Below are 144,179 nucleotides of genomic sequence, written 5' to 3'. Positions count from 1 at the left end.
ATATCTTCTCCACATCCACTCGCTACAAGCCTTTCACTATTCTGTATGTTTCGATGAGGTTCCCCCTCATTCTTCTAAATTATCGTGAATACAGGCCCAGTGCCATCAAATGCTCATCATATGTTAATCTACTCATTCCTGGGATCATTCTTACAAACCTCCTCTGGACCCTTTCCAAAGCCAGCGCATCATTCCTCAGATATGGTGCCCAAAATTGCTCACAATATTCCAAATGTGGCCTGAACAGCGCCTTATACAGCCTCAGCATTCCATCTCTATTTTTGTACACAAGCCCTCTCGAAATAAATACTACCATTGCGTATTTTCTTTACTACTGATTCGACTTGCAGATTAACTTTTTGAGAATCCAGCACCAGCACTACCAAGTCCCATTGCACCTCCAATTTTTGTATATCTCCCCAATTAGAAAATAGTCTATGCCTTTATTCCTACTACCAAAGTGCTTGACTCCACACTTTGCTACACTATTATTCCATCTGCCACTTCTCTGCCAACTCTCAAAACCTGTCCTTCTGCATTCTCTACTCTACCTGTTCCTCCACCTATTTTCATATCATCCACAAACTTGGCCACAAAGCCTTCAATCACCTCATCCAAATTATTAATACACAATGTGAAGAGTAACGCTGTAACGTTAATCAACCATTCTTATTTTGTACTGCAACAGAAATAATTAGGCCTATTGGATCATAGCCTTTTAGGTTTTACTATTAATTGCATATCTAAAAGCAAAGGTAGATAAGCAAGTTTTTTTTGTTAGTTCGTGATTGTTAATGTGGAATTTTTGAAGATAAGAATAAATAATATTCCAACAGATTGGCATTATTTTCTCAGATGCAATAATTAGCAAGAATCTACTTCTTGGTCTTATACTTCTGTAAAAAATCATACCAACACTTGTGTTAAAAGGCATGACAATTACATGTAGATACTTGATAATTTGGAAACATTAAACCACAAATTCCTCTGGAACTCCTTTTGTGAAATCTAGTAAAACATGACTCTTTGCAAAACATCACGTCCATAATATATACCGTATTTCCCGGCAATGAAGACGTTATTTTTTAACCATATATAAGGCGCGAAAATGTACCTGCATCTTGGAGACCGAAGGTTAGGTTGTTAGCCAAGAAAGATAGACTTGGCTATCCCTCAGTACAGCAAGATCAAGAACAATGTTGCTGTTCTGAGGGATAGCCAAGTCTATCCCTCATTGCTGGCAGCTGATGGGAAGTGGCTGTAAAAGGACAGTGCTGCCTGGGAGGGGGGAGAGTTCCTGTGGGGAGTCTGGCCCGGGTCAGCACGGGCAGGAAGGTTGAGAAGGAAGGGGTCGGGGATCATGCCAGCAACTCACTCACTCACCGTAGTCAGGGAGGGAAGTAGCTCGGGTGGTTGCGAGCACCCGCTGGGACCGGACACGTCAGCGCCTTCTACCGGCCCGCTCACCTCTGGCAGTGCTCTCTGTCTAAACACCTCTCTCCTACTGCTCGCCGGCCTCGCTCATGTCAGCCGCTTCCCGTAAATCCTTAAATTCCAACTGCCGGCGGGGAGGGAAGTAGCTCTGGTGGCTGCGATCAGCCACCGGGACCACACAGCGGAACCGGCCGCCACCTCAACTCCTTCTTCCGGCCCGGGGTTGGTGTCCGGTCCTGGTCCCGTTTTGGCACTACTGATCCTTAAGGGCCTGCCCCACTATGGCGACCTTATTTGCGAGTTTAGGAGAGTGTCATGGTCCTGTTGTATTGCCAAAAATTTGGCATCCTTCAACTAAGTAGAACACCTCCTACGACCTCCTTCGACTATGTAGAGAACCTCCTACGAATATGTAGAAGCCCTCCTTCGACTACGTTGAAGACTAGCTTTGACTAGCTTCGATCTAATCGCCAATGCTCTTGGGAAAATTGGACATCCAATAGTGGAGAGTGAAGACGATCACCTTCAACTTCAGACGACTACTCTGAGGACAAACTACAACAAACTACGAGTGGCTACAGCTCAAATGATCACCTAAAAAAATGACGTCATGTTTACAATGTTATTTAACTATAAAATGGCTTGCAGGGTGTTGTTTAAAATCATCCGGAGCCATGTGTGAAAGGAAGGAGCTCATGAGGAAAATGTTTGCAGTAAAAATGCAATCTCTGCTTCGTGCAGCAGTCATTTTGCTTGTACAGTGGAAAGGCAGAAGTACAAGGACAAGGGTGGAGGAAGCCCAAGAGGAGGTCTCAGTGGGTGAAGCCTCTCTTCCAAAGGAGATTCAGGTTGAGACAATATGAAATGCTGATAAATGTGCAGCATGAATAAGACTTGGCTGCTTTCAAAAACTTTACCGGAATATCCCCTGAGCTGTTTCAGGAGCCGAAGACAAAGGTGGGCCCTCTACTGGAAAAGAAGGAGACCAATATGAGGAAGCCACTGGAGCCAGGCCTGCGCCTAGCCATCACCCTCCGCTACTTGGCATTAGGAGACTCGTACAAGAGCCTCTCCCACAACTTTCTTGTGGCCCAGAACACCATCAGCAAGATTGTCCCAGAGACCTGTGAGGCCATTATTAAGGTTTATGGACATAATGTAATGCACTGCCCTAGTACACCAGATGACTAGAAGAGCGTGGCGCATTGCTTTGAGAAAAGATGGAACTTCAAGCACACATGTGGGGCAGTTGATGGCAAGCATGTCGCCACCCAAGGGAGGGTCAAAATACTTCAATTACAAGAAGTTCCATTCCATCATACTCTTAGCTGTGGTGGATTCAAACTACAACTTCCTGTATGTGGATGTTGGCACACCTGGCAGTGTCGCGGATGGTAGGATATGGAGAGACACCTCACTTGGGCAGGCATTGGAAGAAGGAACAGTAGGCATGCCTGATCCAGAATCTCTGCCAGGAGAAGACAACCCTGACATACACTACACACTAGTTGGTGATGGTGCCTTTCCACTCAGGTCATGGATGATGAAGCCATACCCATACAGGCGGATGCCAAGGGAGCAGAGGATCTTTAATTACAGGCTGTCCAGGGCTTGGAGGGTTGTTGAAAACGCATTTGGCATCCTCACCAGCAGATTTAGATCCTTGCTAACTACGATGGAGCAGGAGCCCAAGAATGTGGAGACTATTGTGTACACAGCATGTGTCCTCCACAACCTGATCCGTATCAGAGGTGCAGCAGCAGCATCAGCAACAGCCATGGAGGAGGGTGACCTAGTGGACTACCATACAGGAAACACACCACCAGGTGCATGGAGAACTGGAGTACAGGCTGCACCTATGGTGTCACTGCAGCGATTGCCAGGAAACACTGGGAGAAAGAGTGCCAAGGAGCGAAGAGACCACTTACTTAAAGAGCAGAGATGGTCTCTCACTGGGCAGTGTGCCATAGCAGAACAAAATGATTTGAAGAACAGCAGCAAACATCACACACACCACAAACTGCGGTCTAGGAGAAGAGCCCACTGCAGACAAGAAAATTCACTTCTCAGGTACATTCAAATCCTATAAAAAATTGTTTAATTCTAAGTGAAGTGGGCTCATTGAGTTTCTCTTTCTCTTTAAGTTAAAATGACATTTTTGCAAATGTCTGTTCTAAATTCAGTGCTTATCTTGCCTCTGTTTGTTTGATTAATGTAAATATATTTAAAACAAATATCCTTTTAAAAGCATTGCATTGCTTGTTTTATTGTTATCATGTTTGCTATCGTTTTATTGTTTAGATTAATCGGAAAATGAAAAAATAGTGTTATTTTACAAACCGTTGCTTGTGTCTTCATTGTATTTTTAGATTCATCAAAATGTATGAGAAATTCTATTTGAATTCAGTGTATTGCTTGCTTTTGTGTTACATTTATTGAGATGTATAAAAATGTTCTTTTAATTCAGTGTATTGCTTGTTTTAATGTCAGATTTATCGAGACGTATAATAAATAATTCTTTTAAATGCAATGCATTTGAAGTGCTAGTGTCTATTTTCATTAAAAAAATTGTGAGAAGTAAAACTGAAAATACAGTGCATTCCTTCCTTGCTTTTGTGTGTGTTTAAATTATCTAAATATATGAGAAATGAAATATGAGATATAAGTGATGATATGAGGGATACTATGAAAAAAAGGTAATCATACATCAATTCGAGTTAAAAAAAACATGAATTTCCTTTATTGTGAATGAAAGGCACAAAATTATTATAAGCAAACAAATGTTGATAACAGCATTATTAACAAGAGATTTTAATAAACCTTTAAAAAATTTAGAACTTCAGAATCAATCTATACAACTTCAAACAATTAACTTTTACAAACACTCAACCTGAACAGAACCATCAACATCAAAGAAAAAATCAATGATGCCCCTGGTCCCTGCTGTAATGCCCTTGTGCTGCTGGTGTCAGTCTATGTCTATCTTGAATATTGTAGTCTACATAATCAGCTGCTATTGAACATAACACAGATCCTGCAGGCTGCAGATTTATGTGTGTCTGTTGTGGAGTCATTGCAGACTGTCTCTGAAAAAATCAAGATCAATTGAAAGGCAAAATCAATAAAGACTCTCAAAAGCTGAAATTGATATAGATTCTGAATTAAAACTAAACTTGCAAAATGTTTTATGTCTTTGCGGTCCCATCATGGACTATTTTTGAAACATTAACATTACAAATAGAAGGAGGCTGTGATTGCAAATAATTAAAGGCCAAACTAATCTCACAATCTTTTCTTAATCGTATACCTGGTCAGCCTGCAGATGTGGTTGTGTCCCCATTCGCAGGTGTGGTGGTTGTCCCATCACTGGCTCTTTTGAAACACAGAATCATATATAAGTGGAAGTCAAATAAAATTAAAATTTCTCACAGAGGAGCTCTGTGATAAAGAATTGCAACTATCAAAGCGTTTATTATATATTTTAAACCTGTTCAACATTATGACATGGTTGCTCCATGGGAAACATCTGACGTGGTGCCACCTGCTAATGTTCCACTTGTGGCATCAGCGGCTCAGACTACAACACACATGCAATCATTGTGATTATTTCATCTAAGAATACATTTTAAGGACAAATATTGCAGCCAAACATTGACAGAATGACAGACAAATGAAATTACATATTGACCTGTTTGCAGATCCATCACATAGTATAAAAGCCCTCTGGTGAATGTGAGCATGCGCTTAGTTGGTGCACATGTTAACAGAGAGCCAATTAACCTGGTCAAGCTCTGGGCATATTGCTCATGCGGTGTCTTGGTCTTGGGGTCTTCATTTAATGCTTTGCTGGCATCCTTTGCCTGTTCAATGAGCTGAAACATAAAGGACCATGACAAAGTACAATGATGGATGGATGGATGGATGGATGGATGGATGGATGGATGGATGGATGGATGGATGGATGGATGGATGGATGGATGGATGGATGGATGGATGCATTGATTAATGAGAAGATAAATATGCAGAATTTTTACACAAGGGACTTACCATCCTGATCAGAACATTCTCATCTCCCTCCTATGGGTCGCAGGTTGTCGGTAGCTTGCCGTAGCTTGACATCGACTAGGTGGTAGGCTGTTATAGACATTGTCGTAGACATTGTCGTAAGGGGGTCCATTCGCATGTTTTTCGGCAACCTGCTACGACTATGACAGTCGCCGGCAATCGCCGGCAGTCGTCGAAAAAATTGCATAAGTGGGACAGGCCCATTAGACTGTGGCTCCTGGTTCTGGACTCCCCCAACATTGGGAACATTTTTCCTGCATCTAGCTTGTCCAGTCCTTTTATAATTGTATACGTTTTTATAAGATTCCCTCTCATCCTTTTAAATTCAAGTGAATACGAGCCCAGTCTTTCCAATCTTTCCTCATATGACAGTCCCGCCATCCCGGAGATTAACCTTGTGAACCTACGCTGCACTGCCTCAATAACAAGGATGTCCTTCCTCAAATTAGGAGACCAAAACTGCACACAATACTCCAGATGTGCTCTCACCAGGGCCCTGTACAACTGCAGAAGGACCTCTTTATTCCTATGCTCAAATCCTCTTGTTATGAAGGCCAACATGCCATTAGATTTCTTCACTGCCTGCTGTACCTGCATGTTTACTTTCAGTGACTGGTGTACAAGGACACCCAGGTCTGGTTGCACTTGACTTTTTCCTAATCTGACACCATTGAGATAATAATCTGCCTCCTTGTTCTTGTCGCCAAAGTGGATAACCTCACATTTATTTACATTATACTGCATCTGCCATGCATCTACTCAACCTGTCCAAGTCACCCTGCAACCTCCTGGCATCCTCTTCGCAATTTGCACTGCCACCCAGCTTTGTGTCTTCTGAAAATTTGCTAGCGTTACTTTTAATTTCATCATCGAAATCATTAATATATATTGTAAATAGTTGCGGGCCCCGCACTGAGCCTTACGGCACTCCACTCGCCACTGCCTTCTATTCTGACAGGGACCCGTTTATTCCTACTCTTTTTTTTCTGTCTGCCAACCAATTCTCTATCCATGTCAATACCCTACCCCCAATAAAAATATGAAAAATCTACGTGAAACAACAGTGAAGGAAAAAAGACCAAGAATAAATATGACTCCTGTATTACTGACTCTTAAATTCATGCACCATATACCAACCAACCTACACGTCTAAGCCAACGGATATTAACTTCTAAAGAGCAGTTTAATGCTTACCTCCTGCTATTTTGCTTGTGCTACTGATTAATTTCTTGGCATATAACAGAATAATCATCATTCTTAAAGAAATGCTGAATCAATGGATCCCCTTTAAGTTAGCAATAGATAAGTAGATATGATTCCATTGTTATTACTTTGCCGATAATCACAATATAATAATTGCTGTGAGGGTGTGAAGAATACATCTATCTATTTTACAAGAATCTTTTTCTGATCCAGAGAGGATAAATGTATTTATTAGATACTTTTTTCAGATTGTTTTTCAAAATGTCACTGTGAAAGTTTAAAACATTTAAAGTTCCACATCCCTATCCAGTACTTTGTTTTTTTTTTAGGGATAAAAAAAAAGCAAGACTGTTTTCCTTCCAACCAAAATAATCTTTGTAATAAATGTGTTTTGTGCATTTTTCAGATTAGTTCTTATTAAATTGTTATCAATTTGGCATGATATGTGGACTGAGTTGAGTAATAATTGATTTCCTGCATTTGCTCAGGTCTCCACTTAACCTTAGTTACAGGTAACAAGGTTTGCACATGTAGTAGAGACCATGACATCTTCAGTTAGGAGTGGGATTACTCAAGCATTTTTGGACAATAGGAATTGTTACGGGCACATTGGGGGTCAATGTAACAGCTGCTTAAATCTGGGTCGATATTATTAATCATTTACGTAAGTCTTACTTACAGTATTTACGCTGGCAATGCCCATAGCAGAAAGCATTTATTTCATACATTGTGGAATTAGGTATCTCCTGCATATCGTGAAAAGCAAATGACATACAAGACTTTATTTACATTTAATTCTGTACTCACCCTATACTCACTACCATGTAATGACATAGTGTGAACTTCATCTTCAAATTCATCAACTACCCCATTTTTGTTCAACAAATTACAGATTAAGATGAGTCAGAGTATAGAAGTGAGATTGATCGGCTGATCAAATGGTGCCAGCACTACCACTTGGCTCTCAATGTCAGTAAGACCAGGAAACTGATTGTGGACTTTGGAAGAGGAAGGATGAGGACCCACAAACTTATCTATATCAACAGGATAATGGTGGAGAGAGTCAAAAGCTTCAAATTCCTGGGCATGCATTTTCTGAAGATCTTTCCTGGATCCAGCACACTGATGCAATTATAAAGAAAGCTCATTAATGCCTCTACTTTCTGTGAAGATTGCAGATATATGGTATGTCAGAGAGAATTCTCTTAAACAGGTGTACAGCAGAGACAGTATTGACTGGTTGCATCATGGCCTGGTTCAGCAACTTGAATGCCCACGAGCAAAGAAGATCACAAAAGGTTGTGAACGTTGCCCAGTCCATCACATGTTCTGACCTCCCCACCATCAAAGAGATTTACTAGAGTCGCTGCCCCAAATAGGCAGCCAGCATGATCAGAGACCCACACCACTCTGCCACGTCCATTTCACCCCTGCCTTCAGAAAGAAAGTACAGGAGCCTGAAAACAGTATTGTCCAGGTTCAGGAACAGCTTCTTCCTTACAGCCATCAAGCTATTAAACACTACAACCTCCAATAAGCTCTGAACTACATAGACTATTATTGTTATTATTACACTATTATTTTTTGTTTGTTTTTTATGTGCACATGTGTATGTGTGAGTATATGTGTATATACACGCACTGAATTTTTTTTTCATTTATTATATTGCTTACAGTGTATTATGTTTACATATTCTTTTGTGCTGCTGCATAAGGATTTCAAGTCAAGTCAAGTCAAGTCTATTCGTCACATACACATACGAGATGTGCAATGAAATGAAAAGTGGCAATGCTCACGGACTTTGTGCAAACAAACAAACTACAAATAGAATGGAACAGAATCACACATTCTTTTACATATTAAATATTGTGTGCAGAAGGAAAAAGGGGAAAAAACAGCAATTTAAAAAAAGCAGTAGGGTGGTACAGTAAAAGTTCGTCCCTGGTGAGATAGGAGTTTACAGTCCTAATGGCCTCTGGGAAGAAACTCCTTCTCAACCTCTCCGTTCTCACAGCATGGCAACAGAGGCGTTTGCCTGACCGTCGCAGCTGGAACAGTCCGTTGCAGGGGTGGAAGGGGTCTCCCATGATTTTATTGGCTCTGGAGTTCCTGCAGGGGGGTGAGTGAAGTTCCCATAGTTCCCATAGGCTCTCTGCAGAGCCTTCTTGTCCTGGGCAGAGCAATTCCCAAACCAGATTGACACTGTGCTATCTGGGGCATATGGCATTAAAACACTCTTGTCTCTTGACTATTGACTCTTGATTGTATTGCTTTGGAGTGGCTGCAATTCATTATGAGGTTTATCAATACAAATTATCAAAGCTTAACTAAGTAGCGATGCTATGACTGGAAGCTTGGCTGCATGCTGAGATCAAAATATTTTGCATTTATACTGTGGCAGAGGTTACAGAGTCCTACAGCATGGGAAAATGCTATTTGGCCCACTGCATTCATGCTGATCAATGGGCACCCATTTGTATTAATTCCAACTGAGAGATGAATGAGAAAATGTTTTAAAAAAAGCCATAAGATGTTCTTGGACATAATCAATCAGAAATTAAAAATGATTCTTCATTATTTAATGTATCACCTCAATCATGCTGGAAGGATTTGGTGCTTTCATCTCACTGCAGACAGGGGTTGCAAAACATATGTTATTTTGGCATATACAATTGTTATGCTGTGTTAAATATTTGAAATGCTCTACCTCTGGAAGTAACAAATATCTCATCATGACATGAGTGCTTTTTCATGATGCTAACAGCTTGATTGTTAAGGGTAGAGATGAGGGTCAGAGCTCCATTATTCTGATTTGCAATGGTATTTATTCAAACACCTTGCTGTATATTATGTTTGAAGGTAAATCTTCGTTAAAAGGTGTTATTCAAATATCATGATCACAATCAGCATAGCAACAATTCAAGGATATTTGAGTAGATTGATTCATTTGTTCATCATGAAAGTTTATGGATATACATTTCAATTAGCACAAGAAAATTAAGACAAACTGTTTGGATATGAATTGAACAACATATTTTCAAATAACATATTATTTGCTTTCCTGAGCAGCATTCTGAAGATGATGGGCAATAGTTGCTCCAACATTCATTTTGCTTCTTATCATTTTAACACTCAGTAATGGAGGAAAAATAAATCATGTTTTGTGTGACTTTGCAAACATCTATATGATCTGCAAAGTTATACTAATCTGCCAAGCTTCAAAGACTAAATAAAAATGGTTATATAGATTTCTTAAAATATTATAAATTGTAGGAATTGTGCCGTTATGGCCAGTAATGGAGACAATGGAAGCCCAAACTACTGAATGGATTGGGAAGAGTTTTTCACAAGCTGCATTGGTGTCAAAATTACACCCTCCCCTTTCCAATGTATTACCATTCTAGTAACATAATTATGATACTAAAGAAGATAAATATATTTTAATATCAGACAAAATTACTATATTAAATTTTGCGGTAATACACCTTTGAACTTTACTGAAAAGTTTATCTTGAAATTTAATGTCAATATTTTAACCAAATTAGAGTCAAATGTATGATGACATTATGAACAATCTTCAATAATGCCAGTTACCAAGTATCCTATTTTATGCATTTGGTTTTATGGAATTTAAAAGTTCTCCATTGAATTAATTGTGTTAGAAAAATTGTTGTAATGTGATCATCCCTTATGTTCATGACATTGGCTTACATTACCATTCAATAAAATTAATATCTAAACTTTGGCAACATTTCTGGATTAAACAAACACTTTGAATAGTCATGCAATAAAGTAATGTGTTTATCTTTAAAATATGAGGTATGGTAGCATTGTAATTAAATTATTAGACTAGCATCACAAATTCTAAACCAGTTATTCAGATACATGAGTTCAACCCCCATTGTAACAGTCGGGGAACTTAAATTCAAATAAGGTAGACACAAAATGCTGGAGTAACTCAGCAGGACAGGAAACAAATCTGGAGAGAAGGAATGGGTGATGTTTCGGGTCGAGACCCTTTTTCAGACTCTAAGTCAGAAGAAGGGTCTCGACCACAAACATCACCCATTCCTTCTCTCCAGAGTTTTTCAAGATTCTCTTTTCCTCTTTGCTTTCTCTATTAAGGTTTCCTTGCTCCCTCTATTCCAACTTCCTCTAGGGGCGCTGCACTGGCAGCAGCTTCTACCCGCAGCCTGTCTGTTATTTCAATCTTTTTTATTGTTTGTAGTTAGTCTAAAGTTTTGTGTTGGGGGAAACTTTAACTTTTCTATGTGGGGGAGGGGGGCATGGTAAGGGGGAAACCGTTTTCCCAGTCTCTTCCTGGCGGGGACGTGACTATTTCTCCGAGTCGCGTCCTCGTCCCCCACCTCGCGGCCTACCAGCTGGATTGGAGCGGCCTTTCGTGCCGGGGACCGGGAACCGGACCAGGGCTGCTACAGCGGCGGCGCAGCGCTGGAGTCACCGCGGAGCGGGCGATGTCTACCTGGGTCGCCGTTTGGAGCTCCGGCGCGTTGGGCCGTTGCTCCAACATCGTGGAGCTCTATTGCGGAGAGCTTCCAACATGGGCGGCGCTGAACAACATCGTGGAGTCCTGGGGCGCCTTGCAGAGGGTCTGCAGCAGCAGTCTCCGCCCGGCGCGGCCTGCGGACTTTGGAAGCCGCCGACTCCGGTAGGAGGGGTCCGTCTCTGTGTCCACACCGCTGAGGACGTCCCGCAGCCCCGACGTCGGACTTACAACACCCCGGCGAGCGGGCTTGAACATCGGGCCGCCCATAACGGCAACTGCGGAGGGCTTGGGGAGGCCCTGACCACGGGGAACAGTGAAGGAAGAGACTGACTTTGGTGCCTTCCCACACAGTGGGAAACTCTGATTCTGCTGTGTGGGGATGTTTTATGTCAAATTCTATAGTGTGTTGTGTTCTTTATTTTTATTGTATGGCTGTATGGGAATTTCATTTCACTGTGCCATCTGGCACATGTGATGAATAAATGTATCTTGTATCTTGTATCATATAAGCAAGCATTACTTTTTTTATGTGGGTGCAACAAACAAGATGGTCCCACGCTTATTGTTCCTATTTGTGTGTGCGTAAATGTTTGGGGTGTTTGGTGCATAACCTCTATTTTCTTTGTGCTAATTGTGAAGCTGAAGTTGTCACGGGCACTGGCAAATTGTCCAAGCTTCCTGCATATCTGCTTCTGAGCTTGCATTTAATGCACAGCCATCAGCAAAGAGCAAGTGGTTTCTCACGCTTTAGTTTCAGCTGAGGGGCTCCTTTGGTTGAAAAAGATTAATGTCAGTCCCGCATCTAAGGTTAACTCCATCTTCGTTATCAGGGTTGGCATCAGACAGCATTGCAAAGAACATCATACTAAACGGAGTGGTGGCAAGGACACAGGCTTGTTTCACAATTGGTGACCAGGAATGGACATGAAGATTCTGTGCCATTAATTACTCTGGCCTCCATACAGTCATGGAGCTATCAGATAAATCTGATGGACTTGTTTGGGCAAACATCCTTTGCCATGATCTGCCATAGGCCGTCACGACAAACAGTGTTGAATGCTTTAGTGATAGGTGTAAGTGAAACTATCTATGGTAAAATGTATATGGAATATTTGCAATGCTAATCTCAGTGGTGGTATCTGTAAAATAACTGAATTGTTGAGAATAATCATTAGTTTCACTGTAGAAATTAGCCCGCCTTACCCAGGCTACAGCTTGATTCGAGACTCCACGTGTGGCGATTCTTAAATGCCACTGAGGATTGTCATTCATCCAGATTCCAGTGATTAATATATAAGTAAACACATTTCAAGCTCTCAGATCAGAAACACCAAACTATGCAAACCCTGCTGTGGGAATAGTGAGTGAGATGCTAAAACAAAAACACAATATGTTGGAAATTGAAATAAAATAGAAAATACAGGATTTACCATCTCATGCTGCAAGAGATGGAAACTCTCTACTGATTATTTATTGTTGCCATTGTACAGAGTTTTGGTCAGAACAATGATTAAACCGAGCTGTTATTCAGTCACGGGTACATACACTGTTTACCCTCTCTACTTGGGCTCAACTTAATTGTGAGGTATCCATCTCAGATAGGTACAAAAAAATCACTGAGTATGCAGGACTGCATTTCCACATGAGTCAGTGTATTGTGAGGGTAAATGTGGAGATATGGGTAAAACAAAGTGTTGCAGTAAAGGGGCAAGTCTACTGGTTTTATTCCCCCATGACCTCTAGAATTTTGCGATTAATTGTGGAAGTCTCCACAAAGTCCATTGCAGCTGTCTGATATACTAGTGGCTGCATCGTCTGCATTGCTGCTGCTGGTTTCCCTGCTGGGAAATCTGCCCACACATTCGATACGATATGGTACGATACGATAGAACTTTATTCATCCCAGGAGGGAAATTGGTCTGCCAACAGTCATAACACACAACAATGTACATGAAACACAAAATCAAAGTGACGAGTGGAAAGTCCAGGATTGGGGGTGTGCAAAGGAAGAGGACTCCGTCTACCCCACGGCAAACGGGGCAAGAGTTGTACAGTTTGATAGCCGCAGGGAAAAAGGATCTCCTGTGGCGTTCTGTGCTGCATCTTGGTGAACCAGTCTGTTGCTGAAGGTGCTCCTCAGGCACCATTTTTCACCATTCACAGGCGCAAGAACAGCAGCCCCATTCCAATTAAAGGCAAGAAAAGGACCTGAGAGATAAGACAATAAAATAGAGGCTTTTATTTAATTCAGTTACTTTTAATGTATCCAAGATATTTTTAGTATTTTCATTTGTACATGCTTTTATTTAATTTTACTTTTTAATTTTTGAGTATCCTTGAATATTTGAATGCAGCAAACATTAAATTTAAATGACCACGTTGACAGCTGGTGTGCAGGGTTGCAATGCATGTCAAGGTCATTCTGTGAGTGCAGTCAGCCTCAAAGAGAGGCCCTGTGCTGCACAACACACTGCTGGATCATGCGAATGAACTGGGAGTCAGCTCCCTAGCAGAACTCAACCGCAACCAAACTGGGGTAAACCGTGGTCCAGGGACAGGCAGCCGGCAGTCTCAGGGTCTGCAGAAGATCTGTCACACTGGCCCAGGTTGCCCAAAACGACACACTGCTGACCTCTAAAGAACAACGATTAAGCAACCCAGCCTCTTTGTGGAGAGAATTTCTGCTTTGCCCACATCAGTTATCATCAGCCAGCAGCTGGTCAGTGTTGAGTGATAACCACATGGCAGCCATATTCTCACAGCCTGCAAAGCAACCTATTAAAAAAACAAAACACTTTTAACTAATGGTTTAAACATTTTACAGAGGGCACATTAATGATGCAGCATTTATATAGGAGATTAAAATAAAGTTGAACTTTATATACTATCAAAATTTAAAAGATAAACAAAACAAATGCACACTAATATTGGCCTTCATTCACAGAGGGGTGGTCAGTAGGAAATGCTTTCAAGGACCTTAGCCGAAATCATGTATGAAAGGAATCAGGAATGAGAGGGAATCAGATAACAACTGCAGTTGAAAAGATGCTTTTATTCATTGTCAGGTTGTCTACATTAATAATAGTAATATTGTTAGAGCACTCAAACTACTTCCATGACTATCCCAATACTTTTCCTGGACATCAATGTTCTTTAACATTTTGATTTTTTTATTTGTGTTTTCCTTGTTTTTACATCTTGAAATTGAAAATAATAAGTTGATTAAAGACTTTATTTTCCTTTACTATATTATTAACTTATTTTCATTTTTACAGCACAGTAAAGGGCTGTAAAAATGCCGAATGGGATGCCCACCTGCACTCATCTCATCTGCCTGCCCGCCCATGGAACACACCTATTCTCTGCACTTCCATGTGCCTATTCAAAAGTCTTTTAAATGCCACTATCGTATCTGCCTCCAGCAGCACACTGGCAATGTTTTCCAGGTCCCTATGTGATGTAAAAGCACTCCCAATACCTTGTTCCTCAGACAGTTAGTGACATCTGTAAATTGACAGTCCTTGGTGCAGACTCCCCCAAACAGAGGAAATTATTTTTCGCATTCATACCTTTACCCCACCTCATGACTGCAAAATAAAAGCTTGCTCTACTTCCAGTGCAAAATCATCAAGATAAACCTCTTGTACTTTTCAAAGATTCAGTGAAAGGAAAAAGGCTTCAAAAGATTTCAACATGTGTGAATTGATAAATACTGTACAAGCATGAAGCAAGGCCTGTCTGATCAAGGCCTGTCTGATCCATTGGTTTAATGAATGAGCAAACAACATTCATGAATTGGGGTTACTGGTCCTTGGTGACGGCATCAAATCCTGGCTATTGACTGTCAGCAGCAATGCCCGATAACAGGAAGAATGAGTAAGCCACAACACCTTTAAATGACAAGTTAAAACATTATGTATTGTTTTTTCCCCTCAGAATAAATGTTTTCAGATCAAATATTTACATATTTATAATCTAGACAATAGGAGATATATAATAGGATATATATATTTATATATATATATATATATATATATATATATATATATATAAGTGCACACACCACGTATACACATATTACTAGACCATGTGCAGACCCGTTGGGTCTGTTCCCCCAACGTGCGGTTGTGGGGGGGGGCATGCAGCGACACACACTAACTATCCCGTTCAAGCCTCCAGATCATGACCTATTAAACAATTATGATGCCCTGTTCATCTTAACTGTTCCACAAGGGTGATATATCAATGGAGGGTCTGGGGTCTTCTGATATTGCTCAAAGGAAAGAGAGAAAGGCAATAGATTTATCTTGTTAAGCCTATGCTCAGTGATTTAACGTGTTGCTTTTTTTGCTTGAACAAGTCAAATGTTTTTACAGTTGACAAGCCACATTCTCTGATCACTGATATGACAATATGTAATGGGATTGTCAGTGGGATTAGTTTAGTACATCACAGTCCAAAAGATTGTGTCTAATTGCACATGCATTCTATTTTATTACAAAAGTAATATTTAGAATACATTTTATTTACTGAGCCATAAGAGATTTCTTCAGAGCTCATTACTGTCATGTCAGGATAGCAGATTGTGATGGTTGACACTTAAAGATTAGATAGGTAGTTATTAGCAACCGTAAAACAAGCAATATCAAATCTCCCAGCAAGTGTTCCAAGCAACATTTGGTAGTAAAGTGAACAGTTTAGCTCAATATTTCATCTTTCTTATAGGCATTCTGCAATTTTATTATCTGAAGATTTTAGTGGCCTTTTTAAAAATAATTTGAAAATGCCCAGTGGGATATCCGAGTACAATTGCAATCCACACAAAAAATTCAGGGCAGCCATTTGTTGTGCAAAACTGCTGGGCCTAACATAAATGTTTAGCAATAATTCCACAGAATTACAATGTACTAGAGAAAAGGCTCTCATCATGTTAATTAGCTCTGCACTGAGATGGGGAAAAAACTCACTCGCTTCTCCTTTGCACATTGCTGCTATCCCCAGTGCATAGTCTGAAAGTGAGAAGCAGCAGAACTCTGGAAAATACAAAGCCAGTTGCAAGAAGCAAACTTGCTCCTTTCCTCCACAAATTACATTGCCCTGAGCACTGTAACACAGTGGTTAAACTAGTAGACCAGTTGGGCGATGATCTGGAGAGGTGAATTCAATTCCCTAAATAACAACCAAGATATTTAAATTCAAGTAATTAAATCTGGAGTTTAAAATAAAAGTTGCACGTGATGGTAAACATGAAACTGGAGGGGTAATATAAAAAAACACCTAAAATTTATTAGTCTGAAGAAGGGTTTCGGCCCGAAACGTTGCCTATTTCCTACCCATAGATGCTGCTCACCCGCTGAGTTTCTCCAGCATTTTTGCCTACCTTCAAATTTAACAATGTCTTCCAAAGAAAAGCTGCCATCCTTATGTAACTTGTGTAACCTAGCTCCATCAATGCGGCTGATGTTTTAACTGCCCCCTCAGTTCATAGGAAGGGCAATAAATGTGGGCTTTACCATTGATGTCCGTGTTCCGTGACCTGGTAAATACAAGGTCATTTTTTTATCATAAACAAAATGCATTGTGGTGTAACTCATTCCGGAGCCCAGTGGTAGCTTCTCTGAAAGATGACATAACACAGGGAAGAGTGGGTTCCATGATTTACCAAAGCAAGCCTTAGTTGAAGATGTAGCAAAGAGAGAGGTCATCTGGACATCAGAAAAAGTGGCTGTGGCATTGAATACAAGCAAGTATTGCCTTATTGACCTGGATTCACTTCGTAAAACAAATAAAATGATCTCAGTCCGTTTAACCCGATGAATACATCAAAAATGGCATTTCCATTCAACTTTTTTCCCTTTTGTCCATTATGAAGATGCTAACATTCTCAAATTGCTTAATTCCCTCTGGTGAAGTTACAACCACAATCTTGTCGTATTGTGAGTTCCAGGATTTAAACACAATAATAAAAGAAAGAAGAGTGATGTTTCCAAATTCTGGAAATGCCTTTGGATGTCTCACCATAAAATACCTAACCTCTGACAATTTATAGCCACAATGTTTATACAGCTATCCAGTTGATGCTCTGGTCTAAGGTGAATACTAGGATATTAATGGTAGGGATCTTTGTAATGGTAATGCCAATCAACGCCGAACATCAATAGATAATCTTTTGTTGGAGATGATCGTTGTTTTGTTGTCTGGCATTTTTGTAGTGCAATGGTTATTTGCCACTTATCAGCCCATGCCTTAATGTTGCCTAGCTGAATGAATGAACGAATAAGTTTATTGGCCAAGTATTCACATACAAGTTATTTGCCTCGGTGCTCCGCCCACATGTGACAACATGACATACAGTGACTCTTAAGAATGATACATAAAACATTAAACATTCTGCTCGCAGAATGCAGACATGGGCTGCCTCATTTGCTGATAAGCCGAAAAAGGATTAGATATTGTATAAGCTTTGGTGAAAGCCTTCACTTTTGATGTTATGATAGGAGGAAATTAATGAAAACTACTAAACATGTTTAAACCTATGATAGTGATGTCCTGGCTTGTTATGATTGACGTCTAATGGCCACAACTACCTTTCCTTGTGGGACGTAAAACTCCAATCACTGGAGTGATTGATACTCGTTGATTACAGTTTTGTCAGGGTTCCTTTTAACCACAGTCAGTTAAATGCTGTTACTCTCACCAATCTCAGCTCTTTGGTTGAAAGAAGCATAGAAAGTAAAAAATAGGCAAATTAATAGTCCATCCACTTGATCCTTTATGTCTGCTCTAACATTCCACATGATCACAGCTGATTACCTGTCTCAATACTATTTTCTCACTTTCTCATTATACCCCTTGATGTCTTTTGTATCTAGAAATCTATCTAGTTCCTCTGTAACATATTCAGTGACTTGGTCTCTATAGTTCTTAGGGGTAGCAAGTCCCTTATCACCACCCCTGAGTGAAGAAGTTTCTCCTCATATCAGGCCTAGATGTCTTGCTCTGTATCCTGAGACAGTGATCCTAGTGGAAACATCCTCAGTCTATCCAGTCTGCATGTTGGAAACAAAGCTCTGGAATGGAATGGTCCTGAAGAATCACAAAGGGCATTGGTGAATTGAATATGGGTAAGTTCCACATAACATTGTTACCAACAACACCTAAACATAAAAATATATATTATTCAGAGTAGGCAGATAAATATTGGGAGGCTCTATTCAGTATACATTGGTGGTGACATAGCCACAATAACAAATTGGACATGAAGAATTGTTTGAAATTTACAAATGAGCGAGACATTTTTCCAAAGGCCCATCAATATTTCTGAAAGCATTACCAAGATGACGGGGATGGTTTTAATGAAAAGCAGAATCAATATGGTTTGGATACGAGGCAAAATGATCTTCTACTGTGCACTCTAGGATTCTACACACTGACGTTCGATCTAGGATCCTGATACGATCTAGCAGGTATCCATCTTGCTGAAAAGAAAATGCTAATGACAGAACTGAAGATAACTGGATTAAGAGAGGTAAGTTTCACAGGGCATTTCAACTGCTTCTATGACAGGCAGATGGTGGGTGACTGAAAGAGACAAATGCAGGAATTCTTTCCAGTGCCACATATCAAGTACTTGGGTTTGAATGACTTGAAAATGCCGAGATACAATACTATCTAGTCCAATGTTATTAAAGTAAAGAAGGATTTTAAAAACCTATTGAATTAAATGATTTGCTTTGAAAGTAACAAAAACGTGAAGAATATAAATATCAGAAAACGTAAGTATATAGTTTGTGATTGCTACATTGCTGCTGAAGTTTCTGCTGGCTCCAGTCCTTGAGAGATTGGGGTAATTAAGGGCATTTATCAATGAGAACTTCCGTGCCACAGTTCAATTGTGTTCTGCTTGTGCTAGTCCAGTCTGCCGAGAACCTGGGAGCATTTCACAACCAATATCCTATTTATCTGCATTTGTTCTTATTCCAGTCTTGAAAAATACTGAGATGAGAATAAGTGCTATTTGCAGATTAGCATAGTATAGACTGAGTTTTCCAGCTAACTCTCATAAGAGATAAAACAAACATTTTGTTTGTAGAATTCCTTGCAAATAGTTATTTACATTTACAATTAATTCCTAAATTTGCTTGCTTTAATATTTGCGAAGTAGGAATTAATTATGTGGAATATATTTATGTGTATGGTGAAATTGCCATACATTAGTAGTTCGCTTTAAAATTTAGCAAAATATTTACTGTCAAATCACCGATGCCATATATTCTGAAATGGTACATCTCAGTCATAATGGATTAGACCATTTGAATTAGGCAATTTGGCCCATTAAGTCTACTCCGCTATTGTTACATCATGGTACATGGCTGATCTGTAAACTCCCTCCTAACCCCATTCTCCTGCTTTCTCCCCATAACCGACACTTGTACCAATCAAGAATCTATCCAACTCTACCTTAAAAATATCCACTGACATGGTCTCCACAGCCTTCTGTTGCAAATAATTCTACAGATTCACCTCCCTCCGACAAAATAAATTTCTCATCTCTTTCCCCAAAAGAACATCATTTAATTCTATGACTAGTCCTAGACTCTCCCACTAATGCAGACATCCACTCTATCCAAGCCTTTCACTACTGTTGTAAGCAAACAAAAGTAAGCAAACAGTCGACAATTACAAATATTAGTGGGCACATGAAGAGCAGGAAATTGAGATCTTGCCTTAGTTCTTATGCTGGATTGAAATGTCGTAAAAATAAGAATGCTACACGCAATAGACCAGAAGCTGTCTATGATTATGACAAAAGCAATGATTGGAGAGGGGGGAAAATTTGCAGAATTTGAATCTTCCCTGAATTTATGGGCCCGATGAAGGGATTGAAGCATTGTTATATCACAGTGCACCTCTTTCCACAAGATCAATGTCAATTGATCCTGGTGAGCATCGTGGCAGCAGGATCTCAGTGAGCTGTGAGACAGTAGAATCCCGGTGAGCCGCAGCCATAGCCGACAGCAGGGCTTGCTCGCCTGCCGCAGAACCCAGTGGGCTGCATGGCTGGACATGGAAAAACACGGTTGGCTGCCCCTTGTAGGGGGGAAGCCTTCGAGCTCGGCCCCTGCTCGTCCCCCAAAAGACTGGAGAACCAAAGAGCAGGGAGCCGCCGCCAACAGTCACGAGGAGCAAGGCTGGTAGGAAGGTAATCTGGAGTCATACCTGCTGCGTCCTCAGGGTCTGCTGCCGGAGACATCCCCGGGCACAAAGGTAACCAGGTGAGGAGAGGGACAATTGTTTGTTGGATGATCCAGACGAAGCTGATGATTGGCAGCCCTGCAGAAGTCTAGGGATCCCCCGAATCAGGCGCCGTTCCTTAAGACCTAGCAATCGGATGGGACTTAGAACTTTGGAAATGGCACCAAATCTGGCAACTTGATAAAGGATTTCACTTTGTTTTGTACATGTGACAATAAAGCACCATTGAACCATTGAGGGTCTGTAGAAACAGACTGAAGAAGGGTTTCGACCCAAAACATTGCCCATTTCCTTCGCTCCATTGATGCTGCCTCACCCGCTGAGTTTCTCCAGCATTTTTGTCTACCTTCGATTTTCCAACATCTGCAGTTCATTCTTAAACATCGAACCATTGAGCTTGCCACTATTGCTGTCCTGCCATCTTTACACCAGGGTCTTTTTTTGGCTGTAGCCAAGAACATTCAAAAGCTCCTTGCTCTGAGTGTTGTGTGATGTAAAACAATGGTCAGTGGAGATCGCACAACAGCCAGCCATGGAAGCTCTTACCCCTCTTTTCCTGTGTGCTTAGCTTGTAAGTTAAACAACACAAAGAGCAATAAAGAATGTCATAAACACAAAATTAGCCCCCAGTTCACACCCAATTCACATCAACAATCAAGCATTCATTTACACTCTAGACACAGACTGCTGGAGTAACTGAACGGGACAGGCAGCATCTCCAAAGAGAAGGAATGGGTGAGGTTTTGGGTCGAGACACTTCTTCAGATTTCCTTTACACTAATCCCATTTTTTTCTCAACACATTCCCCCTAATACTCCCCATAATCCATCTATCACCCACATTAGGGATTACTTAGTGGCCAATTAAAATAGCAATCTCCAATTGTTTGGAATATGGGAGGAAAACTGGGAAGTTCATGCAATTGGAGAACATGCAAACTACATACTGACAGTTCCTTTTTTATGGTAAGCTGAATGGTGCAGTACGGTGTACTGGCGCCTCTAAAAAGTTAAATGTTATTATTTTGTTCCTATCCTCATGTCACATATGTTTATTACAGGTGCATATTAGCACCAAATCATCTACAAATAAAAGCAGCAAACCCAATTAACTTGTGTTGTGAGGCAGCAGCTTAACCAGCTGCACCAAACATCTTTCTAATATTTTGTAATTTTCAATCTTTGAATTAAAAACGACATAAAACAATCCATGTTACTGAATCATGTGATATTGTGAATTATAGCTCAACAGACAGACAATGATAACTTGCTGTCCACATATTGGAATATAAAAAGAGTCCTCTAATACCTGGAAGGGTTTGAAGATAGCTTTCTCATGTAGCCTGATGTTATGAATTGCCCATTGGAAAAAAAAGTGCATAAACAAGATTTCCATGAATAAGGAAATCTGACCAATTTGTTTGTTCAAGAGATTTCAGAAAATTCCCAGAAAATAAATGTTGCTTCAGTCCACTGCTAAATTGTTCGTACTTCAATATCAGCAACCTCTTGTTTATCAGTAGCATAAACTCTCCAACCTGTGAGGTCCAAACATAAAGCACATGTATAAATTAAAATTAAAATATCAGAGTCACTATAAATATGTTGATCCAGGTGCATTCTTCATATAACAGGAAATTCTAGAAAATTAACACCATCCCAGGGATAAAGTCTGTGTTTCAGTTGAGGATGGATCAGCTCAGTTAATTGGGCATACTTGCAGCTGTCACTACAATAATAGATTTAGTCTTTAGGTCAGAAGAAACATTGCACTCAATCAAGTTAACACATTGCAGAGTCACTGAAGGGCTGACCCGTTGGATAAACAGTAATGTTTGGCATTTGACTTAATTTGTTACATTAGTGATATGAACTTCTCTTAAGATTATTGTACAAAGATTTTTTTTTTTTTTAATTGTATAAAGTGCATTTAATCAACATCACTATATTTCACGATGAAGAAAGTGTAAAATATAAAAGAGACCTGTGTGCTGATATACATGAACTTAAAATGCAGGATCTGCTGTAGTCAATATTTGTTTTTGATTTAGGGAAGCCATCTTAATTACAAGTGATGTTAGATTCCATGATTTATATTGACAAAGGTAATGGAAAAACTTGTTCAATTAATCCAATCAACATTTTGTGGTGAAATCACTTAATTAAAATAATAACAAATATCCCTTGGTACTGATGTCAGGCACACAGGTCTGTAATTGACAGGCTTTACCTTGCTGTACTTCTTGAAAAAGTAGACAACATTTGCCGTCCTCTTGTCACTGGGTACGTCACTTGCTGCCAGTGGAAATGTAAGCATTTCAGTCATAGTCACAGCAATCTCTTCTCATGCCTCCCACTTCCCGACATTAAACCCCATCTCCCATTTCTCTCTCCACTTTTCCAACTGGAGAGCGAAATGGCAGCTTTGAATCAATTGACAATCTTCCTCACCTATTCACAATTCTATCAATTATTATGTAATCTGTATATATATACTACTCAGCCCACCTAGAGTTTCATCTGAATTGTTTTTATACAGAGGACCCAGCAGTAATCCCTGCAGAATACCACTGGTCACGGACTTCTATGAGAATAACACTCTCCACCACTACTTTTTGTTTGAAAGCTTCACTGAAGTCCATGTAGATAATTTCCATTGTACTACTCTCATCAATCATGTGTGTAACCTGCTCACAAAACTCAATCAAGCTTGTAACACATGACCTCCATCACAAAAAAGTCATGTGTTACAAGACCATCCCTCAACAGATGTAAGTAGATCATATCTCTATAACAAAGATAGACACACAATGCTGGAGTAACTCAGCGGGACAGGCAGCATCTCTGGAGAGAAGGAATGGGTGATGTTTCGGGTCGAGACCCTTCTTCAGACTATATCTTTATAGCATCTCAGTGGTGTAAGACTCGCTGGCCTATAATTTCCTGGTTTATCCCTACTTCCCTTCTTAAACAAAAGGAACAACATTGGCTATTCACGAATTCTCTGGAATCTTGCCTATGGCTACAGAGGATATAAAGGTCCCTGTCCAGGCCCCAGCAATCTCTTTCAATAACCTGCGAGAGATACCATCAAGCCCTGGGGATCTTTCCACCTTAATGTAGGATCAAGAGATGCAACACCTCTTCATTCTTGATATCAACATCTCATTGTCCTCCACACCATTCCCCTTGGCAAATACTGATTAAAAAGTACCCGTGCGCATTAATCAGTAAAGAATGAGGCATTTACAGCAAACTACTAGAAAGGAAGGTATATTGACATTAACAGCAAGAAGATTTGAGTACAAGAGTAGAGAGACATCTCACTCAAGTGGTATGGGGCCATGGTGTGAATCTGTGGAATTTATTGCCACAGAACGATGTGGATATTTTTAAGGTGGAAAGTGATAGATTCTTGATTAGTACGGGTGTCAGAGGTTTTGGAGAGGAGGCAGGAGAATGTTCGCTGCCATCTTATCTGTGGAATTAAATTACAGATGAATATCATCTTGAACACTTTTATTGATAAGCAGTTAATGTTACAATTTCCCCTATAAAACTGTTATACAATACTGTACTTGCAAGAAAAATTGTTTATTTTGAAACCCAGTTAAGTGGAATTTATTGCCACAGAACGATGTGGATATTTTTAAGGTGGAAAGTGATAGATTCTTGATTAGTACGGGTGTCAGAGGTTTTGGAGAGGAGGCAGGAGAATGTTCGCTGCCATCTTATCTGTGGAATTAAATTACAGATGAATATCATCTTGAACACTTTTATTGATAAGCAGTTAATGTTACAATTTCCCCTATAAAACTGTTATACAATACTGTACTTGCAAGAAAAATTGTTTATTTTGAAACCCAGTTAAGTACTGCTATACCCAACACTACAGAATTTATTTTTGCTTCCATAGTTATTTACATGTTGGAAAACTGAGATATTCCTGGCATTTGTTTTTTTTTCATAATATTGTACTTAAACACAAAAAGTATAAGATTTAATCCCAACGTACATCCAGAAAATAGTGAAAATTAATGTCCAGTTAACTAAAATAAAGGTGAGCACAGAACATGAAAGTAATACATCATCTCACAATTATTTTGATAAGAATCAAGGCCATTCTCTTAAACGTCAGTTTCTTATGGCAGGCAGTTGCATTGCTTAATGGTAGACAGCCCTTTTAGATAGAAATGTTCAAACATACAAGTCAAGAAATTGAAAACAGCTTATAAACAAAGTCAATCTTCCCCAGATTTCCTCCAAAGCTACACTTGATATTAATTTTGGTTTTGTGGAGGCAACTTCAAGCCTATTACTCACTGGTTTGAGTTTGCATCAAGCATATTTGGTGTCTTTGTAGAAAGCATCCTGATACAGTGGAGAATATGCAAGAGCATTATAATAAACATGTTTGAGCTGAATAATTCACTACAGGTTCAGAACTTAGTGGGGTAAAATTAAAAAAAGACCAAACAAGAAGAAATCTACGTACATAAATCAAAATGCATGTACATAAGCTGACATGTCAGTAACATCAAGTAACATTTCAAAAACAAATCTGATTGAGGTGAATTGTTGCAACACCCTGTTTTAGAAACTAAATCCCATCCATATATGGAATGCTGGACTTTAATAAAAGTTGTTGTATGAATCATGTTTGGAAATGGATGAGAAAATATAATCTACTATGTTTTGAAATTGCTGATCAATTATCAGACCACCACATAAGAATTAAAACTCAACCTATTATATTTATCATACAAGTATTTGTATTATGTGGAAACTCTGCTTCCATCAACCCCTCCATCCACACCACACACAGGATATTAGCAGATTTGTAACTTTCAAGTGGTTTAAATAAATAAATCACTCCTCTTCATCTCTTGGAAATGCAGCAGCCCTTAATATGTCCATACAGTTCACCAAAATAAGCACCCCGGTTAGATGTCTCCAATGCCTTGTAATTGGACTTTTCATTTTATCCAGTGCATTTTGCAGTTCTTGTAGTACATCCCGGTATCCATCTCCAAATTTGATGCTCCACGTGTAAAGAAAGTCATGTGCAGGTTTCCACATAGTCTGCAGAAAGAACAATTACATTGTGAATTTAAAAATTTTAACAAAAGAATCCCAAACAATCGACTAATCTACTCAGTAGATTTGTAAAACTAGCATCCTACCTCGTGACCAATTTCTCCACTTCTGGTTCTATGAGGCGCTTCGTATGCATCTATTTGCTGCTTTGATACTTTGGCGAGTTTTTCTGCCAGCTCCCTCCAACGAACACTTAGCTCCACGGCAGTTGAGAGCATAACAACATCCTGAACAATTCTAACCACTAATCCTTGGCAATCTAGCTTTAGCAGTCCCTATAAAACAAAGTATCAGCAAAATATGTTAGCAGAATTTAGCACATCTAATACATCTCTAATAATTTAAGATTAAAAAAATATTGCTTATAAGGATGATTGCATTCTGCTGATAACATCTCAGCAACATCAAGAACTATCTTCACATCCTAGTCAAAAATATTCCAGTTTATTGAGCTCCATACAGATGCTTAAAGGATTTAAAAGATCAAAGGTTTGCAATATTTATTTGCATGTGAATAATGTGTATTTTGTATTTTTGCAACATGCGCCTTCACTCAATGTTTTACTATTTCTTTAAAGCATTTGAAAAAGGTCAACAACATAGCTTTTAGGAGTAATTTTAACACAAAAGTGTATATTCTGGCCTGATAGTAACGTTCACAATCAATACTCAAATGTTTCCAGTTTAATGGTGGAGGCACTGGTCACATTTAAATATTCATCAGAATTTCTCTTCCTTCTGGCTATATGGTAAGGAGGGCAACATTTATCTTCCAGCTAGCTATAAATATGTAAAAGAGGCAAAATAATCTATTGGGAAGAAAAATGACTTCAGACCACTAATTTTGGGAGAGAAAAATCAGGAGCATTTCTTAATAGTCTGCCAAATACAACTGCCTGCTCATACTCTTAATCTGAAGTCTTAATCTTAGTCTGAAGAAGGGTTTCGGCCCAAAACGTCGCCCATTTCCTTCGCTCCATAGGTGCTGCTGCACCCGCTGAGTTTCTCCAGCAATTTTGTGTACCTTCGATTTTCCAGCATCTGCAGTTCCTTCTTGAACAACATACTCTTAATCTGATCCCCGCCATCCATCCAAATCATCCTAATCATCATTAAGACCCTGCAATTAATCTGGTCCCCAAAATAATTCCATCCCTCATGTTTCTTCCCAAACATCCAAATATTCCCCCTCTCCTGGGGCAGCAGCACCTCTGGACTGATATCTACCCGAGAAGAGGTCGTCCATTTCCCCTGACTCTCAGTTTGAAGAAGGGTCTCGTCCCAAAACATCACCTAGTCCTTTTCTCCAGAGAAGCTGTCTGACCAGCTGAGTTCCTCCAGCTTTGTGTGTTTATCCAGTTTAAACCAGCATCTGCAGTTCCTTCCTACACAAGATGTTAAGTTTATTGATTTTGTGGGCTTCAAGACAAGAAACCTACCTACTGCCCCATTAACCCCCTCCCCTCCACACCCACAAATAATGCCACTGAACTGAAACACCCAACCACAGTTATCTCCACTCCACATAAATCACACTCCAATAGATTCTATGGTCATTAATTATAATTCTCTTTCCATAAATGATGACTGGCTGGAATATTTCCAATATATAAATAGTTTAGGGCATCTTTATACATTTTATATAATATTTTCATTGGGCTGTATTAGATAACGCATTGAAGTGAATCATTAATTGCTTGACAAGATTGCTGTGGAATTCTAACATCATAAATGAGAGTGATTGCAAATCAGAGTTAGTGAGCACAGAAACACGCCCATCAGCTTACAATGACCATAGTACACAAGTATATTTATGTATAATTCGATCTATATTTAGTCCACAGCTTTATCTCCACCTCGGGCAATGCTCCAAATTCTAACCACTACAAATATCCCTTTCTGATTCAAAATCTCTACCTCTCACTTTTTACTTATGCCATTTGTTTCATACGAAGGAAAATATTTTTTGCCATTTGTCCTACATATCACCCTCATAATTTTGCAAACCTCTCTGCTCCAGGGAAACAATCCCATCCAATCCAATCTCTCCCCATTATTGAGCTATTCCAGTCCAGGCCACAACTTTATGAGTCCCTTCCATACCTTCTCAAGGGCCATCACTCCCTTCCTACAACCTGGCAACCAAAATAATACACAATAGTCCAGCAAATAAATGTTTTACAAAGTTGGAGCATGATGTCCCTACTATTAAATTCTATGCCACGCCGATGAAGGCAGGCATTATATATGTTCCTTTAAAATGCTACTTGCCCATGTGGCCACGTTCAGTTATCACAAGATTTGTACCCCACAGTGCTTCTGTTCATCGTGTTCAAGTAGGAACAGATTCATCAACCATCCTTGTCGACTTACAATTTACTGGTATGTCCTACCCTTATTTAACTATCCAAAATGTATCACTTGCAATTTGTCTGGAGTAAATTCCATCTGTCAATGTTCTACCTAACTTTCCGACTAATCAATATCACGCTGTAGCCCAAAACAGTTTTCTTCCCTGCTGACACTATAAATTTTCATGTTATTTGCAATTTTACTATTCGTGCTTCATACTTCCCAGCCAATAATATTTATCACAGACATTAGGACTCCCAGGACTGGTCCATCAGTCACAAATTTCTTCATAAATGCAATCTTCCACCATCATCCTAAACCTCATATTAAAGCAATTTTGGATCAATTTGTCAGTTAGCATTGGGCTCCAAGTATTAGGCTCAGCTTTCCATACAAAACTATGCTGACCATTCCAAATCAAACCTTGCCTTTTCATGTATAAAATAAATCCTGTTTCTGAATGTTTTCCCCAATAATCCAGTATCTTCTATTTTCTCAAAATATCTGCTTTAACCAACCAAGCCACAGGACCATGTGCCATGCAACGTGCATTTATGTTAATACATTAAAGCATCCCAAGGCTCTTCATGGAAGGATGATGAAAATATTTGGTGCAACCACGCTCTAATTCAAGGAGTACTTAGAACAAACAAAACGTAAAATATTATTTTAAGAATTCTGTATTAATGAAAGTTTTCATATCAAGCTATTCTTAAGTTCCACTAATATCGATTGCAGATTATTTAGCAGCAGCAATTTTTTGGAGCCAAATGTTTGTGGATTGAAATCCGCTCTCACTCAATCTTTGGTCAGATAAAAATTCTACACACACTTCATTGCAAGAGTTCTGTGTGCTGTCTTCGAGGAGATCTTATAGAGCGGTGTAATATCATGAGAGGAATAGATTGGGTAGATGCACAGAGTCTCTTGCCCAGAGTAGGTGAATCGAAAATCAGAGGACATAGGTTTACAGTGAAGGGGAAAACATTTAATAGGAATCGGAGGGGTGATTTTTTCACACAAAAGGTGGCGGGTGTATGGAATAAGCTGCCAGAGGAGGTAGTTGAGGCAGGGACGTTTCCAACTTTTAAGAAACAGGTAGTCAGGTACATGGATAGGACATGGGCCAAACCCAGGCTGGTGAGACTAGTGTAGCTGGGACATATTGGCCGTTGTGAGCAAGTTGGGCCGAAGGGCCTGTTTCCACACTGTATCATTCTAGATTCTGTGACTTTAGATCATAAAATGCACATATGCTCGTTTATAAACATTTTCTTGGTGGTTCAAAAGTTGACGTTACTTTCTTCAGATGAATATTTGCATGTTGATTTATTTTGAATGTCGTTGTTTAGGTGTATTGATGGTCTGCACAACAATATCAGTATTGGCACCACCACCAGCATCAAGATCAATCAGACTATTCCCATGAGCAAAGTCATGGTTTAGCAGAAAATTATAATAAGCATCGACGTGCAGATTGTGCCACACCAATGTTCATCATACAAGGCAAATATTGTTTGTCACAAGAGTAATTGATGAATTATAGAAGATGCAGCAAGGGGACAATGAAATACTAGTGAATTGGTGGGTGGAGAGAAAACACTCCAAATATTAACCTTTTTTGTGTTTGTTCATCACAGAAATTTCACAGCACAATTTTGTTGCAAAGATGGTTAGCAGCAAACAAGAGGGAAAGTTACAGAAACAAGGGTCCTGGACTTCAGAAACAAGGGTCCAGAACTTAAAGAAAGGTGGCTTTGAGGGTATGAGAATTGAACTGGCCAAGATAGACTGGCAAATGATTCTTAAAGGGTTGACAGTGGATATGCAATGGAAGGCATTTAAAAACTGCATGGATGAACTACAACAAGTGTTCATCCCAGTTTGTCAAAAGAATAAATCAGGGAAGGTAGTGCATCCGTGGATAACAAGGGAAATCAGGGATAGTATCAAAACAAAAGATGAAGCGTACAAATTACCCAGAACAAGCAGCCTACCAGAGGACTGGGAGAAATTCAGAGTCCAGCAGAGGAGGACAAAAGGCTTAATTAGGAAAGGGAAAATAGATTATGAAAGAAAACTGGCAGGGTACATAAAAACTGACTGCAAAAGTTTTTATAGATATGTGAAGAGGAAAAGATTAGTTAAAACAATGTAGGTCCCTTGCAGTCAGAAACAGGTGAATTGATCATGGGGAACAAGGACATGGCAGACCAATTGAATAACTACTTTGGTTCTGTCTTCACTAAGGAAGACATAAACAATCTGCCGGAAATAGCAAGGGACCGGGGGTTAAATGAGATGGAGGAACTGAGTGAAATCCAGGTTAGCTGGGAAGTGATGTTAGGTAAATTGAATGGATTAAAGGCCGATAAATCCCCAGGGCCAGATAAGTTGCATCCCAGAGTACTTAAGGAAGTAGCTGCAGAAATAGTGGATGCATTAGTGATAATTTTTCAAAACTCTTTAGATTCTGGAGTTGTTCCTGAGGACTGAAGGGTAGCTAATGTAACCCCACTTTTTTAAAAAGGGAGGGAGAGAGAAAACGGGGAATTACAGACCAGTTAGTCCAACATCGGTGGTGGGGAAAATTCTAGAGTCAGTTATTAAAGATGGGATAGCAGCATATTTGGAAAGTGGTGAAATCATTGGACAAAGTCAGCATGGATTTATGAAAGGTAAATCATGTCTGACGAATCTCATAGAATTTTTCGAGGATGTAACTAGTAGAGTGGATAAAGGAGAACCAGTGGATGTGTTATATCTGGACCGTCAGAAGGCTTTCGACAAGGTCCCACATAAGAGATTAGTATACAAACTTAAAGCACAAGGCATTGGGGGTTCAGTATTGATGTGGATAGAGAACTGGCTGGCAGACAGGAAGCAAAGAGTGGGAGTAAACGGGGTCCTTTTCAGAATGGCAGGCAGTGACTAGTGGGGTACCGCAAGGCTCAGTGCTGGGACCCCAGCTATTTACAATATATATTAATGATCTGGATGAGGGAATTGAATGCAACATCTCCAAGTTTGCGGATGACACGAAGCTGGGGGGCAGTGTTAGCTGTGAGGAGGATGCTAGGAGGCTGCAAGGTGACTTGGATAGGTTGGGTGTGTGGGCAAATGCATGGCAGATGCAATATAATGTGGATAAATGGGAGGTTATCCACTTTGGTGGCAAAAACAGGAAAGTAGACTATTATCTGAATGGTGGCCGATTAGGAAAAGGGGAGATGCAACAAGACCTGGGTGTCATGGTACACCAGTCATTGAAAGTAGGAATGCAGGTGCAGCAGGCAGTGAAGAAAGCAAATGGTATGTAGGCATTCATAGCAAAAGGATTTGAGTATAAGAGCAGGGAGGTTCTACTGCAGTTGTACAGGGTCTTGGTGGGGCCACACCTGGAGTATTGCGTACAGTTTTGGTCTCCTAATCTGAGGAAAGACATTCTTGCCATAGAGGGAGTACAGAGAAGGTTCACCAGACTGATTCCTGGGATGGCAGGACTTTCATATGAAGACAGACTGGATAGACTTGGTTTGTACTCGCTAGAATTTAGAAGATTGAGGGGGGATCTTATAGAAACTTACAAAATTCTTAAGGGGTTGGACAGGCTAGATGCAGGAAGATTAATCCTGATGTTGGGGAAGTCCAGAACTAGGGGTCACAGTTTAAGGATAAGAGGAAAGTCTTTTAGGACCGAGATGAGAAAATCATTTTTTACACAGAGAGTGGTGAATCTGTGGAATTCTCTGCCACAGAAGGTAGTTGAGGTCAGTTCATTGGCTATATTTAAGAGGGAGTTAGATGTGGCCTTTGTGGCTAAAGGGATCAGGGGGTATGGAGAGAAGGCAGAGATGAGATACCGAGTTGGATGATCAGCCATGATCATATCGAATGGCGGTGCAGGCTCGAAGGGCCGAATGGCCTACTCCTCCACCTATTTTCTATGTTTCTATGTTTCTATGTTACACTGAAAAATACTACTGAAGCAAAGCTCAATGTTTCAATGAAAATAAAAAAACATGAATAGGTCAATATAATGAAAGTTTATGGAGAAATTATATAAAATTATTTTCCAGAGAAATCAAATTTGCCTAATTCTATAATTTGTTTTGGTTTATACATATAGAGGCACCTAAACAAATACAACGGATTGGTCGCCAACTTGTAACTTTGGAAGTGGAGGATGGAAATGCAGATTACTAACCAAAATTAGCTCAAGTATCTATGACTAATCCATAAATGTTCTTCAACACTTCACCTCAACTTAAAAAAAAAAAAAAAATCTACCATGGCCCTTGTGACACAAAGCTTAAGGAGGTAAGTGTTTTATGTTTCATGTTTGAAAAGCTGCAAATAAAAATATTATTCTTGGAATGTTATTCTTAACAGTCATAGAATGGTACAGTGTGGAAAGGTGCCCTTCAACCCACCACATCCATGCCAAACTTTTTGACCAGACTAAGTCTGCTCCTAAATGTGGTGATAGTATATGAACCCACCACGTCCTCTGGAAACAAGCCCCAGATATCGACCACTCTGTAAAAACTGCCCTCCCCAAAATCCCCCTAAATCTCTCTCACCTCACCTTAAAACTATGACCACTTGTTTTTGATATCTCATTCATGCCTCATAATTTATACCACTAGATCAGGTCTCACATCATCCAGGAACAACAAACGCAGCCTATTCAATCTCTCCTCAAAGTTATCAAAACTAGGCAACATGTCAGTAAATCTCCTCAGTACTCTCCTCAGCACAACCATATCCTTCCTATACATAGACACAAAATGCTGGAGTAACTTAGCAGGTCAGGCAGCATATCTGGAGAAAAGGAATAGGTGACGTTTTGGGTCGAAATCCAACTTCAGTCTGAAGCAAGGCCTAGAGCCAAAACGTCACATATTCCTTTTCTCCAGATGCTGTCTGACCCGCTGAGCTACTCCAGAATTTTGTGTCTATCTTCGGTGTAAACCAGCATCTGCAGTTCATTCCTGCACATATCCTTTCTATAATGTGGTGACCAGAACTGTTTACAATATTGAAAGTGCGATATAACCAGCCTTTATAAAGTTGCATTTATTTTGTTTTTTTGGAATACTTTAAATATTGAAGGGCATTCAAGAATTTCCAAATTGTTTTTGATAAGTACAGGTCAACTCGTCTTTGGAAACTGCAGCATGGATTTCATTGGGATGCATCCACTCACCCATTATCTTATTGCTGCTTGTCAAATACCTTCAAGAAATTTGCTCTTTATACAAACATGTTGAAACCTGAACGAACACGTATTGGTACAACATTATGGTACACGTATTATGCTCAGATGCTGTTTGAATTCCAAACACATGGAAATTCACTGTGACAAATATTCCATTAAAAGGTATGCAATTTGGAACTTAGCTTCCATTCTCAAGTTTCCAAAGTGATACGAAAATTTCTACTGCTTGATGAACACCTATAAAAGACAGACTATTGAAGACATGTGAATCATAATGCTTTGTGCAAAACATCAATAGGGGCATAGCAAATAAATCACATCATCCAGAACCAAGACAAATTCTTCACTCAATTTTAAGCCCACAGCATAATATTGTCCCTTATTTATCGTCAGATGGTATTTTCTGCAAGAATTTCATTGTCCTATCAGGGACACATGACAATAAACTCACTTGAACTTTTCACAACAGCTAAAAAGATGATTGTTTAAAATGCTAGAAATATTTAATCAGATTATGCAAAGGTCATGTACTAAACCAAATAGAGTTATGCCCTTTTCTGCTTCGAACACTGGGCAAAATTAGAAAGCACTACTTGTATACTCTTTGATAAAGTTTGCCGCATAGAAAGCTGCTGTGAAAGGTTAGATCGCATGGGATCCGGAGCTAGCTAACTGCATACAGAGTTGACTTTGTGGTAGGCAGCAGACAATGGTGGTTGAAGGTTGTTTTATGGTCTGGAGCAGGGGTCGGCAACCTTCTTCTGCATTGGGTTCAGAACCCATGTATGTGAGCAGATGACGGGCCACATCTATCGCCATAGTTAATAAATGGAGGTAATAATAATACATACTAACTAAATTAGTAATTAGTAATAATACATACTAGTAATACATAAATTAGTAATAACACATACTAATAATACATACTAACTAGTGTGACACGTGGTGTTCTTTTTCAGATTAGTTTTCACGTGTTTTTCCAATTAGTTTTCTGCAGTTCCCAGATCCCTCGCATGCCCCGGGACTGGCTGCAGTTCCCAGGTTGGCTAGAGTGCCTCAGGACTGGCTGCAGTTCCCAGGTTGGCTAGAGTGCCTCAGGACTGGCTGCAGTTCCCAAATCCCTCGCGTCCCCGGGACTGGCTGCAGTTCCCAGATTGGCTAGCATGCCCAGGGATTGGCTGCAGTTCCCAGGTCGGCTTGCGTCCCCAGGACTGGCTGCAGTTCCCAGGTCACCTGCGTGCCCCAGGACTGGCTGCAGTTCACAGGTTGCGGAAACTAATTGAAAAAAGGTGACATCGGTGGCCCAGATGATTTTGGGTTATTGGCCGGATACGGCCCGTGGGCCATAGGTTGCCAACTCCTGGTCTGGAGGCCTGTGATTTGTGGTGTACCTCAAGTGTTAGTGCTGGGGACAATGTTGCTAATCATCTACATCAACTATTCAAATGAAAATGCACAAGGCATAATTAGCAAGCCTGCAGATGGCACCAAAATAAATGGTATTGTAGACAGTGAAAATGAAAAATTATAGTTGTGCCTTCATCGGCTGAGCAAGTGGGCCAATAAATGGCAAATAAGTGAAAGATGTTGGAATTTTGGAAATCAAACTGGGGCAGGTACTTCACGGTGAAGAGCTTGGGGTGTGTTGTAAAGCAGAGGGACCGAGGAGCACATGCACATAGTTCCCTGAAAGTAGCGTCACGGGTAGTGAATATATGGAAGGAGCTGCCAGAGGAAGTAGTTGAAGCAGGTACAACAACAACAACAACAACATTTTAAATTAATTTTAACAGTGATATGGAAAGGAAAGGTTCAGGCTAATGTGCACCAAACACAGGCAAGTGGGTCTGGCTTAGATGGGACATCATGGTAGATATGGCCATGTTGGACTGAAAGCATGTTTCTATGGGTCTAGGAATGAACAATTTTCATTCTTAGCACTTTATGACTGTCATAAGCAAACCTTATGCATATGTGTGTTTTTACAATACTGGGTACAAAAAGTGTGACATCATACATAAAACTGAAGTTCACAAATAAATTATTTCAACTTGAATCAGGTTAATCAAAAACCCTCAGCAGCAGTACATGACAGGGAGATGACATGACAATTCATGGTTGAGAAAATGTAATTAATGAACAAAATTCCTTGTTTAACATGCGTTCCTATGCAGTTTTTTTTTACACTTTATGTTTGGTTTCCACCAGAACATCAGTTACACTAAATTTATAAAGTAATTTTTTTTCTGAAGCATGATAGCTTCACTTTCACCGTTTTTCAACATACAAATGTACTTTCTTGCTATAAACATGGAGTATGTGACCAAATGAGAAATACTCCTGTTATCTACTGAAACGTGTGTTATGCACGTTACACAGTGTCCAAGGGTGGACACCAAAATGAAAGTAGCTCCTGTTCCTTCCAATACTTCTTCTTTTGTAATTTATTTATCATGTTTTGAATAAACTTTATGGAAGTAATTGACCATACATAATAAGAGACTGCAGGTACATAATTTGATGGAAATATAGCTACTGCAAAATGCTGGTGTTACGAGTGTGATGGTGGACACCAAAAATATTCACTAATTTTGGCATGCAGCAGCTTTGACAGAATCTTGATATTAAGGTTACTTTCTTCTCATAATTTCATTATCTATTGAGTTCTTCAAACCGGAACATTTTCAATCTCCCTGGGAAGTTCTTTGGTCTTAATTTACCATTGCAGTGTAACAGAGGTTACTCTAAGATAGGGTGAACACCAAGAGTAATCACCGTTACACTGTTTGAAATATGGCCATTCAGAACACTTAATGCCAAATTCATCAAAAGTTTTGCTTATTATTGTGAAACATGCATCTCTGTAAAGCAACAAACTTGAAAATGTTTTGAATTATAGTGAAATGAATGCAGAAATTGCCTCTATTTCATTGTGTCAAAGCATGTCACATTTATGGTGTCCTAAAAATTGATATTGTTTTAGATAAACTGGTTGAATTAGGGAATTAATTTAATTCCTAACTTGATTTTATCTCTACTATCTCTTGCACATTTTAGTAACAATCCGTGGAAAAATTAACCCCATACTACTTGAAACAGATGAGTTATGACATGTTTAATGTTCTGTGCTGAAATCTCTCCAGTATTGTAAAAAAAAATACACCAATGTTTTGCAAACAGTTATTAATAGTGCAGGGCTGTAGAGCTAGAAGAATCTTGTTGATAAAACAGAGTCCAGTGAAAACCTGATGATATGATAAATAGCTGAACAAGGTTATTCATTTGCATCTGGAATCTCGTGTCCCAAGGTTATTCATTTCAAAGATTGCTGTCACTATGTACTTTTATGACATTATGAACAAACTGGAAGTTCAAAATAGCATAAAGGGCAGGTATGCAATGAAAACAAAGTGCAAAAATGCAAATAACAATAAAGATTAAAGTTCTCGCTGATCTAGTAACTATTCACAGAACCCCCAAAACCTTGCAGCATTGGAGGAGTTCATTTGATCGAATGTCCGTAAGACCAAATAGTTTAACTTGCTCATCCTCTCCCAAGGCACTCATAGAGCATGGAACAGTAAAACACAGAACTGGCCCCTGTGACTTGGGGCAACACGTCTGTGACGAAAATGGTGAACACTGCCCAGCCCATCATGTGTTCTGACCTCCCCACCATTGAAAGATTTACGGGAGTCGTTGCCACAAAAAGTCAGCCATCATCATCAGAGACCACATCACCCTGGCCACATATTCATTTCGTCCCTGCCATCGGGAAGAAGGTACAGGAGCCTGAAATCTAACTTCCGGGTTCAGGAACAGCTTCCCAACAGCCATCATGCCATTAAATACTATTACCTCTAAGCACTGAACTACATAGACTTGGGGAATTGGTTGTGTCTTTTTGCACTATTATTGTTTGTTTTTTATGTGTGTGTTATATCATGTATATGTATATTTTATATACACGTTGATCTAATTTTGTTGTTTATTATATTGTTTCCAATGCACTATGTTTACATATTTTGTGTGCTATTGCAAGTAAAGCAATCATTTTTCTATTTGAGACATGACAATAAAACACTCTCAACATGATGCAATGGTATATCTAAAAATGTGTAAAGATGGTGGCGCCTCCCGGCAGCGGCCTCTGCATCTGTCTTTTTTTTGTCCTGTTGAGTGTATAGTTTGGTTGTAGTTTATATATTGTTCTTAGCTGTGTATATGTGGGGTACGGGGGGGGGGGGGGGGGGGGGGGGAGATCTTTTAAATCTCCTCCCTGTACGGGGGACCCGACCTTTTCCCTGTCGGGTCTCCGTTGTCGAGGCCTAGCACCATGGAGCGGCCTCCAACCTGAACAACCTGTGGGCTCCAGACGCGGAGCCTGTGGACTCACATCGCGGAGCTGGCCGGCTTCGGAACATGGAGAGCTGTGGTGGTGCGCGGCTGTGACCCGACTTCGAAGCTTCGGAGGCTCACGCCGCAAGCCCTGTGGACGGTGACATCGGGAGCACGCGGGTCCCTGGTGGGAGACCGCTTTTTGGAGCTCCCGCAATGGCAAGTTCTCAGGCCTGAATTGCGAGGTTCAAAACGATCCGGAGTGGGGCCTTAAATCACCCGGCGCGGCTTTAAACTTGGCCCCTCTCACCTTAAACCTATGACCTCTAGTTCTGACTGCACATTCTATCCATGCCTCTCATAATTTGATATACTCTATCAGGTCTCCCTGCAATATCTAGCATTCAGTGAAATCAATTTGTCTGTACAACTCTCTGGTTGTAGCTAAGACTGCCTAATCCAACAACATTTTGGTATACCTCCTCTGTACCCTTTCAAAAGCCTCCACATTCTACTTTTAATGACGTGTCCAGAATGGCACACAATATTCCAAATGTGGCCAAACAGAAGTCCTATAAAGCTGCATCATGATATCCTGATCCTTGTATTTAATGCCCCAACCTATGAAGGCAAGCTTACCAGATGCCTTCTGGAGTGCTCTACTTGTATTGCCAATTTCAGGGAGCTGTGGATTTGGAGCCAAATCGACTTTACATCAACGCTGTTGAGGGTCATGCCATCAATTGTAGATTTCCCCCTTAGATTTGACCTCCTATTTTATTTCCACCCTACTTGGTTTTCAGCTAATAATAGCTGTGAGAAGAAATATCAATAACGCAATGCACATCTTTGACATGAGAATTTGGAATGGTAGACTATACTATACTACCTTTCATGCTGCGCTGCCATTGATGATTATGGTTGATTTACTTGTTGGTCTCAACTTCACTGACCTGACTGATTCCATAACTCCTGATATTTTTGCAATCCAAAAATCTAAACCATAATCACTCCTCACGATTTAACATATCTCTGGAATACAGGTTCAAATATGCACATGTACGACCTTTCTTTGTAGCTTTAAATGTTCATATTTATATTAATAACCATTTTCATCCGTTTGATTACACTTTCTCAAACCTCAGTGCATTACCATCACCTAAACCACTGAACAGACAAAAGGTTTCTTCTTAAAATCGCTTCAAACATACCATGCGCTGCAATGGCATGATAACCTTATTAAAACTACTTACCACAATAATTTCGTGGAGAAATTTTCTCTTTATCTTGTTACTGGTAGCATGGCAATCTTCTTTTAGTTTCTCTAGTATACATGCAACTCTTTCCGATTCACTCTCAGCTGGAGTTCTGGTTATTTTATCCAGTGGGAGATCACTGTATCCAAGCACTTCAGCAAATGGCTTCCAATTGGAAATATTATCTGTCACGTTTGCACGGACAGATGAGTACATGTACGTCAATTTCTTAATAGGAATGGTAACTTGATCAAGCAGCATCTTGGTTGTAACTTTCACATCTGAAAAGTCCATGACTTGCTCCTTAGAAATCACCTTCACATTTTTGCAATGCACCAAACCAACCTTTCCACGTAAAAAACCAACATACCATTCTTTAGTCCTTGTTTGACCTAGTACTTTGACTTTGTCCAACCCAAGAAGTGCAATAGTGTCCCCTTTAAAATATTCTAATAAGTATTCAATCTTTGGTTGTCTGAGCACAGGTTTCAGTGCCACTCCATACTTGATAATATTGACCTCTCTCTCCTTAAATATGCGATACTTGACAGGTGATGTTTCATGTGAAGAAATACGTGTTAGCGATTCCTTGCGTTTTTGATATCGTCTTTTCACATTTGACTTGGCTGTTGGCAAGGGTGTCTGGACACTGAATTGCGTTATTACATCCTGGTTGGCACCTTTAACATGAATCCCAAGTTGAAATGAATTAATTTCCCCAGATTTAGACATAGTCAATGAGAAATGTTGTTGAATTGTCCTACCCATTGCTAACAAGGTTTTGTTAATTTGCTTGTTCTGATCTCTTTCCTCTACTTCATACTTTGTGTCGGTGGGAACAATTAAAAATTGGAGATCCTGTGGCCTCTCTAAAAGAAATTGATGCTTTCCCCAAAGTTGAAGAACAACCGGTGGCAAATTTTTATTGTTTTTCTTCATATCTGTAAATCTCTGCGGGATTTCATTGTGACAAAAAATTGTACAAACAGCGGTAAAAACTGGATGGATGTGTTTGGGGCCATAAATTCCAATTGTAATCAACTTGTTCAGATAATCCCATACGGTCATTGCTGGTGGCTGAATAGTTTTTGCTTCAATTGCTGGAACAATATACATAAAATGACTCAGATTTTCCAGTTTTACTTGCATAACATCTTTGTATATATAGATATTACGCACCTTCTCAAAAGGGCCATCTTTAGCATCACTACAGAAGCATAGAGTTTCAGTCATAACTTGACTCATAGGATCAGTTTTCACCTCAGCTGTCACTTTCATATCCAAAGAGATAAAATCTTCGGAGTTGAAATTGCTCAGTTTTAGCTCCAGAAACGGGCCAATAGTAGTACAAAAATCATTATTAAGCACCTGAGGTGGTTCAATCAATGACTTAATAGCAACCTCCTGGATTTCACCAGGTGAAACATGACCTTCAGGTATATGGACACTTACGTCCGATTCAGGCAGATGAAGCGATCCCCCTTTATGGTCCATCTTACAGACGATATGTGTTTCAACAGCTTGAGTCTGCCCCCATCCAGGGTTTTGACTCACTATATCTAAATCGAGGCACGATCTAGTTAATTGTCTGTGGTTCAACCATGCCATTTTGTAAGCTTCTCTGTCATTTTGAAAAGATTCCAAGTTTGGAGCCATAAATTGGCTCACCGGACGATTATTTTGAGGAACAACTTCTTTGTTTGAAAAATCCAAAATATCCGATGCACTTTTCCACCTTCCATGCTGCTTTGCAAATGGTCTTCCAATATAGATTAGGTCGTCAATGTCCAATCCATCAGCTGAGGAGTCAATGGACTCTGCAGTCCTTGGATTTTCAAACAGTAATAGTGGATTCTCATTTAATGTAGGCGATGTCTTTACTATTTTACACTCACTTTCTCTGGTAATGTCATCCAAAAATGGGTTAGATCCTGACCGGCCATTCCAAAATGGGTTTGTGCTCTGAGAAACAGCATGGTTAGGAGGGTCAAATATTAGTTTATCCCATTCTTGCAGTAGATCAGGTTCTTGTCCATAGGAGATTCCTTGCAAACTGTTGTTATCTATAGATGATAAAGACAGAAATAAAATGCAGAAGAATGAAAAATATGAATGGGTACTTAAATGTCAAATGAAAAAGTGGAACACAAAGAAGACAATCAAGAGCAAAAATATTCTAATTATGACTGTTTATTATGATTTATATCCAGGATGTTGAAGCTTTCATAGTCCTGGCCTATCAGGATGAATAGATCACAAATTGTTTTGTGCCAATCGAAATAGAGCCCTAGTCTTCACATAGATTAACACAGAGTTGCAGATGCCTACTGCAGGTTTGCTGAGAACACCATTCAACTGACAGGGAAGACAATATAAGCATTTTGACAAATTCTTGGGTGTAGTGAAAAAGAGGCATAAAAACATCTAATTCACCCACGCCCCGATTGGTACATATTGTCCCTCGGAACAAAAAGCAGGAATTTAAATTTCTGCAGCTAAACATTCTAGCAACAGTAAATTAATCTCAATAAACCAGAACATGCTTTAGAATTTATTTTTACAGTGTATCATTTTCAGTACCATTTAAAAAACCGTGAGTATTTGATGGGTTTTCATCCAGGTCAATCAGTGTTCCTTCTGACTTGCTGCGTGTATGTCTGGGAGAATGTGTTCTGACATCCATTATGATTGATTCTGAAAACAAAGTTAAACAGGTAAACATGATATTTCATTGTAATGGGCAAAATGGATACGGTGCCAAATATTTCATATCCCTCACAAGCATGTCCTATTTATTAGAAGGAGCAATCTGATATACAAACATACAGCATACAAAGATAAATTCTGTTGCCACTTTCCAAGAAAACTGTTGGAAATTTAATGGTTCTTTATTGCCACGTATGCACAGTAGTGAAATTCCTTTGCGCAACCACAGATGATTGATGAGATATACAAAATCAATATTTTTTGCAAAGGGGATGAGAAGCACTCCACATTACAGAAAGGTGGGAATTGAGAAATTAAATGAAATACAGATTACTAATTTTAGATCTGAAAAGTAAGATTTATTTCTAAGCACCAAAGCCCACTTTGTGCTTCTCACTGAGACGTGCCAGCACCTTTTCATTTGAAATGTTACACTGATAACTTTTTTAACATCCTTTGCTTCACCATCTCTGAAGCCTCCATTCAGTATTTTCCATTCTGCCTCTGTATCTTCCTACCATCCTATTCACATTCACAGCCTTTGGATTTCCAACATTTCAAATTCAATCTCTAGCACTCCTACCCTTTGTAAATGTTCTGGTCTATCCACCATAACAATTGTTTCAAACACCACTTGCCTTACACATTGTACCTAGCATTACACATTGTTCCTCGATGCTCATAGTTTCCTCAGCAGTGTCCCCATCTTGTTCTCAGCTCACTATACATTTTTCTCTTTTCCAGGTCCTACAACACATTCTAAGCTCCAAGGTTGCTGTAAATAAATAGGCAATCCGAGATAAAATCCAAAGATAAAACTGATAGCATTTAACATGGTTTACCCCCTATTGTTACAGATTAATCCCTCACCCACGACTCCTCCATGTCCATAGTTCTACTCTCACTCTCTCTCCCCCTAATGGAACAAGAGTAGAGTTCCCTTCGTCCTCACCATTCACCCTTCCGGCCTCCGCATCCAACACATCATTCGCCAACATTTCCGCCACCTTAAACATGATCCCATCAGTTACCACTTCCAATGCACACCCTTTTCTGCATTACACAGAGTTCGCTCCCACTGCAACTCCTTGGTTCGCTTATCTCTTCCCACCCAAACACCGCCCTCTCCAGGTACTTTCCCCTGTAACCACTTGAAATGCAACAACTGTCCCTATACCTCCTCCCTCACATCCAACCAGGGACCCCAGCAGTCCCAGCTGGCCCTGCACATCGACATTAAACGTTTCCCTCTCTCACCTCCTGACGTTGGAAAAAACATTCCGACTGTCTACCTTATCTATGCTTCTCATAATTTTATATAAATCTGTGATTATTTTCACTGAATATCTAAATCTCCAGTGTAGAATACAGAGATGTAGTCAACGACTTTGTTGATTGGTGTGGGCTGAATCACCTGCGGCTCAACACCAAGTTAATGGTGGACTATAGGAGGAGAGTAACACCCTTGTCCCCTGTCTACATCAATGGTGTGGATGTACAATTTACCAGGGAGTCCAAATACCTTGGAGTGTACCTGGACAGTAAACTGGTCCAGGAACGCTGAGGCCCTATTGTACTTTTTGAGAAGGCTCTGCTCCCTTAATATCTGCAGCAAGATGCTGCAGATGTTCCACCAATCGAGGGTAGCCAGTGCCATCTCCTTCGTTGCCATGTGCTGGGGCAGCAGGTCAAAGGCCGCGGTCACCAATAGAATTAACAAACTCCTCAGGAAAGCTGGCTCCGCCCTGGGGATGGAGTTGGATTCATGGGAGATGATCTTGGAGGAGAGGATGATCCTCAAACTGCAGAGCATCCTGAACAACACAGCTCACTCCCTAGATGACACACTGGTCAACCTGAGGAGTACCTTCAGCAACAGACCGGTTCCACCAAGATGCAGGACAGAACACCACAAGAGATCCTTCCGTGTGGCTATCAAACTGTACAGCTCCTCCCCTTTCTGCCATGAGATTGACTCTCTCCCCCCTCCCCCCTCCCCCAATTTTGCACAATCTTTGCACATTCCCAATACTATCTACTCGTTACTTTAATGTTCCATGTATTTTGTGCTTTTTTGTTTTTATGACTGTTGGCAGAACAATTTCCCTCCTGGGATAAATAAAGTTTTATCGTATCGTATCGTATAAGTGCCAATATACCGAGAAATACATATATTGCAATAATTTCAAGAGACTAAATTACTAACAGTTTCACTTTGTAATGAATTTCAGAAGCTACAATAAAATTAGTGTAACGCATCGCTTACTAAAATATCATAATTTTTTATAAATTCATCCTTTGGGATGATAAATGGGAGATTTTTCGCATACACAAATCCCATCACTTTCAGGCTTTGAATAAACTCTTCTCATTATCATAACCTCCCATTTAACATCGGGGGTTTTGCACAAAGGAGAGATTGTTTACACGATGGAATATTAAATTGTACTTTAAAGTACAAGGTGGGTATATAATTGATAGAGAGCCGAGGTAAACAAATTATATTTTGACAGGGGAAAAGTGTGCAGTAAGATTGCCACTGCCGCTAAATGAAGATGGTTAACTCTTTCTTAATTATCACGTATGAGAACCCGAGATGAACATAAGAATTAATTCAGTTTGCAGACTATACAGGATTTTGCTGCATTATAAGCCACAGGTTTCTGTATTGACAAGCCACAGTAATTACTACTACTACTACTACTAATAATAATAATAATAACTAATAACAACAGAATAATTACTAATGTGGCTGATTTACTGACAGATGCCTTCCATATCCCCAGTGACAAAGTCCCGAGTGCTGGGAGGGCCTCGAATTTTCCATTGCCATCAAACACTCGTGTCATATATGTCTTCCCACAAAATCTCTGAAGTTTTTGACAGAATATCTGAACCATATCCCCATTCCCTGACATACAAAAATATGAAACCATAAATTTGAATATTAAGATTATGTACATTTCCAATACTGCTACTGCCAGATACAAATCAGCACATGTTCAGCAGCCATAAATATCAAGCTCTTGCAACAAGTGTGTATGTTGTGATTACACTTCATAATGAATCCAATGGAAGTTAGCAAACCTCAGCAAAAAGTCAACCGCATTTTTAGGATTTGCACATTTGCGTGAAAATAATTTCTTTGGGTGTAGCCGTGCAGAGAAATAATGAGAGTTTGACACAATTCCTGTATTTCACAGTAAATTTCGACCATGCAGAATTGTTGAATATTTCAGAGTTAAATTAGTGTTTAAACCAATCACTTTTTGATATATAATATAACATGGGACACACAATGTACTATAGATTAAAGTGCAAAAAATGCAATTTGGGAGGAATAACATCGAAAGTAAAATATAATTTATATGGCATGGGAAATAAAGTTAAATTAACTGCAAATGCTGGAAAGATTAAATAAATCGAATAAATAAAGATGGACTAAAGATGGAAATTAGCTACTGGCTATAATCTTGCATATTTACATGCAAATGTTTATTAATATGCACTGCCCATGTTTAAAAAAAATCAAAAAACAATAAACAAATAAACAAAATATGGAGACACTGAGCAGATGAGGCAATATCTGTGGAGAGTTAACTTTTCTGGTCGAAGTTTCTTTGTGAGATAGTAATTCTGACAAAGGTTCTTCAACTTGAACTTTCAACTTGAACCTAAACATTTCTCTTTCTGCAGATGCTGCCTGACCTCCTGAATTTTCAAAATTTTCCTGGCACTAATTTGAGCAAGATGAAGAACAGCAGTGCATTTTCAAATATCCTTGGAGTTGTTGGGGCAAGATGATAAAGCACTTAATTGTGTATTTTTCACTTGGATATGAGGAACTATATTAAATAAAGGGAAATGTTTAAATGCCTTGCTAAATGTTTAAATCAATAACGTTTTGCCCTCAGTGGGAGCATGCAGTACCATTCCTGACATCACATTTTGGGAAGGAGACAAAAGTGAACTTGGAAATAGTATTGTCTCGGTAAATTTCCTATTTACATTGGATTTGTGGGGTCTTCCATTCAGGTGAAAGATTAAAGAATTGAGGTTGCTCTTATTAAAATTCAAGGAGAGACATAACAGCAGTATCTATATTACTAAAATTCTCATCTTGGCCACTTCCTGTTGCTCTGTATATTGATTTTACAAAAAATTGTACCACTTACGGCTAAAGTGGTCATCTTACTCAGAGTCGCCTCCGCTGCGCAGGACGAGGATTTTTTCCCTCGATGAAAAATAATAGAGTTATTAGTGTTTAAAAATTGTTGAGATTCTCTCTCCTGAAGGCCATGCCCCTTCCGGAGGGACTATAAAAACCGGAAGTGTGGAGGTGCCTCAGTTCTCTGCAAGATGGAGGAGTGAGAGGTCACAATTCTCAGTCTGAGCTGTGAATAACACTGAACACATGTCTACTAAACTGTGAGTGGTTTTACTGACCTGTCAGTGCCCTTAATCTGGTTTGAAAATTTAGTTTGAGAGTGCTAAAGCTGTGTTGCCCTTGGTTTGAAAGTGCTAAAGCTGTGTTGCCTTGTTGCCTTTGGTTTGAAAGTGCTAAAGCTGTGTTGCTTTTGGTTTGAAAGAATTAAAGCTGCCCTGTATAATTAAAGCTGCCCTGTATAATTAAAGCTGCCCTGCCTAATTAAAGCTGCCCTGCCTAATTAACGCTGCCCTGCCTAATTAACGCTGCCCTGCCTTCTATATATGATTAAAAATTTAAATCTTGATCACTTCCTGTTTGTGCTTTATATTGATTTTAGAAAAAACGCTACCACGTACGGTTGTGAGTTTTGGCCATCTCACTCAGAGTCCCCCTCCGCTCAACAGGACACAAGGATTTTCCCCATCGATGAAAATTAAAATAGTTATTAGTGTTTAAAAAATATTGAGATTCTCTCTCCTGTCAATCATGCCATGAAGACCACACCCCTTCTGGTGGGAGGGGGAGGGACTATAAAACCCGGAAGTGTCAGCGTGGCTCAGTCTCTGCAAGATGGGGGAGGGAGAGATCATGACTCGCTGCCTTTAGTGGCCTTGCATCCTGCTTGAAGTGGTATGAAACTGCACTTGAATTTGGTGGCCTTGCATCCTGCTTGAAGTGGTATGAAACTGCACTTGAATTTGGTGGCCTTGCACCCTGCTTGAAATGGAATTTCAAGGAATAGCCGTGAGTCAACTGCTACCCCACCAGCCGTGAGTGAGTGAGCTGCCAGCACAACAGGCTTGAGTGACTGAGCCACCAGCCCAAGAATCCATTTGGCCCACAATCTCCATACTAGCCCACTTGAAACCAGTCCCTTCAGCGCAGAACACCCATATTAGCGCTCCAGAAAGCCCCCCCACCCCCCACCAATATTGGAATTGGTGGAGAGGTGGAATATTGCGTTGGGGACCAGCCCTCCCGTGTGATGCTGGGAACCAACAGGTCCCACTTAGTCCAGTTTATTAATATTATACTGACCAAGCATAGAGATAACTGCACTATGCTGATGTCATTTGGCACTTATTCTCAAGAAAAACCGTAACCTGGTTCTGAAGTCTTGCAATGAATATGGAGATGGCTGATAGATGCCTTTGTTCAAACAGCGGATCTGTTATAATGTTCAATGTTTTAACAATATTTGTTTCCAATACAACAAGAGCTTGTTTGTGTTAAGTTGTTGCTCTCCACACCAACATTTAATTGAAATATAAATTCTACCAAGGAACGAATGACACCGCAATTCAGCTTAAAATTATAGCTTATTCTATTTTTTGAGTGTGCAACCTAACTTGTGCACCATGATGGCCTTGGGGACAATGGTCCCATCAGTATCCGTTATTTGCCATGACTACCTTTGATGGTTAACACATGGAATGACTTTCAGTTTCCGGCATAGTTTTACATCTTCGCCATTGTTTGTTTAAGCAAATTGGTCTCCTCTTTGGCAGAGAAGTATTTCTGAAAACATATTTGGTTGATCCTATGCATTCCATTCGCATAACACAACAACTCAGGATTGAAATTAGTGGCTGTCTTTTGCAAATATAAGATAGCACCATTCAATATATGGATGTACAAACGTGAATTTGCAGGACATAATGAAAGGTTAATAGTTTGTTAGCAAGGACAAATCAAATGGTCAACCGGATTACATGTAAAGTATATTCTGCATGGTATACTGTGTCTTGTTACAGGAATAGATGTGCCATGAGTAATGTGGTTCCCAGTTCCTTTGTTCTGATGGAATTTATCACAATGACACATTAACTATGTCTGCTGCACACAATTACAGGAATTTGAAAAATGTTGCTTTCTGAATAAACAACAGCTAAATCAATAAAGACATGTTTTAAGCTGGTTGCTTAGCTTTCTCCTTTATTTCCCAGACTGGACAATGTGAAGAATGCAAAATATTCTATATTATTTAAACCACTTCTTTAAGTTAACAGAAGGCCAATTTCAATAAAATGTAGTAGGCACCCGTAAAGATTAATATATTGTTTTCCAATGTTTGAAGTAACATATCTACTGAGAATCTCTACAATTTGCAGATCACACAAAACATGGAATCATGGTGAGAAGTATAATAATGAACATAAGGGGCTATAGGTGAAGTGGCAGGCACATGACATATGATGTTTAATATAGGGCAATGCTACATTACAGGTTAGCAAGAATGAATTTTAGTTTAGTTTATTGGCATGTGTACTGAGTTACAGTGAAAAGCTTTTGTTGCAGCTAACCAGTCAGCAAAAAGACAATATGTGATTACAATCAATCAATTTACAGTGTATAGATGCATGATAAGGGAATGTATAATGCAAGGTAAAACCTGCAACGTCCAATCAAGAATAGTCTGGGGGTCACCTAAGAGGTAGATAGTTGTTCAGCACTGCAAGTGGTAGGATGATTCAGTTGCCTGATGACAGCTGGGAAGAAACTGTCCCTGAATCTGGTGGTGTCACTTTTCACACTTCTATACCTTTTGCTTGATGGGAGAGGGGAGAAGAGGGAGTGGCTAGGGTGCAACTCGTCCTTGATTATGCTGCTGGCTTTGTTGAGGCAGCACGAGGTATAAATGGAGTCAACAGAAGGGAGGTTGGTTTGTGTTATGGTCTGAGCTGCGTCCAGTTCTTGTGGTCATTGATGGATCTGTTCCCAATTCAAGCAGTGATGGATGCATCCTGATAAAATGTTTTCTATGGTGCATCTGTAGAGGTTGGTGAGAGTTGTTTGGGACATGCCAAACTTCGTAAGCCTTCTAAGGTAGTAGAGGTGTAGCTGTGCTTTCTTGGTCATTGCTTCCATATCGGTAGTCTGGGAAAGGTTGTTGGTGAAGTTAGACACAAAAAGCTGGAGTAACTCAGCGGGACAGGCAGCATCTCAGCCTACAGACCTCTGCAAAAACAAGTCAGAGCGGAGAGAAAACACACCAGGGTCTGGCCAGAGGGAGCAGCCTCAGCACTGCAGGATTGCTTCCTGCACACTGACTGGGATGTGTTCAGGACAGCAGCATCCTATGATGACCTCATCAACATCGAGGAGTACGCAGAGACTGTAACCAGCTACATTGCCAAGTGCACCGAGGATGTCACTATCATGAAAACCTTCACTGCACGTGGAAACGAAAAGCCATGGATGACAGCAGAGGTGCGCTCGCTGCTGAGGGCCCGTGATGCAGCCTACAGAGCCGGTAACACAGCCGCTCTTCGATCTACCAGGACTGCACTGGAAAAAGGAATCAGGGCAGCGAAACGTGCCTACGCTGGGAAAATCCAGGGACACCTCTGTGACACAGGAGACACCAGGAGGATGTGGAAGGGAATCCAAACACTGACGGGGTACAAGGCAAGGCAGCAGGTAACCGACACGGACACTTCTCTCCCAGATGAACTGAACAACTTCTTTGCACGTTTTGATGCAGCAAACACCACACCCAAGGGGAGAGCCAGCCCCTGCTTACAAACCGACCAGCCAGTCCTGACCATAGACTCAATGGACACACGGAGAATCCTAAGGTCAACCCGTGGAAAGCAGTCGGACCCAACAACATCCCAGGACATGTGTTCAAGGAATGTGCTGAGGAGTTAGCAGATGTGCTAACAGACATCTTTAACATCTCCCTTAGTCAAGCCATTGTCCCCACATGCCTCAAAACTTCCACGATAATCCCCATAGCAAAGAAACCAGTGGTTGCCTGCCTAAATGACTACCGCCCTGTCGCCCTGACCCCAATAATAATGAAGTGTTTTGAACGCCTGGTGAAACCCCACATTACTGCCAGCCTCCCCTCATCGTTAGACCCCCTCCAGTTTGCCTATCGCCCCAACCGTTCTACAGAGGATGCCATCTCTACCATGCTGCACACAGTACTCACGCATCTGGAAAACAAAAACGCATACGACTTTCCGACAGAGACCACAGTCAGTCCGTGTTGGCAAGAACACTTCAGGCTCGATCACGCTGAGCACCGGCTCCCCTCAAGGCTGTGTGCTCAGCCCGCTGTTGTTCACACTGCTCACACATGACTGTGCTGCCAGATTCAGGGACAATAAGATCATAAAATTTGCGGATGACACAACAGTGGTGGGACTCATCAGCGGAGATGACGAATCAATGTACAGGGAGGAAGTAAAACAACTAGTGGACTGGTGCGGCAAAAATAATCTAGAATTAAATGTCGACAAAACGAAGGAGATGGTTGTCGACTTCAGGAGGGCGCAGCCAAAGCATACACCCCTCAACATCAGTGGTACTACAGTGGAGAGAGTGGAGAGCATAAAGTTCCTCGGTGTGCAGATTACAGACAGCCTCACCTGGTCCAGGAACACCACTGGGACCGTCAAACGGGCACATCAGCGACTGCACTTCCTGAGGAAACCAAAACAGGCCTCACTCCTCACCAACAACCTCAGGACTTTCTACAGGGGTACGGTGGAGTCTGTACTCACGTACTGCATAAATACGTGGTACTGCACCTGCAACTGCTCGGACAGGAAGGCTCTGCAGATGGTAGTGAGGGGAGCAGAGAGGATCATTGGCGTCTCCCTACCCTCGGTACAAGAACTGTTCCAGAGCCGCTGTCTGAAAAAAGCTCAGAGAATTGCTAAGGACAAACTGCACCCCCTCCACAAACACCTGGATCTCCTGCCATCAGGCAAGAGATATCGAAGCATCAAAGCCCGGACTACAAGACTGCTAAACAGCTTCCTACCACAGGCTGTGAGGCTGCTAAACAGTCACTCTGTACTCACAGTCACTTGATTCTGCGGCTGGCACGGACACTTTAATAACTGGCACTGGCCACTCAAATCAGCTGCCCCGGACATTTTTATGATTGGTTTATTGTATTTTAACATTGTGTTTTACCTGCTTTTAACTATTTATACTGTTCCATCAGGGACTGGATTGTTTTAGTGTTATTATGTGTGAAATGTTTTAAATTTCATGTGCGATGCTCCGCTATTCCCTGGGAAACTTCTTTTCATTTTGCACTGTACAACTATTGCTTGCAAGATGACAATAAAGGTTGATTGATTGATCTCTGGAGAGAAGGAATGAGTGACATTTCCGGTAGAGACCCTTCTTCAGACGTTTTGTTGTTCTTTCAGTTGTTGGGGACATTGATTCCTAGGAATTTGAAGTTTTCAACCATCTCAACTTCAATACTGTCAATGCATACAGGGGTATGTGTACCACTTCACATCCTGAAGTTGATCACTATCTCCTTTGATTTGCTGACATCGAGAGAAAGGTTGTTGTCTCGACACCCAGGACATGAGGAGAAACAATAGTGGGCAGAGCTTTATAAGAGTGTAAGAATATTGTTTTGGACCAATAGATAATTTATTATAATTTAATTATACTAATAATTCAAAGTGGCAGGGGAAATTGAGAAAGTATCTCAGATCCTGTTTTTTTTAAATAAGAGAACCACAATAGAAGAGATGAAGTAACTCACTTGTGAGATTTGTGGACTGGCTGTCTAGTAATCATGGTAGTTTAATTTTATTTATTTATTATCACGTGTAAAGAGATAGTGAAATAATAGTGCATGCTATCTTGTCAAATCATATTATGCAAAAGTACAATAGATCCTCTTCTGAAAATCAAGCAGAGTCACCACTTTGAGCCACGTGAAAGTCAGATCATAGTCCAAGATATGCAATCTCTGATTATCTCACATTAAAGGCCAATGTCCTGGTGGCACTGAATCAATGAAGAGATCGGCATGGCCCATCTCGATGGTCCCTCCACCGACTGCTCCTACTCGCTCACCCAACTGCCATAGGGACTCCAGACTGTGTGCTGCCCATCACCTCCAGCTGAGAGTGGACAAGAGCTAGCAAGAGTGGATGTTGGACCGCTGAAAAAATATACTGGAGAAATGATAAAGGGGAGTAAAGAAATGGCTGGGGAATTGAATACATGGTTTTTTTTTTTGCATCAATCTTCACAGTGGAAAACACCAGCAACATGCCGGAAAGTCAAGAGTCAAGGGGTGGAAGTTAGTGGAGTGGCTACCACTCAACAGAAGGTGCTTGGGAAACTTAAAGGTCTGAAGTTGGATAAGTCATCTGGACCAGATGGACTGCCCCCAGGGTTCTGGAAGAGGTGGCTTTAGAGATTGTGGAGGCATTAGTTGTGATCTTTCAAAAATCACTGGAGTCAGGGGTGGTTCCAGATGAATGGAAAATTGCAAATATTACTCTGCCGTTGAAGAAAGGAGCAAGGCACAGGAGTGGAAACTATAGGCTGGTTAGCCAGACATCAGTGGTTAGGAAGATTTTAATTATAAAAGACAAAGTTTGAGTACTTTGAAGCACACGATAAAATAGGGCGAAGTCAACATGGTTTTGTGAAAGGGAGATCTTGCCTGACTTGTTGGAATTCTTTGAGGAAGTAAATAGCAGCATAGACAAAGTGGTTAACCTGGGTTTTCAGAAGGCCACTGATAAGGGCCGCAAAGTGTGGAGTCATGCATTTTGTTAGTTGAATTAAAGGAGTAGACTATTTTCTAAAGGGGGAGAGAATTCAGAAACCGGAGGTACAAAGGGACTTGGGATTGCTGATGCAGGATTCCCAAAAAGTTAATTCAGTAGTAAGGGTTGCATTTATTTCAAGAAGGCTACAATACAAAAGCAGGGATGTAATGCTGAGGCTTTATAATGCCACATATGTCAGACCAGAGCCTCAGAATAAAAGGATGCACCTTTAGAAAAGATACAAGAAGGAATTTCTTTGGTCAGATTTCTTTGGAATTCATTGCCACAGACGGCTGTGGAGGCCAAGTCAATGGATATTTTTATGGCGGACATTGACAGATTCTTGATTAGTAAGGGTGTCAGTGGTTGTGGGGTGAAAGCACGAGAATGGGGTTGTGAGGGAAAGATAGATCAACCATGATTGAATGAGGGAGTAGACTTGATGGACTGAATGGCCTTATTCTGCTGTTGGAACTGCTGTTGGAACTTCACTATGGGTACCAGGGTCACCATGTCCCACTTCCCAAGCCAATTATGGAATGTTGGGATGCTTCCGAGTGAGTAGAAAGATAATTCATAAGCTATTCACATACATCAACTTTCCCGTTCATCTTCCACCACCATCTTGAACGATGTTCTGTGGCTCATCCTTCATGGCGGATTCTAGCATGTTTTCACTGTTCTGAGACTCATGTGACTTTGCACCATCCATTCAAGATTTAACCTTGTGACTTTTACTTCTTCTTATGCAGCACAATGTGCTGGCTTTTTCACCAACTTGCCTGGGAGGAGAACTGCCTCATGCTGTTGACAAACTGTTCTCATTGTGAATTCTACCCTAGGCACAATTTTGGTCGCCTAATTATAGGAAGGATATCCACAAAATCGAGCGAGTACAGAGGAGATTTACTAGAATGGTGCCTGGGTTTCAGCAACTAAGTTACTGAGAAAGGTTGAACAAGTTAGGTCTTTATTCTTTGGAGCGCGGAAGGTTAAGGGGGGACTTGATTGAGGTTTTTAAAATGGTGAGAGGGATAGACGTTGACGTGGATAAGCTTTTCCCACTGAGAGTAGGGAAGATTCAAACAAGAGGACATGACTTGAGAATTAAGGGACAGAAGTTTAGGGGTAACATGAGGGGGAACTTCTTTACTCAGAGAGTGGTAGCGGTGTGGAATGAGCTTCCAGTGGATGTGGTGGAGGCAGGTTCGATTTTATCATTTAAAAATAAATTGGATAGGTATATGGACGGGAAAGGAATGGAGGGTTATGGTCTGAGTGCAGGTAGATGGGACTAGGGGAAAGTAAGTGTTCGGCACGGACTTGAAGGGCCAAGATGGCCTGTTTTCCATGCTGTAATTGTTATATGGTTATATAATGATCTGACTGAATTTTACATTAATGAAAGGAATGACTCTAAGCCTACTATTTTAAAAAAAAGGCAGCTATGATGACATAGAAGCAGAGATTGCTAACGTGATCTATCAAATTAGGTTAATCGAGACATGGAGGGAAAAAAATTAAATGAGATCTTCAGAATACACAAAAAAGATAAATTCCAACAAGAAAGAATATTCCAATCAATGAATTGGAGTTGACTCCAAGTCATTGATAAATATTTTCTGAACATTCTGAAGAACTGCAGATCACACACAACACGATGTGCAGTACAATTCATAACTGCAACAAGATAAGTGGCAAGTCAGAATATTAAAAAACACAGCACCAATAATTGAAATATTAATAAGGAAGAAAAAGATAAAATGTGATGAAACTCAACACAAAAAAAATGGGAGATCATTGATCTTTTTTTTATGTGTTCATCGTATAAAAAGTGAATCCAGGGGATTAATAATGGAAAAGATGGATATAGCAGATTAAGAGCTCAATAAATAAATAGGAATTTAAAAGGCATCTGGAAATAAATTACTAGTAAGATAGTTAATGTATTGGGTTCAATATTCAATAAATCCCTACATTTGGAGAAATAATCTTTGGTATAGGTTGTTATTGTCACATGTGCCAAGATACAGTGAAAAAACTTTGTTTGAGTGCTATCCAGGCAAATCACATCACATTACTACATTAGGTAGTTAAAGGGACTATAAACATAGTGCAAAATAAGGTTACAGCTACAACAAATAATAGTCTAAAATGTGTAGGGAGACAGAAAGCAGGAAAGTACAGGCCAGTTAGCTTAATATATGCCATAAGGAAAATGTTAGAAGCAATTATTGAAAACATTAACTCAATGGAAACATAAGATCATGAGGAGTTTTTAACAGTGTGGATGTAGAGAGGATTATTTCTCGTGGGAGAATCTAGAAATAAGGGTCATGCTTACGACGGGCCTTCTTTCTCAGTCATGGGTCCCTGGAACCTTCTTCAAAGTCCGGGGAAGTAGAATTGCTATATATTTCTAAGGCAGATGTTCAGATATTCTTGATAAGCAAGTGGGTGAAAGGTTATCATGGGTAGATAAGAAGGCAGAATTGGAATTCCAATCAAGTCATAATCCTATTGCATGGTGGGGCTAGATCAGTCAAGTAATCTATACCTGCCTATATTTTCCTGTTTGCTTGGAATTTTGTACACAGTCAGCACCAGGTGTGCCAATCATTGGCTAATCTGCTCAAGCATTGATCCCAATTTTGTGTATGCCTAACTGGGAAAGCAAACATAATATAATTATTTATTGTTTTGGGAATTGAATACAGAAGGCAAGAACTTCTACACCTGGAGTACTATGCCCAAATGGTCTCCTTATTTAAGGAAAGTAATACATTGGAAAAAGTTCAGTTAAGATTTATTACACTAATAATTGATTAGTCTTCTGAAGAGAAAAGGTTGGACAGGAGAGCTTGTACCTGCTGAAGTAAAAGAGATGCTGTAAAATTCAGCAATTAAGGCGCAATCTGCGGAAAGAGAAATAGTCAACATATGGGTCTGCAACCCTTCATCTGAATGGGAAGAGAGAGATACAATGAGTTTTCAGTAGGAGAGAAGGCAGAGGATGGATATGCAGAATGAAAGGAATGAGTGGAAGAAACAGCAAGTGGAAATGGCTTCATGGCAATTGTTACCAGTAAAGTAAGCTTCTTGGTCTGTATAATGAGTTGTTATAATAATAATAATAATTTTATTTATAGAGCACTTTAAAAACAAACATAGCTGCAACAAAGTGCTGTACATCACTAATCATTGACAAAAAAGTTAATACACACCAAAAATAACAATCAAAAGAAATAGTAGGAAAAGACATGTAAAATAAAGAAACATCAAAAACACAACAAACAGAAGCAAAGCCTCAGGCATGGTCAAAAGCCAGGGAGTACAAATGCGTTTTAACACTGGATTTGAAGATGGACAGTGAGGGGGCCTGTCTGATGTGCAGCGGCAGGGTGTTCCAGAGTGCCGGAGCAGCAACAGAGAAGGCTCTATCCCCTCTGAGCCTCCGACTAGACCTCGGTACCTCCAGGAGCAGCTGACCAGCTGACCTGAGGGACCGGGCAGGAGTGTATGGGTGGAGCAGCTCAGAGAGGTAAGGCGGGGCGAGCCCATTCAGAGATTTAAAAACAAATAACAGTAACTTAAAATGAACCCGAAAGTGCACCGGGAGCCAGTGTAGGGAGGCCAGAATTGGCGATATGTGCTCCCTCTTTCGAGTCCCTGTTAAAAGGCGAGCAGCAGCATTCTGAACCAACTGGAGACGAGCCAGTGAAGAACGAGCAACACCAAAATAGAGCGCGTTACAGTAATCCAGCCTAGATGTAATAAAGGCATGGATTACTGTCTCAAAATGCTGCCGCTCGAGAATGGGCTTCACCTTCGCCAGCTTCCTTAGGTGAAAGAAGCTGGACTTAACCACCGCGCATATTTGGCGATCTAATTTAAAGTCACTGTTAATGCTAAGGATGTGGGATCTGCATGGCAGGCCTGGTTTGCACAAGCACAGGATTTGAGAAACAGAGACACCATGAGTTCAAAACAGAAAATGGGAAGTGTAAGAAAAATTCAGCAATTTAGGCAGCATCTTGGAATCTGTTGGATTTTTTGAAATTTAAAAAATATATACATTTTCATTGAAATATAAAAGCTTACGAAGGAACCAGACAAGCTGACCATGGGGAGGATATTTACTCTTGTGGGAGAATCTAAAACTGGGGGTCACCAAGGGACCATCCACTTATGACACGCTAATTGAAGGAAGCAGAGTATTTGAATATTTTTAAGACCAACGTAGATGGATTACTTATTGGCAATGAGGAGCATGGCTACTGTGGATAAATAGATATATTGAGATGATGTTACAATCAGATTAGACTTATTTGTGTGTGCATGGCTATAAAATACTGGTGCAGCCACTACAGAAGTAGTGTATCCAATTCTGGTCTCCGCACTTTTGAGAGGAAATGAAGGTACAGATTAAATCTATTACATTATTCCATGGATTTTTTCTATGTATAGACTAGAGACACAGGCATTGTTTTTCTTGGAACAAGGGAGGATAAAACGGAAATTGCTGGGTGTAGTTATAACAATGAAAGTTACAGGAAGAATAGATGATGAGCATTTGTTTCTGCTGGCAGAAGGAACAGGAAGCAGCAAACACAGAACGATGACGACGGCCAAAAGACAAAAAAAAAATCAAAACCAACAGTGGGTACATAGAATCTGAAATACACCATCCGGATAAGTAATAGAGGCAGATTCATGTATGCTGTTTAGAGGGAACTGGGTAAATGTTTGAAAGATAAATATTTTAGGACAATGGAGGAGAGAACTTGATTGTTTAAGAAGGAACTGCAGTTGCTGGAAAATCAAAGGTACACAAAAATGCTGGAGAAACTCAGCGGGTGCTGCAGCATCTATGGAGCAAAGGAAATAGGCAATGTTTTGGGCCGAACCCCTTCATCGGACTGTTGATTGTTCTTCTCCAGAACCAGCAGGGCCTCTATGTGTTAAATAGCCTCCTGTCATGTTTTAACAAAGGATTCTGTGATATTTATTTTTTAATTATTTGCTTCAGTCTGAGGAAGTGTATTGACTGAAATGTCTTCTGATCATGTTCTCCAGAGATGCTGCCTGGCCCACTGACTTTCTCCAGCATTGTGTGTGTTGTTTTGTGAACCAACATCTGCAGATCAGTGTTTCGTCATATAATGAATCTTGCTTTGACAGAGTTAACCCTAATTTGGAAGTTACAGGCAAATTCCAAGGAAGAGGATATACAGATATTCAATGTTACCGACAATGCCAAAGATAGACACAAAATGTTGGATTAATTTAGGCAGCATCTCTGTAGAGAATGAATGTGTGGTGTTGAGACCCTTCTTTAGAATGTCATGGGAGAGGGAAACTAGAGATATGGAAGGGGACAAAGCGCTTGAAAAGTGTGAAAAGGACAGATTAAATCAGAGAATGTGCAAGGAAGTGTATAATGGTTCATTGTTGGCTGGAAACGCAGGTGGTTGTGGTATCGAGTCAGGGTTAACACGTGGTCGTAGAGTCGGAGTGCGAGAGGAATCATAGAGGGGGAACAGCCATGGATTTGACAGAAAGCAATATAAAATGAACTAATGATCCCAATTTGCATTCGGTAGCTGTGTACTTGTGAAGCTTGCCCCAGACCCCATCCAAAACATATTTGAACAGCTATATCTGCTATCATACACCTTTTGAAGAACCGGTCATTCTCTGCATAAACACAGTAAACAGACCACTTGTGTCAAGTGCTGTTCCCTGCTCCCTGCTGTTCCCAGTTCTGATAGAAAGTGGGGCCTTTGTTTACACAGCTGGACCTTACAATCAAAAAAACGGATGATTTTGAACTAAGTTTTAATGCAAGTAGTTTGCTAGCTACTATCATTTTCTTTCAACTACATCAATGATTTGGATGAAGGAATTCAAAGTAACATTAGCTAATTTGCAGATGACACAAAGCTGGGTGCAAGTGTGAACTGTGAGGAGGATGCTATGAGAATGCAGGGTGACTTGGACTAGTTGGGGGAGTGGGCAGATGCATGGCAGATGAAGTTTAATGCAGATAAATGTGAGGTTATCCACTTTGGTAACAAAAACAGCAAGGCAGATTACTATCTAAATGGCGTCAAGTTGGGAAAAGGGGAAGTACACAGGATCTGGGGGTCCTTGTACAACGGGATCTGGGGGAAAGTAAATGGCATGTGGTCTTTATAACAAGAGGAATCGAATATAGGAGCAAAGAGGTCCTTCTGCAGTTGTACAGAGCCCTAGTGAGACCACACCTAGAGTATTGTGTGCAGTTTTGGCCCCCTAATTTGAGGAAGGACATTCTTGCTACTGAGGGAGTGCAGCATAGGTTTACAAGGTTAATTCCCAGAATGGCGGGACTGTCATATGCTGAGAGAATGGAGCAGCTGGGCTTGTACATTCTGGAGTTTAGAAGGATGAGAGGGTATCTCATTGAAACATATGATTGTTAAGGGTTTGGGCACGCTAGAGGAAAGAAACATGTTCCCAATGATGGGGGAGTCGAGAACCAGGGCCACAGTATAAGAATAAGGAGTAAGCCATTTAGAACAGAGACAAGGAAACACTTTTTCTCACAGGCACTGGTGAGTCTGTGGATTTCTCTGCCTCAGAGGGTGGTGGAGGCAGGTTCTCTGGAATGCTTTCAAGAGCGCTAGATAGGGCTCTTAAAATAATGGAGTCAGGGGATATGGGGAGAAAGCAGGAACGGGGTAGTGATTGGGGATGATTAGCCATGATCACATTGAATGGCGGTGCTGGCTCGAAGGGACGAATGGCCTAATCCTGCACCTATTGTCTATTGTTTTTGCGGCATTTATTGGAAATCTTGGATGAAGAGAATGATTTACTCTCTGCTAAAGTCTAGATCTGAGGCTTTCAAGAAGAATGACCCATAATGTAGAAGAAGGCCAAGCATGAACTATCAAGGATAGGATATCAAGGATGCCAAGAGAGTTCAAAAGCAAGCTATAGGTTCAGTTCAATAAAGCGGATGCCTGGTGACTGTGGCATGGCCTAAATACTAACAACTTCATGGGTTACAAATCAGGGGTAATCACTGGAAATGAGGCAGCGGTCCAGCCTGAAGGGTTCTCCATCTACCGTATGGACCGTACACAGGCATCTGGGAAAGGGAGAGGAGGGGGCGTCTGCCTCATGTTCCAAGCTGGGGGATGAGACTGATGTTCGGCAGCTGTGGCGGAGCGAATGCAATCACCTCCTACAAGGGAGGGGGGAGAGGCTCTGTATTTTGGAAGCAGCAGAATGACATTGTGGTCGGAACGACCGAGTGGTGGGCGGGGCTTTGAGACATAGGCTCCCGGTATGTTACCGAAACACAGATCCAGCGTTCTGTCAAGTCTGGTAGGTGTGGTGACATACTGCTCCAAGTTTGGAAGCAGTGTGGTGACATCGCATCTGTTAAAATCCCCGAGCAGGAAGACAGGCTGATCGCTGCTCTGATTGACAGCTCTGTTGAAACAGTCAGCAATGCGCTCCGCTGCAAATGCGTTATCAGGTCCAGGGACATACGCTAGGATAACTGTGATCTGTGTGAATTCACGGGGAAGGTAGTGAGGCCTGAACGACACTGTCATGATTTCGTGGTGTTTGCTGCATTCAGTCTCTCTGACAGTGAAGTTGACAGCCCACTCTGTGTTGACAGCCATGCAGAGCCCGCCCCCAATCAACTTCCGCATCATCCTAGTGTCTCTGTCAAAACGGATGATCTTAAATCCATCAATATCGACATTGGTTATTTCTTCTGACAACCATGTCTCCGTGAAGCAAAAGAGACTTGTTTGACGGTAGTCTGAGTCAAGTTTGATGAGTGCGGAAAGTTCAGTTATTTTGTTGCGTAGTGACCGCACATTGGAGAGTTATTGCAGGTAGTGGCAGCCTCCTAACTCGTCTCCTCATTCTGTTCCGTATCCCTCCTCTGGATCCCCTTTTCCTACGAATGCGCTTGATGTAATGATTCCTCTGTAGCTGAGGAATCCCATTCAGGGAAGAAGGTGTCACTTGTAGAGCCAGGGAAGCAGGCCGCAGATCCAGCAAAGTGTCCCGTGAGTAGGTGAGCCTCCCTCCATGGCGTGTCATGGGATTTGCCGGTGTAGTACATATTGCAAATACTGGTTCCAGAAAGGCGGTCAGAACACACAAACTCGCTAAATACTTGACCGTGGTACTCATACTTGCTGTCGTTAAATACCGCACTTAATGACTCTCAGAAAAACACTAAACTCAGAAAACATGCAAACATACGGGAGCAGCGCGCTGCGAGTCGCTCACAGAGTAGCGCCCTGCCCATTGGTCACTATTTTAAAGAACTGAAGTTATCCACAGTGCATAATCTATATTTTTGCCACAACCAAATCACAAACAGGGATTACCGTTTCATGCTAACACTGATATTTTTGGTCACCCCCTACACACAGCAAGTGGCAGAACATCTATCTCACAGCAAAGATATATTTAACTATTCCTCCTATACATGTACTCTGGATTGACAAGAATGCAGTTGTGTAATGGATATAAACTGAATGTGCTGGAGCTAGTCATGCAGCATTTGTGGCAATATATGTTTCTCCCATTACTAACATTGACCAACATGTCAATTCTTCATATTTCAGATTTCATTTTTTTGTTTGCACTATTTGTTGAAATATACAATTCATTTATGAATTGAATGCAAGTAATGAATGCAAACACCTACACTAGGCTCCAAATTATTTCACTGCAACCATATTTTCAATGTAGTTAAACTGGTTATTGTGACAACCAATCCTTGCTGGGAGATCAAATTCAGTGGAAGAATACTCAAATGCCCCGAACACATTGATCATTTGTCACAGGTCCAATCTTATTAACGGAAAGGTTGTTATTGTGCTTCCTTGTCCTTGTTGATTGTGCTAGAATTGTGGTCATATTCTGATCAATCTAACTTAACTGATGAGGAGGACGTAATATTTTGTTGTGGATTTCAGGATGTGCTGTCAATGTGATCATGGTGACAGTGGGTCAAATATTACTGACCCAGACCTGCTGCCCCATCTGTACACAAGCTGCAATTCCAAATCACTTCTAAAGGTTTTGGGTTCAAAATCTATCCTTTGACATTTGGGGAAATTAAAATAATTACTCAATTTTTAAGATTCAGTTTGTTAAATGAATAAATAAATACATGACAACAAGACACCCTTCCTTTTTCTCTGCTAAAGAGAGCTCTGTTGTTGATCTTTGTAGCGATAGAATAAGTTGACAGAATCAGTGGCATTCGACATTCGTTAAATTTAGGATGTGGTTTCTGTCACTCCTGCTAACTGCCAGCAGTTCAGTTTGAAACCATTGACATTGGGAAGCAAGATGCAGTTCAACGTCTCAAATTACTCCTGATGGAAAATATCTCCCAATAGAAATGTTATTACCACAAGCATATTCAGACAACCCTTTATGCAGCAACTTTAATTATTAAAAAGTTCCCAAAGAAATTCAAAAACAAGGCAATAAAGCTTTTATTTCTTAAAAATAGCATTTTGTAAAGTCTCTTTAATGCCTCATCACTATCGGAAAAGTATTTATTTATATATATTTATATTTATATCTATTTATCTATATATTAAACCAAGTGGGACCCGTTGGGCCCCATCCCCAACACAATAATCCACCATTCACACGTTCCCCCAATCAAACCCATTTCCACAACTCACCCGTTCCCCCAACGCAATAATCCACCGCTCACCCACAGCCCCCACGGGAGGCCTGATCCCCCAACACACCATGTAAGATTCCATCACTCACCCATTGGGTCCTTGTCACATGGGATACCTGGTCCCATATGCAACCCATTTCCCAACATAAGATTCCACCACACACCCGTTCCCCCAATGCAACCCGTTCCCCCAAAGCAGGGCTTGAAATTAACGGTTGCCCAGGTGCCATTGACCACTCAAAGCGCCGCCGGGCAACCTAAACACCGAATCATTTTGCCCGGCTTGGCAACTAGGGTTTGTACCGTAGACACAAAAAACTGGAGTAACTCCGCGGGTCAGGCAGCATCTCTGGAGAAAAGGAACACAATGTTTTGTGTCGGCGGTGACGGCTGTATTGCGTGGGCAAGATACTAGGTGCAGGGTGACGAAGGGTCACAGCGAATGACGGCCCCGAACAGCGGCTCCATCTCCTCCTCCTCCCCCCGCCCTGATAAGGGCCGCTGCTTGCAAACCCGCTAACCAAAGATCTTATAGCAGGGCTCCGCTATAGGATCTTTGCCACTAACGGCGCTTTAAAAAACAAACCCTCCCGCACGCTGAGGCCAGGAGGAGGGAGGGAGGGGGAGGCCTCGGCGGGCGGAAGGGTTTTTTTGAAAGCAGGAGGAGGAGCAGGAGATGGAACCGCTGTCGCGGCCGCTGCTGCTGCTGTGTGGGACCCGTCATTCGCTGCGACACTTCTGAAGCAGCTGCACCATAGTTCCTATGGATATAGGATCTTTGGGCTGCACCGCTCGGCCCCGCACCTTGCTGTTGGTTGGCGGAGGAGGGAGGTGGTGGCGGCGAGGAGTTCCCAACGGCCAAGGCAGCGGGCGATGTTGTCCGAAGAGTGCTGACCTTCCTTCCTCCCCACCTTGCTCCCCTCCTCTCGCTCGTACGCCACCTCCACCCCCCCCCCCCCCCCTTTATCCTGGGACCCCTCCTCTACATCCGGCACTGAGCCCCATCCATCCTGTACTAATTCACACATTCATCCCATACTGACCCACCCTCCATTTACCCTGCACCTTCCCCCATTCATCCTGTAGTGATTTCCCATTCGTCCTGCACAGATCCTCCGATCCACCCTGTACTGACCCCACCCCCCTCCCCAATTCATCCTGTGCTGATCCCCCCCCCCCCCCATCCATCCTGTACTGATCCTCCCATTAAAGAAGAATGGGGGGGAACAGTCTGAAGAAGGGTCTCGACCCGAAACGTTGCCTATTTCCTTCGCTCCATAGATGCTGCCTCACCAGCCATCGCTCCATAGATGATCCCCACCCCCACCCACCGGCCATCTATCCACCCCACACTGATTCACACATACCCCTTCCCTGACCCTATTGTCCTGGAAATGTCTTCAGAGCGAATATTGACTATGCTTGATAATGGAATGCAATCAAATGTGTTTTAATTCCCGATTATATTATTTGTTTTAATCCATAAAGATGGATTAATTAAATTGTGTACATGTGAAACATTAAAACCGCAGTGTTTGATTGTCACTGCTACCGTTGACACGTTATTACAGAATTCATTTTAACGGCAAATCAATGGTCTTACTATGGAGTATAGGTACTGTAGTTATTTAATGAGCAACATTCACAACTATACGTACGCATATATGTTACCATGGTTCAGGATTTATTGACATAGGTTGATCATACGCTGAATAATCCAAACACATTTTTGTTTGGAATTGGAAAGAACTATTGGAAATTGCATTAACTGCAATGTGTAAAAAGAGTTGAGATACTGTCTTATAATTTTGCTGCAAGTCATTGTGGGATATATCTTGTCGTGATTGGTGAATGTTTAGTTTGTGACTTTATTTGAAGCAGAAATAATATGTGAATGCTTCATCGAGTATAATTCCGACTGGTAACTACGCACTTCGTCCGAGCACATTATCGCGCACGTCATGCAAGCCATCTTAAATGACCACCTATACTGTCATTTGGCAACCTAAAAAGCTGCCAAGGTTGCCCGGCTGGCAACAGGGAAAAAAAAGTTAAGAGAGAGCCCTGCAAAGCAATATTCCATCACTCACCCATAGCCCCCAACTGTGCAGTTAATTTTAAACTTTAAATAAAATGCAACTGCACTAAGATTTAATGTGATGTAGGTGCCACCTACAAGGCCATCTTTTCTTATCCAGATCTAATCATAAAACTATGCTGTGCTGGGTTAGGCTGGTAGATCCTTACCCTGAAGGACATTTGCTGAAGGACTCAGTGTTCTGGGGTAGAATCATTGTAGCCAGTCGGGCATTGTGACGTCATAACGGCCTAACTGCCAGCGCATATTTGAAGAAGTCAAACTTTGAAATGTCACTTTAAAACATCCCTCTCCTTACAACAATGTAAAAACACGCTCATAGCTTGTGTATTGGCAGCAGAGATCACATTGTGATGTCATTTTCGGTTTTTGGAATGTTCACTGCAGCGTGTGCCTGAGATCCCATTGTGATTAGACTGTGAGATGCCATTGTGACATCATCACTGGCAGTGTCTCGCCTCCCATGCAGACGAACATATAGATGTCCAAACAAGATAAGACTTTTAGCATAATATTACACTAAGTGGGACCCATTGGGTCCCAGCTTCACACGGGAGGGCTGGTCCCTCAACACAATATTCCACCACTCCAACAATTCCAATATTGGTGACCAGTGGGGGAGGGGGGGGGGACTTTCTAGAGCGCTAGTATGGGTGTTGTGGGCTGAAGGGTCTGTTTACCAGAGGGCTAATATGGACATTGTGGGCCGAATGGATTGGTTTCCAAGAGCTAGTATGGACATTGTGGGCCGAATGGATTCTTGGGCTGGTGGCTCAGTCACTCAAGCCTCATTTGCTGGCAGCTCAGTCATTCACAGCTGGTGGGCTGGCAGTTGACTCACAGTTATACCTTGAAATTCCATTTCAGGCAGGGTGCAAGGCCACCAAATTCAAGTGCAGTTTCCTGCCACTTTAGGCAGGGTGTAAGGCCACCAAATTCAAGTGCAGTTTCCTACCATTTCAAGCTGGGTGCAAGCCCACCAAATTCAAATGCAGTTTCATACCATTTCAAGCAGGGTGCAAGGCCACCAAAGTCAGAGTCATGACCTCTCCCTTCCCCATCTTGCAGAGACTGAGCCCCGCCCACACTTCCGGATTTTATAGTCCCCTCCTCCCCCCCCAGTAGGGGCATGGCCTTCATGGCGTGATTGACAGGAGAGAATCTCAACATTTTTTAAACGTTAATAAGTATTTTATTTTTCATCGATGGGAAAAATCCTCGTTATGCGCAGTGGAGGTGGACTCAGTAAGATGGCCAAAAATCACAGCTGTAAGTGGTAGCGTTTTTTTTTTTAATCAATATGCAGTGCAAACAGGTAGTTGTCACAATTTGAGTTTTAATTATATAGATAGACATCAATTAATTTTGATCTTTGCTTTAGAATCCATATTTTTGACAACATAACAAAGCCAATCTTTAAAAATCACAAAATTGTGGAGTAACTCAGCGGGATAGGCAACATCTCTGGAGAGAAGGAATGGGTGATGTTCCGGGTCGAGACCCTTCTTCAGATCACAACTTTTATTTATACAAATCGTTAATCATGCAGTATGTTCCAAAACATTTCATTTGAGAGGAAACTAAAAGATAGGACTTGAGGTGGCATAGAATAAAACGGCATAGAGTAGGCCCCGATCTTTGGCAAGAAGGCAAATAACTAATAGCAAAGAGACCAACGAAAACTCAGCAACTAATAATAAAACAAATGCAGAAAAAGTAAAGAGGACAAAAACATGTTGCAGTATTGAAAGATTGGGGACCAAGCAGCAATAAAGCAAACACATGGATGGAGATGAAGACAAATTCATGATTCAGAGACCATATGTTTGTTGAACAGAGTTAGTTCAGTTCAGGATACAGGCAAAAAACTTCAGACAAAAATAGCGTAGAAAATTTAAAACATAGGGTACCAAACGAATTAAGAAAATTGGATTGAAAGAACTTTGTAGTAGAAGAACATGGAACTGCATGGCAAAATGTATCTCAAGGACTGCAAGTTCAAGATAAGGCAATAAGTAGATAATTGGTGGGCTTTTTAAATATATATGCAAGTAAATATATTATACAATACCTGAAATAGAACCCTACGATTTGTGATGCAGGCTGCAATCAAGGTTAAAAAGTGTAAAACAGAAAGAATTGGTTCTAAGATAGAATCAAGCAATAAATTACTGCTTGATATCTGATATTGTCAACAAAGCAGAGCATTGATTCAAGGTTACAGATGGCATTGCACTGGAGCCTCTCACTTTGAAGCATAAACAGTCTGTATGTCACAATATCTCCTTGTGACTGCACTTCAGCTCATTAAGTTTATGCCAACACAGAATAATTCCACGCCCCACTAAATTTCCCTATTCCCATCAACCATTCAATTCCCCACTAATTTTACCACTTTCCTAAATAGCAGGCAAATTTCCAGTGGTCAATAATGGAAATAAAGCAATATTTAAGAATAATCCATTTCCATCCATCAGGTTCTTTGCTTCAAACTGTTTTAATGTTATTTCACTTTTTCTCCACATTACGCAATCTCAAATAATTTTCAATCAAACTCTAATACATACTTCAGTATTTGCCTCAACTATGCCCCATCACAAACATCATCAGTTTAATCATGAGCCTACAGGACTGTTGAGTAAATAGTTGCTGGTAATGAACAATTTAATGGTTTATATTTCAAGCAGAGGCCGCAATCGGATTTATGGGATTCACAGGATTGACCCAGACACTTGAAAATATTTATTTGCTCCAAACATCTGGCTGGCTTGAGATTTGGAATGGAACTGAACAAATACCACAGTACTTCCAACTATAAATGCAAATAAAATAAGAAAACTATGTATGTTAACATTCTGAAATAAAAAAAAAGAAAACACTGGAACCACTCAACTTGTCAGGCAGCATCTGTGAAAAAAATTACAATTAACATTTCATGTACAGGACCCTTCTTTGGAACTGAGAATAGAACCTGTTTTAATGGTTAGCCCAGGGTGGGTGGAACAAAGAGAATTTCCCCGATGGTGCAAGTCTCATTCTTTCTCTCTTTCCCAACTCCAATTAAGGGTTTAGGATCTTAAATGTGAACTTTCTATTTTCACAAATGCTATATGACCTTCAGTTTAGTTTAATGATACAGTGCGGAAACAGGCCCTTCAACCCACTGAGTCTGTGCCGACCAGTCGTCCCCATACACTAGCACTATCTTATGCACTAGAGACACTTTACCGGAGCCAACTGAGCAACAAACCTGTACATCTTTGGAGAGTGGGAGAAAACTAGAAAACCAAGAGAAAACCCCACAGGTCACGAGGAGAATATACAAACTCCGTCCAGACAGCACCCATAGTCAGAATCGAACCCAGGTCTCTGCCTCTGCACCACTGTGCCATCACGTTGACTGTTTCCAGCTATTTCTGTTTTTATCATAGTCGGACAACCATTATTTTATATATCCATGTTAAGATTTCAGTGATCATTTTTCATTTAATCCTTTTTTTAAAGGATGTGGCCATTACTGGCAAGGCTAGCATTTATTGCCCAATCCAACTGCTCTCGAAAATATAGCAGTAAAGATACTCCACAATTCTGCAGCCAAGAAATGATAGGATTTAAACTCATATTTATTTTTAAATAAGGATTGTTTGACTTGGAGTGCAAATTGAAGGCATACTCTATGCCTTCTGCTCTTATCCTTCCTGAGATAGAGCTTGCAACTTTCAAAATTGCCCGACCAGCTTGGGGAAATAACTTGGTGGTGGTACTTGCAGAAGTACAATGTATTGGTGGTAACACTAATTAATGTTTTGTATGGTAGATGGCGTGCCAATCAAGTGGGCTGCTTTGTTCTGGATGGTATTGAGCTTCTGGAAAATCGTTGATGCTGTACTCACAGTTATGGATAGTAATTCATTACACACCTTGTGCTTGTAAATGGTGGAAAGTCTTTGCAACCTAAAATGTTGAGTAATGCACCAAGGATTCCGTCCTCTACTCTACACATGTAGTTTCAGTACATATATGTTGGAGATTCTGTTGAATCTGAAGCTATTGACTGTCTCCACTGCTGTCCCATCGAAGACAGGTTTGTGGATCCTCGGCTTTCCCTTCCCAGTCAATCTGTTCCTTAGTCTTGCTGATATAGAGTTCTCTGCATTTCAATAGGATTATCATTTGTCCACCTGTCTTCTGATTTATCATTGCCAATTTTCTACAAATTTACAGATGGCATTGGACCTGTGGCTGGCTATACAGTCAGGGGTATAAAGAAAGTAGAGCAGGGGTCTGAGCACACAGCCTGGAAGTTCTCCAATGTTCATGTTTACGGAAGAGAAAGTGTTGGTACTGATTCATACTTCTTGAGGTCTGTCCATGGGGATTAAACACAGGCTTCCCTAACTTGTTGGCCAATTACTCTACTCTTGCAGCACATCCAATATGCAGATTGGGAGACACATTCTATTCTATTGAAACTAAAAATATGCACAAAATACTCCACAGGTCAAGCAGCATACATGCAATAAGAAACAACAGCAATAATTTCAGGTTGACGATCTCTCTCAAACTCCCTAAACCTTCCTCCAATGCAAACCTTTCAAATGCCTAGTCACCTAATCGTCAACTCTTGCTTAGATTGTATGATTAAAATTATTTTGTGTTGCCTTGCCCTCATATTTACTAACCCCTACAATTGGAACAAAAGAGTGGCCGACTATATTTTACTGCTATCAGAACGGGCCACGAATACAACGAGGAGATATTTTAATCGAACATAATAGGGTAGAATTTTTTAAACTTCAAAAGAAAAACAAACAACTCATTTAAAACAACCTTGGCAGAAAACATGAGAGAAATTTGGGAAAGCAGAGTCCAAAACCCCCCCAACAGGGACCGACGTTTCAATAATCGGATTCAAACCACATTCACAACTAAAAGCCTCTGCGTTATTAAAACAAAAAATAATTCTAACATGAATATGTATAAGATATTTGACTTCCAAGCACAAAGCACAAGTAAAACAAATAGAACTGCTCTTAATTTGGCGAGTAACATGTATCAAAACTTTGCAGCATTTATAAACTAGAAAAGCATTCATTTTGTTATAAAGTGTATGGATTGACAAGAACCTCAATGCTCCAATGCACGAAATGCTATTGTGCAGCCAACAGGGTGCGGAAGTTGGTTCGCCCCCACTCACCTCACATTAGAAATCCTAGAGCCGACCTCCACTCTATTCACGATGTTATTGCACTTCGCAGCAAAGATCTTATAGCTATAAGATATTTGCTTCGTAGAGGTACAGTCCCTGGAGGTGTCCACCAGCAGTGATTTTCTCGTCGGTTGCAGAGTTTCGCTTCGTCCGGCCGCTGACAGCAGCGAACACTTCCAGCTCCAGGTGAACGCTCCAGCCACACCTCACTCGCTTCGCCAACCCACCTGCAACACGCCCCAATGCACAGTGGAACTTGTAGTTCAGCTGGCTCTGCTCCGGCCAGCGGGACCGCGTCGCTATTTGCCAAATGCGAACTACAATCCCCAGTGTACTGGACGCGCAGCAGCAGCACACCTGGAAATACTATCGTCACCGGAGAAGTTTCGTTACGTGAACCTGAAGGGCACGAGTATCTCTTGTCATGTCATGTTCAGCTGCAAAAAAAAAAAATACGACGCATTGGGAGGAAGAATAATAATAGTAGGTTTGGAAAAACAAAGCAAAAAGTATTTGTGTATTCCAGTAATGCAAAAATGCTGGAGAAATTCAGCGGATGAGGCAGCATCTATGGAGCGAAATTAGGAATAGGTGACGTTTCGGGTTGAGACCCTTCTTCAGACTGATGTGGGGTGGGGCGGGATTCTAGTAGTGACATAATTCTCTTATCTCTGTTTTACTTTATGTACTTTACTGTGTATGTGATTTAATCCAAGTTTAGCTAAATTTAATCTACATTTTGTCCAGATTTGTTATCCACACATCTATTACTTCATGAATGCAATTCTCCTGCACCCCACCCTTCACAAACCTATCCATAATTCAGCACATGATTCCAGCCTCTGCAGTTTATGTTCGCCCTCACCTATATCCTGCTTTATCCTCCAGTTGGATATAGGCTTCTCCAACTTGAAGTATGAATATTGACTTGGACACAAAATGCTGGAGTAACTCAACGGGACAGGCAGAATCTCTGGAGAGCAGGAATGGGTGATGTTTCGGGCCGAGACCCTTCTTCAGACTGTAGATGGATCTCGACCGGAAACGTCACCCATTCCTTCTTTCCAGAGATGCTGCCTGTCCCGCTGTTACACCAGCATTTTGTCTCTCTCCTCGGTTTAAACTAGCACCTGTAGTTCCTTCCTACACATGAATATTGACCTCTAACTTCAATTAACCCTAATCCCCCTGTCTCACTTAGGAAACCTGAACGGAAACCTCTGGAGACTTTGCGCCCCATCCAAGGCTTCCATGCAGTTCCCGGAGGTTGCAGGTGGTTGCTGGAGGTTGCAGGTAGTGGAAGCAGGTAGGGAGACTGACAAATACCTCCGGGAACCATACGGAAACTTTGGGTGGGGCGCAAAGTCTCCAGAGGTATCCGTTCAAGTTTCCTAATGCCCCTGTCCCACGGGAAATGGGAACAGAAACCTCTGGAGACTTTGTGCCCCACCCAAGGTTTCTGTGTCCCGGAAGTTGCAGGTAGTGGAAGTAGGTAGGGAGACTGACAAAAACCTCCGGGAACCTCACGGAAACCTTGGGTGGGGTGCAAAGTCTCCAGAGGTTTCCGTTCAGGTTCCCTAAGTGGGACAGGGTCATTACTTTCCCTCTCTCTCCATCCCTCCCCTTTCCCAGTTCTCCTACCAGTCTGTCTGTCCCCAATTACATTTTATCACTGTTTGCTTTGTTGTCATCTTCTTGTACTGTAACGGGTATAGCTTGTATATATACCCCCGCCCCCCCCCCCCTCAAGGGACAGCTCCTGACGTCCCAAAACAAACAAAAAAGAAAGAAAGAAAATAAACCCAATCCCACGCAGAGTTGGGTGGGAGGAGGGGGACCGGAGGAGGGCTAATATTCGTCCGAGACATCCATGTCTGCATCCTCCTCCATGGCATCAGAGGAAAGCTCCGTCTCATCGTCACTGGGTGCCTCAGACGGAAGAGGGGACAGTCTCAGGAGTGGCGACCCCTCTAGGAATGGCGGACTTGGACGGCTGGTCGGGATGACGCCGGTGAAACTCCCTGATGAGGGAGGCATCCAGGATGTGTCGAGCAGGAACCCAGGACCTTTCCTCTGGACCGTTACCCTCCCAATCGACCAGGTATTGGAGACCCCTCCCGTGACAGCGGGAGCGCAGGAGGCGATGCACCGTAAATGCGGGGCCTCCGTCGATGAGACGAGAAGGTGGAGGAACTGCGGGGACCAGGGAGCTCTCCCGGACTGGCTTTACTCTGGACACGTGGAACGTAGGATGCACCCGCATGGAACGACGCAACTTGAGCCTCACAGCCGCTGGGTTGATGACCTTCTGGATCTCAAAGGGACCGATGAACTTGGGTGCCAACTTCTAGGCCCGCGACGTAGGTGGGGGCCTGGGTGCGGTGACGGCTGGCAGCCGTGGCGTAATGGTCCACGGAGCGGAGAAGAGCCGCCCTGGCTTGGGTCCACGCCCTGCGGCAGCGACGAATGAAGGCCTGGACGGACGGGCAGGAAACCTCTTTCTCCAGTGCCGGGAACAGTGGAGGCTGGAACCCGTAGGCACACTGTAAAAGGGAGAGTCCAGTGGCCGAGCTTGTCAGGGTGTTGTGGGTGTAATCCACCCACAACAACTGCTGGGACCAGGAGGAGGGATGCTTGGACACCATACACCGCAGGGCCGTCTCCTGATTCTTCCTTTCAGTTTGGCCGTTGGACTGGGGATGAAATCCGGACGTCAGACTCACGGTGGCACCCACAAGCGTGCAGAACTCCCTCCAGAACCCAGAGGCAAACTGGGGTCCCCGGTCGGAGACCACATCGACGGGGAGACCATGGAGCCTGAAGACGTGGAGTAATATGAGCTCGGCAGTTTCCTTGGCAGACGGAAGCTTGGGCAGGGGCACGAAGTGAGCTATCTTGCTAAATCTATCGACCACGGTCAGGATGGTGGTGTGACCACTGGATGGGGGCAGGCCGGTAACAAAGTCCAGGGAGATGTGGGACCATGGTCGATGGGGTACAGGCAGTGGAAGCAGATGACCCGCAGGAGCTTGGTGTGAGACCTTGTGCTGGTTGCAAATGGGACAGGCATTGACAAACTCCCGAGTGTCCTCCTCCAGCGATGCCCACCAGAACCTCCGTAGCACCATCTCCTTGGTCCACTGAATGCCGGGATGACAGGCGAGTCGAGAGCTGTGGGCCCACTGAAGGACGTCGGACCGCAGGGCAGAAACCACAAACAGGCGATCAGGAGGGCATGCGCTGGGTCCCGGCTGGTTCTCCAAGGCCGCCTTGACCTTCTCCTCCACTTCCCAGGTGAGGGAGGCAACCCTGTGCGAGGATGGGAGGATGGTCTTGGGGCCCGAGGCAGGCTCCTCCTTCGCCATGAACAGCTGAGAGAAGGCATCGGGCTTCACGTTGTGGGACCCAGGTCGGTATGATGGTCCTGGCGGACCGGGAGCTGGTGCTGTCGGAGCCGAAGCATAGGGTGTAGCCTGGGCGAGGGTGGTCATCAGTTGTTGGACCTGGGTGGCTAGTGCAACCAATGCTTGCTCTTGGTTTGACACAGCCTGTCGAACCTCGGAGTTGGAGGCATTGAGCATAGCTTTGTGCTGCAGGAGTGTGTGCTCAATCCTCTCAAAGCGGTTTGACGGAGACGTTGTGTGCGCTGAGTCCATTGTTGGCCAGATTGTACTGTAACGGGTATAGCTTGGACCCAATAGCAGCACAGGATCAGGCAGGTATAATTGGTAATGAACTTTATTACGATACTGTAACACAGAGTAGTAACACAGGAATGGGTACACCGTACTCACACAGAGGCTCAGGATTGAGCGAGGGTTCCAAAGAGGGGCAGGCAGGAGACGTAGTCGGGGTAGCGGAAGGTCCGGTAACCAGGAGATCCAACACACGATGCAAACAAACCAGCAAGGGACAGGCGAAAGGAGAGTCGAAGCCAGGCAGGAAGTAGAGGAGCCGTTGCAGGGATACACCAAACAGCCCAGGAGCGAGGCAGACAGAAACCAGGAGGTCGGGGACAGAAGGCCGAGGACAGAAGGCTGAGGTGATATCCGGGAAGACGACAGGACGGAATGGTCAGGGGCAGGCAGGTTCGAATCTGTGTAGGCAGTCAGGAAATCGCTGGAGAGTCTTGCATGAATGCTGAGAACAATCTGGCACTGTGTGAACGGTGAGGAGAATCTATATACCGGGTTAATAGGTGATCAGAGGCAACTGAGTGCAACAGGTGAGGAGAGTTGGGCTGATGAGAGGGGAGTGGCAGGCAGGCGAGGAGAAGGAGGGACCGGTGGAAAAGTACTGGGAGGTGAAGTGGATGAGAATGAGGAGAGGGCAGACTGTGACACCTACCTAACAATGATCTATTCTACATTTTCCTTGGGCTTCATCTCTTTTGATGTCTCGTTTCCACACACTTTACCCTTCCTTATCTCTGCCTCTATCCTGACTCTCAGGTTGAAGAAGTGTCTCCATCCGAAACATCACCCATTCCTTCTCTCCAGAGACGCTCCCTGTCCCACTGAATTACTCCAGCATTTTGTGTCTATCTTTGGATTAAACTAGCATATGCAGTTCCTTCCTACACTGTTCTAACACGTGTTTGTTATTGTTGTTCTTTCTGCTCTCCCTGACTGTGGAAGAATCCAACACAATCCTTATTGTTGGTGAAGAACCTGTAGATGGCCTAGTCATGCCCAGCTCTGTAACCTCCACTGTTAATTTCCCCTCAAGCTTTCATCCTGTAGTTGATGGCAGAACTTGTTAAAACTTTAACAAAAATCTTCCTTACTATTTTCCTTCCCCTATTTAAATGCATTTCAAAACATGTTATTTGGATCATGCTTCTAAATTCTAGTTGGATTTGAACTGATTTTTATGCACCCAGCCTATGTGTAGATTTGGGATGGTGGAGGCATGGAAAGGGGTCATGTAAGTATAAAAATATGTTAATGTGTGGATGTGGTTGCAATATTCAATAATGCTAAGGACTTGTATGTGTTCCCCTCCAAATGTCAACAAATTTAGATCCTGTGCAAACCCACTGAAGGGCAATAGATATGTACAAATTGTTGTAATAGTAAATCCATAGTAATCAGCTTCGGAAGTATTACCGCAAAATTCTTCATTATGCACAAATTTGTTAACGTGCCTTACGAGCAAATAATTTCAGATTCAGATTCAGATTCAGATTCAATTTTAATTGTCATTGTCAGTGTACAGTACAGAGACAACGAAATGCATTTAGCATCTCCCTTGAAGAGCGACATAGCAAACGATTTGAATAAAAAAATAATAAGTGTCCGGGGGGGGGGGTGTGGTGATTGGCAGTCGCCGAGGTACGTTGTTGAGTAGAGTGACAGCCGCCGGAAAGAAGCTGTTCCTCGACCTGCTGGTTCGGCAACGGAGAGACCTGTAGCGCCTCCCGGATGGTAGGAGGGTAAACAGTCCATGGTTGAGGTGAGAGCAGTCCTTGGCGATGCTGAGCGCCCTCCGCAGACAGCGCTTGCTTTGGACAGACTCAATGGAGGGGAGCGTGGAACCGGTGATGCGTTGGGCAATTTTCACCACCCTCTGCAATGCCTTCCGGTCGGAGACATAGCAGTTCCCATACCATACTGTGATGCAGTTGGTAAGGATGCTCTCGATGGTGCAGCGGTAGAAGTTCACCAGGATCTGAGGAGACAGATGGACCTTCTTCAGTCTCCTCAGGAAGAAGAGACGCTAATGAGCCTTCTTGATCAGAGTAGAGGTATTGTGGGTCCAAGAGAGGTCATCGGAGATGTTGACTCCCAGGAACCTGAAGCTAGAAACACGTTCCACCTCCGTCCCGTTAATGTGGATGGGGGTGTGCGTGCCACCTCTGGACTTCCTGAAGTCTACAATGAGCTCCTTGGTCTTCTTGGAGTTAAGGGCCAGGTTGTTGTCAGCGCACCATGCAGCTAAGTGCTGGACCTCCTCCCTGTAGGCCAGCTCATCGTTGTTGCTGATGAGGCCAATCACCGTTGTATCATCTGCATACTTGATGATGGTGTTAGTACCATGTACAGGTGTGCAGTCATAGGTGAAGAGGGAGTAGAGGAGGGGGCTCAGCACACAGCCCTGAGGAACGCCGGTGTTCAGGGTGAGGGTTGAAGAGGTGTGCTTGTCTAACCTCACAGACTGGGGTCTGTTGGTTAGAAAGTCCAGTATCCAGTTGCAGAGGGAGGGGTCGATGCCCAGGTTACCGAGTTTGGTGATCAGTTTTGATGGAATAATGGTGTTGAATGCTGAGCTGTAATCGATGAACAGCATTCTTACATAAGTGTCTCTGTTGTCGAGGTGGGAGAGGGCGGAGTGAAGTGCCGTTGAGATGGCATCCTCTGTACTCCTGTTCTTGCGGTAGGCAAACTGATAGGAATCCAGTGTGGGGGGTAGGCAGCTTTTGAGGTGTGCCAGGACCAGCCTCTCGAAGCACTTGGTGATGATGGGGGTAAGTGCAACTGGGCGGAAGTCGTTGAGGCTTGCCGCAGTGGAGTGTTTTGGCACTGGCACGATGGAGGTGGCTTTAAGGCAAGTGGGGACAACTGCTTGGGCAAGTGACAGGTTGAAGATGTCAGTCCAGACGTCTGTCAGCTGCGCAGCACAGGCCCTGAGCACGCGCCCGGGGATGCCGTCAGGGCCAGCAGCCTTACGTGCATTAGTCCTACTCAGTGCCACGTACACGTCGTAGGGGGTGAGTGTGAGGGGTTGGTGATCGGCAGGTAGCACAGCCTTGATGGCTGTCTCTAGATTGTCCCTGTCGAAGCGGCCATAGAAGTGATTAAGCTCCTCAAGGAAGGAGGCGTCGCTGGGTGTGGGGGTGATGTTGGAGGGTCTGTAGTCCGTGATGGCCTGGATGCCTTGCCACATGCGTCGGGGGTCGGAGTTGTTGTTGAAGTGCTCCTCAATCCTGAGCTTATGGCAGTGCTTGGCCTTCCTGATGCCCCTCTTCAGGTTAGCCCTGGATGAACTGTAGGCTCGAGCATCGCCTGACCTGAAAGCGGTGTCCCGTGCTTTCAGCAGTAGCCTGACCTCGCTGTTCATCCATGGCTTCTGATTCGGGTATATGGTCACCTGTTTGAGGGAGGTGACACTATTGATGGTGGAGTTTATAAAGTCCAGAACAGAGGATGTGTAGGAATCAATGTCCGTGTGAGAGTCAAGGGTGGCCTGGGCTGCAAACACCTTCCAGTCAGTGTTTCCAAAACACTGCTGAAGTGTGAAGTCCGCTTCCTCTGACCAGACTTTAACTGTCCTTGCAGTTGGTTTAACCCGTCTGATGAGTGGGGAGTACTTAGGGAGCAGGAACAATAATTTCTAAATACAGGTGATGATATCATGATAGGATAGTGAAAAAAGAGAACATAGAAAATAGGTGCAGTAGTAGGCCATTTGGCCTTTTGAGCCAGCACCGCCATTCAATGTGATCATGGTTGATCATCCACAATCAGTACCCTGTTCCTGCCTTTTTCCTATATACCTTGATTCCGCTAGCCCGAAGATTTCTATCTAACTCTCTTTTGAAAGCATCCAGTAAGTCGGCCTCCACTGCTTTCTGAGGAAGAGAATTCTACAAATTCACAACTCTTTGGGTGAAAAAGTTTTTCCTCATCTCAGTTCTAAATGGCTTACCCCTTATTCTTGAACAGTGGCCCCTGGTTCTGGACTCCACCAACATTTTGGAACATGTTTCCTGCATCTAGCGTGTCCAATCCCTTAATAATTTTATATGTTGCTAGAAGATCCCCCCTCATCCTTTTAAATTCCAGTGCATACAAGCCCAATCGTTTCATTCTTTCATCATATGACAGTCCCGCCATCCCGGGAATTAACTTTGTGAACCTATGCTGCACTCCCTCAATAGCACGAATGTCCTTCGTTAAATTAGGAGACAAAAACTACACACAATACTTCAGGTGTGGTCTCACCAGGTCTACAACTGCAGAAGGGCCATGTTCTTGCTATTGAGGGAGTGCAGCGTAGGTTTACAAGGTTAATTCCCGGGATTGCGAGACTGTCATATGCTGAGAGAATGAAGCGGCTGGACTTGTATACTCTGGAATTTAGAAGGATGAGAAGGATTTATTTTTGAAACGTATAAGAGTATTAAGGGTTTGGACACGCTAGAGGCAGGAAACATGTTCCCGATGTTGGGGGAGTCCAGAACCAGGGGCCACAGTTTAAGAATAAGGGGTAAGCCATTTAGAACGGAGATGAGGAAATACTTGTTCACACAGAGAGTTGTAAGTCTGAGGAATTCTCTGCCTCAGAGGGCGGTGGAGGCCGGTTCTCTGGATACTTTCAACAGAGAGCTAGATAGGGCTCTTAAAGAATCCAAAACTCTTTAGATTCTGGAGTAGTTCCTGAGGATTGGAGGGTAGCTAATGTAACCCCACTTTTTAAAAAGGGAGGGAGGGAGAGAGAAAACGGGGAATTACAGACCAGTTAGTCTAACATCGGTAGTTGGGAAAATGCTAGAGTCAGTTATTAAAGATGGGATAGCAGCACATTTGGAAAGTGGTGAATTCATTGGACAAAGTCAGCATGGATTTATGAAAGGTAAATCATGCCTGATGAATCTTATAGAATTTTTCGAGGATGTAACTAGTAAAATGGATAAGGGAAAACCAGTGGATGTGTTATATCTGGACTTTCAGAAGGCTTTCAACAAGGTCCCACATAAGAGATTAGTATACAAACTTAAAGCACATGGTATTGGGGGTTCATTATTGATGTGGATAGAGAACTGGCTGGCAGACCCAGGAAGCAAAGAGTAGGAGTAAACGGGTCCTTTTCAGAATGGCAGGTAGTGACTAGTGGGGTACCACAAGGCTCAGTGCTGGGACCCCAGCTATTTACAATATATATTAATGATCTGGACGAGGGAATTGAATGCAACATCTCCAAGTTTGCGGATGACACGAAGCTGGGGGACAGTGTTAGCTGTGAGGAGAATGCTAGGAGGCTGCAAGGTCACTTGGATAGGTTGGGTGAGTGGGCAAATGCATGGCAGATGCAGTATAATGTGGAAAAATGTGAGTTATCCACTTTGGTGGCAAAAACAGGAAATAGACTATTATCTGAAGGGTGGCAAATTAGGAAAAGGGGAGATGCAACGAGACCTGGGTGTCATGGTACACCAGTCATTGAAAGTGGGAATGCAGGTGCAGCAGGCAGTGAAGAAAGCAAATGGTATGTTGGCATTCATAGCAAGAGGATTTGAGTATAGGAGCAGGGATGTTCTACTGCAGTTGTACAGGGTCTTGGTGAGACCACACCTGGAGTATTGCATACAGTTTTGGTCTCCTAATCTGAGGAAATACATTCTTGCCATAGAGGGAGTGCAGAGAAGGTTCAGCAGACTGATTCCTGGGATGTCAGGACTTTCATATGAAGAAAGACTGGATAGACTCGGCTTGTACTCGCTATAATTTAGAAGATTAAGGGGGGATCTTATAGAAATGTACAAAATTCTTAAGGGGTTGGACAGGCTAGATACAGGAAGATTGTTCCCAATGTTGGGGATGTCCAGAACAAGGAGTCACGGTTTAAGGATAAGAGGGAAGTCTTTTAGGACTGCACAGAGAGTGGTGAATCTGTGGAATTCTCTGACACAGAAGGTAGTTGAGGCCAGTTCATTGGCTATATTTAAGAGGGAGTTAGATGTGGCCCTGGTGGCTAAAGGGATCAGGGGGTATGGAGAGAAGGCAGGTACAGGATACTGAGTTGGATGATCAGCCATGATCATATTGAATGGCGGTGCAGGCTCGAAGTGCCGAATGCATTTCGTTGTCTCTGTACTGTACACTGACAATGACAATTAAAATTGAATCTGAATCTGAATGGCCTACTCCTGCGCCTATTTTCTATGTTTCTATGTTTCTATAGCGGAGTCAGGGGATATGGGGAGCAGGCAAGAACGGGGTACTGATTGTGGATGATCAGCCATGATCACATAGAATGTCGGTGCTGGCTCGAAGGGCCGACTGGCGTTCTCCTGCACCTACTGTCTATTATCTTTGCTCCTATAGTCAAATCCTCTCATTATGAAGGCCAATATGCCATTAGCTTTCTTCACTGCCTGCTGTACCTGCATGCTTACTTTCAGTGACTGATGTACAAGGACACCCAGGTCTTGTTGCACTTCCCCTTTTTCCTCATCTGACACCATTCAGATAATAATCTGCCTTCTTGTTCTTGCCATCAAAGTGGATAACCTCACATTTATCCATATTATACTGCATCTGCCATGCATCTGCCCACTCACCCAACCTATCCAAGTCACCCTGCATCCTCATAGTTTCCTCTTCACAGATCACAGTAGCTAATGCCCTACTTTATTGAACCAGTGTTGCCACGACACTGAGCCTTAAAGAGCAAAAATAAGAAATTGCATTTCTCCTGAGGCCAAGATAGGATGTTTCAGAGAGGTTTGATTTAGAAGTTGCAAGATGACACCAGAGCATGGCGACTCTTTGTTTGCTTTCCCAGATAAGGATCTATTTACAATCATTGCATTGTTTTAGTTGTATGATTGTACTCATGTTTGGTATGATTTGACTGGATAACATGCAGAACTAGCTTTTCACTGTATCTTGGTACTTGACGAACACTAACTGAACTAAAGTAAATCTTCTGGGAGTAATTGCTGCCTGTCTAGCTCACCTCTGTGTTTGACAAATAACAGTATCATCAGCTTCTTACATTGTTTTTTTATAACACCAAAATAAGAAAAAACAAAAAAAGTCAAAATTAATAACTGCAAATTCTAATACATGCAATATAATCTTAATCCATGGATGTAATTAGCACAGTTCCCCGTTTCAGACTCTTTTCCAACAAGCCGGTTTTTATTTTAACGTCCTCTGTTTCTGTACCTTGCTTCCAAAGAGTCTTGGTGGCTATTCGTGAATTACCCTCTCACTCTCGTCTACCAGTGCCATCTGATCAGCATAGAGGTATGTTATTGATGGAAGCTTGGTTCCAATAAATCTCCTTGAAGTCTCATCCAAGTTATCTCGTAGCATACAGAGTTTACCTTTATAAAATGTTCATTGGGTTGTATTGCCAATTCTTTGTCTCCGGTGATGATCTGTCTCGTGAAACTATGTGACATTGTGACCGGGAAATATACAATTCCAGTCATTCGTATCATACCATTTAGCAACAGTTGCGACATGATATTTTCCCTGCGATGGAGCAACAGTCATGGTAGAGGTATTAGTCTACATCAATTGCAAGCTTACAGGTAATTTTAGTTTAGAGATGCAACATTGAAACTATGGCCATTGATCACCATATCCACACTGATCATTGATCACCCATTCACATTTGTTCCGTGTTATCCTAGTTTCACATCCACTCTCTACACATTAAAGGGCCTGTCCCACTTACGCGACTTTTCAGCAAACTATCAGCGACCTTCAAGCTCAGGGGCACTCGCCTGAAAAACTGCGAGCTGGAACGACCATCGGGAAGGAACACACACACACGCAACACACACACACACACACACACACACACACACACACACACACACACACACACACACACACACACACACACACACACACACACACACCGCAAAGGCGGGGGCCAGGGAAAGCGGGGAAGTGCTGTCTGAAATTCACACTGGGAACTGGGGTTAAAGTGCTAGTCTGAAATTCACACTGTGAACTGGAAGGGGGGGGGGGGAAGACGGCTAGCACAGTATATAGAAAGTCCTTCAAAAGAGTGGGTAAGGGGAGAAGGGGGGGGGGGGGAAAGAATGGGTGGAGACCCTTTTAAGAGGCCAGACAACTTTTAATAAGCCAGAGATATACAGCTGTGAAGTTAAGCGGGCATTTAACATTACCGGTCGGTTTTCCTTGGTTCTGAAAACTCGTGCTTACATTTTGTTTTCCCCAATGAGCCAATTAAAATGCCCGGTCAGCAAAGGAGATGTCCCACGGCTACCTCAACTACATACAACGACATGGCGACCCCACTACCACTGCACTACGACTTCAAAAGTATCGATTTTCTCCATTTTGGTCGCGGAAAAATGTTCAACTTGTTGAAAACTTTTGCGCGACCATACTGAGGCCTCGAACAGTTACCACCATGCGGGATCTCCTCTTGACTATGAAGGAGACACACCAGAGACCACCTACGAACATGTGGCGAGCGCAGAGTCTCTTGAACCCGCAAATATGGTCACCTAAGTGGGACAGGCACTTAAGGGCAATTTACAGAGGCCAAACCCACATGTCTTTTGGATATGGGAGGACACAGGGAGAATGTGCAAATTCCATGCAGACAGCATCTAAGGTCAGTATTAAACTCGGGTCTCCAACGCTGTGCGGCAGCAGCTCTACCAGCTGTGCTATTGTGCCAAGACCCAAAAAGGTCAGTGCTACCAGGCTATGCTCGATGATCCATGCCCTCACTGCCCCACTGACGTGGGCTCCTCACATAGCAGTCTCCCACATTATAATAATCAAGATCCGATTCTCAATTGGGGATTGTAACCAGGAGTTATTGATTTATATGGGACTAGCCTGACAGTAGTTCTCCCATCCTTCTTGCATCCTTCCTTTGTGATCCTGTTTTTCTGCTCTTATCATATCTTGATTATCCTATGAATGGTCTGACATTCTAACTCCTCCTAACTTAAGTTGCCTTTACTGAGTTAACCTAATTTTTCCTTTATTCTTTTCCAGTAAGACACTTGAGTTGACTGTATTACAAACTTGACCAATTTTCTTATTTCTAGATATTCTTAGATCGGGAGAATACGGAGATTAGAGACTATGCATACAAGAAAGAACTACACCTATATAAAGCTGCAGCAAAGAACTATGAATAATTATATAAATAAATTTACACTGAAAGTATTTGTGTTATTTGCATTTTGGTTGTTTTGAACCAGTTTTTAATTAATTTAGAACAATAACTTAAATTCAGTCCATATGTGCTTATATCTTCTATCTTCTATCTTCCTAAAAGTCTGTTCTTGACCGGTTTTGGCGATCAGTGCTGCGATTTCTGAGAGAACACCCCCCTCCACACACCCCTACCCACTAACCTCCACCTCTCCCCTCCCCTCAGCTCTCCCCCCTCCCCTCAGCTCTCCCCCTCCCCTCCTCCTGCCACCTTATCCCCCTCCCCTCCCACTCCCCTCCCCTCTCACCCACCCTCCCTCACCTCACCACTAATCTCCCTCTCTCGTTCTCTCTGGGGCCACCTCTCTCTTTCTCCCTCAGCCCCATCTTGCCCCTCTCTTGGTGTGCCCCGATTATCCTTGAATTGGTCGAGATCCCTCCCCCCTCTAATCACTGCAAGTGTTGGGGGCTATGTTAGGTGTGGTGGGACTGCCGGGTATCTGCCTAGATAGGAGATTATCGTTCCCCTCCCCCACCTCTTGCATAATTTTAATATCCCTAATTGGGGGTATATGCATAATATGGTTTTGCTCATGGGTGGGGGGTTTTAATTTTGGGGGCTATTATCTTACATTAGTGCAATATGTGCCCACATCTGGTTATTCCTAGTCCTCAAAGCTCCTCTCAGCCTGGGATTTCGCGAGAACGTGCACGGCTCTCCCGCTGGGGGGGGCCTCCCCTCTTCTCACTGTTGCTCCCCCCTCCCCTCCACCCCCACCTTTCCCCTTTCACCCCACCCGCCCTCATCTCCTCGCCACCCCCTCTCCCTCTTGCCCCTCTCTCTGTGTCTCTGCCCCTTCTCTCTCTGCCCTCACTCTCTCTTCCCCCCCCCCATCTTGCCCCCTCCCCAGATGTGACTGCAAGTTGGGGCTACGCGTCAGTAGATAGGGTGGTTATGGGGTAAAAGGAGCAAATTAATAATATTAATATAATATCAAGGGGGGTAATTAGCATGAGTGCGGGGGGGGGGGTGGGGGCGGGGATAGTTAGTGTGTGTGACGCTGCATGCCGCCTCCCCCCCACAACCGCACGTTGGGGGAACAGACCCAACGGGTCTGCACTTGGTCTAGTATATATTAAATTCCAAGGAAAATAAAGCAATAGCTTTCCATATTTCCACACACTTGGAATGACTTTCCAACTGACATACCATTTTAAAGGCTTTCGGCTCATTGGGGGGGAAAAAGTACATCAGTCAATAAATCTCTTACAAGTTGTAAACAATTTCTGCTTCATTTTCCAATCCTCTTTAATTCCCAGCCAAATTATTAATGAAGAGTTATTGTTAGAAGAAACAGCCATCACAAATGTTACAAGGATTGAAAGTTCATACTGTATATATTCAGTGGAACAAAGTCTAGATGAAGGGTTCTGACCCAAAACATTGACTGTCCATTCAAATTTTCAAGTTTACATTTATTGTGAGATTTGTTGCCAAATGAATAAAAATAACACAAGACACGATAGAATTGAACATAAACATCCCCTCACAGTAGAATCAATGTTTCCCACTGTGAGGGAAGGGAATAAAGTTCAGTCACCTTCCTCTTTGTTCACACGCGATCAGGACCTATCGAGACCTCCACAGTTGCCGCAATGCCTCTCGCCGGCTGATGGAACTCCGGCATCGGATGAACACTCTCAGCAGCTTGGAGTTCCGAATCTGCCACTTCCTACCGTAGACCGTGGCTCCCAAAGTCCACAGGTCGAGCTGGGCGGAGCTCCAATATGGCAAGCCTCGGCCAAAGATCCCAGTACCCCGTGTTGTTAAAGTCAGCGCCGCCCATGGCTGGAAGCACCACAGCTCCACAGTGTTAAAGTCGGCTGTCCCTGCACTCCAGAGCTCCAACATGGCGAGCCCGGTAAGGCATCGTCTGTCCGTGATGGTACCCCAGTGCTGCGCCGCTGCTGAAGCTGAAACTCTGGCCGGTCTCCGGCAGGAAAAGGCTACGCCAATCCAAATGGTAGGCCGCGAGGAGGGGGCGAAGATGCGACTCGGAGGACAGACGTATCATCAACCAGGTAGTGACTGAGCAAAACAGTTTTCCCCTTCCCCCCCTCACTCCCCACATAAAAAGACTAAAAGACCTCCAAAACAAAACTGTTGACAGACTAAAAATTAAAAAAAAAAAGAATGAAAGGACGAACAGCTGCAGGCGACACTGCCATACTCAACGGCGCACCTTCCACAGATATTGCCTAACCTGCTCAGATGTTCTAGCAAAGGTTTTGCTGCTTTATGTATATTCAAGGTGCCACTGTCGACCACGGGAGGGCAGAAACCAGGTGTGAGAGAAGTAGTTGCTTTTATTGATGAGGTGCCAAACTGTTGCACACTACACAGGATGCCACATTCTCATGAATGTACTCAGTCATGCCAGGCCAGAAAAACATGTTTTTTTTCTCGTTTTTTCCAGCTCCAGCACCAGCCATGGGCAGCTCTGGGATGGGGGGGGGGGCGGGTTAGGGTGAGAGTTAGGCATTTTCCTGTCAGTGGAAAATGTCTTAGCCTTCCCCCAGCCTGGCATTGCCCCAGTCCCACTATGGCCGTGACCCCCACTCTGCACACTGGCAGTCAGCGGGTTTCAGTAAACGGGGAACTGCCCTCACCCATTAATTAGGCTGGTTTAGGAGCCAGATCTCTGCGGCAGTCTCATTCAAAATACACACAATTATATTCATTATATTATTTTTATATAATATAAGTATATGTAATTATATATATAATTACATACATATATATATATATATACATATATACACACACGCACATATATATATATAGTATAATAATAATTGGTTTAAACAGATCGCAACAGATCTGTTAAGCAGATGGAATTAGGCTCCCATGGAGTAATATGAACATTGAACACTAGATAGCACTTACTTTTTCCATCTCATTGTCTAATTAGCTTAATTAATTAATGTTCAATTTCTGGCACTGACGAGTCATGAATTCCTTCTCAATTATATTTCATTTAAATCTGTGCAAAATTTCAAGTAGTTCCCAGACATGGGTCACGAAAATTAAATTCTGGACCCATTTTTGATGCTCGGCCCACAGCCTATAAAGAGATTTCATTAATGCTGCCTGCCTTCTGAAAGTATCATAGAAGCATAACATCACCAATTCTGTTGTATTGGATCCATGGTGTGTGCACGCGGCTTCGATAATGATGCATTTGATGGCTTAAGAATATTCTGTGGATGATGATGGAATGATTCCCAATGTACCAATTATGTACTCTGCAGGGCTCTCCTTGGGGAAAGACCTCTACTTAAAGGACACCCATGAGAGTTACCCCAAGGTGCTGGATATCAATGAGGACAAATGGAAAGCAGCTGCTCAGGATCAGTGTCAGTGGAATGACAAGTGTAAAGGCCTGCAGGGAAGAAAAGAGCCAAAGGAAGAACAACAGCACAGGTGTAGATAGACAGTTACTTCACTTCAAGTAGAGCAGAAACTCTGTAGCCATAGTCACCACTGCTGTTGAATAAATTTAGGCAATATCCAGAATATAAATCCGTAGTGTCTCGAGCCTGAAGTGTTAACCTATCTATTGATGTCATGATGTTTTTCTGGTATTCCACCATTGCGAGTGGATTTGTCCTCTGGCATGTATCTCATTCAGCAACACTTGAATTTTTCTTCAGGAAATCATTAACATACTCCTTTCCAATTTCCTCTCCACCGTGATATTCTCTGGTTGCTTCATATGTGTATCTTTTAAAACTGGATATTTTTCAAACTATAAAGTGTTTATATTGCACACTCGTTTGCTTGCAATTTTGGTATCTTTTGGGGGACATGATTTGGCATTATGTTTTAATGAATCAAAAAGATGAACGTTTTGGGATACATGTGAATTAAAAATAGTGATTTATTTTAATTTTTAGTGGACTCAATTGCTTCAGTATCAAAACAATAATGGTTCCTAGTATCAAATAACAGCATACATCCAAATTTGTCATTAAATGTTTTTGTAAAGGAAATTTCAGTTTGTTTATTTAACAAATTGTGGCTTGCTATTAGATTATTTTCAAAATAGTACATAAATCCTCTTTTATAGAAAATAAGCCTCTCAGTAATCAGGAAATTAATGTTTTCTGCGATGCTCATATCATGTTGTATTACTGGAAGACATTTTAAAATAACAACCCAAACTTGGATACTATTAGAAGATAACACATTTTGTGGAACAGAAATGTAGACAGATTATGGAAAGATGTAAACAGTGTTGTTTGAGTGGGTGACTTTAACTTCCCTAATATTGACCATGACTTCGTTAGTGCAGAGATTTAGGTGGGGAAGAATTTGTTAGGTGTAAGCAAAATGGTTACATGAGACAATACGAGGATAGTCCAAATTGCGGAGGGACCAGACAAGACTTCATATTGGGAAACAAGCCTGGACAGATGGCTGGTGTTTCAGTGGAAGACCATTTTGGGAACAGTGATTGCAATTTTTAAGATAGTTATGAATAAGGATGTCTAGACGTTGGAGCTAAATTGGAGTGAGGTGGATTACTGCATCATTGCGTAGGAACTCTGGGGAGTAAATTGGGAGCAGCTGCAATGGAGTAAGTCCACATGAGGCATGTGGAAGTCGTTTAACGACCGGCTGATCAGCGTTCAGGTCAGGCATGTTCTAATAAAAAGGAGGGATTAAGGGTGGCAAGGTAAGGGAACCTTGGATGTTGTTGTGAATGTGGTCAGAAACGATAAGGAATTGTATAAACATGTAGAAACAATGAACTGCAGGTGCTGGTTTAGAAATAAAGACGAGTGCAAGAGGAACAGTCTGAAGAAAGGTTCCGACCCGAAATGTCACTAATCCATGTTCTCCAGGAATGCTGTCTGACCCATTGCCAAGCATTGGACCTTTTAAAAGGAATTGTATGTCAGGTTTAGGAATGTTCAAATCAGGTTTGGTCTTTGAGTAATATGAAGCAAGCAGATAATAATTCAAAGCAGGCATGGGACCAAAAGGGGCCATGAAATGTCATTGGCAAATCGGATTGAAGATCATCCCAAAGCTTTTAATACGGTGGCGTCAGGGATGATTCTGGGTTCAACAGTACCCACACCAACACTCGTGGTAAATGAACTCACATGATATGTTTTATTGAAGTGGCGGCACTGCCAGTCTCTTGGTTTTACCGGTGGCTCAATCTTTGCCTCTGTGTGTGGGCGCAGTTCCTCATTGCTCAAGCGCAAGAAGAGGCACTGGCATCTCAGGCTTATGGGCCTGTCCCATTTAGGCAACTTTTTAGGTGAGTGCAGGAGACTCTGCGCTCTCCACATGTCCGCTGGTGGGCTCTGGTGAGCCTCCTTCATGGTCGCGAGGAGTTCCCGCATTCTGGGAACTAGTCGCGGCCTCAGCATGGTCGCCGCAAATTTTTCAACAAATTTTCTGCGACCATAAATTGGTCGCCATGGAGATATTCGTTAATCTTGTAGTCGTAGGTGCAGTTGTAGTGGGGTCACCATGTAGTTGTAGGTAGTCGAGGTAGTCATAGGTAGTTTTAGTTAATCGCCTTTGCTGACTCATTTTCATTGGCTGATTGGTGAAAAAAAAGTAAGCAGGAGTTTTCAGAACAAAGGATAACCGACTGGTAATGTTAAATGTCCGCCAAACTTCACAGCCGTGTATCTCTGGCTTATTAAAAAGTTGGCTGGGTTCTTTAAAGTTGTCTCCACTCCTTCTCCCCTCCCTTCTCCCCCCTTACTGTACACTGTGCTAGCTGTCAATTACAGTGCCAACCTTCCTGTTCATCGCGGTTTGTGTCTGTATCACCTTGGCTTTGCACCGTGCGAATTTCAGACTGCGCTCCCCCCGTTTGCCCTGGCCCTCACCTTTGCTGTGTGTGTGTGTGTGTGTGTGTGTGCGTCCGTGTTCCACTCTGACAGTCGCCGTTGCAGGTCCCGGTTTTTCAGGCGACTGCCGGCAGTCTGCTGAAAAATCGCCTAAGTAGGACAGGCCCATTAGCCTCAGAAGAGACGCTGGTTGACTCAGGCTTCTTCCCTGCAGACCAGCCTTGACCACACGGTGGCGCTGGTGGTCTTGGGTTTGTCCTAGTGCCTCAGTCTTCCTCGAAACTGTGATAGGGGAGCACAGCTAGCAGGATGCATCCCACTTTCTCTTCTCTCTTCTGGCTGGAATGCCTGGGTTATAAGGAGTAGGCTGATGAGGATCAGGTGGCCAGTCAGATATCAGCTCTCCCCTTTCTTGATCACTTGGTCTCCCAAACAGGGGACAGACTGACACTGCTACAGACCAGCTGACTCCCACAGTTACCTGGACATCTCCTCTCACCCTGCCCCCCCCCCCCCCCCCCCCCCCCCCCCCCCCCGCTACTAATTTCTCTATCTCCACTACATCTGCTCCAAATAAGAGGCTTTCCGTTTGAGGCCATCCGAGATGTCCTATTTCTCTAGTAAATCTGCTATCATAGATGGAGCTCACAAGCACATCGCCTCTATGATCCATAGTTCTGCTCTCACTCCCCCTTCCCTCAAGAAGGAACAAGGATAGTGTTCCCCTGGTCCTCTTCTTTCATTCCACCTGTCTCCACACCCAAACTAAAATTCTCCAACTTTTCCGCCACCTTCAATGTGATCCCACCACAAGTAACATCTTCCCATCCCCACTCTTTTCCACCTACAGCAGAGGCTGCTCCCTCCACAACTCTTTGGTTCACTCATCCCTTCCCACCCAACCATTTCCTCCCCAGGTGGATTCCACTGCAACCACAGGAAATGGAACACCTGTCCCTATACATTCTCCCTCGTGTCTATTCAGGGAGCCTATCAGTCACTCCACGTGAGACAGAGGTTTACGTGTACTCCTCTAACTTCATCTACTGCAAATGGTGTTCCCGATGTGGCCTCATTTATATCGGCGAGACCAAGCGTAGATTTGCTCACCATTTTTCAGAACATTTACCCTCGGTCCACCAAGGCCTTCTGGATCTCCTGGTTGCTAACCATTTTAATTCTTCCCACTCCCATACTGCCCTCACTGTCCTGGGCCTCCTCCATTGCCAGAGTGAGGTCACATGCAAACTTGAGAAACTGGAAACAATGTTCAGTTTAGATAGCCTACAACCCCAAGGTATTAACATTAAATTCTCCAATTTTAAGTAACTTACCAAAAGACCACTCCCACTCCCTGCCAGCCCCATCTGGCCTCACACCCATTTCCCCATTGCATCTCCTTTCACCTACATTCATCATTATTCTGTGTTAACTTTTTGCAACTCTTCTATCCTTATATCACATGTTTTGTATATTCATCCTTGGCTTTGGTCCAACCATCTTTCTATCCAAACACCCCCCCCCCCCCCCACCTGTATCTGTCTATCATTTACCGGACTTGTCCTGCCCCTTCTCTCTTCATTTTCTTCCTGAACTCACCCCCCCCACAAAGCAGTCTGAAGAAGGGTCCTGACCCAAAAAGTCGCTTACGTGTTTTCCAGAGATGCTGCCTGAATCGCTGTGTTAATCAGCACTTTGTGTCTTTCATTGATCAGTCCTTGGTCTTAACAACATTGAAAACAAGATGTTCTGGCCCCCATTCAGTCTGATTATCAACCTCCCTACTGTACTTGGACTCATCGCACCTGTTATTTGTCCAACAACAGTGGTATCGCCAACAAGTGTGGTCTTGAAGCTGTGTCTGGGTACACACTCATGAGTACAGAGAGAGCAGACCAAGAGAGTGAGCACACAGCGTTGAGGTACAATCAATGTCATGCATTGTTTCATTACTTAAATATTTCATTTGAGCTGCTCAAATCCAAATAAGGTTATTGTAAAAGAAGAATATGAGCCATAAACAGGATATCTATTTATTACCATATGAACTGAATTGTAAAATTTATGTTGTCAAAATGTTTTATGTCAAATCTTAATCTAATTTAACAAATATTTTGGATTCAAGGATCAGATAATATCAAACTATTTTCCTTGTGCAGCTTCGGTGACCTTTCTCCCTCAGTGCAGCTGGTGGGATTGCATTTCTTAGATCCATAATTATTTACAAAGCCACTGACAGAGAATAATCAGCACTCTTCTCTTCCCACACCCACACCTCTGGTGTTTCCCAAGAACAGAAACATTTTTCACACAGAGTGGTGAATCTCTGGAATTCTCTGCCGCAGAAGGTACTTGAGGCCAGTTCATTGGCTATATTTAAGAGGGAGTTAGATGTGGCCATTGTGGCCAAAGGGTCCAAGGGGTATGGAGAGAAGGCAGGAACAGGATACTGAGTTGGATGATCAGCCATGAACATATTGAATGGCGGTGCAGGCTCGAAGGGCCGAATGGCCTACTCCTGCACCTATTTTCTATGTTTCTATCCTTGCCTCTTTTCCTCTTCGCTTCTGTTTGCTATCCTTTGGCAATATCGTCTACGTTTTATAAATTGACGTGGTAATCATGCAACCTAAAATTACTTGATTTGCACTTACATGATTAGGGAAGAGCAGTTTTCAGTTCAGTTGCAAGATGAAACATGTTGGACATATCACAAGGCTACTGAGAATGAAGCTGTATGTATGTAATCTGAGAACATATTGCAGAGTATCTGTGCAAGATCTAAAGGTCAGGTTTACCCTTTACCCTAAGGTTGGTGCAGGTTGGTTTGAGGACACTAATTATACTTGACACATTTTCCATTCCTGAGAGAAGAAAGTGTATGCATTTATATACTTACAGATAAAATTATAAATTTACAATTCAGAATTGTCAGCGCAGCATGAGCTGACAATCTACTGAAATACTGTTGAATATATTCATCCTGGTGCAAGATTTTCAACGTTCAAAATGTCATGCAATTTTATTGTAGTTCAATGTGACTTGGAATTTATATAATCAACAAACTAATTGAGCAGTGGAAAAAGCTTGAATGGTTAAATCATGGTTATGTTTCAGTTAGAGCTTGTTTTGGCCATAATGTACACAATTTGAATAAAGTTGTACCATCGTGTTTATATAATGATAGAAAGCAATTGAATCGGACAGTTGTGCAATTGCATTATAGAATCATTTTTACATTTACAAAACTATTTAACAGTAACTATCGGATTTTTATACAAATTTCTGAAGATCATAAAAACATGGGTCAGAATATTTTTACTGAAGCTTTTGGGCTTTTTCAGCTGTTGAACTGGTAATTGAGATAATAATCACCCTTCTGACTATGTATAAGCCAAAATTAAAAATTAGGCCCAGAATTTTGTATGTTTAAAAAGTGGATGTTTTGGCATACGGCAGAATGGCTCTCAGAAGTCTAGTTGTTATGTTATGGATATCATCTTGAGATCATTGCCACCTTCATAGCTACAGGGAAGAAAATTGCCAATTAATGTTCTTCATGATTCCTATTGCATATTTCCTGCATTCAAAGTTCAGAGACAGCTTAATAATTATTTGATTTTTTTCAAATCTTTGCGCAGGGGTTTGTCTTGCACATGTAGTTGCAGAAAAACCTGGTTGCCCTGTCTTCGATATTGATCAAAGGAATTCCAAAGGAGGATTGATAATTGTCCATTAGGCAAGAGTTGCTGCCTTTGTCATGATGAGATCTAACAATTGATGCTTCTTTGCCTCAGGCATTTTATTGTTGGCCTCAGCACAGATTTAAAGTAAAACTGATCTTCACCTCTTGCTGCATTCTTTGCCCTTGTAGATTGACTGCCTCCTTATCTAGTGGTCCCATGAGAAATATTTCCTCTTTGGTAGCTGTGTGGTCATGCAGTCATAGCTGCCCTGCAATGGTTGCGGAGGAAGGAAAGAGAAATTATGCACAACCGGGCTGCAGGCATTTCTTAAGGGTGTGATGAGTAGAATAGATAAGGAGAAACTCGTGCTTGTGGTGTATTTGGATTTCCAGTGGGCTTCCGATAAGATCTCATGCAGGAGGTTGGACCTTTGGCCCAATTCTTCTATGTTGACCAAGCATAACTCGTCCAATTCCATTTGCTTGAGTTTGACCCATATCCCTTGAAAAGCTTTCGCCATATCCCTTGAAAAATTTTGGCCATACCCCTCTAAACCTCTGTCCAAAAGTTTTTCAAATACTGTGAATATACTTGCCTCTGGCAACACAATCCATACAGGCACTACTCTGTTAGGAAAAATATTCCCCTTTGATCCTATTTAAATCTTTCCACACTCACCTACTCTCAGAAAAAGACTATCTATCCTATCTATGCCCCTACGTCCACAGAGGAGAAGGGTAGGGGGGTGGAGAAGGAGGGATGGGGACGAGTGTGGGGAAGAGGGGGGTAGAGGGGAGTTCAGTCTACACTCACTAAATCCATCCCTGTGAAAAGTTAGAGACGCTGAATGGATCTGGAAGCGGACCAATACATCTGTAAATAAAACTGAACAATTCAGACATCTTTTCATTTGCACAATTGATTTTATTGTATTAATTTTAATATATTAATGTTTAAAATCCATGCATTGAAGGAAGAATATTTTACAGCCCATCTGTGGTCCACAACCCTAACCCTGACCCTAACCCTAACCGGGCGTCACCCGCAGGACAACATACGTCAGCGTGTATGTCGTACAACTTGACGGTTTTACGGGCGTCAGTCACTGACGCTCGCAGTCGCTGAAAAAATCGCAAAGTGGGACAGGCCCTTAAGGCATTGCTTTCATTAACTCTCAACCGGCTCCTGCTATTCACTGTGTATAGCCAGGCCTGATTTAACTTCCTAAAATACATCACTGTGCAATTTTAATTCCCTCCGCCACTCCCTTGCCCATTTCTAGATTTGGGGTAATATACTTATGTTGATTATATTTGTGTAGTGGACAGAAAGAAAAGAGTGGGGGAAAAATGGAATATCCTCCAGTTGGAAAGGTGTGAAAAGTGGGGCAACGCAGGGTTCATTACTGCGCCCCTGTTAGTGTGTTTATTTTCTGATCTAGGGCGCCACCTTACAGTCAATAACATATTTATAGTTTTATGATTTCATCTATCTCTTTTCGTTGGCACTGCTTTCTTTTTCTGAATTTGATTGACTTTTTATCATAACCTAATTAATATTCCTATAATCAGATTCAGATTCAATTTTAATTGTCATTGTCAGTGTACAGTACAGAGACAACGAAATGCATTTAGCATCTCCTTTGAAGAGCGACATAGCAAACGATTTTGAATTAAAAAAAAATAATAATAAGTGTCCGGGGGGGGGGGGTGATTGGCAGTCACCGAGGTACGTTGTTTAGTAGAGTGACAGCGGCCGGAAAGAAGCTGTTCCTCGACCTGCTGGTTCGGCAACGGAGAGACCTGTAGCGCCTCCCGGATGGTAGGAGGGTAAACAGTCCATGGTTGGGGTGAGAGCAGTCCTTGGCGATGCTGAGCGCCCTCCGCAGGCAGCGCTTGCTTTGGACAGACTCAATGGAGGGGAGCGTGGAACCGGTGATGCGTTGGGCAATTTTCACCACCCTCTGCAATGCCTTCCGGTCGGAGACAGAGCAGTTGCCATACCATACTGTGATGCAGTTGGTAAGGATGCTCTCGATGGTGCAGCGGTAGAAGTTCACCAGGATCTGAGGAGACAGATGGACCTTCTTCAGTCTTCTCAGGAAGAAGAGACGCTGATGAGCCTTCTTGATCAGAGTAGAGGTATTGTGGGTCCAAGAGAGGTCATCGGAGATGTTGACTCCCAGGAACCTGAAGCTAGAAACACGTTCCACCTCCGTCCCGTTAATGTGGATGGGGGTGTGCGTGCCGCCTCTGGACTTCCTGAAGTCTACAATGAGCTCCTTGGTCTTCTTGGAGTTAAGGGCCAGGTTGTTGTCAGCGCACCATGCTGCTAAGTGCTGGACCTCCTCCCTGTAGGCCAGCTCATCGTTGTTGCTGATGAGGCCAATCACCGTTGTATCATCTGCATACTTGATGATGGTGTTAGTACCATGTACAGGTGTGCAGTCATAGGTGAAGAGGGAGTAGAGGAGGGGGCTCAGCACACAGCCCTGAGGAACGCCGGTGTTCAGGGTGAGGGTTGAAGAGGTGTGCTTGTCTAACCTCACAGACTGGGGTCTGTTGGTTAGAAAGTCCAGTATCCAGTTGCAGAGGGAGGGGTCGATGCCCAGGTTACCGAGTTTGGTGATCAGTTTTGATGGAATAATGGTGTTGAATGCTGAGCTGTAATCGATGAACAGCATTCTTACACAAGTGTCTCTGTTGTCAAGGTGGGAGAGGGCGGAGTGAAGTGCCGTTGAGATGGCATCCTCCGTACTCCTGTTCTTGCGGTAAGCAAACTGATAGGGATCCAGTGTGGGGGGTAGGCAGCTTTTGAGGTGTGCCAGGACCAGCCTCTCGAAGCACTTGGTGATGATGGGGGTAAGTGCAACTCGCGACCTTGCGGATATGAGCCGAGCACTCTACCACTGAGCCAGCCATTAAAATCTACGCTAAAAAATTTCCATTCCGAAGACCGACAAATTCTGAATTACGAATAATAAATTGCTTTATTTAAAAGTTTTGACATGTCAATGTTTAACAGCCAATGTCTGGGGTTAAACTGCAGAAAGGACATTTCTGTTTAACTACAGTCTGTCTGTGTGTATGACCATCTCATGTATGTAAATATGTTTGCATAACATCCAAGCAAAAAGTCCACATTCAAATTAAAGTTAAATTTTCTAAATCTAATATTGGAATTCCAAGATAGTGCCAAAACATTGACACCTTTGCATATGGTTTCTACTACAGGTGCACAACCTTTTATCCGACAGCCTTGGGACCAGACACTTTTCGTAATTCAGAATTTGTTGGTCTTCGGAATGGAAATTTTTTAGCGTAGATTTTAATGGCTGGCTCAGTGGTAGAGTGCTCGGCTCATATCCGCAAGGTCGCGAGTTTGCGCCTTGATCCCGGCAGTTACTCGGTCGCGAGTTTGAGTCTTCAATGTAGTTTTTTCTTGCAGAATAAATGTTTGTATGAAATGCAGTGTAGGAGAGGTGTACTGACTGTGTGGGCAGAACTTTGGAAGTGATTGCCCACCAGTCTAAAAAGCCGCTGTGTCTCCCTGTCCCTGGGATAGCAGGGGGCGATCAAACAGCACAATACCCCCCTCCCCCTCCAACTCCAGAGGAATCCGCTCCCCGATGGGCCGCTACGGCGGCAAGTGGTAGTTTACCCACAGCCCGAGCTGCGCCTCCTCATCCGCCACCCCAAGACTTACCTTGCACACCATCAGGTTCTGCCCCTACGTGTTCCTCTGGAGTTGGAGCGGGGCTGGGCTGGAGTTGCTGCTGGCTGTGGGTCTCTGGGATCTCCGTCCTTGCAGTGGGCCTGGGGGTTCCTGTTGGTCCTGACGTCACCGGCCACCCCCATGGACAGGAGCTGAGGCTGGGAACTGTACCGCCCTAGCCCCCTCCCTCTGCAACTGCAAACAACCCCACTCTCCTGCAAGGGCGGTACAGTTCCCGGAGGATAGCAGGTGGCCGGAGACGTCAGGACCAACAGGAACCCGCTCCCCGATGGGCCCCCACGACGCCCCGAGCTGCGCCCCGTCATCCGCAACCCAGGTTCCTCTGTAGTTGGAGCGGGGCTGGGCTGCTGTTGGCTGTGGGTCTCTGGGTTCTCCGTGCTTGTGGTGGGCCTGGTGGTCGACGTCCAATTGGTCCTGACGTCTCCGGTGACTCGCACCGATCTGCTGCCATCGCCGACGTGAAGACAGTACAAAGCCCCCGCGCCGGTGCAATGAGCGGGGAGCTGGAGAGGGGAGGGAAGGGGTCACACACATGGCCGGGAAGCAGAGGGGTGTAGATGGGGGTGGTGACAGATGGGGCCAACAATGAGTGGAGAAAGACAGAAACACCGACGTGCAAAGGAGACCTACAACAGTGCATGATCTCTCTCCCGTGGCAGGTGACTGTCACTGGGAAACTGAAGGGAGCGACAATCTGCTGCTGCCTCCCTGAGTTAAAGAGTTCCCATGGTAGACTCACGATACATAGGCGGCCTAGCTCGGGGATTCTTGAATCCCCCGAATAAATAATAAAGACGAGATAAACATTAAGTAAAACTTTAAACATAAACTGGTGAGCTTTGGTGTGCAGACGACATCCTGGAAAAAATGTCCGGTTTCTTCCAGGTAGGCGATATACCCTCCCGGGCAATATACCCTCCACTTCTCTTTTATGAAGGGGATTTAGTTCCCCTTTTTTCGAGGACCGACCGGAGGTTCCGCTGTCACCTCTGCGGGCCGCCCTCGGTGAACGTCCTGTCTCCCTGTCCCTGGGATAGCAGGGGGCCATCAAACAGCACAATACCCCACTCCCCCTCCAACTCCAGAGGAATCCGCTCCCCGATGGGCCGCTACGGCGACAAGTGGCAGTTCGCCCACAGCCCGAGCTGCGCCCCCTCATCCGCAACCCGGGTTCCTCTGGAGTTGGAGCGGGGCTGGGCTAGAGTTGTTGCTGGCTGTGAGTCTCTGGGATCTCCGTGCTTGCAGTGGGCCTGGGGGTCGGTGTCCCGATGTGGGGGCGCAGCTCGGGCTGTGGGCGAACTGCCACTTGTCGCTGTAGCGGCGCATCGGGGAGCGGCTTCTGGTGGTCCTGACGTCTCTCAGCTCCTGTCCAGGGGGATGGCCGGAGACGTCAGGACCAACAGGAACCCGCTCCCCGATGCGCCGCTACAGCGACAAGTGGCAGTTCACCCACAGCCCGAGCTGCACCCCCTCATCCGCAACCCGGGTTCCTCTGGAGTTGGAGCGGGGCTGGGCTAGAGTTGCTGCTGGCTGTGAGTCTCCGGGATCTCCGTGCTTGCAGTCAGTGTCCCGTTGGTCCTGACGTCTCCGATGACCCCTCTGGACTGGAGCTGAGACTGGGAACTGTACCGCCCTTGCCCCCTCCCTCTGCAACTGCAAACAACCCCACAGTTCCCAGTCTCAGCTCCTGTACAGGGGGGTGGCCGGAGACGTCACAGCCCGAGCCATCACCTGCTGCCCCTACGGGGACAGCGGAGAGCGTGTTCCTCTGGAATTGGAACGGGGCTGGGCTGCTGCTGGCTGTGGGTCTCTGGGTTCTCTGTGCTTGCAGTGGGCCTGGGGGTCGGTGTCCCGTTGGTCCTGACGTCTCTGGTGACTGGCACTGGCTCCGACGTGAAGACAGTGCAAAACCCCCGCGCCGGTGCAATGCGCGGGGAGCTGGAGAGGGGAGGGAAGGGGTCACACACATGGCCGGGAAGCAGAGGGGTGGGTGTAGGTGGGGTGAAACTGAAGGGAGCGACAATCTACTGCTGCCTGCACGCTGAGTTAAAAAAGTTCCCACGCAAGACTCACGATACACTGTGTATCGTGAGTCTACCGTGGGAACTTTATAACTCAGCGGGCAGGCAGCAGCATATTGTCAATTATTAACCCTCCCGCGCAATATACCCTCACCTTCTCTTTTATGAATGGGGATTTAGTTCCCCTTTCTTCGAGGACTGACCGGAGGTTCCGCTGTCACCTCTGCGGGCCGCCCTCCGTGAACGTTTTCAAGGACCTTTATTCAAGGACTGAAAAAATGTCGCTATTCGGAGGTTTTCGTTATTTGGATCGTCGGATAAAAGGTTGTGCACCTGTATTTGGTTTGGGCAATGACAAAATCATTATGAATCTGAAAGAAATATTTTGTTGGCATAAAATCAGCTTAATTATTAACTTTAGTCCAAAGTATTAATGAACAAGGAATTGGGGGAAGGCATGACCAGCAAAGTACAATGTAGATGGAGAAGAATAACAATGTTGTAAGAGGCCTGATGAGCATAATAACAGCACAGGTGTAGTGTGGACTGAGTGCATCTAGAATGACCTGAAGTATATAATTACAAGACGGGTCCATTGAGAGCAGAGATGAGCAAATAAATTGCATTGAAAAGAATGAAAAATAAAATGAAGCAACATCCTAATTGCTACAGAGAATGAAGACTAGAATGTTCAGTTTACAATGTGATGAAGGGGAAATCCTTTATGTTTGATATGGGAGGAATGTCATGGCAACTGATATTGAAATGTATCACGCGTTACACTGAATCAGAAAGGTCAGGAGGACACATGTTGTTAGGAAATAACTGATGGAGGAATAAAATGGCACGTTTGTATTCAGTGTTGTTGAATGCGTATTTATCACAATCAGATCAAGGCGAGGACCTGACTGTAAGTAGGCTCATCTTGAAGTCCTGGTAAGTAATATGTAAAAAATCTGAGTGATCTGAAGATTCAAGCCATGATCATATGCTTTATTGCAAATTAATAATTCACATGTGTTCGTCACATTTATGATGATGTTATTATGTCACAATGGGTCCCACTTGGCCTGGTATATATGTTACTAAAACTCTCATCTTGTTTGTTTGTATGTGAGTGTGCGTCCATGATGAGTGTGATCCTGAAATTACACCAAAACGGTACACGATGGTGCTACCATTTTTGGCCCACCTTACTCACCATTGTCCTGTGGTGTGCTGTTTCAAGTTTCATTCAAATTATTGGCATATCTTATTCATTTGCTGAGGTGCTGCAAATAAAATTGAACATTGTGCAATTATCAGCAAAAATCCTCATTAATGATCATTGAAGTAGTAGCCTAAGACGGGCTGAGGACTCTGTCCTGAGGAACTCCTGTAGTGATGTCCTGGGGCCTGAGTGACTGAGCTGCCAGCCCAACATTCAGATTATTATTGGCATAGAGGCTGCAAATAAAATTGAACATTGGGCAATTATCAGCAAAATTCCTCATTAATGATCATTGAAGTAGTAGCCTAAGACGGGCTGAGGACTGCCCTGAGGAACTCATGTAGTGATGTCCTGGGGATGATATGAATGACCTCCAATAACCACAACCATCCTTTGTGTGCCTTCTGGCTGAATATGTCTCCAACCACTAGAGTGTTTTCCCTTTGATGCACTTTGACTTCAGATTTATCTGAGTCACTCTCGGGCAAATGCTCTGTTCAGGAAAAAGGCAGTTATTTCCTCCTCTCTCTAATGTCAGCCAATGTTTGGACTGAGGCTGTAATGAAGCCTATAAGAGGGTTGGCCCATTAAAACCAAATAGACATTTCATGTGTTGGCATTATTGATGATAGCTTCATTCACTGTTGATAAATGACAATAATTGAGTAGTTTATAGTTGGGTTGAATCTGTACTTTTTTTGTGAAATTTACCACATTGTTAGATGGATGCCAGTGTTGCAACTAAACTTGAACAGTTTAGTGGTGCTTGCATTTCCTGATCTCAAGTTTTCTGTACTACAGCTGGAATGTTGCAGGTCCCATTGCCTTTGCCGTATCCAATATTCTCAGCCATCTATTGATATAATGAGAAGTGAATCAAATTATCTGGGGAAAGCATCTGTGAAAGTGGCCATCTCAGGAGAGAGACAGGACAGATTATTATTTTGGCACTTCAGGCTAAATGTGACCACAAATTCTGAAATATTCTCACAAATCACCCGTGATCTTATTGAATGGTGAAAACCCCCCAAGGGGCTGAATGGCTTACTCCAATGCTCATTAACACTTCGAACAAACGCATAGAAATGAATTTGTATAGGTTCATCAAACAACCAGCATGGGTTTAACAAACCAAAAGGTTTCTTTCTATGGTCTACAGTTTTATTATGTGTAATTTAAAATTACAGCATTCTTGGAGCCAATTGTTTTACAGTATAACCAAATAATAAGCAAATGATCTATTTAAGTGATGCTTACTAAAGCAATAGATGACCAAAATAATGTCCAGCCTTCAAAACATACAAAATAAGGATATTTGGTATGTGAAATAATTTTGGAAATGTCTTTATTAATTTTAGAATATGTGAAATGTATTCCTATTGGTCCTGCATTGAAATGTTATGTGTGTGTTCACAAAAATCCACACACAGCTGTGAGTCCAAGTTATGGTCTTAACCTCAAAACATGTGTTGCAAATCCACAGATACTTGCGTGGCTTGCATGCCATCACCTCCTACATGGTGAAATCGGGTAGCATACATGGCAACAACACAGCGCTTTCAGGTGAGTTGAATGCCTTTTATGCACACTTTGAACAGGAGAACAAAGACACACCGACACAAGCCCCTACCACAGCTAAAGACTCTGTGATCTCAACCTCTGATGTCAGTGCAACTTTTAAGAGAGTGAATCCATGAAATATGTCTGGACTTGATGATGTACCTGGCCAGAAACTATGGAGCTTTGTGGATCAGTTGGCTGGTGTTGCCGTGACTCGCGTCACAACGGGGATCTCTGACGTCACAACGGGAACCCATCAGCCGCGCCTGTGCAGCTGGGGGCTATGGGCGAGTGGTGGAATACTGCATTCGGGGACCAGGCCTCCCGTGTGACAGGGATCAAACGGGTCCCACTTGGTCTAGTATATATTACTAAAACTCTCATCTTGTTTGTTTGTCTGTGAGTGTGACCCTAATATTATGCCAAAACGGTACACGATAGGGCTACTATTTTTGGCCTGCCTTACTCACCATTATCCTGTGATGTGCTGTATCAAGTTTCGTTCAGATTGATGGAATATTTTACAAGTTATTCACATTTTAAACTTTACAAAAACCACTTTGACAACAATCACTTCCATCTGCACTGCCCTTTAGCAGTGTATGATGTCACAGTGGGATCCCGAATCCCATTTAAATAAAAAATTGCTCTTTTCAAAATAATTCTGATTTATTCAAATTCTTCAATTTTCATTCACAATGACATCAAAATGGGATCGCAAATCTCATTTACATTAAATAAAATCTCGATTAAAAAAACCCCTCTGTTTGAATCAAATTCTTGGGGGGAGGTTTCATGAATAAACAAATCGCGATTTTCATTGTGTGGGTGGGTGGGATAGGAGAGAAGTTTCATTTACAAAAAAATCGCAGAAAAAAAACTTCCTTTAAAAAAAAACGCGATTTTCATTGCAGGGGTTGGGATAGGTGGAGGTGAGGAGTGGGGGAGCAGTGGGATAGTGGGAGAGGAGAGGGTAGGGAAGGAGAGGGAGAGGAAAGTGGGGTGGGAGAGTTGGGGAGGAGTGGGATAGAGGAAGAGGGGGGAGTGATGGAATATTGTGTTGGGGGAGTGGGCCCAATGGGTCTGTTCTTGGTCCAGTATGGTCCTAAAACTCTAACAAACTTTTATAGATGTACTGTAGCAAGTATCTTGACTGGTTCTATCCAATGCACAGGAATGCAAAGGGTTGCAGATTGGTGGACTCAGCCCATCCATCAAAGCACAGCCCTCTCATTCATCATAAGCATCTACATGAGGTGCTACCTTTAGCAAGTGGCAGCTATTAGCAATAATTCCCACCATTCAGGCCATGCCCCCCTCACTGTGACCATCGAGCTAGAGGTACAGAAGCCTGAAATCGCACACCACCACATTCAGGCTACTTTTTTTTAAACACCTATAAGATCTGGAACCAACCCTGATCCTATTTTGCACAATCTCCTTTCTTTTGGATATTTATGTATAATATGTTTGTGTGTGTTTGATTGTACATGCGATGCTGTTGCATGCAAGAATTTCTTCACGTATCTGTTTTTCACCAGGCTCATCACATAAGCCTCTCTGAATTTTCCACATTACAAAATACCATGAGAGCTGGAGGCCTTGCATTCTAATAATTGAACAAAGCAACAAAATAGGCCCTAATTGGGCTATAATTATAATATATGCAGCATTGTGGTGCAGCATTAGAGTTGCTGCCTTACACCCCAGAAACCTGGATACAATCCTGACTACGGGTGTTGTCTGTATGGAATTTGTATGTTCTCCCTGTGACCTGCGCGTGTTTTTTCCGGAAGCTCCAAATTCCTCCCACACTCCAAAGGCATACAGGTCTGTAGTTTAACTGGCTTGGTAAAATTGTAAGTTGTGCCTAGTGCGCCTAGGATAGTGTGAATGTGCGGGGATCGCTGTTCAGCAATGGGACTCGATGGGCTGAAGGGCCTGTTTCCGCGCTGTATCTCTAAACTAAACTAAACTAAATATACATAAAGGCACATTTACTTTGGTCCAGAATCTTTGTTTACCACCAGGGGGTAGATTTTCTCTGTGCACTTGACAGAGGAACCTTACAACCTTTGCTTCATAGACAGACAGCTGTGTGATTTCATTACAGCTAATACAAACAAACTTTTCTCCCAGGAATTGGGTTTCATAATCATAATTGTAATTTATTAGCCAAGTATGTCAACATACAAGGAATTTGGTTTGCCATACACTTTCAGAACTATCTTAGAATCAACTGGAAATGAATATGAAATAAAAATGAAAAATGCTGGTGATATTCAGCAAGCCAGGCAGCATCTACAGAGAAGTAGAACTTTGTTGCACAGTTTCATCGTTTTCTGCTTTTATTGCAGATTGCCAGCATTTGTACTTTTATGAATATACACCTGTACCTATATGAACATGAAATATGTTCTTGTCACAGTTACACACATTTCGATAATCAAAAAAAATGTATTAATGATTGGAGTTAGCCTGAAAATTTGCTATTTATACCTTTCTCACCCCCTTTGCATGCCTCAATGATCTTGTCCCTGTTGGGATTTTCGTCCTCATAACCCACTGAGAATTATGTGTTCCTCACTGTTGGCCCTGAGGAAACATTTATTTTCCCTTTCCACATCACTTACCCTTGCTATGTTGGCCTTAAACCATATTTCAGCCTTCCCAAATCTACATTTCATTTCCCTCCTTTTATGAAAGTTATCATGATTCTCCTCTGGATAAACATGTGGTCAGCTGCCCTTATCTAAGCTGCTATATTTATCATATAATAATGTGTTCAAATTCTGATGTGGACTTTGTAAGTTCTGCAAAGGAACACTTGGAAAAACTCAGCCTTTCACAGCTACAATATATTCACCATGTCTATACTATTTTCTGTTGTTATGTCTATTGTAACCTTTACATTCAGCATGCCATTATTTGCTGAAGCTTTTAATTGGCACAATATACATGTATGTTAGGCATGAGATGCATTGTTATTGCTAGGACAAGTCCCAGAACATACTCTGAGGTTTAAAGGCCTGCTGAAAATTGCACTTGCAATGATTTAACTTGGATTTTATATTTTACTAAGTACTTTTGGGCCTTTAGCTTCATAATTCTGAGCTGATAATAAACTTTTAGACTTTTACAGGTTCCACATTTAATATCTTTAATCAAGAAATAAATCTGGATAGAAATATAGAATGATTACAATTGGAAAAATACACTTATTTAAAAAAAGTTGTAATCTCTTTTAATTTTTTACAGAATGCATAACAAATAAGTCTGAATTATCCTCAGGGGAAAAAAAAAAGTACTTTTTCTCATGATTTGTTCATCGTTGATAAAGATGGCATGGCCTCTTGAATTGACTTTCATTATTGCTTGCTAGTCCTGGTTTTCACACACAGCTGTTTTCCATGATTAATGATGGGAGTAGGCGTTTGTGTGCGTGGGAGGGGGGGAGAGAGAACAAGAGAGGGGTTCAAGAAACGTAATCATGGCATGAAAGGTACAGAAAACAAAGCAAAGAACCCAAAGACAAGGTCAAGCAGCTGGTTTCTCTTCAGGTGTTTACTTCCCTGTGATTCATATGGAGATTTATTTATTTTTGTGACTGTAGTGCATGAAGAGAACCGATTTGTTTATTGCCTACTTGCTGTAGGTAAAAAACAATATTGATTTTTTTTTCTTCCAATTTTAAACTCTCCTGGACTTGTGTAAGCAAACCAAGTCAATGAATCACCTTACAAATACACAGGTTATATCCCAGTGGTTAGAGACTTTATCTGTCTTTATAAACTGAGGCCAAATTGAGGAAGTTTATCAACAGCAGATCCCATACTATGATCAGAAGCCAAAGCCAGAGCTTGCTATTTTACATTTAGTTTAATTTCCCATGGGCCTATGAAAGGAACCATATGCCTGTATTATCTACACTTTCTGAAATGTTGGGCCTTTCCTGTTCTGGATTTCCTTCTAATTCCCCTGCCAAGATTTCACTCGAGCATCAACAGTGCTTGAATTATCTTGCCCACATTTGCTTGTACGTCATGCCCAATCATGTTATTATCACTTCTTCGTTCATAGGGGAAATTTTCCAGAATCTGTTCTCAGATTTGCTGACTATTATGAGGACAGTGAATATTTGAAGTTTTGGAAAGAGTTGGCTCATATCTGTAAAGGGAACCCAACTAGCCCTCAATGATTTTTAATCTGTGCTGTTATATGAAAGCAATGTTTTACAAATCAATTATGTTAAGGTCTGATTTTTCAATTGAATTTAGTGGGAATGGGTCTGTATATATATTTTTTTTAAACCTTAACCTTAGCACTTCATCTGGTACTGTACTAAGTCTGCTCAGAATTTTCAGCGACATATCAGAAATGTTTTAAACTTTCGTTTCTGGAATGACTTGTTTTTAAATGCAAACAAGTAGGCAACACTATTCGACATTTGGTTTCTTAGAAACAAATAGGTTTTCCAGTACTTTATTTTGTAATGAAGTCTGAAAAAAGCTATATGACTGAGGAAGTGAAGTATCCATCAGCTACTAAACCATTTACCCAATGCAGCCATAGACATATAGAATTCACAGTTAATACATTAGTCAATGAACATCACTATAGAAGAAGGAAGACAGCTAGGTGCTCTCCATTATGTAAAGGAAATTTAAAGCTAATTTCATAATGACTATATTGCAGTTAACATATGTATGTTGAAACTCAGTAGTTTCTGTATGAATGCGTGACCTTATTGATGTCACTCTATTGATGTCACTCTAACATTCATGACGTTACAAATCTCTTTCAAGTGAACTCTGTCAAAACCTATTCCCACCAAACCCCCACACTACTCAACATCCCTTCTTTTCCCCCACATCTTCATCAGCCCCTTTTCTGCCCATACCTCAGTCCCCGTACCACCATCAACTACTTGGGAAAAGCAAGATATTTTCAGTCATGTATTTTGCTTGGAACATATCAACAGTTAAGTCAATTACACTTTAAAAAATAATCTATAGGTTCAGTTCTGAATTTTAGAGTGAATATTTTTGTCCAGGTAAATAATACTCAAAGGGAAAAATAACAAAAAAGGATGTCAGTGTAATTATGTTTGAGTTTGTGTGAGATATATTTGCTTTAACTCTTGTCAGTGTAATACAGCCTGAGAGCGTGAAGTAAGCTGCCACATGGACTATTTGTTTCTCAATAAGCGGGTGTTCTTTGCTCTACTTTCAGTTAACAACCTTGTAAAAAAAAAAGTTACCACTGGAATCTTGTCAGGGGAAAAGTGGCAGAAAATTATTCTCACGTCTGCATCTGTAAAGGGTGAACACTGTGCCAAAGTTACAGGTTTATCTACATAAATATATGACTTACTTTGAGAAGAGAACAATCTACGAACTTCAGAAAAGCAGTGCTAATTGACTTATTTTACTACACCATTTTGAACACGTTAATAAAAGTGTTTTTGATAAGCTGTGAGCACTTATAAAAGTGTTTTTTTAAGGCTATTCAAATGCTGTAAGTAGCAAAACATAGATTGCCATATCTGCCAGTAGATAAATAAATGCAGACAATGACACTATGATGCAGGATTGCAGCAGATGAACCCTTTGTGATTACAAAGGTACACGTGTTGCTGGGTCAAGTTGCTTTATTTAGCACTGCAATCTTTCTCTCTAATTGATATGCCAAAAATGTTAATCCAGTACGCTGTTCCCAGTAGATAATGTTGAAACTCTTCAGGGATTTTCTCAAGAGAGTAATGGATCCCTTTTCTCTGTTCACCATGTGATCCTTTGCTCTCAGTCAGCTCTCCATATAGTAGCTGCTTTGGTACTCTAGTTTAGTTTAGTTTAGTGAACGTCCAAACTCTACACAGACAGCACGTAATAAAATCATGTGAGGAATAGATTGGGTAGCTGCACAGTCTCTTGCCTAGAATAGAGGAATTGAGGACCAGAAGACATTGGTTTAAGGTGAAGGGGAAAAGATTTATTAGAAATCTGAGGTGTAACTTTTTCACACAAAGGGTGGTGGGTGTATGGAACAAGCTGCCAGAGGATGTAGTTGAGGCTGGGATTATCCCAATGTTAAGAAACAGTTAGACAAGTACATGGATAGGACAGGTTTAGAAGGATATAGACCAACGTGGGCAGGCAGGACTAGTGTAGCTGGGACATGTTGGCCAGTGTGGACAAGTTGGGCCAAAGGGTCGGTTTCCACACTGTATTAAAATGTGACTCTATGACTAGTCAGAATCGAACTTGGGCAAGCATACTGATGTATTTTGCACCATTGGTGACTGAAAATGGGTCTGAAAAGTATCCATTATCCATTATTCTGGCAACCATAACATCACAGAGTCATCAGATGCCCTCTATGGTGCAGCTGTACTATTCCATGACCTTCTATGGACCCTCGCGGCCACCAGTATCAATGGTGAGATCCACAATGGTAATGCACAACTGCAGTATTGTTTCTAGCACTTCTCTTTGAGTTGTCTTGCTGTGTTGATCATATCTACTTCCGCATCCTTCACAAAAACCACATTGGCTTTTAGGGACTAGGCCTCGCTCATCATGAGTGACCAATCAGTCTGTTTAACAAGCATTTAGCAAAGATTTTGTCAGCATTTTAGAGTAAAGAGATTCCTCTGTTATTGGAGACTTGGCAGCTCATACGTTGTAAGAGCAGAAGTGGGCCATGTGGCCCGGCAAGTCTAAATTATCTTTCCCTTTCAACCCCATTCTCCTGCCTTCTCCCTATAATCTGTGACACCCAAACGAATCAAGAAGCTATTAATCTCCACCTTAAAATTATCTATTGACATGGCCTCCACAGTCTTTTGCTTTAGGTGGGTAACAGAGGCATCACTGAAGTGATGGGGTGCTTTTTCCTTTTTTCTAAAATACCCGACATTGCTCTGTCAGGTCCTCAATTAACAGTGGGGCCCCTTCTTTAAAGACATCTGGTGGAATAATATCTAAGCCTGGAGCCTTTCAACGATAATTGTGACTATTATTGGATGGGGGGGATTCACCAAGTGTGAGGTTTGGTGGAAGTTGAAACATATGATTGATTACTTCATCATTAATTGTAGATGGTCTTTTAAGGACAGAGAAGAAGTGATAAAGTAACGTCTATTGATGACAGGTTGGCAATGCCACATTTGGGGTATTGTGTTCAGTTCTGGCCGCCATCTGAAAGGAAGACTGTGATTAAGCAACAGAGGCTGTAGAAATTATTCACAAGGATGTAGCCTGGATTGAAGAGTCTGAGTTATAAAGAAAACATTGTTAGGCTGGGACTGTTTGTGCTGGAGTGAAGAAAGCTGAGAGGTGACATGGTGGAAGTGTACAATATTATAAAACCATAAATAGGATGGATAAACAAGATTCAGTTTCCTACAGGTGTTGATTACTTCAACATCAATTACTTCAGTGACAACTAGGGAGCATTGGTTTAAAATGAGAGGGAGGAGGTTTAAAGGGGATCTTGAGAGATACATTTTCCACACAAATAATTATTAGTATCTGCAATGAGCTGCCAGAGAGTGAGATGGAGGCAGGAACAGTAACAATGTTTAAGAGGCAGCTAGTTTGGTCCTAGAAGGAGCAAAGAGTAGAAGAAGAAATATTTGCTGGTGTGGAATTAGTTGGAAAGGCATAATGGTCAACATAAATGCATTGGGGTAAAGGGCTTCTGTCCATGCTGTGCAATTCCTGGACTCTATGGCTCCTATGTATTTTGGAAAATATGTGATATCTAATCAAATAATGTAATTTTCCTAATTCAAACAGAGATCCATGCATCTGTGGACAGCATGTTGATTAAGAATGCAGATTATCTCTGTAATTACATGAAAAAAAATAACTAGTTCTACGTGCTGTGTTATGTGTTGGCCTGTAAGGATGTCAACTGGCAGGAAGTGCTCATTTATGATTTTAATTTTTGCGTAATATTCAAAATCTTTGGGGAAAATTTTGGAAGTAGAATTATGTATGCATTCTATAAATATGGATTGCTTTTCTGTAGTAAAAGAAAAGGCTGGGAGTGCATCAAATATAACATTGCATAATAGCACATCATGGAACAGGTAAGTTTTGTTTATTTCATAAATGTGACATGTGAAATTATTCAAATAAGTTCCAGAAAAAGTTACCACAGTAGACATCCACAGAAACAACAAATGATGATCAATTAGACATGCTCTTCTGAAAAAAGTCATGTGGAGAAGGAATATTTTAAACTTTAATGGTTCACATGAAGGAAATATAAACTACAATATTTTATGGACCAAACGCTAACCAGAGATGCATGTCTCTCTCCATCAGTATGTCTCTCTTCCCACCAGGAGCCTGAACATCCTTGAACATTGCTACACATCAATACAAAGTGCCCACCGCTCCGTGTTTCATGGATTCTGATCACCTAGCAGTGCTTCTGCTTCCTACAAACATGCCCACAAATAAAAACTGAAGCAGGAGGATCTGGTACAGATAGTTGTTCAATGCTGGTCAGCGGACACCGATGACATCCTGAGTGAATGCTTTGAGTCGGTGAACTAGGTATTCTGCAGCCAACCTGAATGAGTATGCCACAGCCATGACTGACTTCATCAGCAAGCACATAGAGGATTGCATGCCGAAGAAGACAATCCGAGGGTTCTCCATTGGAAACCATGGATGAACCTTGAGCTAAATTCACAGGTGAAGGCCAGGTCTGCTCCATACCAGCCAAACCATCCCATTGATGAAAGAAAGCTCGCCATGACCTTTGCAAAGCCATTAAGAATGCCAAGAGACAATACCGGGATAAACGCGAGTCTCAGTATAATTATTTGGACAGAACGTGGCAAGGCCTGAATACTATAAGTGGCGTCAAAGTAAAGTCAGGCAACATCGTTGGTGATAGAGAGGCCCTACCTGAAGAACTTAATGCATTCTATGCTCACTTTGAACAGAAGGCCAACCATCCCATCAGATGACTTCCATCCCATCAGACCTAAGTGGGCCTCTTCCCAGGGTCACAGTTGCAAAAGTTAGATCGGCCATCCTGAATGTGAATCCACGGAAAGCAACTGGCCCGGATGGAGTCCCTTGTCATGTCCTAAGGAACTGCACAGACCAACTAGTAGGAGTACCTTTAATCTTTACGTAAACCGTTCTGAGGTACTCAACTATTTCAAGAAGACCACTAGCATCCCAAAGCCAAAGAAAAGCAAGGTCTCATGCCTCAATGACTACTGTCCAATGGCCTTGACATCCAGCATCATAAAGTGCTTTGAGAGGCTGATGATGGGAGGCTGATTATGGAATGCATGAAATCCAGTCTACCAAGCAACCTTGACCCACTGTAGTTCACTTACCGCCACATCAGGTCCATGATTGATGCCATCCGCTTGGCCCTACACTCTTCCGTGGAACACCTGGATAAGAGAGACACCTATATCAGACTTCTATTTGTGGACTCTTCTTCATAGGCCCCCTTCGGTCATGGCTGACCATGGGTGTCTCCAGGGTGCTATTCCCTATATGGAGGATGCCTGTGCTTGATTTTGTTTAACGTGGGGAGACTGGTGCACATACAGGCACTCCACGGTCCTTGACAGATCTGGGTTAGGATCCAGTGGCATGTTGTCCAAGATGACCGGAGACCCTTTTCTGATGCAGCCTTCATCCGCCTTCCCGACCGTTGTGTCACTCCACTAAAGTCAGCCATTGTCCTCCGCCTGTTCCACCGTTGAGGTCTTGGTAGGATTGCTCTTTGTCAGAAACCTCCTCCTCGACCATACCACCATGGGTGGCACTACCAGGAGCATAGCTCCAGACGGCAACACTCTCAGGGTCTCAGGTCCACGCAAACTTCTCCAGCACGACAAGATGACAATCCACGGAGAAGGATTGTCATAGACTATAGCTCTACTTTCAACATCATTATTCCATCCAAGCTCATCTCCAAACTTGTGGAACTTAGAATCAGCACTCATCTGTGCAACTGGATCCTCAAATTACTGACCAACAGCCCACAATCAGCAAGGATAGGTGCCAAAACATCCTCTATGATAATCCTCAACACTGGTGATCTACAATGATGTATTCCCAGCCCCCTTCTTTACTACTCGTACACCCATGACTGTGCAACCAAGTACAAATTCACCAATGACACCACCGTAGTGGGATGGATATCAAGTAATGACGAGACGGAGTACAGGGAAGAGACTGAGAACCTTGTAATCTGGTGCCAAGATAACAACCTCTCCCTCAATGTCAGCAAGACAAAGAAGATAGCGATTGACTTCAGGAAGTGAAGCAGTAAATTGATGGCAACGAAGTAGAGATGGTTGAAACCTTCAAGTTCCTAGGAGTAAATATCACCAGAAACTTGTCCCGGACGAGCCATATCAAAGCAACGACCAAGAGTACACTCCACCAGCAATTTGCTCTCATTATACCAATGTAGCTTTCTTTCAATGTTGAACAGGTTGTTGGTTATGTAATTTGTCCCTAATGTGGGAGAGTAGAAGGAGAATCAGGACTGGGGTGGGAGAGCAAGGGTTGGGTGTCAATGGACATGTGTGAGAGAATTGGTTGCAGGGAAAAGAGTGGGACAATGGGGTTAGGGCATTATTCTGATTTTCATCATAAGGATAAAATGAAAAGTTAGCCACTTCTTATTTTCCTGGAGTGATGAATCACTGTCTGATACCGGGTGATCAATATGCAAGTTTCACCACATCCGTTTGCTCTAGGGTTAACCGATGAATGCATCACTCCATTATCTACTGGAAAACCATGAACAAAACAAATACTGATGGTTGACGAGGTAAAACACAATGAAATAAGTGAAGTCATGGCAGAGTGCCAAGGTAATTACAAGCATTGGAAGGAGGTGGGCAGATGGTTCCTAGAAAACATACTCTATCAAGCTTTTTCTGCCAGCGAACCTGTGTCATCTCACCATATCTTAAGAAATGAGAGTTCATAAAAATAAACCTGCACTGATTTATTTAATTTTTCCACACATTTTTGGGTAGTGATCTGTAAGGCTGAATCCCGGTAACTTGAACATGAGTTACCTGTACCTTTACTCTATGTCCTTTCAAGATGACATGAGTATTAGTTTAGTTTGGAGATACAGTACGGAAACAGGCCCTTCGACCCACCGGGAATGTGCCGACCAGCCATCCCCGCACATTAACACAATCCTATACACAGTAGGGGCAATTTACAATTATACCAAGCCAATTAGCCTACAAACCTGTACGTCTTTGGAATGTGGGAGGAAATCGGAGTTCCCGGAGATGACCCATGCAGGTCACGGGGAGAATGTACAAACTCCGTACAGACGAGCACCCATAGTCAGGATCGAACCAGGGTCTCTGGCGCTGTAAGGCAGCAACTATACCTCTGTGCCAACATGCCACCCCTTTCCTAACATTCCTTCCTGACATTAATTTCAGTGAATATTAAATAATAAATCTGATAATACTAATTAAGTGGCACAATGTCGCAAAGAACAAAAAGAGAGTTGCTGCCTTAAAGCAACCTAGTTTGATCCTGAGCTCTGTCTGTACAGATGTTGTACAATCTTGTCATGACTACGGAGGTTTTCCCGGGTGCTCCAGTATCCTCCCACATTCCAAAGACGTACATGGTTGTAGGTTAATTTGCTTTGGTAAAGATTGCAAATTGTCCCTTGTATGTAGGATAGTGCTGGTGTACAAGATAATTGCTGGTCGGTGTGGACACGGTAGGCCGAAGGTCCTGTTTCCGCATTGTACCTCTAAACTGAATAAAATGTAATTGGAGAGAATTATGACTGATCTGGTTGTGTCCTCTGTAATGGTTGTATAAAGGGGAAAACTATTGTCTCCGGCTGGTTTATTATTCATCTATTACTGGAATTCCTGACAACAGTTTGGTCTGAAGAAGGGTCCCAACCCGATATTGTCACCTCTTCATGTTATCCAGGGTTACTGCCTGACCGACTGAGTTACTCCAGCATTTTGTGTCTTTCTCCATTTCAACATTTAAGTGTAACTGCACATAGAAAACCCCAGGTTTTGTTAGTTTAGCTTCCTTTTCACACAATAATGCTATCAGAAAAATAGATACATTTAAAATAACCTATTCCAGACTCTAATTGCTGGAATCTAGAGAGGTACATTTTCATTACACTCCCCAAATATTTGGTAGGTCAACACTAAAACTTCACAAAGCGTACAGAGAGTGGAGATAGCCATCCATGCTCACTTCAAATGAAAAAAAAGTGTATTGTACTCCACATATGCTGTCCTATGAAAACTTATGAACCAGAGGCAGGAGTAGGTTATATGATGCCCCAAGGCAGCTCAAGTCTGCTACTCTTCAATTTTATAGTGTTGCTGTAGCTCTTGCAGTCTTTTAAAATATTTCTTGTAAATGGACTCAAACTCCACCCTCTCTCTTTCTATTACTTTATGGATTTTGCAATTGTTTCTCCTGAAAACTCTCCCAATTCTCAGGCCCCTTGTTGACAAAATGATAAGTCTAAGCTCTTTGTTTCACATGGATGGGTTGCTGTTGGTGTGAAGCTTTTATTTTTCCTTGCTGTATATGTACATTGATTGAGATTTTTCATATATGTATTTAAATGATTTTTTTTTTTTAAATCATGGGGTGGGCTGAAGGAGTTGAGTGGTAGTGGAGGATGTTGAGAGGTGGGAATGTATGGTTTATATCTTGGAACTACGCCACGATCTTTATCACCCATAATAGAGAACGCAATTCCACCCCCTCCACTTCCATTGCCATCTTTGCAACACGGGATTAGAAATTGCTTTTCATTCATTGAAGGTAAATACAGTCTAGACCTCTTTTTAATGGATTTCGGTTATAGCGGATGGAGTGTCCACACAGAAATAAAACACTGATATCTCTTTAAGAACATAGGCCGCCGGTTGCACAGTTGAAATTGACAGGCAATTGCTTCCATCGACACTTGTGCAATGATGAAGGACACAAAGAGATGGAATAACTGAGCATGTCAGGCAGCATCTCTGGAGAACATGGATGGGTGATATTTCGAATCGAGACCCATAGCTGGATCGCACCACACACCCGACCACCACAAGGTCGAGACCCACAATGGCACCAGTAGATGCAATGCCAACATTCACTAACCCCCCGATCTCTGAGGTCAGGACTACCTAAGCTACCACTGACATGCACCACCAACCCAGCCGCTTCCATTCTGGACCAACCGACATTCACCACCAGGCCAGGGTGCCGACGGCACCCCTTGGCCACTCTGCCTCCCCGGCCGCTTCCATGCCGGACCAACCAACCTTCACCGCCAGGCTGGGCTGCCGACACTGGCCAGCACCACTTCCTTGCCGGTCCTACTGTTGCCACTGTCGGCCCACACAGCTTCCTCAGCTGCTTCCTTGCCGTGCCTGCCGCCACCATCGACCCTTGCCTGCACTCCGGCCTCCTGCGGGCTATGACTCTGACGATCCCCACCTTGCCTTCAACCCACCCAGATTACAGGCCCAGTTCTACACTCAAGACCCAAAATGTGGGTGCCTGACCCACTGTGTTACTCCAACACATGTGACCAGCATCTGTAGTTCTTTGTCTATTATTTATACATAATACTCTATTAGTCGATGCTTTGATTACTCGATTACTCGACTGCCCTTACTTGATTATAGCAGATAATCGGCAATAACGGACACCCCCCCCCCCGCCCCCCCATGGTCTGTAATAACAGGGGTTTACTGTAATATAATACTGAAAAGAACAAGACTTTCTCTTCGAACAGAGAATAATAGTATATAGCAGTGCAAACAAAGAGCTATTGTCAAATAGCTTAGAGATTTATTTATTTGTACTCCTTAGCTTTTAACAATTTCATGTTAACCTGTGGTTGTCAGTGGAAAAAACAATAATGGTGAACTAGATTTTATTTTGCATGAGGAGCAATGGGCTCATTCACTGTATGCATTAGTTGATTCCTGTTCTAATAGAAGTAAACTTCACATCTGCATTACATGTACATCTGCCATTTTGTAGCCCATCAGACATGTTGCTCATGTGTTTTAATATAAATCTGCCCTACAATTCGTCTTGTGGAGAATATATGATGCAAGGCCTTCGGGGGCACAAGTAGACGCAGTTCAACTTGAGCAATATCACTATCAGGATAAGTCATCCGATAGCTTTAAATGGAAGAACTCTTCTGTAATACGTCCGATACATTGATTACGCATGAGTGTCAGTGAACCACAGCACCCACATGTCTAATGCAGCTGAGCCACAAAGTATGTGTCGTGTTTGCAGCAAAATGTTTAGCAGTCCATGTGGCTGAATCAGAGATGGAAAAAATATGAATGTATTCAATTGTGGTGGAGTGGAAAATAATGATGTAGTCTCAGATTCAGATTCAGATTCAATTTAATTGTCATTGTCAGTGTACAGTACAGAGACAACGAAATGCATTTAGCATCTCCCTTGAAGAGCGACATAGCAAACGATTTGAATAAAAAAATAATAAGTGTCCGGGGGGGGGGGGGGGGGGGGGTGGTGATTGGCAGTCACCGAGGTACGTTGTTGAGTAGAGTGACAGCCGCCGGAAAGAAGCTGTTCCTCGACCTGCTGGTTCGGCAACGGAGAGACCTGTAGCGCCTCCCGGATGGTAGGAGGGTAAACAGTCCATGGTTGGGGTGAGAGCAGTCCTTGGCGATGCTGAGCGCCCTCCGCAGACAGCGCTTGCTTTGGACAGACTCAATGGAGGGGAGCGTGGAACCGGTGATGCGTTGGGCAATTTTCACCACCCTCTGCAATGCCTTCCGGTCGGAGACAGAGCAGTTGCCATACCATACTGTGATGCAGTTGGTAAGGATGCTCTCGATGGTGCAGCGGTAGAAGTTCACCAGGATCTGAGGAGACAGATGGACCTTCTTCAGTCTCCTCAGGAAGAAGAGACGCTGATGAGCCTTCTTGATCAGAGTAGAGGTATTGTGGGTCCAAGAGAGGTCATCGGAGATGTTGACTCCCAGGAACCTGAAGCTAGAAACACGTTTCACCTCCGTCCCGTTAATGTGGATGGGGGTGTGCGTGCTGCCTCTGGACTTCCTGAAGTCTACAATGAGCTCCTTGGTCTTCTTGGAGTTAAGGGCCAGGTTGTTGTCAGCACACCATGCTGCTAAGTGCTGGACCTCCTCCCTGTAGGCCAGCTCATCGTTGTTGCTGATGAGGCCAATCACCGTTGTATCATCTGCATACTTGATGATGGTGTTAGTACCATGTACAGGTGTGCAGTCATAGGTGAAGAGGGAGTAGAGGAGGGGGCTCAGCACACAGCCCTGAGGAACGCCGATGTTCAGGGTGAGGGTTGAAGAGGTGTGCTTGTCTAACCTCACAGACTGGGGTCTGTTGGTTAGAAAGTCCAGTATCCAGTTGCAGAGGGAGGGGTCGATGCCCAGGTTACCGAGTTTGGTGATCAGTTTTGATGGAATAATGGTGTTGAATGCTGAGCTGTAATCGATGAACAGCATTCTTACATAAGTGTCTCTGTTGTCGAGGTGGGAGAGGGCGGAGTGAAGTGCCGTTGAGATGGCATCCTCCGTACTCCTGTTCTTGCGATAGGCAAACTGATAGGGATCCAGTGTGGGGGGTAGGCAGCTTTTGAGGTGTGCCAGGACCAGCCTCTCGAAGCACTTGGTGATGATGGGGGTAAGTGCAACTGGGCGGAAGTCGTTGAGGCTTGCCGCAGTGGAGTGTTTTGGCACTGGCACGATGGAGGTGGCTTTAAGGCAAGTGGGGACAACTGCTTGGGCAAGTGACAGGTTGAAGATGTCAGTCCAGACGTCTGTCAGCTGCGCAGCACAGGCTCTGAGCACGCGCCCGGGGATGCCGTCAGGGCCAGCAGCCTTACGTGCATTAGTCCTACTCAGTGCCACGTACACGTCGTAGGGGGTGAGTGTGAGGGGTTGGTGATCGGCAGGTAGCACAGCCTTGATGGCTGTCTCTAGATTGTCCCTGTCGAAGCGGCCATAGAAGTGATTAAGCTCCTCAAGGATGGAGGCGTCACTGGATGTGGGGGTGATGTTGGAGGGTCTGTAGTCCGTGATGGCCTGGATGCCTTGCCACATGCGTCGGGGGTCGGAGTTGTTGTTGAAGTGCTCCTCAATCCTGAGCTTATGGCAGTGCTTGGCCTTCCTGATGCCCCTCTTCAGGTTAGCCCTGGATGAACTGTAGGCTCGAGCATCGCCTGACCTGAAAGCGGTGTCCCGTGCTTTCAGCAGTAGCCTGACCTCGCTGTTCATCCATGGCTTCTGATTCGGGTATATGGTCACCTGTTTGAGGGAGGTGACACTATTGATGGTGGAGTTTATAAAGTCCAGAACAGAGGATGTGTAGGAATCAATGTCCGTGTGAGAGTCAAGGGTGGCCTGGGCTGCAAACACCTTCCAGTCAGTGTTTCCAAAACACTGCTGAAGTGTGAAGTCCGCTTCCTCTGACCAGACTTTAACTGTCCTTACAGTTGGTTTAACCCGTCTGATGAGTGGGGAGTACTTAGGGAGCAGGAACAATGAGACGTGATCAGACTGACCAAGGTGGGGGAGGGGGATGGCTTTGTAAGCTTCAGCCATTCAGTCTGGGAGTACAATTTTGATTAAAGGTTGGTTGCATTTTAAAAATGTAAAATTTGCATTGTTTTTTTAATTATATATTAAACTTGGATAGGCTGGAGTGAAATGCAAAGCTGTAGTTTTTGTTATGGGATTTTGCTGCAATTATGTAGTGATAGAGTACAGTTGAAACAGTTTGACTATTGGCAGAACTTTAATGCAATTACCTCCCTTACACCTTGGGCTGTAAACGATATCTGAAACTCTGACAACAAAGTACCCATCCCCATGACTATCACAGACTCAAAGCATGACTGATATAGGGTGATTTTCTGAAATAAGGGATATCTTGTTGCAGATCTATACATCCTTGGAAAACCTGTTTTCAAATTGGAGTTTGAAAAGTTCAGAGGTTAAAATCTAAAAGAAACTACAGGAAAAAAAAAAAAAAGAAAAAAAAAGGTCTCTAACAGAAATTTACAAACATAAGCCACGTTATCAGTGGTTCGTTGCACATTGCCAGGTTTGTGATTTTGGTTTTGCGTGATCCAATTTAATATTTGTGTTAAATATAACCATGAGAGCCAATTTGCAATGCAAAAGTGGTTTTCTTATGCATTAAATAGAAATATTGCTTTCCATTATTGTGCATTTCCATAATTATTGTTCCATTAATCATGCAATTAAATCCGCAATTAACGTACCCGTTTAATCAAGCATTTTATTTTTAATCATTGATTGTCTTGATATCACCATCTTTTTGGGGAGTTCCTCTGTATTGAGGACGCCTTGCTTCTATTCCAGATCTTTGGGTACTGATGAGGGTGAGATGGGATCATCAAACTCCAGCACAAGTGGAAGTGTTTGATGGGACAGTTTGTGAAGTAGTGTACTTCTTACAAAGTTCAACCTGGGTTTTTGTATGCTCCTAACAAATGACCTTGACAGCATTGTGAATACTCCTCCATTTTGAGCAATCATGGGCCAGTGATTCTTTGGAATCAATAGAGATGTCGCAGTTCTTCCAGAAGTCTTTGAGAGCATCGTTCAATCTTTTTCGTGTTTCCTGGTAATCTATTCCCATGACAGTACAAATTTGTGTAGGAGGGAACTACGGTGCTGGTTTACTGCTGGAGTAACTCAGCAGGACAGACAGCATCTCTGGATAGTAGGAATGGCAAGTCTGGTGTTGGAGATACAAACAATGTGACCTATGCAACAGAACTGTCTGAGTGTACTTAGGACGTCGATGCAGAGGATGTTGCCCTGGGCGAATTTATTGATATCAGTTCACATCTCCTGCCAGTGAAAATATTTTACAACTAATGTTATCGATTGATGTTATCTCTCATGATTTGAGGACCCTGATATTGGTGATCCGTGTGTCAGAGTGCATGGAAGGTCAGTCTACTTGGTAGACCCTGAGCTTTGTGCCAAATTATAAAGTTAAACTGCAATTTTGCCATAATGTCAAAAAACATACGTTACATTATGTTGTTGCATAATCATCAATGAACTGGATGAATGAAGAAGCCTATTTCGGCAGATTTCACTTAATAAAACTGATAATATATATATATATATATATTTTAAATTACTTGACTCTACAAAACAGCTGACACCAGCAACGCAACAGTTCAGATAATGGAAAAACGGCATCACAGAATTCAGTGATCCCTCTCATAAAATCCAACACATGGAATAAACACTCATTCTTAAAAACTTTGTGACAAAAGTAAATATTTTTTATTTTTCAATTGTCCACAGTTGCAGATGAAGGGCTTTGCATTGCAGAAAATTGTGATGCAGACAATGCAGACAATTTCCAGGAATGCAACCCTCACTATCCCAACTCTTCCACCCTCCCACCTTCACCTCCCCCTCCCTCCCCCACCGCGACACCTGGTAACACCGAGATTGCCCGTATTGGTGCATTTCAAAATGTATTTTTCAAAATTTATTTTTCAAGTCTGGCAGAATTGCTTAAGGATTGGAAATATCCCTCATTGATTTAAAGGTTATTTTATTCAAATCAGTCTCAAAAATGATTGAGCATGTTGTAGATCAGTGCATGTTCCTTTAACCATAGTGACCTCCCCATTACTAACCACAGTGAACTGAGTGCCCCTCTGCGGGAACTAATCAAAAAGGACTCCGCGTGGGTCTGGCTCCCGCATCACCAGTCGGCTTTCGTGACTCTGAAGTTAAAACTTGCAGCTACCCCGACTTTGAAATTTTTCGATCTGCACCGACCCATTATCCTCACTTGCGATGCCTCCAAGTTTGGTCTCGGTGCCGCTTGTCTGCAGCTCTATGACGGCCTTCAGCTGCCCATCTCCTACGCTTCTCGCACTATGACCCCTGCCGAGCAGCGCTATGCCCAGATTGAAAAAGAACTGCTTGCCGTGGTCTTCGCTTGCTCCAAGTTTAAAGACTACATCCTCGGCAACTCTTTCACCATCGAGACTGACCACCAGCCGTTGGTGACAATCCTGAACAAACCTATCCATGTTGCTTCTTCCCGGTTGCAGCGCATGATGCTGCAGCTCCAGCGTTTCACGTTCCAGATCGTCTACCGTAAGGGCAAAGACATGTTTGTAGCTGACACCCTGTCTCGTGCTCCGCTGCCTTCCGTTGTCCGCCACCCGTACGAATCCTCGGATCTTCTGGTACTAAACGTCAACATTGTTCCTTCACAGCAGATGCACTCTCTGGTGCACAACACACTCCAATGATCCTGCCCTGCAACAACTGTGCGGACGTTATCGCCGTGGTTGGCTTGACCGTCGCTCCGAACTGCCTGCTGGCGCTGTGCCTTATTTCCTCGTTCGCGATGAACTGGTGCTTCATGCCGGCGTGGTGGTAAAGGGTCACAAAGTCGTGGTGCCTGCCGCCCTGCGGGATCATTACTTCCAGTCTGCTCACAGCGGCCACCCCGGGGTGGAAGCTACTTTGTCCCAGGCCCAGAGCCAATTCTACTGGCCCGGTATGGCTCAGGACATCCGTGACAGGGTCTCCGCCTGCGCTGCTTGCAACACCCTGCACCCCCATCAGCAGCGCCAGCCTCTCCTGCAGCCGCCGGCTCCAGAGCTCCCATGGATGGCCGTTGCCACCGACCTCTTTGAGTAGCGCGGAAAGCACTTCCTGGTCCTGGTGGACCTATTCCAGCTGGTTCGAGGTCGATCAGCTGACCTTCATCACCTCTGCCGCTGTCCTGCTTCGCCGCCACTTCTCCACCTTCGGCTCCCCGGTGACCCTCCGGTCCGACAACGGCAGCCAATTCTCCAGCGACGAGTTAGAAACCTTTGCTGCCCGTTTGAACTTTCACCACATTACCAGCAGCCCCGAGTTTCCTCAGAGCAACGGACTTGCTGAACGGGCCGTACGCAGCGCCAAGGAGCTGCTGGAACACTGCCGCCTGTTCCGTGCTGATTTCCACCTTGCCCTGCTCAACCTCCGCAACATTTCCCGCGACCCCGCGCTCGGTTCCCCCTGCCCAGCGCCTTATGTCACGCACCACCAGACCTCCCCTGCCGGTCTCCCAGCAGTCCCTCAAGCCCTCTGTACAGAATCCTGCCACTGTCACTGAGCGCATTGTCAAGAAACAAGTGATCCAGAAGCGCTCCTTCGACAAGTCCGCCCGGCCCCTTCCACGTCTGTTCCCGGGGCAGGTTGTCCGAATGCGGTCCCCCTCTGGCCACTACCGCCTGGCCGTCGTAGTCGGCGACGCCGGTTCTCCGCGCTCCTACTTCGTCGACTACGAGGGGTCTATCTACCGTCGCTCCCGCCAGCACCTGCTGCTTGTGAATGAGCCCGCTCCGCCTCCCGCGGATCCTTCCCACCCCCCCATTTCTTCTCGAACTCCCGTTGCCCCTCACGCCCCGACAACTCCTCCCATGCCGCGCACCCTACCCTCACAACCGTCCGCCCGTTCCCCTGCGTCGCCTATCAAGCCGGCCTCGCCCGTCAAACCTGCCTCGCCTGCCAAGCCTGTTTCTCCGCCCGGAGCCCCGCGTTCTCCTCCGCCCGCCTCTCCTGCCGATCCCCCGGCTGCTGTCCCTTCTGTTCCCGACGATGAGGAGGAGGGCGGCTTACGCACCCGCTTTGGCCGGCTGGTCAAGCCGCCTGTCCGCTACGGGGAGCTCGCATAGTTTTATACTGTTGCCGGTGCGATTGGTGTTCGTAGCGTATGAGCCGTGGTCACTCTGTATAGTACCTGCCATGCTTTTGTTTCTAAGAGGAAGGATGTAGATCAGTACATGTTCCTTTAACCATACTGACCTCCCCATTACTAACCCCTCCCCATTGTCTCCAGTATAATTGTAATGTCCCCACCTCTAGCTCGCTCTCTAGCTCCAGTGATGACCACGGACAGCTACAGCATAGTGCAAAAGACTTAGTTTAATAAACAGTTACAGTAAAAGACTTGTGTGTGTAGTAAGTCATTTTACACAGAATCAGAATCAGAATCAATTTATTTGTCATTTGGACCCCTGGAGGTCCAAACGAAATGCCGTTTCTGCAGCCATACATAACACACAAATAGACCCCAGACACAACATAATTTACATTTAACATAAACATCCATCACATAACTGTGATGGAGGCCAAATAAACGTATCTCTCCACTGCACTCTCCCCCCCCCCCGATGTCAGAGTCAAAGTCATAGCCCCCGGCTGGCGATGGCGATTGTCCCGCGGCCATTAAAGCCACGCCGGGTGGTGCGAGGTCGCACACCGGGTCTTGGTGTTGGTGCCCCCGGTGTGCGCTCGCAGAGTCCGCGGCCATTCCAGCCGTGCGGGGCAGCAGTGTCAGGCCCCGCTCCAGGAGCTCTCCGACCCCGCAACTCGGGCGGGAGAAGTCGCCGCCGCAGAAGCCCCGAAAAGCGGTCTCCCCCCAGGGAGCCGTGGGCTCGGCGCCGTCGTCCACAGACCTGTAGAGAGCCTCCGACTCTCCGGCAGCAGCAGCAGCAGCAACAGCACCAACAGCAGCAGCAGCAGCGCTCCTACACCGCTCCGGACCCGGCCAGCTCCGCGACGGTGACGGTGAGTCGACACCTGAGTCCCCGGTCTCTTCCTGTTGGAGGCCGCTCCTCGTTGCGGCCTCAACGACGACTGAGACCCGACGAGAAAAGGTCGGGTCTCAGTGCAGGGAGAGATTCAAAAAGTTTCCCCACCCCACCCCCACCCCCCACACACACATCCCAACATAAAATAACAAACAAGGCCATAAAAACACAGACAAAAAAAATAAAAACGCGGACAGGCTGCAGAGGCCGCTGCTGGCCAGAGCCGCGCCGCATACCACATGTCTTATCCCAGTAGGCGGCGCGACTCTGGTCAGCAGCGGCCTCTGCAGCCTGCCCGCGTTTTTATTATTTTTTAATAATAAAAAATGTACATATATGTTTATATGTAGTTTTTGTTATTTTTTGTTGGGGTGTGTGTGTGTGGGTCCAATGGGGGGGGGGGGGGGTGGGGTGGGAGGGAGAGGGAAACTTTTAAATCTCTCCCTGCACTGGAGACCCAACCTTTTCTTGCCAGGTCTCAGTTGTCGTTGGGGCTGCAATGAGGAGCGGCCTCCAACAGAAGAAGCCGGGGACTCTGGTGCCGACTCACCTCACCGTCGCGGAGCTGGCCGAGTCCAGAGCGGGTGGAGCGGTGGTGGAGCGCTGCTGCTGCTGCTGCTGCTGCTGCTGCCGCTGCTGCTGCTGATGCGGAGGCTGCAACTGCGGGTCTGCGGACGGCGGCACCGGGAGCCCGCGGATCCCTGGGGGGAGACCGCTTTTCAGGGCTCCTGCAACGGCGACTTCTCCCGCCCGAGTTGCGGGGTCGAAGAGCTCCTGGAGCGGGGCCTGACATCACTGCCCCGCGCGACTTGGAATGGCCGCGGGACTCTTCGAGCGCACGCCGGGGGCTCCAACATCAAGACCCGGTGTGCGACCTCGCACCACCCGGCGTGGCTTTAATGGCCGTGGGACAATCGCCATCGCCAGCCGGGGGCTTTGACTTTGACTCTAACATCGGGGGGAGAGTGCAGTGGAGAGATAAGTTTTTTTTGGCCTTCCATCACAGCAATGTTTATGTAAAATGTAAATTATGTTGTGTCTGGGGTCTATTTGTTTGTAATGTATGGCTGCAGAAACGGCATTTCGTTTGGACCTCCAGGGGTCCAAATGACAATTAAATTGACTATTGACTATTGACTAATTATAGAGGTGTGATGCATCTCACCATTGTGTGTTTAGGTTTAAATCCGCTTGCCAACGTTGCTGTCCAATGTATACTGAAACAACAGTGAAAGCTATTGGCTTCACTCCTATCTTTGCAACTGAATCAGGACCAACATCTTCACCACCATTTCCTTCCTGTGGCATTCAACAATATGACTGAAGTAAATTGCACTTGAGTTGGTAATAACCTGTTTCAGTGTACAGAATTAGATTCTAAAAGTTTGAATTTAACCTACACACCAAATGAACCCTCAAACCTGTACGTTTTTGGAGTGTGGGAGGAAACCGGAACTTCCCAGAGAAAACCCATGGAGAATGTACAAACTCCGTGCAGACAAACATTCATAGTATATCCATCAACTATATTGGCCTTACAAGACTGCAAATGCTGGAATCTTGAGCAAAATGCAAAGTGCTGGAGGAGCTCAGGCAGTTCCTGTGGAAGAAAATGATCGGGACCTGAAATGTTGTCTGTCCTTTTCCCTCTGCAGATGCTGCCTGACACATGAGTTCCATCAACGCTTTGTTTTTGTGCACTATATTGACCTATTAGTGAACATTCACCAGTTCTTGCTTTAAATTACTGAAGTCTCTCAAAAAAAAATCTGTCCTGGGAAAGTCTTGCAATATTTCAAGAATATTGCAATTAAGATGACCTTCTTAAAGTAATTTTCAGGGTTATCCCAGAGCCAAAGAACACATTGTCCCAAATGTGTTCACATCTCCGCAAACCCCCAACCGCATCTATACTTGTCTTATGCTAACTGGCGCCTCTCCAGTGTAATTTCCCACTGATCCCTCCACATTGTAGCAAAAGAACAAGTCTTTAAATCAGCTGCATTTACAGTGGAGGTGGATTGACTGGTCATTCATTGTGCAATATTCATTGTCCAGAGCTGAAAGTACAGATAGAGAGCAGTGTGTAGTTTCCATTCACGTATTTGGTAGGTCTTCTATAAGTGATAGAGCAGCAGTGTTTCACTACTTCAAAACCCTTTTTTTTTGTGGTCGTGACTTCAGGAAGCTATATAAAAAGAAGCCTGCCTGCCTGCCAAAGCCGAGAGACCACACATCCTCCATAAAATTATGTAGAAATATAATTTGACTAATGCAATTCATGAAAAAATTATGAATATGATTAGTCAGCAATATTCCCCCACTCACCCTCCCCTTCATTCCTTCCATTCTATCTTCGTCATTCTGCCTCTTTGATTAGCACACTGTGACCCTTCAACCCTCTACCCATCCCCCTTCACTGCCTCTGTGAGTTTAAACTAGTGCTGCTGAATTGAAGAGCTGTGCACTAAGGGAGTTGCACCTCCCAGGGTTGGTTGTCATTCTTGCTGCTTTCATGACTGCCTGGTAAACTCTGCCCCAATCCTGAAGACCTGTCCACCCCAGTTTTGCATCTCTGCTACTTCCTAGTGGCCTGTAAATCACTCACCCTTGGCGTGACGTGCCTTCTTGTACCACCTGCCGTACAGGTTTCCTGACCCACCGAGTTCCTCCTGCTATTCTCTTTTTCTGTGTATTGTCTGTGTTGATTTTACTTTTTTTTTTGCTTTTTTGTTTTTGTTTATTTTATTAGAAGTTAATACAGTACAAAACAATACAGTGGAACCTAATTTTAGGTGCCAACTATGTCATACCGTAATCCATTCTATGGACAACCTCTAGTTTTATGTTTTGAGAAGGAAGTAAGCAAGACAAGAAAAAGAAAACAATGGAAAGGAGAAAAAGAGGAAAAATAGTTGGTAGAGAATAGAAAATCGTGAAGTGTGTATATAAAAAAAAGAAAACGTGGAAAGTAGAAATAGGAGAGAAGGCCCCTTAAAAGAGAAATTTTCAAATCTTTATTCGGAGATGTAGATCTATCCACGGCATGAACTGAAATCAGCAATCTTTACGGTACCGCTGCATCACATGATTCCAAAAAGTCGATGAAAGGAGACCAACTCATTAAGAATTGGTCATATTTATCTATTAATCGGAGTCTCATTTCTTCAAGGCGTGCTATGTCCATCATTTTCCTAATCCACATTTTAACAGTTGGTATAGCTATATTTTTCCAAAATTTGATGTATCAATTTCTTTCCAATTATTAACCCATAATTTAAAAAAAGTTTTGGTCTTTATTTAAATTGATATCTTCTACTATTATTCCAAATATAATCCATTCAGTTTTAGGTTCTATTCTTGACTTGAAAAGCTTTGTAAATATATCAAATATTTCGCTCCAAAATGTATTCAACTTTGTACATCCTAGATTTTACATTTTCTCCGGGTGACCATGTGGGTTTCCTCCGGCTGCTCTGCTTTCCTCCCACATCTCAAAGATGTATAGGATGAGGATAAGTGACAACTGTAAATCGCCTCTATAGTTTACGCGAGTGGTGGAATTTGGAGGAAGTGGGTGAGAATATGGAGAAAATACCCAATGGGATTTTTGATGGATGAGTGTAAATGTGTGGTTGATAGATTTGGTAGGTCAAAGGGTCTGTTTCCAAGCTACATCTCTCTTTGACCACGACTAAATGACTAAATGCTTATTGTACTCATTACAAAAATCTAGTCAGACATAACAAAGATGGCAACAAAGATAAAGATGGTTTATTATTGCAGCTTTGGCGAAACTGCACTTGCCCGCTGGTGATTTAAAGTCACTATACAAATAGTGGCGAGAAGCAAAGCTTTTTTCAAGTGATGAGCTTAGTGGCAATATCCTGTGTGATACACATTAGGTTGGGACTAAATTACTTTTCTAGAAAAAAGAGAGATCGCCACTCTATGACCCATTTGATGCACCCTTTATCACATTACAAGTTATTGCAATGATTGTAGAAGCATTCAGTTCCTCATCTTTACACTTTTCAAAGTCTATCAATGTTTTTTTATGGCTCCATTCCAACTGTGGCGCAGCTGGTAGAGATGCTGTCTCACAGGCCAGAGATCGAGATTTGATACTGACCTCAGGTGCTGTCTGTGTGAATTTTCACGTTCTCCCTGTGCTGTGTGGTTTTCCTCTGGGTGCTCTGGTTTCCACCCACATCCACAGACATTCCCTGTTTCCAGGTTAATTGTCCTCTATATTTTGCCCCTAGTATGTAGGGAGTGTGAAAGTGACATAACATAGAACAAATGAGAGAATGGGTGGTCAATGGTAGGCATGGACTTGGTGGGCCAAATGGCCTGTTTCCATGCTGGATCCCTAAACTAAACAGGTCTGCAGTTTTGGACACAGCTACTGAAGTGATTCTAAATGTCAGAAAAGCTAGATGCGGGAAATCTGAAATTAAAACATGACATGCTCGAAACACTCTGCAGGCCAGGAAGCGTCTGCGCAAAGGAACTGAATTAACCTTTCAGGTTTCAGGTCAGAACTGATGAAGATTCATTGACCTGAAATTTTAACTATGTTTCCACAAATGATGCTGAGTTGTCAACTATTACCAGGATGCTATGATTTTATTAATGGAGAGCTTTTATTGACTGCATTTCCGTCATTAATTACATTATTATTTCCAAAGTCTGAATTTTTGTGCTATGGCAATTGTGTTCTGTTTGGATCTTTGGTTCTGCCATTGTAGTTGTAGTGATTTTAGACCGAAGAACTTAATGATGGCAACAACCTGATAATAGGGTAAAGGATATGCCAAGTCCAAACTGGAATTTCTTGATTACTTGTCAATCTTTGTACATTCACACCATTGCTCAAGCATCACATGCCTACTTTACCTCACATAGAGTATCATAAATGAATATTGAAAGCTTCACTTGCCAGACTTTCCTAACAGCAATAACATGAAAATAATTGACAAACAAAAATATCATTTACATATGGTAAAAGTCTGAAATAAAATAAACATGCTGGAAACACTCATTCTTCCCATCGGAAATGTCCTCATTCTTCAGGGAATGGGGGTTCACCTCCCCTATTATAGATGAGGCACTCACCAGGGTTTCTTCAGTACCCCGTAACAATGCTCTCTCCCCCCATGGTAACAAGGGCAGAGTCCCTCTAGTCCTCACCTTCCACCCTACTAGCTGTCATATGCAACAAATAGTCCTCCATCATTTTCGCCGCCTCCAACATGACCCCACCACTTGCTAAATCTTCCCATCTCCCCCCCTGTCTGCTTTCCGCAAAGACCGCTCCCTCCGTAACTCCCTGGTCAATTCTTCCCTTCCCACCCATACCATCCCCTCTCTGGGCACTTTCCCTTGCAGCCGCAAGAAATGCTACACTTGTCGCTTTACCTCCCCCATTGACTCCATTCAAGGATCAAGCAGTCGTTCCAGGTGCGACAGAGGTTCACCTGCACCTCTTCTAACCTCATCTACTGCATCCTTTGCTCTAGATGTCAGCTGATCTACATCGGTGAGACCAAACGTAGGCTTGGCGATCGTTTCGCTGAATACCTTCGCTCGGTCCGCAATACCTGATCTCCCGGTGGCTCAACACTTCAACTCCCTCTCCCATTCCATATCCGAACTTTCTGTCCTGGGCCTCCTCCACGGACAAAGTGAGCACCACTGGAAATTGGGGGAGCAGCACCTCATATTTCGCTTGGGCAGTTTATACCCCAGTGGCATGAACATTGATGTCTCCAATTTCCGGTAGCCCTTATTGTCTCCCCTTCTCAGCTCTCCCTCAGTGCTCTGGCTCTTCCTCTTCCTGTTTTCTTCCCGCGCCCCCCCATCCTACATCAGTCTAAAGAAGGGTTTCGGCCTGAAACGTTGCCTATTTCCTTCGCTCCATAGATGATATCGCACCCGCTGAGTTTCTCCAGCACTTTTGTCCAACTGCTGGAAACACTCAGCAGGTGAGGTTCTTTTAGTAGAAAGAGAAATAGTTAATATTTCATGTCCAGGATCTTTTCCAGAACTAGAAAGGAGAGAAAAAATAGTTGGGGTTCAGAAAGAGAGAAGGCCAACACCTCTGCAATAACCAATCTGATCTCCCAGTGGATCTGCACTTCAACTCCAAATCTGACCTTTCTGTCCTGGGCCTCCTCCATGGCCAGAGTGAGTCCCACTGCAAATTGAAGGAGCAGCACCTCATATTTTGCTTGGGTAGCTTACTCCCCAGCGGTATGAACATTGACTTCTCCAATTTCAGGTAGTCCTTGTTTTCTCCCTCTTTCGCCTCCCCTTCCCAGCTCTCCCACAACCTACTGTCTCCGCCTCGTCCTTTCTTTTTGCCGCCTCCCCACCCCCTCACATCAGTCTGAAGAAGGGTCTTGACCCGAAACGTCACCTATTCCTTCCCTCCATAAATGCTGCCTCACCCGCTGAGTTTCTCCAGCATTATTGTCTACCTTCGATTTTTCCAGCATCTGTAGTTCCTTCTTAAACAACCAGTATATTAAGTTGTTTTACTTTTAAAATGCATTGCAAATCATAAGAATGCGTTGTGCTCAGCAGGCTAGAGGGTTGGAGTAGAATAATACATAATCAACAATAAATAGCTGAGAAGAATGCTCCCGACATGAAACGTTGTCTGTCACCTTCCACAGATGCAGCATGACCCGCTGAGTTCCTCAGGCATGTTTTGTTGCTCAAGAATCCAGCATCTGTGATGTCTTGCATCTTCATTGTACTCATAGTATGTTGTGTTATACCATACACTGCTTTTCCCTGATGTTTATAAAGCATCATGTGAATCGATTTACTTTTTAAAAATGTTATGGCACTTTCCATGAATCATTTTTAACTGAACTTATCTCCTGGCTCAAATTATGGCAGTATCAATTCATATTTCAAGGAAGTAGTTAATCAGCTCCTTATTCTGAAAGTCTACCTATTGCTGTTATCATTTGATAATGTTCAATCCAGGTTTCTGGTTGTCAGAATGATGTGCCAAACTATGATGTCATTTTTTTCCATGTAATTGTTTATGTTAACAATGGATCTGCAGTCTGTTGGAAATAAGTCATTGTGTTATAGAGTATGGAAACAGACCTTTCGGCCCAATTCATCCATACCAACCAAGATGCCAAAAAGTTACCTATTTGTTTGGCAACTAAGTAATAAAACTGAGGTAAATGATGGCTAACACACTAGTCATGACTCATAAACGGGTCTCATCAGTGCACTTTAGATTCAGTTTTGTAGGCTTTACAATCTCTCCATGACTCTGGAAATGTAGTTATACCAGTCGTGTGTGGCAGACAAAATTCTCCAGCACTCTTGGAAGCCACTCACATTAACAACAATTTTAAATATAAGTTTGATTCCAAATATTTGCTGCTGAACGATCTGGATTGAATTTGCGCAATCACAAATTCACCAAAAAGAACTCTGAGGTAAGGGATAATCTGGAAATGCATCAAAATCGCAATGTAAGATATGTTTCTCATTAAGACAATTTAATCACTTAATGCCTCAACCCCTTTCTGCTCCATATCCCACACTCAGATTTAAGTTATTTGTAATGAATTTGGATTAAACTATTGTTGCAATTTATTTGTAACTTCTTTAAACATAACATCTTTCAATTTGCATGACATGAGAAGATTTGTCAGTGTGCCGTTCAATACACCATTCAATCTGCTTCAGGATTAATTACTTTATAATGCTCACATATCACTTGTTTAGACATCATATGATGTCAAGAGCATGCCCATTCTATCAATATGAGTCATAAAGTTCTTGATTTTATTCATACGACTAATCTCCCATTATAGACGCTTTGTAGTCACCTTTGTATTCAACAAGGTCACGGCTAATCTGGTGCATTGCTGTCACCACCAGCATGGATTACTGTGGTATCCACTATGATCTGTATGTCATTTATCAAGAACACTGAAAAAATCAGTTTTGTTCCCTAGTTTTGGATTATTAGGCAGGGGACATTCTTTAGAAGCTATAGGATATAGGAGCAGCAGCCAATTGATACAAAAGAGAACCTGTCTTTAAAGGAAGCTGATGACCATGTTATGTTCATCGATAACTTAAATGACTTGAAACCAAACATTGGACAGGGGTCATTCTGATTCTGTACCATGTGTAGAAAAAGACAGCAATTCAATGTTTATATTAATCGTCCCTCATTGAAATTCCAAGGATAAAATCAGGGGAGGTATTGGGTGGCCATATCCTGCATTAAAGCATAGTTGAAAAACATTTTCCATGATGCATAGTTCAAGACAGAGGCGCAAGAGAGTTGCTTGAATCTTGAGCTGGTGAGATGGCACCTGCAAAGGGAAATGGACAGATGACATTTTGGGTTGGGATCCTTTAACAAATGCTGATTATCCACTTCCCTTCATATATGCTGTCTGACCCATTAAGTCCCTCCAGTAGTTTGCTCTTTGCACAAAGTTGTTTTTTGTACATTATCATTCAAGATGTCTGTGTACATGGAGAGCCATTCCTCAACATTGTAATAAAATAACTATATTTTGGGTGTCTTGGATTTTGTCTTCAGAAGCCTTCGGACCACCCACTGGTATTTGAATATTTTAAGATATCCTATCGGTCGAGATGTGCTCCCATTTGAATCTCTAAATCTACAAAATTACCAGTCTACACACAAAATGCTGATACTAAACAGATAATTCAAATAATTGCAGCTGTACAAATAGCCCATTGTTATATTTGTGGTGAAAAAGTATAAAACCTCATTGTACTGCAGATATTGGATTGAGTTTCTCCAGAGTGTCTCGAATGGAGAGAAACTGCATGCATTCTCCAGAATGCAAGCATGTCATACGAAAAAAATATTTTTAAATTGACAGCTCTAAATCCCAAGTTACTCATTTACAGTCACATCAGAACATCCCAAATGGCAGCAGAGACATAAATAATCTATTTAAGAACTCAGAAGGAAAATAAAAATGTTCAGGTGTAGTCCACATCAAGAATGCAATATACATTCCCTGCAGCTATGTGAATCTATGTGAAAGAAGTTGCTTGTATTGATGTGTGCTAGACATCTTGTTCAGACATTGGATTTTAATCCATGGAAATTAGTGCAATGGGGATGTTCTTACAAATGTTTAACAATAATGATAAAGATTAATTTTTAATAATCTGTGCATTTCCTTTAGCCACAATTGGCACAGTGGTTCAGTGGTAGATTTGCTGCTTTACAGCGCCAAAGACCCAAATTTGATCCTATGGGTGCTGTCTGTACAGAGTTTGTACATTCTCCCTGACTTTGTGGGTTTTCTCCAGGTACTCCCACATTTCCTCCCACATTTCCTCCCACATTTCAAAGCATGCAGGTATGTAGGTTAATTGGCTTTTGTAAATTTTCCTTAGTGTGTAGGATAGATCTACTGTATGGGCGATCAATGGTCAGTGCAAACTCGGTGGGCGGAAGGGCTTGTTTCCATGCTGTATCTTTAAAACTAAATGTTAAGGAAACATGAAAAACAGGAGCAAGCCCTTTAAGCTCTAAACAAGGATGATGTTTAAAGGATATTTGGACAGTTACATACCTAGAAAACGTTTAAAGAGATATGGGCCAAACCTGGCAAATGGGATTAGTACAGATAGGCATCTTGGTTGGCTTAAATGAGTTGGGTCATTGGGCCTGTTTCTGCTCTGTTTAACTCTATGAATGTGACTCAAGGTTTCTCTGAATATATCAAAATTTGGCTCATTTTTGAAGTGTGCATCTCTCAGATGAACAAAATATTTTTTTAAGATCCAATCCAGTAAATGATGTATTGACCTTGGCTAGAGATCAACCAGCTTTGCGGTTGGCTCTTTGCATTGATTGCAGTAAAAAGGAATTATTATCTTGCACAGCCTCAGAATTTTTTTTCTGAAATTCTTAAGTTGACTGATTTATGTTAGAACATTAAATTGATTTCACTTTTAACTTTTACACATTCTTTACTTTTGCTTTCTTCGAAAACTAGACGATTCTTTTTTCATTAATGGATTTTCCGATCAGTTTACTCCCAGAGATAACACAATTCCCCCTAAGAGCGCTTGGGTCTTGTATTAATGTTTGATTTGTCTTCCAATGTGCAAGAAAAAATCAGACATTAGTTAATGTGATATTGCTTCAGTTCAGATTTGGAACTAAAAATAATTACGCTCATCAGCATTTGTAGATAAGGCAAGGGGAAGAGCATTATAGTTCTCTGCCTGAAATTATATCTGTTTATCTGCTGGTAATGTGAATGGACACATATTTATGTCTGTATCTGTTTATGGGCAAAACGTACATTCCGTGTTACCCTGTGAAATTCATGGTATGCCAATACAATTCTCTCTGCGTACACATGTCTTGTGTGACTGTGCATACATATGTGTGAAGCTAGAACAGAAAGGTCGATCTTTGAATGAAATATTGTTAACCTGAACCATAGATCAACACTTGTAGGTTAATTGGCTTTTGCAAATTGTCCCTTGTGTGTAGGATAGAACTAGTGTAAGGGTGATCGTTGGTCAGTGTGGCCTCGCTCAACAATTCCTGAGAAGTTAATGAATGAAATTAGAAAACTGCCTGTTCAAAAGAATATTTTAAACCCTTTGCATTAAAAAATAATAATTTGGTTAATCTCCAACTTGTCAGAGGGAAAGCTATTCTTGAACAGCTAAAAATATAGAAAATACTAGATCAAGTGCAGACCCGTTGGGTCTGTTCCCCCAACGTGCGGTTGTGGGGGGGGGGGGGGGGGGAGGCAGCATGCAGCATCACACACTAACTATCTCCCCACCCCCCCCCCGCACTCACATTAATTACCCCCCTTGATATTATATTAATATTATTAATTTGCTCCTTTTACCCCATAACCACCCTATCTACTGACGCATAGCCCCCAACTTGCAGTCGCATGGGGGGGAGGAGGAGGGAGGGGGGGGGGGAGAGGAGAGGAGAGGAGGGAGGGGGGGGAGAGGAGAGGGGGGGGTGAGGAGAGGGGGGGGAGAGGAGAGGGGGGGGAGGGGGAGAGAGAGAGAGGGGGAGAGAGAGGGAAGAGGGAGGGAGAGGGGGGGGAGGGAGAGGGGGGGGGGGAGAGAGGAGAGGGGGGGAGAGATGGGGAGGGGAGAGGTGAGGAGAGGGCAGAGAGAGAGAGAGAGGGAGAGGAGAGGAGAGAGAGAGAGAGAGTGCCTTTTTAATTCAACCCAAACAAACATTTGCAGGCAGTGCTTTTTTACTTCAAACTAACTATATTTTCATTTTCAAACCAAATTAAGGGTACTCACAGTGCTGTAGACATTTATTCAGTGTCATTCAGAGCTCAAAGTGACAGAGACTAATTGACAGAGCTCCAGCTTGCAGAGCCTAATTGAGGCACGCCACTTCCTGGGTTTATAGTCCCTTCCCCTGCCTCCAACAGGGGCTGCAGAGAGAATGGGGAATTGTGTAAAAACATTAATATCTCTGACATTTTTCATCAACAGGAAAAATCCTCGGCACACATACAGCGGAGGGGGGCTCTGAGCAAGGTGGCCAAAAAATGACGGCCGTAGGTGGCAGGGTTCTCTCAGAAATCTCAGCACAGATGGCCAAGAACAGACTTTTAGTAATATAGATACAGATAATGTACCTTGGTAAATTGGATTAAGGAGAATCCCAAAGCATTGACTTTCATCTCAATTGTACTCGCTGTCTTTGGTGTTATCCCATACACTCCTATTTCCTAATGTTTATAAGATCTCATGAGAATTGATTAAAAAAAAATCTTAAATTTAAACTTTCCATTAATGGTTTGCAACTGAAGTTATCTCTTGCCTCATTATCAATGTGGTAGTATCAATTCACAGAAACATAGAAACATAGAAAATAGGTGCAGGAGGAGGCCATTCGGCCCTTCGAGCCAGCACCGCCATTCATTGTGATCATGGCTGATCGTCCCCAATCCATAACCCGTGCCTGACTTCTCCCCAAATCCCTTGATTCCACCAGCCCCTAGAGCTCTATCTAACTCTCTCTCAAATTCCTTCAGTGATTTGGCCTCCATTGCCCTCTGTGGCAGAAAATTCCACAAATTCTAAGACTTTATTCTAAGACTGTGGCCCCTGGTTCTGGACTCACCCAACATTGGGAACATTTTTCCTGCATCTAGCCTATCCAGTCCTTTTACAACTTTATATGTTTCTATAAGATCTCCCTCATCCTTCTAAACTCCAGTGAATCCAAGCCTAGTCTTTTCAATCTTTCCTCGTATGACAGTCCCGCCATTCCAGGGATCAATCTCGTGAACCTACGCTCACTGCCTCAATCACAAGGATGTCCTTCCTCAAATTAGGAGACCAAAACTGTACACAATACTCCAGATGTGTTCTTACCAGAGCTCTATACAACTGCAGAAGAACCTCTCTACTCCTATACTGAAATCCTCTTGTTATGAAGGTCAACTTTCCATTAGCTTTCTTCACTGCCTGCTGTACCTGCAAGCCAACTTTCAGTGACCAGTGTACAAGGACGCCCAGGTCTCGCTGTACCTCCCTCTTACCTGACCTAACTTCTTCCATGCATTTTAGATTCAGTTTTTTGAGCTTGAACTTGACAATTTCTGCCTGACTCTGGGATTGTAGTTATACCAGTCGTGTGTGGCAAACAAAATGTTCCAGCATTCTGAAATCCCAAACAGTCTGGATTGAAGTTGCTCAATGACAAATTCGCCCAAAAGAACTCTGATGTAAGAGATGTTTAAGAAAGAATGGCAGATGCTGGAAAAATCGAATGTAGACAAAAATGCTGAAGAAACTTAGCGGGTGAGGCAGCATCTATATTGCTGCCTCACCCGCTGAGTTTCACCAGCATTTTGGCCTACCTCTGATGCAAGGGATGATCTGGAAATGCATCAAAATCATAGCAAGATATGTTTCTCAATAGGACAGTTTAATCACTAAATGCCTCAACCTATTTCTGCTCCATGCCCTAAACTCAGATGTCAGCTTTTTGTCTTCTTCTTTCCTGTCCATCTTCCATGTTTCAGATGTTGATATCGCTGTCATCCTGAAAAGAATGCAAGCTTCCAGCGACAATCAGTGGGAGCCATCACTTGTTGCAATAGATTATGATGGAAGCAGAATTAGCTCGGGATTCTTCCAGTTTTCAGCTCCGGGACGTGGATGCTTCTGCTATGGGGCCCAGCTTTTTGAAATGGCTTGTGATTACTGTAATCTTGCAGTTTCTTCATAACATCTTTTAATATAACATCAATTTGCTTTAGCTGCAGTTTGTCAGTGGGAAAGCTATTCTTGAACAATTACAAATATAGAAAACATACTGACAATGCCAATGAATTCACAGGCCTAAATAAAGTTATGGAAGCAGACTAAATGTTTCTATGCTCCTGGGATGGATAGCATCTCTACCATTTACAGATTTAATGATGATATACTGTAATTTAAAAATAATAGCAATACTGTGGTACATTAAACAAGATTCTTTCAGTTGGTTGAGTGATGAACAGAAATAACCTTTAGTCTTATTGTAATACTATCCATGGGAGCAGGCTGTTTCACATGCTTTTAAAAGGTGCTATTATTGCAGAAAGAAAGACTCCCAACTTGAAACCTAGTATGAAACATAATATTGACTCCTGGCAATTGATGGCTGTTAGCATTATTAAAGACATAATTTGAAACTTGATTCCTTACAATGGAAGGGATGCACAGTTAAAAATATGTTTTTATCAAAACATGTACTACATCTAAAAGTCAAAATATAACCTTAGCTTTACAAAGACTAATTAAAAAATAATCTTATTTTGGCACTAGTCAACTGATACTAATTGTTTTATTTTACTTTTTTTTAAGTTTATACAATGAAAATGAAATGGGCATTGATCTATTCTTCAAGTAACTATTGCTTTTAATATTAAAATGATATAATCAGAATAAATCCTTGCGAAAAAAAGAAAACTAAACCATTTAACACTTTGCACCTATGAATCAATAATTTGTACGTTCTGTTTCCTCAAAGCCACATTCTCCAGTCTATGCACATTTGCATTGTTATCGAAAACACTGAATGCAAACGGATAGACTTCAGGGTGGCATAAAGGGCCGGAATCACCATTGGGAAAAATAATGCTTAGAGGTCCATTTTTCTCTTTCTCCAGTTTATGAGTTACTTCATGTTGTACAAAATGGAGAGACCACTTTCATGCTGGCATATTGTTGCTACCATTTTTAGATGTCTTAAGAAGCACTAGCTTTGAAATGTACATCTTCCAACACACTTTTGAAGGTCATCCTAGATCATAAGTTCATAAGTAGACACAAAACGCTGGAATAACTCAGCGGGACAGGCAGCATCTCTGGAGAGAAGGAATGGATGACGTTTAGGGTTGAAACCCTTCTTCAGACTGATGTCAGGGGAGTGTGCAGGATAGAATGGAGTCGGAGACAGTAAAACTGGTGGGAGAACTGGGAAGAGGGAGGGGATGGAGAGAGAGGGAAAGCAACGGCACCCATTCCTTCTCTTCAGAGATGCTGCCTGTCCCGCTGAGTTACTCCACCTACCTTCGATTTAAGTCAGCATCTGCTGTTCTTTTCTACACATAAGATCATAAGTGATAGGAGTAGAATTAGATCATTCGGCCCATCAAGTCTATGCCATTCAATCATGGCTGATCTATCTCCCCCTCCTAAACCCATTCTCCTGCTCTCTCCCCATAATCTCTGACACACGTACTAATCAAGAATCTATCTACAGTAATTGTGCCTTAAATATATCCACTGACTTTGCGTCCATGACCTTCTGTGGCAAAGAATTCCACAGATTCACCACCCGCTGACTAAAGAAATTCCTCCTCATCTTCCTAAATGAATGTCCTTTAATTCTGAGGCTATGACCTCTAGTCCTAGACTCTCCCACTAGTGGAAACATCCTCTCCACATCCACTCTATCCAAGCCATTCACTATTCTGTACATTTCAATGAGCCCCCCCCCCCATTCTTCTAAACTCCAGCGAATATAGGCCCAGTGCCGTCAAACGCTCACAATGAACCTATGAACCTTGTCAGGTACTAATGGTTTATGGTTCTTTATGTTATTAGATTTTCTAGTTAAATATGGAAAGGTTAATTGGGCCCTGTTGAGCTGCTGCTTAGGTGTTTATCTGTAGACTTTCAAAACCTATGAGGAACAGAAATTATATTCAATTTTGGTAAGTATGCACAAAGACAGGAATTAAATGATAAAATTAAACCTTTAAGACATTTTTTTAAATATAAAAATAGGAAGGCTGGGAAGATACCTCATTGGGGTATCTGTCTGCCCCTCTTACAGCAAAGTGATTAATGACAACAGCCCCTATTGTGTGACGCAGCAGAGCTTTGAGAGCATTAAGTCAAAAAATGGTGAGATGCATAATGCAAACAACAAGGCACAGGATGTTCCACTCTGAGGTTGATCATTTCTGTGTCATAATTTCCCCCAAAACGATAGGTGTACAAATAAGGTACGCTGTCAGAGGGGCATTAGAGAGGTACTATATTAACCCGCTGACTAAAGAACTTTAGGTCAGGAATCTTGGTGAAATGAAGTCCCACTTGTGAGGCTATGACCTCTAGTCCTAGACTCTCCCACTAGTGGACACAGCCTGCTCCTTAGCCTTATCCACGATTGCCCATGCCTTTCATTATTCTGTCTCATTTCAATGAGAGAGCCCCCCCCCCAAGCTGGCTTCCACACTGACCAGCGAACATAGGCCCAAAGTGCCTTGTCAGCCGCTCACAATTAACCTATGAACCTTGTCAGGTACTAATGGTTTATGGTTCTTTATGTTATTAGATTTTCTAGTTAAATATGGAAAGGTTAATTGGGCCCTGTTGAGCTGCTGCTTAGGTGTTTATCTCCAGCCTTATTACAAAGACTTGAGGAACAAGCATGGCAGGCAGATTTTTGTAAGTAGCACAAAGCCCTTTATTGAATGATAACTCCTAAACAGATAAAGACATTTTTTTAAATATAAAAGCTAGGAAGGCTGGGTTCCAGTTAGACATTGGGATCTGTCTGCCCCTCTTACAGCAAAGTGATTAATGACAACAGCCCCTATTGTGTGACACAGCAGAGCTCAGAGAGCATTAAGTCAAAAAATGGTGAGATGCATAATGCAAACAACAAGGCACAGGATGTTCCACTCTGAGGTTGATCATTTCTGTGTCATAATTTCCCCCAAAACGATAGGTGTACAAATAAGGTACACTGTCAGAGGGGCATGAGAGAGGTACTATATTATTGGCTGTCAAGAGCACTTTAGGTCAGGAAGTTGGTGAGTTATATAAGGCCCACTTGTTATATATGTGAGAGTATAATAGGGCCAGATTTTCTTGGACCTAGCCTGCTCCTTAGCCTTATTGCCGATTGCCGGCATGCCTACATTTATTTGTCTCCAGATGTAGAGAGCTGGGCAAGCTGGCCTTCCACACCTGACCAGTTTCCTGCCCCAAAGTGCTCTTGACAGCCATTAATATAGTAACTCACCCTTCTGCCCTTCTGATGGTGCACATTATTTGTACATCTATTTTTTTGGGGAGAAAAAAGGTACAGAAAGGATCAAAGTGGAACCTCCCGTGCCTTTTCTTTTGCATTATTATTCCAGCCATATTACAAAGACTTCTGAGCAAGCATGGCAGGCAGATGCATTGTCTGAGCACAGGCCCTTTATTGACATCTAACTCCTGTTTCAGATAAAGTAGTGTTCATACATCAGTGCAGCTGCTGACTGTGTTCCAGTTAGACATTGTGATCTAAAAGCAGCAACTACACCATCCTGGTGATTTTCAAAATGAGTTTTCCAGTGGATGCCATCCTTCCATAGCAGGGCTAGAGCTGAACATAACCCTGTACCTCACACATGTCTTTTAAATTACCCCATTACAATTAAACACAAAGTCTTTGTGCTATAACTCCAGGGTAAGCGCTCAACTAAGAAAACCAAGTCAAAAACCAAAGTATTATCTAACTAAATTCACCAACTTACAATAAATGACTCCATTAGCAAAAAAAAACCCAGCCAGCTACATATTAAAAAAAAAAAACGATTAATGTAGATGTAAGTAGAATATTGAGGTTATCAAGTGGGCACCTCCCTTCATTGGTGTTTCGTTGAGTTAGGCCCACGACACCTCAGGAAGGCTCAACAGCTGGTTCTGGCAAACTCTGTCTGCAAATTCCTAGCTCTCCAAATAGCGACATGGTTGATCTGGCTATGAAACCTCTACAACCTGCCTCTCCATGACATACTCCATCCTCACTGCTCAACTTCTGCTGCCAACTCTACATATCTAAGCCTTTTCCTTTCATAAGCCTCATCCACTACGTTCTCCCAAGGCACCATCAGTTCTATAAAATACACTATCTGCTGACTAACTGATCATAACACTATATCAGGCCTCAAACTAGTCGTAATTATTTCTTGCGGAACAACAAGCTTTCCTCCTAAATCTACCCGCATCTCCCAATCACTGGCTCCCCATAACTGGCCTGACTCATACCTATCTGCAAACTTCCCTCCTCTACTTTTCTCTCCCTCACGGACAAAATGAATCGCTACAGGGGGGGGGGGAGAAGAGGGGGGGGGGGGGGAGGGGGGGAGAGGGGGAGGGGGGGGGGGGGGGGGGGGGGGGGGAGGGGGGGGGGGGGGGGGGGGGGAGGGGGGGGGGGAGAAGGAGTGGAGACAACTTTTAAGAAGCCAGAGATTCATGGCTGTGAAAACTACTGCTTACCCTTTTTATTCCAATGAGCCAATAAAATTCACCGGTCAGCACTGGCTTCAACCTACGAGAACCTCTGAGAACCTTTGACCACCTGGCAACCCACTAGGACCTCCTGGCGACCCACCTACGGCTCGAGAATTCTCGCTAATCTCCATGGTGGCTTCATTCTACTCGCCGCGTATTTTTCAACATGTTGAAAAATTCACGGCGACCATAATGAGGCCGCAACTAGTTCCCAGAATGTGGGAACTCATCACGACCATGAAGGCGACTCCCCGGCAATCACTTGCGAACATGTGGTGACCATGTGGCGACTACATAGTCTCCTGCAGTTACCAAAAATGTTACCTAAGTGGGACAGCCCCTTAACCATTTCCTAATATATGAACTAACCAATTTCTCTCACCTTTCCACCTTAGAAATTGGCACCTCATATACTGTTAATGGCCACATCAAATTAGGGAATAGCCCAAACTACAAACAACACAACTTCAACTTGCTTGGAACCCCTGTCTTCTCTATCCTTCCTAACCTGTAGTAACATCCTATCTAAGTTGCTGGACCGGTTCAGTGTCATCCAACTTCCTGTTATACCATATCCAAACGTTTAATTGGTTTTTCCATTATTCACGGGATTTCTTCTCCATCTACACAGAACCTTTTCTCTACTACCTTTCCCCTTGCCCAATAAATACTCCGTGACTGACTAGGCTTCATCTTCAATCTCGCCCATTTAAGATTATCATTTAACTTCTCTTACAACCTTCTTGTACAAGCTACTGTTGTGGTCACCAAGGTCATATCATCCATATAGGGCCTGATTGGAGGAAGGCGCAATCTGTCCTGCCATTGACGACCCACTGGCGACCCACCGTGATGCTCTAACCACTAGCTCTATCACCATTATAAACACTAACGGGGAAATACTACACCCTGCCATAATGCCTAGCTCTACACTCTGTCATAACATCTGTCATAACGTCTGCTGTACTAAAACACATTCGAACATCTTGGAAATATGCTTTCACTAAATTTCACTATCCTGGAATTCTAAAGAAATCAAAAGAGGTCCAAAAACACAACATACAAATCTTTTCTCTCAAGCTTGGCTGTCTGAATCTGGTGCCATATTACACTAACGTGTTCTAAGCAACATGTGAAACCTAGGATTCCTGCTTTCTGCACTGTGGTATCTATTAACCAATTCCTTTCTAATTTACTTGCCTGCCTCTGTGCCACTATGCTAAAGAAAATCTTGCCTTCTATATTTAGGAGACATATAGGCCTAAACTGACTGAACTGAAGACTCTTTCTCCTTGGGAACTAAATATCCCCCTGTTCTATTCCAAACTCATTGTATAACCTGCTTCTCCCAAACTATACGCAAGAGCCTCCACAAGAATCTAAGCTCATCAGGTGCACTTTTATATACCCGGTAAGGGACTCCATTCAGCCCTGGGGCAGAATAAGCCTTTGCATGCCTTATTACGGCTTCCACTTCCTTCCACTGTGGTGGCAAAACATCTAACAAACTCTATCTCTCCAAAGGGTGGTATATCTGGAGGGAAACCCATTCCCCTTTTTTCTATTTTGCATCTGAGTTTGTCCTTTTTAAATATTCCACTAATTCTTTCTATGAAGCCTTGAGCTTTCCTGAGTTTTTCCTGATTAAACATTCTTTTAACAAATTTAAATGGACCCCTATGAAATTCTGACCTGACTCGCTCCTTCTTCTTTCTCTTCCTGCTAAGGTGTTCTGCCCTCCTTAATATTGCTAACTGATTTCTTAACTTGCAAAACATTAATTCCCTCTCTCTCATCAACTGTAGACTTTCTCCAATGCGTTCTCAAATGTCTCCTCTCCTTCAATAATCTCTTGATTTCCCTCTCTCGTCATTTGTTATGATCTGCTGCAGCCCAGAATAAGACCAGTAAATTTAACACAGAACTGGATTTACTTTAATATTCAGTGGTCATATCCCTACTAAGGTATTCGATGCTTTCTGCTTTTCATGAAAACCAAATACATTAGTCATAATGGAAGCTTGAGATGATGGCATTATTCGATTATTAAAGATGTAATAGCAGCGCATTTGGAAAGCAGTGCCAGAATCGGTCAAAGTCAGCATGGATTTATGAATGGGAAATCATGCTTGACTCATCTGGAATTTTTTGAGGATGTAACAAGGAGAATGGATAAGGGAGAGCCAGTGGATGTGGTATATCTGGACTTTCAAAAAGCCTTTGACAAAATCTCACAAAAGAGTTTAACGTGCAAAATTAGAACACATGGTATTGGGGTAGGGTATTGACATGGATAGAGAACAGGTTAGCAGACAGGAAGCAAAGAGCAGGAATGAACAGGTCTTTTCAGAATGGCATGCAGTGACTAGTAGGGTGCCCCAAGGCTTGGTGCTGGGACCCCAATTATTTACAATATATATTAGCAATTGAACAGCTCTCCATATTGAGAGAATATCTGCTGAGTGGGGCCCCCAGCGAGAACAACTGTTTGTGGAGTATCCATGCACCATCATTGTTGGTGACATCCTCATTTACGGGCGTGACATGGCAGAGCATGACGCCAATCTGAAGAAAGTGCTGGACCATGCCAAAGACATTCAGCTCAAACTCAATCCCCTGAAGTGCAAGTTTCGGGTCCTTGAAGTTGGGCATGTTTTCACAAGTGATGGTCTCAGACCAGAACCATCAAAAACAGTTGCTATCAATGAAATGCCAGTTCCTACTGACGTTACGAGTCTACAAAGGTTCCTTGGAATGGTCAACTACCTGGGGAAATTTATACCCAACCTCAGCGATATATCTGCGCCCCTGCAGAAACTGACACACAGACACTGCATGGTCCTGGTATCCACAGCACCAAAAAGCTTTTGATATCTTCAAGTTGCCGACTCATTACACCCCCCTCCTCTCCCTTCCCCTCCTCTACCCTCCCTTCCTCTACCCTCCCTTCCTCTCCCCTTTCTTCCTCTCCCCTCTCCTCTTCTCCCCTCCACTCCTCTCCCATCCCCTCCCCTCCTGTCGCCACCCTCCCCCCCCTCATCTCCTACCCACCCCCCCCCAGGTCACCGCGCCAGCAGCATTCCAGGGTGCACAAGTAACCATGCCAGCAACGCTCCGAGAGTCAGCAGCAGGTCACACCCGCTTCTCCCAAACCTGTTCGGGCTTGTACAGTTTCTTCGAGCACTGCGGACTCCAGCCGGAGGTGATCGATAACCTGGCTAGGGAGAAGTTTGCCGCCGACGCCGCCTTCGAAAGCCTTGCCTTCAAGTTTCGCAGCGTGAGCTGCCCAGACTCGGAGAGCAAGCCGTCCCGGCACAGCAGCAGCGATAGCGGCAACGAGCCACTCCGGGGGAAGAGCAAGCCTCTACCCTCTCAGGTCATCAAGCGCAACTCCAGGGTCATCCAGTGGCCGTACGGCTGCAAGAGGACCCCAAAGGCAAGACTCCCTCTGTACTTGTGCAGAATTTAAAAAATATTGCGCCCCAATTTTTTTTTTCACTCTGGATTTTTTTTTTACTCTTGAAAAAAAGGGAGGTGTTACCGCACCCGCCACAACCCCCCTTCCAATGGCCATGATATAAACTGGGAAGAAATAGATTAATGATTTCAAAACGAAATTACTACAGTATATATTAAATAGACTGAGGTCTGCATTAATTCTTTGTTTTGAGCAATTACCTACCCTGGTGCCAAACCCCATTAAGTGTATTGTGATCCGAGCAACATTTACAGGAGGAGAGGTGCAAATATTTGATGATATCTGAGGGGCAATGCTCAGGAAGGGAAGTATTTAAAACGTGAGAAAATTGTAGACAGCAGGTGTTGAATTCTTTTGATGTGTAATATTGCTGGCAAATGTTTCTGTGTGAAATAGCTATGAGATCTTGTAAAACCAGCGCTTTGTGATAGTGCACGACAACCTTAGATGAAATAAACTTAACTGATTCCAGAATTAATTCATGTGATCACAGATTGAATTACATTTTATGGTTTATTTTTCTCTATCGCTTTCTCTAATTCTTTTATCAGAATAGTATAAAGTAAGAAATAGAAATGAACAGACATTGCATTGGGACGAGCTGCAGGCTGTGGAAAAGAGAAAATTGAGAAGGGATGATGCAATGTGTTGTTAAAAGATCTCACGTCCTTAAGACCTCCCTTTGGAGAGCTCTGTTGACTTTAGTTCATTGCTCATGGTATGTGGAAGAGAGGGGAAAAATTCCTGATGCTTAAAACTTTCTAAATATGTCCTACAGTAATTAAATTA

The 144,179-nt window shown here is 42.8% G+C and overlaps 1 protein-coding gene across 1 annotated transcript; it reads right to left on the bottom strand.

Moving 5' to 3' along the window:
* Positions 1–24,224: 24,224 nt before the first annotated feature.
* macc1 (MET transcriptional regulator MACC1) lies at positions 24,225–69,786 on the bottom strand. The gene is made up of 5 exons (XM_055661490.1): positions 69,424–69,786; positions 41,308–41,421; positions 38,725–40,790; positions 25,647–25,835; positions 24,225–25,545 (listed from the first exon to the last, which is right to left on the bottom strand). The coding sequence occupies exons 2-5, from the start codon at positions 41,408–41,410 to the stop codon at positions 25,333–25,335; spliced, it is 2,571 nt and encodes an 856-aa protein (XP_055517465.1). The 5' UTR covers positions 41,411–41,421; positions 69,424–69,786; the 3' UTR covers positions 24,225–25,332.
* Between the last annotated feature and the right edge of the window lie 74,393 nt (positions 69,787–144,179).

This window comes from Leucoraja erinacea, chromosome 2, assembly GCF_028641065.1.
Source record: "Leucoraja erinacea ecotype New England chromosome 2, Leri_hhj_1, whole genome shotgun sequence".
Lineage (NCBI taxonomy): Eukaryota > Metazoa > Chordata > Chondrichthyes > Rajiformes > Rajidae > Leucoraja > Leucoraja erinaceus.
The sequence above is the reverse complement of the archived record's forward strand: the minus strand, read 5'-3'. Positions and strand labels throughout refer to the sequence as shown.

Coding starts and splice junctions, on each gene's coding strand:
- macc1 (XM_055661490.1), bottom strand. CDS start 41,410: ATGGATGTCAGAACACATTCTCCCAGACATACACGCAGCAAGTCAGAA. Junction 40,791..41,307: donor TACTCACGGTTTTTTAAATG/GTACTGAAAATG, acceptor TATCATCTATAG/ATAACAACAGTTTGCAAGGA. Junction 25,836..38,724: donor TTCTCCACGAAATTATTGTG/GTAAGTAGTTTT, acceptor TTTGTTTTATAG/GGACTGCTAAAGCTAGATTG.